This window comes from Anas platyrhynchos, chromosome 3, assembly GCF_047663525.1.
Source record: "Anas platyrhynchos isolate ZD024472 breed Pekin duck chromosome 3, IASCAAS_PekinDuck_T2T, whole genome shotgun sequence".
In the NCBI taxonomy this organism is placed as follows: domain Eukaryota; kingdom Metazoa; phylum Chordata; class Aves; order Anseriformes; family Anatidae; genus Anas; species Anas platyrhynchos.
The window spans coordinates 83,423,227-83,567,405 of NC_092589.1; the positions used below are offsets into that span (position 1 = coordinate 83,423,227).

At 42.8% G+C, this 144,179-nt stretch overlaps 2 protein-coding genes and 1 long non-coding RNA gene across 11 annotated transcripts; 2 read left to right on the plus strand and 1 right to left on the minus strand.

Annotated features, from left to right (window-relative positions):
• Nucleotides 1-11,678: 11,678 nt before the first annotated feature.
• Nucleotides 11,679-20,000, plus strand: CGA (glycoprotein hormones, alpha polypeptide). Of its 2 annotated transcripts, none has more exons than XM_072036211.1 (4): nt 11,679-11,838; nt 16,059-16,165; nt 18,028-18,212; nt 19,660-20,000. In XM_072036211.1, exons 2-4 carry the CDS (start codon nt 16,066-16,068, stop codon nt 19,735-19,737), a joined length of 363 nt encoding a protein of 120 aa, XP_071892312.1. In that variant the 5' UTR covers nt 11,679-11,838; nt 16,059-16,065; the 3' UTR covers nt 19,738-20,000. The 2 variants fall into 2 exon arrangements, with proteins under 2 accessions (XP_071892312.1, XP_038033031.1); XM_038177103.2 differs by having other exon boundaries at nt 11,686-11,838; nt 16,063-16,165.
• A 1,329-nt stretch (nt 20,001-21,329) lies between these two features.
• Nucleotides 21,330-76,937, plus strand: LOC140002227 (uncharacterized). 5 transcript variants are annotated; one of them, XR_011808470.1, is made up of 6 exons: nt 21,330-43,506; nt 45,923-46,169; nt 51,485-51,575; nt 59,592-59,656; nt 70,345-70,535; nt 74,799-76,937. It is a non-coding gene; the product is annotated as an uncharacterized lncRNA (long non-coding RNA). The 5 variants fall into 5 exon arrangements; XR_011808469.1 differs by having other exon boundaries at nt 74,802-76,937; XR_011808471.1 differs by lacking the exons at nt 70,345-70,535; nt 74,799-76,937 and adding an exon at nt 63,438-65,191.
• On the minus strand, nt 47,772-82,075 carry HTR1E (5-hydroxytryptamine receptor 1E). Of its 4 annotated transcripts, XM_038177563.2 has the most exons (5): nt 81,596-82,075; nt 67,841-68,129; nt 67,670-67,747; nt 66,639-67,542; nt 47,772-51,650 (listed from the first exon to the last, which is right to left on the minus strand). In XM_038177563.2, the coding sequence occupies exon 5, from the start codon at nt 51,469-51,471 to the stop codon at nt 50,377-50,379; it is 1,095 nt and encodes a 364-aa protein (XP_038033491.2). In that variant the 5' UTR covers nt 51,472-51,650; nt 66,639-67,542; nt 67,670-67,747; nt 67,841-68,129; nt 81,596-82,075; the 3' UTR covers nt 47,772-50,376. The 4 variants fall into 4 exon arrangements, with proteins under 4 accessions (XP_038033491.2, XP_038033490.2, XP_038033489.2 ...); XM_038177562.2 differs by lacking the exon at nt 67,841-68,129; XM_038177561.2 differs by having other exon boundaries at nt 66,639-67,747.
• Between the last annotated feature and the right edge of the window lie 62,104 nt (nt 82,076-144,179).

Here is a 144,179-nt window from a genome sequence, read left to right on the forward strand (position 1 = left end):
AGCATCAGGATGCAGCAGCTCTTGTGAACAACTTCGGGGAGGAGGAGTGAATGGGGAGTTTAAAATAATGACTGCCAATATCCTGCTGAAGGTAAAGGAAGCCTTTGCTGGCAGGTGTGAGGTCAATTAAAAGGTGTGACAGGTGTGAGGTCAATTACAAGAAGGTTTATTTCTTTATTTTGCTCTGCTTTTTGTATTCCTGACTTTGCAATTTAGCTCTTTTATAATCAGCTTAGTACCTAGCAGTGGCGCACAGCTCTTTGCTGTCATAAAGCATAAAAACGCTTCTCGAAAGAGCATTTTACAGCAACGTTTGTATTTTAAGGAAGAATATTTGATTTTTTTTTTTCCAGCAAATTAATAAGTGAAAGTCTCTGGTGTAGTACAGATCCAAATGTCAACAGAAGGAAAAAAGAGGTACAGCCTGCAAAGGGCAGGAAGAGGAGGCAGAGGGATGGATTTTAAACAAGGGTAGTATAAATGCCCTGTAATCCCTTACCATTCTCTTACTGATGATGAAGTACATGTACTGCCTGTTACAGCAATATTGATTGCAATCAGATGATAAAACCATTGCACAGAGAAAGAAACCACTGCAGTGAAAATGAAAAGATGGAAATGTAATGAATTCTTGATTCAGAAATGATTTATTGGAATCAAATGAAAAAGTCATTCTTAGAGCTGAGAGGTAGTCATGGGAATAACAAAATGCTGAAAGAATATAGCCATTTTTAAATAAAATTCATTTCAAACTACGTATTTATCTTCAACAGCCATCCCACACTTTTCATCAACATTCCTTATGCTGCAAATTTTCCTCTCACAGCCTTAGCTTTACTTACAATTAATCCACTGGTATTATAGTGATGGAGATTCTTGCTGGAATGCATTAACTTCCTCCTTTAAATCCCCCCTGAGGCAAACCACTTGAAAAATATTTCCTTTGTCTAGGACACACAGTTTAGTAGCTCTCTTCTTACAGGGAGATAGCAGTTCTTTTGCAGTGATTTATGCATGCTATTCAAATACAAAAACTGCATTAAATTATGTTACATTAAAAGATCTGAGACACGCATGCCATTACTTAGGCACAGTTGCAGGAGGAAAAATGTAGGGCTGATCCCGTTGCCGCTCAAGCTCACGGAAACATTGAATGGTCGAGACACGAGCTTACTGGGAGTTGAGTAACTTTTACCTACAGAGGCCAAACAATTATCTTTCAGACTCAGTGATGACCTGTGATGTACACAAATACACCCTTAGTATTTTTAGTAGTCATACATACGAGGTTGCTGCGTGCTCTTTTGGAAGATTTAGGATCAAGACTTCGGGAAGGAGGATTTCACAGTCTCTGAAGTAGCCTGGTTCAGTGCTTAGCAATTCTGCTTGAATGTGTTGAATACCCAACTTAAACCTCGCCTGCAAATTGATCTGATCTTTGTCCTGCCTTTAGTTGTCCCGGTGGAACAATGGCCGCCAAATCTTTTATGGCTGCTATCCACACTTTGAAGTGCTTCTACAATGCTCCACCTTGATCTCATCATTTCCAAGTTTCCTGCTTTATTCCTAAGCCAGCTAAACCTCATTCCTTCGGCTGTCCTCGCAGTCAGTATTTCATAAGCTTTCCTTGCCCTGCTTGGAAGTGGGTTGTCCCCCTGTGGGTTGTCGTTACCCTCCTCGGGGTGCAGTGACCAGTTCTGGACAAAGTACTGCTCCTGCTGGGACTTCGCCAGAGCTGAGTAAAGCGGAGTGATTACTTTTTGTGTCACACATTACATTGTCGATGCTTTAGTTTCTGATCTCCCACGTTGTTTTCTGCCTACACAGCCATTTCCTATGCTATATTTAATTTTCGTTCCTTGTTAGATTTCCTTTTGCAGAGTGGACCACTTTGTAATTGCCTGGCTTGTATCTTTTCTGGTCGGTTTTAAGCTGCTTCTTGAATTTCTGGGGCTTGTTTTCAGTGCTCTTTCCATCCTTCAAAGCACTTTGCACCTTTTCCCAACCTGATATCATCACCAAACCATGGAAGCACACCCATGGTCCGTCATCCAAGGTGTACATGGAAGTGGTGAATAAAACTGGCCCCAGGATGAACACCTGGGGCTGTCTTCTGGAGAAACCTTCCCAGATTGACAGCAAACCACCAGTTACTGCACTTGGAGAAGATTTTTTCATATGTTGCACCTACTGATTGCCTGTGAACATGCTGCCTTAGCAGACTTAGGAAGATGCTGTGCGGAACAGCGTCAAAAGCTCGTCATTGTCAAGATGCATCATATCTGCTACTTCCCACTTATTTGCTAGGGCAATTATCCTGTCAGAGAAAGAGCTTAGCTTCAACTGATATAATTCTTTTCTTGACAAACCCATTTCAACTATTTTTTTTTAAATGATTATCATCATCTTCCAGGTATTTACAAATTTTGTAATACTTTGTTTTGTTTCAAGGAGTAAAAGTTAGATTGACAGGTGTAAAATGCTCTGAGTCCTCTATCCTCTCTTTTAAAAGTAAGTATTGGATTTCTGCTTTTCTAGGGTTCGATCCTTTCTTGCTTACTCTTATTTCTTGAAAATGATCATTAACAGTGCAAAGATTACTGCAGAGAGTTCTCTGAACACTTACTGGGAATTTTGTCATAGCCTGCTAACTTAAGCACTGATAACATTTTTTTTTTCTTTCCTCTTTCCAGCATCACGGGATCAAGGCTGGGCTGCCTAAACTTACACTCAACGATTCTGATGCGATTGGCCTGATTCTCGAGTGTGTGTGGTTAGTGTCAAAAAAACTGTGGTAATCAGCAAAGCATGTGTGCTTATGTACACCCCTGCTCAGCCAGCTTGTAAGTACGTGATTAAGTGCTGCTGAAATCCCTGGGACTTACTACATTAGTGAAGTTAATGAGACTTCACACCAGTAACTGCTCTGCAAACAATCACAGGCTGCTAAACTAGGGACCTGGTGTGATCCCATGCCCTAGGTCACGTTTGAATGTCTTCTTGTTGGAAATTATTTCTCTGCTTGCCCAGATGAAAGGAAAGAGTGTGTCAGTGGGGAAAGAGAGCAGAGGTGAGCACAGTCCCAGGTGAGTGCAAGCCAGTTGTGTGCAGAGGTGTTAAATTAGGGTGTGCATCTGCCTACCCTCAAACACTGCATCTGTGCTTCAGCCCTCGAGCAGATGGATGTGACGAGCTCCATGCCAGATGGGGAAGCACGTGCAGAGACACCCATGTGGCGCTGGCTCCACGTATAGACATGGTATAGATGCACCAGGACATCTCTGTGCCTCTGATGATAAGCCTTACGTCTCAGCTGAGCTTAGTAATTCCAGGTGGGCATCACGCTGCAGTGCCTGCTTCTTTTGGGGCCAAGCTGGTGTGTTTGTATGGACACACCACTCCAGTGGACGTGCTGATGCAGTTCAGTGCTGGCCTCTGATGAGTCTAGATCCTGGGCTGATGCGCTCCTTGGCCTTTTTTATATCTGCTTTCAGAATCTCAGTATGTTTACTGAGAAAAGTTGTTGTGGTTGAAATAGGGAATAGGCAAAGAAGATTCAGGCAGGATGTTAAAAAATGAGTTTGGGGGCTCCTGGGGCTTGCTGTGAGCTCTGTCTGGCCAGATGTAAGAATGTGCAGTGCAGCTGTAGATACCTACATCTGAGCTAGTTGTCTAGTTTCCCCTTAAAACCAAGGAGAGTGGTCAATTCATCTTGTCATGACAGAGCTGTCAAAAAGAGGTTTAAAAATGCCTTTTTTTTCTCATTTGATTCTGAGGGAATCTAGAGAGCTAGCTCAGGTGTCTCTATGGCATTGCAGTTGCCCTCATCTGATCAGACAAATCCCAGCCTTATTCAAGTCAGTTTTGCAGAATGTGTAGCCATACCCTCAAGGATATATCTCAAATATGGTAAACATGAAAGTATCTGTTCTTTTTTTTTCTTTTAAACTTCTGAGCCCTAGTCTTTCATCTGCATCCAATTTGATTTTGTTAGGCTTTAATTTGCTAGACTGATGAATCACTTTCTCAGTGGTTAGTGCTTGCTCATTCCTCATTTGTAGATGGTGCTGATTGCAACTTTGTACGTAGGATTTGGTTGAGTGCTGGGAAGCATATGCACAGCATTTAAACTTCTTGCAGACGTTTTCTAGACCACCATCCAGATGCCTTGTGGCCCACCAGCAGTTCACAGACGGCAGGGTAAGTAACTCTGATGTAAATTAAAGGCAGGCTCAGAGGACTCTTTTGCAGGGCCATTGGTACAGCCCGGGAAATTGGACCCATTGTTTGCTACATTCCCTGTCCAGCCAGGCTGCGCAGAGCAATTCTGTGAGCTGTGCTCTGAGGAGTACTGATCGTATCTGTGCATGTGAGCCCTAATTCACAGTTTCCTCAGGACAGCCACTGGTGCTTTTTAAAGCTCTCTGTTATGGGTATCAGGGCTGAGAAGTTCCCAAGGACACCGCTTCCTCTGTTCCCCCACTCATTAAAGCAGGAAGAGCTACAGCAGTTAGGAAACTGTTAAAACAAAGATGTGGGCACCGACCTTTACTTTTCCCTGTCAGAGTGAGCTGATTTCACACATGCAACCCTTTAAACCAATAAATCAATGGCAAACTTGTGACCTTATTTGCTGTAATGAATCAGTTGTATTGCCATGTTCTGCACCATATCAAAGAGCAGCAAATCTGGTTTAAATGGCCAGTGTGCTCTGCCTGCTTCAGTGTTGCAGTAAAGTACTGTTTAAAGTAAAAAAAAATATAATATATGTATATATATATATTTACTTTTCGCTCGCTAAGGCATATCAAATATTAACATTTGTTACCTACTGGTACTTTACTTGGTAGTGCTTGTTTATAGCTAGTGGGTGTAACAAACTTATGCTCTCTCTGAATTTCCTATCTAACATTTAGATACGGCATTTTAAATGTTTAAAAAGTATGGAGAAAAAACTCTAAAGGGCATCCCAGGAAAAAATGCAGTCGGCTAATGAATGGTGGTTAAAATACTAAGATGTTTTTATTGCTAGCCAAAAGCTCTGGCTACATGCTTGGAATAGTGTGCAGCACACTCCTGAGAAAGAAATCAACACCCCGAATCTGGAACTGAGGCTTTGTTTGCAGAGGCTTTTGTGGCACTTAGGAGACTTGGTTTTCTCCAGTCACTGCGTTTAACTGCCTGTCCCAAACGCTCTAAAAGCTGAAGGAGCTCAATACGTATTTCTGTGACATCAAAACAAGTACCATTAACTGCATTTTGTATTAGTCTGTGGGCTTCTGTATGCCTGCTGGGTCTCTGGGAAGTCAACCCTACGTAGCAATAGCTCTGGGAAGGCTGTTATGCTCCTGAAAGTCTGCCTAATGTCATCACAGAAGCTGTCCTTGCAGCACTGTCCATTAAAAACAAGTGGTACATTCCCTTCTTGGTATCCAGAAAAGCTGACTGTTGGTATTTGATAGTTAAATGTTCTAGGAGCTGTAGATACGGAGAAAGATAGTTTGAATGAGAAGATAGCCTTTGCTTCAGAGAATTTTCAGACCAAATGCCAAGTAAGACAAGAGATGACAAATGAACACAGGCAAAGGGAAAGAACATAGGAAGCAATTAATAGATAAAGATCAATTCTCAACTTCCTCCCCTTCCTAGCCTCCTGGCTGGGCTGTAGGAAGTTTCAGAGAACCTGGGAAACAGCATGGACCCCAAATTGTCTAAGTGTGAAAAAAGCATGATTATCTCTATTCCTTGTACATTAGCGATAAAATGAAAGAATCCTTGGGATGGATTCATCTGGTCAAGTGCGGACAGCTAAAAAGTGGGTATGACTGAGCCAGTTTTCTTGACCCTGTGGCTAGTTGTAAGGCATCAGTCATTTCATGCTAAAGAGGGTGCTAAGATAAGTTAGATCAAGTGCAGTCTGAAAATGCCTGTTTCTTTGCATTGACTGTGGAGGTAGTCAGAGCAACCAGCTTGGACATTCACCGTCAGATGAATGACACCACAGATGTCTGAAGTTGGAGGAGTTGAATCTGACAGCGTTATCCTTTCTCCTTCTGCACACTTCTGCAAGCGTCAACTATAAATGACCTGTACTTCTTGACAGATAGCACGTATTGAACATGCAGGCAATGAAATACATGATAACAGCCCTTTTGGGAAGAAAGATGAACGGCTAAAAAGTTGAGTCTGGCTGGGCATTGGTATAATTTTGTCGTGGCTCTGTCCTAGCCCAGTAAAATGGCTGTTTCGAGTCTGTTTCGGGCTTTCCTAACCACCAAATTTCTTACTGAAGCACATGTAGAAGTTCGCATGAATGAAATAATTCTTGAGTGCTGAAGCAGCGAGTGGTCTCCTGAAACATTTTGCACTGTTTCTGTTGTTTGTTTTTTTTTGTGCGTGTTTTTGTATCTGGAAGGAGGATGCAAGCACCATCTAGACCATTTCCAATAGGAGATTTTATTTAGTCCTATTTCATTTCTTTCATTTATAATCTAAGCTTAGCTTAAGAAATCGGATGGACCGCAAAATAGTATCTTTTATATTTTTTGCTGGGTTTTGGATCTCATTCCCTGGCCTGTCTCTCCCCCAGGATGTATGGCTTAGACCTGTCTGGTCTATTTAGATAGGGACTTAGTTTACATATGAGACATTGCTATGGTTCATTGCTGTCCCTCTGATGACAGCCACGTAATGTTGCGGGCAGAGAATGGCTGCTGTTCTGCCTCTTGATAGCAGCTAAATTTCAACAATATGGAAAATCAACTTCCAAAGCAGCTTTCTGAAGATACAGCCAAGTATCCAGCATTAATGCACCTTAAGGTCTCTGCTGCAGTGTTATTATATAAATGTAAACGCTTTTCATTTCTGAAAGGTAGCTGTATGGAGACAGGCAATATTGGCCTGCTTTGCTTTCCAGTATGGCCTTAATTATAATGCACTAGACCATTTTCCATGCACTAAATCACTAACACTGATAACCAAATGCCTTGTATAATTCCTTTCATTTGTTGCTCTGAAAGTCTGGCACAAACATGAAGCATATGCAATGCAGAGCTCCTCAGGAGGGGTTGGTGGCTGCAGAAAGGGGTTGCTTACACGTGTTGAAGAGACCACTGTGGGTATAGAAAATGACTTTCTGCACTGCATAGACCTAAAATCTCATCTGGAAATTTTGGTAGAGCCAAAAGGACTTCAGGATATTTCAGATCTGTTGTCTTCAGTAAATACCCAGGTGTCACCTGCATCTGAGTGGAACAGGAGTTGGAGGGAATGGCTTTATTCCTCCAAATATTAAATGAGACAGTGAATTCTCCAGGGGGGGGGGCATCTTTTCCTGACTTTTGTGCACAGGAGCATCATGAGATTGGCTGGATCACTGGGACAAGCCTACTGCCATCTCAGGCAGTGCTGGGCAGGCCCATGGCTGCTAGATCTCGGTGTGGGTTTCCTAAGTGCTGCTGGAATAGGGATCTAAGCAAGGCGAGTTTGTTATTCAGCTGGATGACCTGACAGTCAGGTTTCTCTGTGCAGTGACAGCAGAGAGGCTAACGGCAACCTGGTAACAAGTCTCTTGGTAATGTGATAGAAATAAGCTGTTTTCTTCAGTCTATTTTCAAGTTACGTTTTCTATGTCAGAGCATTTTTTTAAATATTATTATCAGCGCTCTAGGCTACTTCTTGCTTGCCACAATTTGATTGGAATTTGGTGGACTTAAGCATTTTTTTGCTTTCATCTGTAAAAAGCAAGAAATACAGCTCTATGAAACGGGAAAGCAATTTGTAATAGAAATTTCTCCTAGTAGAAGTGATGCAGCGAGCATTTGAGAGTGTTCAGATTTGGGGCTACAGAGAGCTACTAGATAATTGTATGAACAATTATTTTTTGTATTAGATGGTGTGAGTCGCTGAAATTGCTAGTTGTATAAATGAGACATCCTGCATTATTGATCAGGCTTCTTTTCATTGGACGGGAAGTGTACATTTCCCTTTTACACGGCTACTTATCTGATCTGAACCCGACATGCAATGATTCATTCATACGTTTAGGGTTTTGTTTCTGTTTTCATTAAGAAAAGCTAAATACTGAAGTGTGTTTAAAATGAAATCGCATTATCTGTCTCTCATGGACTACCCTTGTTTTGCAGGAGCATAGTCACTGACAAAATCAGATCAGTAGTCTGTCAAATTTAGTGTTTTCCCTCTGAATATAGTGAGCACTTAATGTTTCAGAAGTCTAACAAATCTAGTCAAATCTTCAACTGAGCAATGTTATACGTAAAAGCTATAGTCCTTTCTGACCTTGTAAGCTGGTTTAGTCACTATATGAGGCGTAGTTACTTCTATTAATTAAAAGCAGAGAAAAAGAATATTGAAATACAATCTTTAAAGGCCTTGAAGTCAAACCTGCATGTTAATGACATTTTGTTTGCTGTTCCACAATACTGTGACAGTTGTAATATTATCCATTTTAATTTTGCTCAGAGGAGTTGGATTTCAAATAAACCTATTTCAAAAAGAAGCATGAGAAAAGAGCTAAACAGAAGCCATCATCCTATTAGTACCATAAGTTGTCTAATAAGGTGCCATGAATAAACATTTTGACCTTGACAAGTTACAGAAGAAAGGAGAAAAAAATGTAGGTATTGCTTATAATCTTACCATTTTTCTTCAGAGACAGAATTCTTCGTTAGCTTTGGTGAAATCCATCACCTGTAATATTAATTCCTTTAAAAAACAGAAAGATGCATATTAGTAAAGTCTCTTTACGCTATGGTTTTAGAATTGAGGAGTCTCTGAAGTCAATAATTTATGTGGAATAAATACTAAAAGCCTTATTATCTCGGAATAATCAATGTTTGGCTGAAGCTTGAGAACACTAATAGCTAATCTTAAAAGTCCAGATCCAGTTTCATTTGAAAAAATGGCAGAACTCTCATTGATTTTAAAGGAAGGAGGAAGAGGCCAAAAGACATTGCTTTGAGAGGTAATTTTAGATAATCTGTTGAAGACATCTGTAAAATGGCAGAAAACTTGACTTTGACTCTCTGCACAATGCTATATGATACATTTCAGCGGACAGGAGGTCTTTGTGTTAGAATGCCATATATCTGTGTTTTCCACTGCCTTGGGGCATCTTCAGCTTCTGTCCTCCAGGGTCTCTTGGAAGAGAAACCTTTCCTTTCCTTATCCTTTCTGCTGGGGGTAAGGCATAGCAAACCTTGTATTGCCCTTACTAAATCAATTCTGTTTTACAGTGCTTATCTTTGATCACAGTTTTTTGGGGGGTGTAGGGTCTATTTATCCATAGTGTGGATTGTCATTGCTGAGTGGAAGAATTTTTGTACTAAAGCCCTTTCTTTTGTACTGGAGCTCTTTCCCATTCTTTTACTGATGGAGCAGGAGGATACCCTGCAACTCCACAGAGTAGCAAAGAAGAAAAGCTTTCCTCTAGCGGGGAAAAGGCAGCATCAGGAAACAGCCTCTTGATAAGCAGATATCGCTAAGTAGGGAAGTAGGACAGATACCCTGAGACAGCATCTGGCAGAGACAGGGAGGAGACGTGAACCCTCCTTTCCAGAGAAAGCCTGAGAAGGAGCTGTAGGGATCCAGCTCCTAAAAAGAGCCTGAAGTTCTGAAACTCAGTAACACTTAAATGCTGAGCTCACACTGATTTCAGTCTTAATGAGTGCTAAATTTAGTGTAACTTATGCTCTTTAATAGAGTCCTAGTCTAATTTAGGAGTATAGCAGCCTCGAAGAAGCTTGGAAATTTAAGCAGTTTGCTGCCTTTTTCCACCTCAGAATTACTTTTTTTGCTCCTAAAAATAGAAAACAAAATACTGATCTTGGCAAAGCACATTTGACGGTCAGTTTGGCAGATAGACTTAGCTGTCTTTTCATCCATGCACTTATATAGGCCATCAGATGGTAATATCAGTGAACCAAAAACTGTGATGATATTGCTAAGTGAATTAAGAATACCCTCTTTAGTAAACTACAGTTTATTTTCTTCATACATTTAAAATAGTGAGCGACATTCTCTCATTTCTCATTCAGTGGCACATTAAGACAGATCTGACCAAGTATTTTTAGTTGGAGATTTGGAGCGGCTAAAGTCAGAAATCCTCTTAATAAAAATAGGAGCTTTTTTTAAACTATCTTTTATACCAGTGTAATTCCATTGACTCCACAAGATTTATTTCTAATACATTCTGATAAGAAAGGAGTAGCGGGTTGTGGGCACTTTTATTTTTCTTCATGCTTTGAGGGTAACGTCATCAGTGTTCCCAAATCATTCTAATGAAAGCACTACTTTGTACCACATTTATTTTTTCCTGTTTTGATGATATACTGCAATACATAGGTAAATAAGTACCAAATATATACAACACCTATTTATTTTCCTGATGATGAGGATATTTTTATGCTTTTTTTCTGGCCATCACAAGTCAAGTTGGGCTTCCCATAGGACTACAAGCTGAGTTGGAGTATGAAATGGGCAGGTTAGAGCCAAGTCAGAGGTACTCTGTAACCTTCAGCAATTTTCATCAAATTTGCTTTGAATGACAAGAAATATTAAGCTTCTGTCTTCCAAGGGAATATTTCTCAGTAAACTGTGTTTACCAGCAGCTTTCGGATTTCAGCCTTATGCTTTTTTTTTTTTTTTTTTTTTTTTATTAAATGAAGCAAGGTTGTAGGAAGAGAGACCATCTTTTATTAGACCAGCTCACACTTCTGGATGAAAAACAGAATAAAAATCCATCTTCAGTTTTGAAACAGAAGCGAATTTCAAGCCAAATGTAGGCTGGGAACAATTGTTTTGGGTTTAGGCCTATGTCTCTCCGTTGACTACAGAGGCAGCCTAGAGTCAGCAACTCAGATTTAGGCAGGTAACTTTTAGACATCTGAAGTGAATCTTCCTCAAGACTCCGTGACTAGCCGCAGGACCCAGGGCTGTCTGCATTGCCAGGGCATGTTCCCAGGAGCTGCTGGGACGTACACCTCTGCTTTGGGATGGGGAAGAGAAGAGCTCAGTGGATGCAGGCCCTCCCTCGGTCTCGGTGCCAGCAGGCAGAGTGGGACCTGTCTTGTTTAGCCAGTGTCGACACAGGCTCTGTCACTTGGGAGTGGGGACTTGCGAGTCCCTAAGCCTTAAAAATCTGCACCCAGATGCCGTCTTCAAAAGTGCCTCCTTTGCTCTAGCTTGACTCTGAAAACAAGATGAGATCTTGCCAGACATCTGACCTTTAAAAGAAGTAATCGTTCTGTATCTATCTATCCATGAATTTGTTCTCTGGGCATTAAATTCAAACAGAGATTATACTCTTAAATGTTTGTATGGATCTCTGCTGTTCTTTGTTATTCTCTGCTAAAACAATGCCATTGCTATAGATTTTTTCCCCTCTGGTTTAAGCAGCATTGGAAAACCTTAGTAGCTCTACCTTGTTTTAAAATGAGATTCTGTTCACTGCAGCAAATAACTAGATGCTGGATATTTGAGTTCCCCAGGAAACTTACGTGGCATTGAGTTTGTGCTTGGAAGCTGCCCTCTTTCATTATATAAGGAAATAATGGTCTCTATAAAAGTCAAGTGGAAGATAAGATCAGCATGGTGGGCTGGTAATTACATAAAGTGATGTTCAGTCATTAGACAAAATGTACAGTTGATCCTATGGCTTAGATGTGGGCGAGGAATATGATCTAACTTCGCTGGTATAAAAGAAAGATGCAGCTTTTTCGTGCATCAGTTTCAGGAAGGTACATCCACACATCAAGGACAGCTTACATCGAACACCATCCTGCAGTTTCTCAGCTGATTCATTCTTGGTGAACAAGGGAGGTAATGTATTTTTATTTTTCTGCTAAAGAGGAACAATTACACGCTTTTGACATCCTCTTCCCTCTCTCTACAAAACTTTTCTTCTCTTTCAATTCTGTCAAAGTTCTTGCTCGGAAAACTAACTGAAAAGGTTGTATTGGAGCTAAGACATCAGTACTTGGGGTTAAACTAATTTTGTAAGTAATAGAAAACAAGGTTGTAGGATTGCATGACAGCTAAATGGTGATATTTTGTGATTTCTGATTGCATCTGGTAATGCTTGATTAATAACCTGTTTTTCCCCTGGTCAACAGTACTGCTGTCAGATGTCAAATGTTATGCAGTTTCTGGTAATAACACATCTTTTAGAGTCTTTGAATTTCGAGTCATGACTAAACATAAAGGGGATAAAATGTTAGTCGAGATTTCTTAGTCTTCAGTGGTTTCCTAACAGGTTGCTGCATACAAGTCACAGCCACAAGCGAGGCACTGGCACTTCATCATTGCTGTGGCACAATATGTCACTGCTGAGAGCTTTGGGAAGAAATGAACACAACGTGCAGAGTGTTTCGGTCTTGTTGGGCACAACATCACCACAGTCAGAATATACAAAAAAAAAATATAGAGGGACATCTCAAGTTTATGCTGAAGACTTGAGATTATTTCATACAGTCAGTACAAAGCAGACCCGTCTAACAAAGCTCTCTGGCATGTCTCTGCAAGGATGCAGACCACAGAATTTGAGTAGGAATTCTGGTACCAGGGAGCATGATATGACTGTAAAGACATCCACAGAGTCCCAAATGCACGTGACAAGAAGACCTGTTTGCAGTCACTGATGATCAGCTGTCCTTGTTGTGATAAATGGTAATTTGATAACTTTTTTTTTTTTTTTTTTTTTTACAGAAAAATACAAGTTATTGTAAGTAGTGAGGTGAGACTACCTGCTGGAGAACATTTAAAATTACCATCTTTCCAAAGAGCTGCTAGAATTCACACCTTATATAGCATTCCAATAGCTTAAAACAATTAATAGAGCAAAGTAAAAGCTTGCTTTGATTTGATGTTGTAGTGGTGTGGCTGTTAACTGGGTTAGCAGCATGGGCACAGTCAGGAGAGCAAAGGGGTTGAAGAGCAGATGTGTTCCACAGAGCAGAATAAGACCAGCAGGCAAAATTGCTGTCACATCGGAAGAGCAGAGAAGATCATGTCTGGGTTTTATTGACATGTATCTTTGTTGGTTTTAGTGTGAGCCTGACAGTCGAACTCAATAGAGGAAGTGCAAAACTGCAATTTCAATTCCCTTTTTGGTTAATGTAATTTAAACAACTTCCCTCTGGGATGGCCTCAAACCCTGATAATGTACCAAAATCATAATGCTCTGCATTCTTAGTAAAATGAGGATGAAGAATGCCACCTATATGGTGTGGGCTCAGGTGACTTTTGTCCAGGGAGGAAAGCGCAGAGAGCTGGCAGCTGCCTTTCAGGAACCTGAGAGCCCTGCTGAAAGCTCCTGTGAGACTATCCTGTCACCCACCCTTGACTGTCCTGCACATTCTCAGCATGGCCACCTCAAATTCCTTGGGTGGACACGGTCAGGTCAAGCCGGTTTGGGTCTGCCTTAAAGATCTGAAAGGAGGAAGGGGAGCAGAAAGCTTGTCTCGTCAGAAAACCTGGACAAAAATCAGGACAAGTGCTGGATATGTTAAAATAAAAGCTGAGCCTGAAAATAAAAGCTGAAGCAGAGATTCTCACCTCACGGATCTGGTGGGCACTACCCTAGCCTGCCACGGCTGTCCCTTGGGATGCAATGTTGTGTCATGCAGGCTTTTTATTTTTGATCGTTTAAACATGCATCCCCAGTTTCCCATGGAAACTTCGTTTCCTATGATTTTGCTAAGCCTGGTCAGGCAAAGGCTGTGTTCTCCTCCTCCTGCCTTTGGTCTCAGCCTCATCTGCCTGGGCGTGAGCTCTCTCTGACTGCTGGAAGCATGACGCTCTCCTTGATTTTGTTTCCTTCATTGTCCTGACTTCAAAGCTCCATTTTATGACCGGTGCTCCACTGCAGGCTGACTGCTTCCTTTGATGACTATCTTGTAGCCTGTTTGCTCAGAGAACCAAGACATGCTGACCTGTGCCTAGCAGCCTCACATCCCCACATATCTCTGGGGATTTGTGGAGTGATGGGGCATCCCCCTGTTAATCAGTATGCTCTTTACACACACCCCAGTGCTCCAGGTTTACTCAGTTAGGTGATCGTACCACGCAAGTAGCTTCACTCCTTGGACCCACTCAGGTTTGCATCTCCCTCCAGACATGAGCTGGCATTATTTGAATCACACTTTCCCTTCCTGACTTTCTACTCTCTTTACTTCTTAAGGATGTCAGTGCCTTCTCCAATAGTTTGGTGTGCTTAAATAACCTCTACACCAAATCTAAAGATCAATGTCTTTGTTGCTGGCATGATTGTCCTTTTCATTTTCGGGGTGCTGCGGAGCCTGCTGTTCAGACACAACCCAAACCAGCACTCAGTTGGCTTCCAGCACGGGCTGGGGCTGTGACTGCAGGAGCGGAGAGACCTGCATGATCAGATAAGGTTTCTGAGGAGGCAGGTGAACAGATCAGTGGTTGGGAGCTGTGGGCTCTGTGGTGCCGTGGGCAGCTTGGGATCACTGCCTGGGGCACATTGCTGAAGCCAGGTAGGAGCAAGTGCATGCACTGCTGCATGGTCGCAGCAAAACACCTCTTTAGGGTGGATGAAAAGGGTGATGAGCAGAGAGACCCTCGGGATAATCTGCAAGGGAATGATCTGTTGTGAGGCATTCTGTCTCAGCAATCAAAAGACCTTGTAACTAAATCCTCCAGGAGAAAGCTGTCCCAGGGCAGGCTGGTTGCACAAAGGGGTGCTGCCTGGCTCCACGCTCTGTTGTGCAACTGAGTACTGCAGCATCCTTTCTGCGGTGCTTTTTCTCTGTGCACCCAATTGCTTCCTCGTGGGATGTGAGTAATGCCTGCTCACTTCTGAAGGAAGGGCTCAGGTCTGTGGTTTGGAAGAAAAGTCAGTTTTAAGTGGGAAGTTCTGTTTTCTGAATGAGAGACTGGGCAAAAACAGTCTGATTGGACACTGAAATTGCCAGTCCAATTGCTCAGAGAGAACTGAGGCTTTGTGTCCTCCTCCATGAGATGATATTCATATGGCCATAGCTTATATGCACTACATCTTTAATGTTATTGTCCCTCATTTATTCATATCAGAGGGATGCATAACTCTGTGGCACAGATTTGATCTGGATCAAATACAGCCACACAATTGCATGTCTGTTTGAATGACCCAGAGAACATGTGATACGATGTGTATGGCCACTTCATCTCGTGTGCTAGCTGTACAAGAACAGATGTGCTGTGCAGGAGATATTGCCATCTTGCACAAAAATTAATCTACTGAAAAGATTTTTAAAAGTTTTTGCCAAGCAAGGTGTTTATACCAAACCAGCTTTCTGTACTTCTGATCTGTCGTTCAGAACTGAAAACCCAATTTGGTGTGTCAGTAAGATAAAGCCTGACAGAAATCTCAGTCCCGAAGATGACGGTGACTCTGAACTCCCTGTGACTCTCCTGACAAGGCCACCATACCACAGAGGTGGCTCTGGAGCTATTCAAAGCCCTTCTGAGCTCCTCCTGGGCACCCTGTCCCCTTGGGCTTTCTAGTTTTCTGTCATTGCAGAGGTCAGAGGAGCTTTTTTCCACCAAGGGACAGGACTGTGTAAATCTGTTTGTGAGGACTTGGGTACTAAAGAGGTCGGTATTTGGACAAATAATCTGACTCTTGGCTCGGGAAATTATGATATAATGTGAAATTATTTCCCTGAAATGAGTCTTTCCATGGCGCAGATGCTGCAGATTCTGTTGTCTTCTCCATAAGCGTTTGATGTCTTTCTCCACTGTACCATAAATATTAGACAGTTATGATACTTGAAGTTGATGTGCTATGGTTTATGTTAATATTCAGAAAAGATTGTTAAGGCCAGAAGGAAAGGCACATTTTTGTTATGATGGTGGTGATGAAATCAATTTTCTGAGGCTATAAAATGCACATCAGTATAGCACGTTTTCAGTTTCTGATCCTGTTTCTAAATTGTCTCTGTGACTTGCACTGAATGCTGTATTAGTGTGTAGCTTAGATCCTGGTACCATACCCAGCGTGAAATAGTCCTTTAAAATGTATTTACTTGTATTTCCAGGAAGATCATGGATTGCTACGGGAAGTATGCAGCTGTCACTTTGACCATTTTGTCTGTATTTCTGCATCTTCTTCATTCTTTCCCTGATGGAGAGTTTCTCATGCAGGGTAAGCTGCTCTCAGTGTTCAGAAATAGGACAATTACGAAGAGTAGTAATTAAACTTGTTTTATAGATGTGGTCATAAATCTCATCATTCTGTTGCATTTATTGATGCTGAGGTACGAAAATTTAATTAACCAAAATAATTTTGCTGTAAGTATCCTTCCTATTCCTTCTTTAAACGCGGTTTCTCCAGGTCGCAAGTCTCCCAAATGACAGTGTCCTCATCTTGATGTGTGTGATCTTAATCCTTGAAACATTAGTAAATAGGAATGTTTCATTTTGTTGTACTTCTGACGTAAAAATGGCAACATAACACCAGGAATAGCAAAACAATAACTCCTTATCATATATTTCCTCAGTAGAGGAATATATTTCCTCAGTAGATCCCAGAATATGGGATGTTGGGACTGTAGCATTCTGTAAAAGAGGCATATTAGGGATATTTTGGGGTGTCTGAGGGTTTGTTTGTTTGTTTGTTTGTTTGTTTGTTTTTTCATTTCCTTTGTATGCTCTGTGCTAACACATGTAGCACTCTGTTCAGCTCTGGGGCCCCCAGCACAAGAAGGACATTTACCTATTAAAACGAATCCAGAGGAGGGCCACGAAGATGATCAAGGGGCTGGAGCACCTCGCCTGTGAAGAGAGGCTGAGGGAGCTGGGGCTGTTCAGCCTGGAGAAGAGAAGGCTCTGGGGAGACCTTGTAGCAGCCTGCCAGTTCCTAAAGGGGCCTACAGGAAAGCTGGGGAGGGACTTGTCAGGGAGTGGAGTGATAGAACAAGGGGGAATGGCTTTAAACTAAAAGATTTAGCTTAGCTATATGGAAGAAGTTCTTCACTCACAGAGGTGAGGCCCTGGCACAGGCTGCCCAGAGAAGCTGTGGATGCTCCATCCCTGGAGGTGCTCAAGGCCAGGCTGGATGGGGCTTTGGGCAACCTGGGCTGGTGGGAGGTGTCCCTGCCCATGGATGGGTGGTTGGAAATAGATGATCTTTAAGGTCCCTTCCAACCGAAACTATTCTATAATTCTGTGAAATTGATCTCAAGCTTAAAAAAAGACCCTTGCTTTAAGCTCACCTCTATGTAGTAGCAGGTATCAAGATCTTGGTCTCCTCCAGTTGCACCTGAACCTACTTCCCACCAGGGCCATCAGACTACGGCTTTTCCTTTGCTGGTATTGAGAACTGAGTGCTCAACTTTCAATGATTAGGTTAGGAGGAGTTCCTCTGCCTGTCATTATTCCTCTCCATCACCAAGTCTCTGTGTTCAACCTTTAGTCTCATAATTTAACATGCAAACACTCTGATAAAAAACATTTTCACACTTTAAACGATTTAATCTTGTAATAGTGTTGAGCATTTGCCTCCTGCCAATTGGGTTTCTTTAATTAGCCTTGAACTGAATATAGAAAAATGCAACCTAAAAAAAATCTTGGGATCAGTAGGCATTTTAAAAATTCTAGATAATAGAGCCTTGTCTGAAGACAAGTGATGTCTGAGAAGCACTAGTTCTTAATCTTGCTGTTGCTAGCTAACTACCTTTAGCTAGTAGTTTTTTTAGGAAGAGCTAGTGTAGTAGAAATGCAAAAAAAAAAGAGTTGTCAACAAAATTAAATCGGAAGAATAGAAAAAAAGCAATGCTTGTGCCTTAGCTGGAAAGCCACACTCTAGTTTTACAAATACTGGATGTTGCAGAGTTGAAGGACCCTGAAGAGGAGAGCTTTTGTTTCTGTGCCCTTCTGTTTTGCACACATCAAACCGCAGAATGCAGCCAGTAATTCCTCTCAATGCTTGCACTTTCCCTTTCTTTTTGAAAATGAAAACACAGCTGGCCATCAAATAAAAGTCTTTTCTGTATATTTTTATGGCAGGTTGTCCAGAGTGCAAGCTAGGGGAGAACAGATTCTTTTCCAAACCAGGAGCACCCATTTACCAGTGCACTGGGTGCTGTTTCTCCCGGGCCTATCCCACTCCAATGAGGTCCAAGAAGACCATGCTTGTTCCAAAGAACATTACATCAGAAGCCACGTGCTGTGTAGCAAAGGCTTTCACCAAGGTGAGGATGTAGATGAGACCATTTAAGCTTGTTTTAGATTGCAATTTTTAGCTGAAGTAGTGAATAGAAATTAATACGTTTTTGCTGAAGAACACTGAACAGCTATTTGAAGGAAACATCCTTAGCATTATATCATCTGTGCTTGGGTTCATGCTTTTTTTCTAAAGTGTTGGCCAGTACCAAGTCTGATATTCAGCTGGGATGTGGAAACTGGTGCAGCGCCACTGATTTCAGTGAAACTACTGTGACTTATAATGTGTGAAGGGCTGGTGGTGGATTTGTTGTCCCCTCATTTTTAACTCTCCTGGAGGTGTACCCTGTCCTTAAATGTCATACAGTGTGGATTTTATTTTAATTAGTCATTTTCCTTGTTTCTTTCCTGCATAGGCAGGAGTCCTCTGGGAAGGTGGCTGGTCAATACTATCAATTGCATACATGAGAATGAGGGACCCAAACCATCTGTACTCATTAGGTTAATTGTGATTGTGTTTACTTTTAATAGTATAACCAGGAGGGAACTGTAAACATGTGCAACTACTTTCAGCATCTAACAGTCCCATCTGGAAGGTTCTGCTAAAGTTGATTGTTTTGGGAGTGATTCAGCTCCAGGTGAAGAAACCTTAAATTTGATGTAATCGATGGTGAGCTAGCTGACAGAAGCTAAGGTGTCTATCATTGTGGTGATCTGACTCAGGATCAATGAGTGTGTTGACTAGACACTCAGTTCAGTTACCCACTCATAGATCTGGTGCTATTTGAGATACCCCGGGGTACCCAAAACATCTGTGTATGGCTGGCAGACACAGGACCCATAAAAGACCTTCTGGAGTGGCAGCTGGAGGTTTGGTGGGATCCTCTCTCCCATCTCAAATGTCAGTCAACCTCTTGGTATGCGTACCTGGACAAAGCCCTGGGTCTCCACTGTCTGCAATGAGAGCTAAATACCTGACTTACCTATACACCCCTACAGCTGAACCCATCCTGCCTCATCATCTGAGTAGAGCACAGATCTTTTTCTAGGCCACCAACATTATACCTGCCCTGAAACAGCAAGTAGAATTTGGTTGAGCTTAAAAATAACTCACAGTGTTTTGTGGTCTCTGTTTTTATATTCTCCATGGGAAGTATTCTAAGGGCAGTTCCTGATTTTTCATAGATTGGTTACTTGACATTTTTTGAAAGATAGATGCATGAAGAAGTGCCAAATTAAGGACACCAGGCTGCATGTCGCTGCTGAAAACCATCTCATTACGGCTCCGAAAGCCACTGATGATGCAGCTTCAGCACTGGTGTTCAGAGGCCATTCTAGTTTGTGTGCTCCAAAGAGCCTGCATACTACTTGGGGTTAAGAAAAAGGTTTCAGAAATCTTTTGCTTGAGAATGTGGTTTTAACTGTGTAGCTAATCCTAATTATTTTTTTACATGTGTGTGTTTTCTTTTTTTTAAGATTACCCTTAAGGACAATGTGAAGATAGAGAACCACACGGACTGTCACTGCAGTACCTGCTACTACCATAAATCCTAAAGCCTGTCCCTTTGTTAATGATCAAGGACAACGGTGAATGGAATATTTGTTTTTCAGCTTTTATAGCACTGCTGTGTAAAGTCTTATGTTTTCTGGTCAAGACACTGAGTAGGCCCTCGAATAAGATGGATGGCTGTTTTATTTCCTCTTTGCTTCTTCATGCATTTAAGTAAGTTTAACTATTTCTATTAGGGATAAAATATGGCACTTGCATGACAACCAAAGGCTCAATTTATTTTTAAAATAAACTGTCAGTTAAATTATCAATGTTTCTTGAGGAAAAATGATGATTTAATAGCTTAAAACAAACAAAAAAAATGCTGGAGATAACTTCTAGATTTTTTTTTGAGGGGGGAATGAGGGAAGGAAGGAGGAAGAGAGGGATGGAATAGTGGGCGGAAAAAGAAACAGTAATTTCCCCTTATTCATTTAGTGATGTTTGGATTTTTTTGGAAGACTCAACATTTTGTTTTTGCTGGATCTCTGTTGTTTTTTTATTCTTTACCTTGTGGGTAGAAAGCTTAACAGTAGCTCATCTGCGTATCTTGCCCCGTCTTTCTGTGCCATCCTTGATTTTTCTTTGAATGAATCTCCTCCCGTATAGATAAATAGGTGCAGAATGATATGTTAGAAAGAACCGTGCAGTTTGGTTTAGCAATGGTGGAAGAGAGGCATAGTGCAACTGTATTAGCTATTTAATGTGTGGCTGAGCAGCATGGAATTGGGCTTTAGTAATTCCCAAATGCAATGTGTCAGACTGAGATATACAAATAGGAAGGCAAGAGGCTGTGTTAGGTCAGAAGTGGACCACAGAATATGTATTCAGAACACACGACCTTAAAATTGTAGACAGGGATTTTAGAGATAGCATTTGTTCAGTTGCAATGGGTTGGAGCAGGGCCTCTGCTTGTGAGTCTGGTGCCTGCCCATAGGAACTGAAGTAAATTAATTCCACTCCCTTAGCCCAAATATCTGGGATGCGAACATCAGTCCTACAGTGATTGCTGGATGCAAGGATTTAAATATGCTTTCTGAAAAAGCCTCAGATGTATTTGCGGGGTATTTCACTGCAGCAGGTGCTGCGAGGGTAGCAGTAAGGATTAAGGATCCATCGCAGAGTTTCTGACGGAGAAAGGGGAGGCTGCCTTGGGGTGAGGCTGTGAGGGTGGCTGCTCAGTCCGGGGGCATGGTCATGGCTGATGTCTGCTGCAGTCCTGAGTGACTGCAGTGCTTTAGATAGACCTCTGGGGCTGAGCTGTGATGGGGCCCTGGAGCAGGACTGGCAGAATCTAATGATGGTTTAAATCCACAGTACACCCACCCTTCTGTCTACCAGAGTGTAAATTCACTGCTGTTTTCTAATACAATCACAGGGCTTTGTGGCGAAGACTTCTCATAGATAGAGGAGATCAGATTCTCAAAGGTAAATTATTTAGCATATGTCCAGTAAATCCTATCAGCCTGATCCCCATGCTTTACCCCTTCTGATTCAGTCTCACCCCCAGAACCACCAGTTTGATCCAGTCCCATGTCTTAGCACAGAATCAGCTGTACTGAGCTGTTCTTGGGAGCTGTTTTGCCTAACTTGCTCTTGAGCAAACTTCCAGTGGTTAGTCCTGAAACTGCCAAAGAAACTGACCCTGTTGCTTCACAGTTGTTGCTATGCCAGAAAATATCCCTCTCCAGGAAAGTTTTTTGTATTTGTTAATGTTTTATCTATGACTTGTTTGCTTCAATATTACTTTTGGTCAAAGGGGAGGCAGTCCAGTAGGGTGGTCTTTAGGACGAGTTTAGTAACATCAGCAGAATAAGTTTTCATACAGAGAAGTCTAATTTCTCATTCTGGATCATCGCTCAAGACATTACAGGAATACATGTCAAGCAGCTGCTAAAGCTGACTCACAATTCCAACCTGTTGTGCGATTTTATTAAATGTGATTGATGCAGATACTTCTGCAGGGGAGCCAGGTCCCGCCTGGGATTTCCAGGCAACGAGAGAGGAGTCATCTGAAGCTGCAAGCCAACTGCCTTTGGGAATGGTATTGCTTTCTCTCATAACTTTGACAGGAGTGAGATGGAGAGCAGGGAGATGCGTTCTCTGAAGTCATGGTGGAGATGTGACTTTTTGCCCTGCCAAACTTCTCCTTGGACAGCCTCTTGCTCAAGTGAGCTCCTCTGGCAGCATCTTTTACTTGCTTGTCTATCCATTCCTGTGCTGTCCACGATAGCAGGTTGGTGATGCGATAAATTTCTGCTTGCATGTTCTGGAAAAAAAAAAAAGTTCACATTTTTCATTGTAAAACCATAGAAATATTCAGAAACAGCAACAAATTAGAGTGAGACCCATGCTTTAGAGAAGACATGGGATGGTGTAGCCCCGAGACGATGGTGCAGCCCTGTGTCATTCTAGGATGCCTGCTCTATTTTTCACTCTCGGCAGCCTTTCTCTCCTGCTTGTACAAAAACTGCTTACTCCTGAACTTCTCAACTCACGGGTCCCTCTCCCCCCTACAGGGACCTCATGCATCAAGGGCTGGCCAAGTGTTTATTGTGGGGGCGCGTGGAATGTGCGCGCATCCACTTCATTATCTGGTTAAAGCCCTGCAGTTTGAAAGAAACCCCGCATAACAAGGAGGGTGATAAATTAAACATGCAGATACACAACCCTAACAGCAGGTGATAACGGAGACAATAACAGAGACCAGACCTCTTTCAGCCACTGCCTGATGGACCATTGCCTCTGCCGTGGAGGGGGTGGTGGTGGTGGTGGAGGGAACAAGCCTGACCTGAGCATGGGAGATATCTGAGGGAGGCTTGCCAGCGAAAAGCTGTCTATGGGGTGTCAGGAAGGGCAAAATTTATTGTGGAGAGGTGGGGGTGTTACGAGTCATAAGAAAGCTCATGTGGCTGACTGTAATAGAGAACAAGTGGTTGAGAAGCTGCTTGGGACGTGAGCAGGGCTATAGGCTGGAAGGCAGTCTAGGCTCATGCATGTAGAGATTAAATACCAGATTTCCAGGAGGAATGGAAAAGAAAAGTATAATACAGCTTCCTCACATTAGAAGATGGCTGGGGCAGAGGCTAGATCACTCATATATATTCAGGAGGGCGCGGAGAGACAACATCACAAGATCAGAAGAGAGACTAATCTCTTGTTTACGCCAGTAGCCAAAGTGCATTTCTGTATTTCAGGCACAGGGTGTTTGAGGATGGAGATAAAATGAAGTCCTTGTCAGTGTGGTTTATAAGTAGCAATAAATCAGTCAGGCTAATACTGCAGATTAAAAATGCTGGAGATCAAACTGGCTGAAGATATAAATGATACATTTTTACTGTCACAGTGACCTACATAAACCTACATCACCATCGCCCTAATAACAAATTCATTCAGTGCAGAGAGAAGCAAGCCAGCCAAGCTATTTCCTGAGGGTTTGTGCCCAGCCTCACTGAAGACCCATTTTGCCATGTCCTCAGCACACCTGCCTCCCTGCAGAGGTCTGAGGTATTTACCTAATGCCGAAAAATGCTCAAAACTGAGCAAAGGGTTTCACAATTACTGAGAAGCAGATGTGCGGATGGACAGACAGCGTGAGTGCCTCCATGCTGTAAGGTACTGGGCGAAAAATCCTCCCAGTGATTCAGAGAGATTGCAATTTCCAGTCCCCAGCTGGCAAGATCAGGAAGGGTGAGCTCTCAGTAGGAAGATAAAGCTCTCGAGCTGTAGGGATTTTAATGAAATGAAATTTCTGACAGACGTTCTTACTCTTAGGAAGTCTGAGAAGCTGCAAATTAGCAGTAGCCTTCCATTCCTCATCCTGTCACCCTGTCTAAACAATGATTTGAAACAGTGGAGAGGGGGAAAGAGAAGCTTATCCCAGGACCTGTGCTGGCTAAGTACAGACTACAAGCTGGGTGAAAGAAGGCTGCTCTTTCTAGTTTGGAAGAGAGCTGAATATATTTGTATATAGCAGGAGCCTCCTGCAGTGGGGAGAAGGCTGTTTGGCTACGTCATAGAGCATCACCGTGAAGAAAGAGAGATTTGAAAATAACTTTAGTGAATGTGTAAACACATGTGAGCAGTAAATGTCACAGTCACTGTCTTGCCAGACCATTCAGGGTGTTGAGGTATGATAGAAACCAGTATTCAACAAGGGTAACAGAAAAAGCCAGCAAATTTGCTTTGTGAGAGGGCTTCAGCTCACTGCAGTTTCTTGGGAATTTGTTTTTTATTTATTTGGTAATTTGTTCCTGAAAACATCTTTCTCCACAGTTTGATTTTTCTAAAAGCATGAGAAATGCCTTTCAGGTCAACGCTTTCATCCGTCAAGCCCAAGGACTCTGTTTCTGACTCTGGCCATATCAGATGCCGCTAAAGGGCACACATGAGGCTGGCCACTTCTTGCAGGCAGTTCCCCTTGTGTCACCCCCAGTGTCCACATTTGTCTGATGGGGGTATTAGAGGGTATTTCTCTTCCTTGTCCTTTTTGTAGCTACCTGTGGACTTCTTTTCTATGAATTTATCTAGTCCTGTTTGAAGCTGCTGCTATTATCTACCTCCATAACCTCCTGTCACAAGTTACAGAATTGTAAAAAGCAAAACAAAACAGAAACACACTTTAATCTGTTCTAAACTATCTCCAAATGTTGCCTTCATGATTTTGTAATCCTCAAAAGTCTCTTTGCTTAGCGTTTTCCTCTCCACGACAGAGAGCCCAACATTTCTAGGTTCTCCACTGTCAGGCAGCTGCTTGATCATTTTGGTTGTTTTTCTCTGTACCTGTTTTAACTTTCTTGCATCCTTGCTCAGGTGCAGAGAGCAGAGCATGAACTGTGCTGGAGTGTGGTTAATCCAAAGTTATAAGTAGCAGCAAAACAATGCACTCAGACCTGTTCTTGGGACTGTTTTTCTTGATATTGTTTTGGCTTTTATTGATGACCAGGGACCTGTTAACGATGTCTTTTAAGATCTTTTTCTTTTTTGACATACCGCTGCTAGTTTTGGATCCAGCATCACATAGTTGTGGCCTTGATTATTTTTCCCTGCTTGCATTACCTTACATTTGTCTCCTCCCAAGCTAATCTGCCGTATGGTTGCCCATTTAGTTGTGTGTGGTCTTTCTGGAGTTCTTCATCAGCATGACATTTGGCTGCCTGAAAGACTTGAGTATAATCTGGAAATTTCACTCTGGGTTTTCTTCACCAGATCTCTTGCGAATACGTTGAACAAAAGTGGTTCCAGCATTTTACTTGAAGAGTGAAAAGCCATGTTAAGCCCTATCCATCATTTTCCATCCTTTAGCCAGCTCTCACATCATAAGAGAAGCCTTTCTTCCAACCCTGTGGCAACCTAAGTTTCTTTAACAATGCTCTTCCAGCATTATTTTGGCATGTCTCCATTCTCTGTGTTGTTATGACTAAAACACCCTAAATCTTAGCATCCAGATCAAGCTGCCTCGAAGTGCTACTTGATACAGACCGAACAGCTGCCTTTACTCTGCCACTGGGTTTGGGGTCAGGTTTGCTCGCAGTGGAGCCTGTTTTTCTTTCCTGAAAAATCGGTGTGGGTATGTTCTCCTGGACCAATCCTAGCTGTAATTAGGCTCAGGGAAAGCAGGATCCAAGTTTCCTGGCTGCATCTCCACTTCCAGCACCTCTGCATGGAGCGAGCCCAGAGAAGAATGGGGCCAGAAACAAAACCACTGCTCTGACCACAGCTCCTGTCCCTGCTTCTCCTCCTTCCAGAAATGATTATAGTAATACTGTTACTGTTAATTACTGTTAGCCTGTATCAACACAAGAACTTCCACCACACAGTCACAGCTAACTAGTGCTGAAAGAGGAAGAGCCAGTATGCTCTTTTTCTTTTTTATTCTTCTTTCTTTTCCATTTTTTTTCCCCTTTTGCTGTTCTCCACCCATCTTTTCTACAGTGATACTTTGGTGAGTGCAGAGGCCCATCAGCTCTCATCCTCAGCAGACAAGGCTCGAGGTTGTTCTTCCTTGTTCTCACTCCTTTACAAGAGTGTACAGTCAGTAATTTGCCAAGTGAGATAAGGCCAGGCGAGGGAATGAAGGGAGAATTATTATTTTTTTTTTCCCTGAAAGTTTTTGCGTTAGCTTGATTTGGAATAGTTATGTTTTAACATGTGTTTGTCATTTCAGTTGTTTTATATCTTTATCCTAAGCGGTTCATAATGTTCTTTTCATGCAAATATCCTCCCAGAGGAGGATATAACAACAAAGCAATTCCAAAAAGTCACCAAATAAATTAAAGTGCAAAACATTGGACCGTGTATTTTTTGAAAAGACATAAAGGGAGCTTAGGAGCCCGGGGGAAGGGGTTCCAGCTGACAGGGCCTCACAGTGGAGGGCTGGAGGTGGGCGTCTGAAACTGCTCTAATTTAACGTTTAAAAGAAATGCGTAATTGCATGGCCATTAGTAACATTTGCAGCTATGAATGCAAAGATAATAGCAGGCATAAACAAATCCAGCACTTTAAGAAGGAAGTTGGCCCTGTAGGCATTAGCGACAATGTTTTTCTTTGTGCGTTTTTTGGTCAGCCCAAATGCTATTTCATGGCCATTTTTCTTTATTTTGCCATTTACTTATATATTTATTTACCTTTCCTTGGAGATATTATCCATTCCTGGGGCGATGATACAGCGGTTCCTAGTGATACAGGGTTCCTAACAAGGATCTTTTCTAGTTTCTTAGTCTTACTGAATATTTTCTGTCCCAAACAGAGCAGAAAACACGATCTTACTCTGGATATATTGTCAGGTATCGGGAAGCAAAAGGAGGCTGGAAAAAAAGCTGAGTGCTCACAATAATAAGGTAGCCTGTGGAGACAATGTTAAGCTTTATCATGATGACTGGCCTTTCTGGTTCTTGGGGTTGTCTCCTCAACCTTGGGCACCATCAGCCTGTTGGATATTTGTTGGTGTCATGAGTCTAATAGATTTCTGTGAAGGGCTTGGAAACAGGAAAGGTGGTGATGTTATGGGTCGGCCCATGGTTGTGTTGTGGATCAGCTCAGGAAGGAGTTGGTGCTCCTGACTTTTGGACTGGGTTTTTGGTGCTGCAAGTAGAAGCTGATGACCATGGGACAACATTTCTCAGTAGCTGACATGACGCACTATGTCCGTGTAGCCATAAACTCAGCACAGGTAATAACAAAGCTTTTTTCCTTTTGGGCTGCTTGATTACGGAGTGGCTAAGGGGCGAAGGAAACACCAGGAGTCTTAAATGAGGAATGTGCTAAACTATAACACCTTTCTTTGTTGTATACATAATGTCTGTTGGGAAATGATCGTATATTTGGACTGTGCATTGTAGATTCTAAAACCCAATCTGCAGTCATTGTTTTGATACTTATAGATGAAACTCTGCCCTTGATATTTCCCATTTCTTCTGTTTTATATTACACTGTAGTATAAAATATCAAGTAAAATTGTTACTGTTTTCTTCCAGTAAATAAGCGTGTTTTTCTGCTTTTGCTATTTTAAAACATCATTTCAATGAGCTGGGCAAAAAACCTTGTGCGTGGTAGATTGTAGCTTAAGGCTAGAAACCACAGCACCCGCTTCTACCTCTTCAGGTGACACAAAACTGGCCTTAAGGGACAGGTTTGGACAAGTTCTGTATCTGATAGAGTCCTCTTATCAGATGGTGTAAAATCCCCAAAGATTGCACCCTGAAGACATTTCCCTACCCTTAAGCCCTGTTGTGGAAAAAAAAAAAAAAAAAAAAAAAAAAAAAAGGCAAAGGGTGGAAGAACAAGATAGTACGTGCAGGACTGTTGTAACTCCATCATCTTCTTTTTAGACATCATAATCTGTATCAGAGAGGTCACTACTTGTGATCGTGTATCAAAGACCAACATGACCCCCTCCAGAAAACCAGCAACCAGGCACCCCTGAAAGCTGTGCATTGCTGGGCTTTGAGATAGCATCAGCGTGTTGTGAGGGGAGCATGCTATGCACTATTGGGGATGTTCTCTGAGCAAAGGACACGTCCAGGGACATGAGTATGGATAGATAGGTAAGTAGACAGATGGATGGATGGATGAACTGCCTGATCACACATTTACTGCAGTACAAATATGAAGCCCCATCAACTGTACACCTCTCCTTGTTATAAAGTGCCCTATATTACAACTGAAGAAGATCCCATTTTAACTTATTTATCATCCATTCCCCCTTTTTATCCTGAGGCAGCTATCCCCTGGGCCATGACAAGGCAGATTTGCAGAAATTAAAGTGGAAACTGAAGTTCATAGTTAGGCTCTTTAACAAAGATGACAGACTTGGCAGAGACACTGTTTTCCTAGAACACCACGGCTTTCCCTGGTGAGACTTCATTGCTGCGACCCTGTCTTTACACCACAGAAGCTGTGACTGTCACCTCTCCTCATTCAAGCCTTTCTTTGTACTAACAGAGGTGCAAAATATCCTCTTATTTAACAGGCTTTAATTTGAGGAAACTCAGCAAACACTCCTTGCCTGTGGTTAGTATGTAGTTTGCCGTGCTCTTTCAGACGTAAAGTCTTGGCGACCCGTGGTGTTCCCTCGGGCTCAGTCTTGGGGCCAGTTTTGTTTAGCATTTTTATCAACGATCTTGATGAGGGGATTGAGTGCACCCTCAGAAAGTTTTCAGGAGATACCAGGTTAGGCAGGACTGCCCATCTGCCTTGAGGGTAGGAGGGCTCTGCAGAGGGATCTGGATAGAAGGACATTTTGGTGCTTGAGTGTGTGCAGAGGAGCAACAAAACTGGTGAAGCAACTAGAAAACAAGAGTTATGAGGAGCGTCTGAGGGCATTGGGGTTGCTTAGTCTGGAGAAGAGGAGGCTGAGAGGAGACCTCATTGCTCTCTATGACTACCTGAAAGGAAATTGTAACAAGGAGGGTGTCAGTCTCTATTCTCAGGTGACAAGTGACAGGATGCAAGGCAACAATGGCCTGAAGTGGCACCATAGGAGGTCTAGACTGGATATCAGGAAGAATTTCCTCAGGGATAGGGTGGCCAAGCATTGCAACAGGCTGCCCGGGGAGGTGGTGGGGTTCCCATGCCTGGAGGTATTTCAGAGATTTGTGGCTGTGGCACTAAGGGACATGGGTTAGTGATGGATCTAAATGCTTATCTGTTGCCAAGTTCATCCCTCGCTCCTGGTTGTGATCTTACTCATGGTCTCAGATGCACAAATGCTGTTACCTCAGTGGGTGCTCTTCTGTTTTATAAAAAAAAATTACAGTGTCTTTATTCTGAAAAGCTATGTTGTTTGGGTGAGAAGGATCCCAGGAGGCCCCCAGCTCAGGCTCCTGCTCACAGCAGGCTTGTGTGAGATCAATTAACATCTCATCTTTTCTCTCTCCGTTGTGTCCATATCTGGAAGAGAGAAGAAAAGCCCCGTCCAGTTACCTCCTGCCAACAACCTACTGATGCTGACATAGGTGGAGTCATCAGAATTTATGTGGTGAATTCTCCTAAATGAGATACTGCTTTCAGAGCTGATCCCTCAGCTCTCCCGTCCCGCAGCCTACATGTGTATTCAGTTGTGTCTCAGAGAAAAGCTCCTTTCTCCTCAGATTTATTTTTCTCCCTTTTTTTTTCCAGATTTATTTTCTTGGCATTTTGAAAATATGAATATATATTATGGAAGCATTGCTGAGGATCCAAAGGCTTCAGGCGTTTTATGATTTAATTTTTCTAAGAGGCATTTTCTCTTGCTGCGGTTGCTGATGTGAGAGTATTTATGGCCCTTGAATGCCATCCAGTGGTGGGAAGGCATCTTCCAGCCTGCTGGTAACTGTGTCCAGCCTGGCCAAGTTCACATGTAAAATTACTTCGAAATTAGCAGCAGATCATTCTCGTGCCCTATTTGTGGCGAAATCAGAAAGTGTTAAAAATGTATTTTACATGGCAGGTCACACCAACAGAGAAGCCATCTGGTGTTTTACAGTTTTTTAAAGTCTAAGGCAAAAATACATCCTATTTATCATTTGAATTTGTCTAGCTTTAAAGCCCAGCGTTCATGAGTACAACTGCAGGGACTGACTTTTACATCTTTATGATTTTTTTTTAAGGCAGAATTTTCTATTGGGATTTGCCAGGTAGTTCAGGAGAGCTAAAAAGTGAGGTAAGGGAAACCGCTTCATTCACCATTTCCGTGCAGGGCTTTGGAATAACTGTGAATTTTAGAAACTTGACACACAGATATTGCAAAATATGCCTTCTATTTATTTATTCATTTTGAATCTGATAAGGATTCAGTTCCATAGTCACAAATATGTAACACACAGATTGTAGGTAGCAACTTCCCATTTTTCACGTGGGACTTCTTGCAAATTCAGTTGAGCCTCTTCGATAAAAAGCAGGTTTGGTTAGAAGTTAAAAACATACCATCTTTTTTTTTTTTTTTAATTGTTTTTGATTAAAAAATGCATAGAATAGTAACAGTTCTTCAAATAGTTGTGATTGCTCAGTTCTTAAATGACAATTTAAAACTCGAGTTGTCTCTTTTTTCTCTGCCATTTTCCACTCCTGCAACTCAATGATGGCAAAATAGAATGAGGAAAAATAAGGAAAGAGGTAAGCAACCAGAAAACGATAACAAAGAAAAAAGGAAAAAAAAAAAAAAAAAAAGAACAATCCCTTATTTTTGTCATTTCTTCTTACAAAGAAAAGCATCTTTTTTATCTCTCTGCCAAACTTTGATTTTTCAGTCTTTCAAAACTCATGTTATCTGGGGAAAATTTTCCTGTTTAAAATGTTTTCTGCACAGTCACCTCTGCTTTTCAGTGAGATTCATGGCGAACTGCACTTTTCTTGCCTGCCAGCAAGATTACTCCATAGTGCTCAGAGCAGGGACCCCTTAAGCTGCCCAGTTCGAGACCACCAAATTGCAAGGGTCAGTCCTGAACCTCCTTTGTGGACCCTTCCTCGCAGATTGCCTGCAAGGATTTGGGGTGCAGAGATGGAGAGATGCCCATGCTGCCTCCACCTAACAGTTCCTGTCCCCCTGACAGTGCCAGGGGACATCCCAGCTGCTTGGTCATTCATTCTGGTGACCCATCAGCATGGTCCGTGGCACTGAGCTGGTTTATGACACCTAGCACAAATCCCAAACCTGGTTCAATAATGAATATCAGAGTCTATTCCAGTATAGCCACAGTTTTGGAGGATAAGTTTGGGCAAGGACAGACCGTGCCAGCTGGCCTCAGGGAGCAGAGAGCAGGGGTTTGTACTGTCAGCTGGCTGGGTGTCCCCAGTTTTCGTTTACAAGTCCTAGGCAGAATTTATTGTAAATATCTCTTATAGTTATGTTTGGCATTAGCATTAATGGCCCCTCAGTCCTTAGCCTTTGTGGTAGCTAAGGAGTGGTACCTACACCTGTTTTCATTTCATCCTGAGTGTTTAAATAATTTGTGTCTTTGGGAGGACTGGTGTGGGACGGGGACTGCAGGATAAGCGCTGCCAGTGGTTTCTCCAGGTATATTTCCAGGGAAGTCATCACAAGAACAGTGGCCTACATATGGGGACTGGCACTCCAAGACTGTCTCTGAACACTGATTCCTGGAAACAAATACCATTTGCTTCTGTTGGTGTTGTTTTCCTTAGTCTTTCCGTTCACAGACGTATTCCCAATGCCTTTTTTTTTTATAATGTTCCTACATACTCTTCTCTTGATGAGGCAAATCACATCTCTCTTTTATCTGCTGCATAATTCAAGGAACAAAGTGCTCTTAGCAGCCAATATTTGTAGCAGTTCTTTTTCTCCAAGTGTTGCAAAACAAGCACAGATGACCAAACCTTAAATATTAAGAGCTTAGTATAAAAAAAATGAAAATATTAGCATCCATCACCTTTTAAGGGTACCATGCTTTCGAGTTTCCCTGCCTTCCCCGTGTCCCTGTGGAGGGACAGAGGAAGCAGTCCCTTTTCTTAGAGTTATTTCTTACTTTGCTTTCTGCCGCTGAGAGTGCAAACATTCCTGCTGACAGCCCGTGCCTGTCCACTAATTTCTCTCTACCTTATGGTGGCATATCCCATATCTGCCAGCAGATGCCATCAAAAGTAACAAAAAGCAAGAAGCTACAGGTTTGCAGGGAAGGACAGCCCTGCTGCTTTCCTGCCTTCTCCTTTGTTCGCCACGGCAAGGCCAGAGAGGGGAAAGAAATATTAAAGAACAGACTAAAAATAATTCAAAGAACAGGTTAAAGAGCATGTTAAGTTTGATGTCATCAGACTGACCACATCTGGTTAAACAAGTACCAAAAGAACAAGTGGAAGCCACCTCTGCATAATTAGCAACTATCACAGTGAATTAAAAGAGTATGGGGAGGTTTAATGTGTCTTTGCACTTAGAAAAGTGCAAATAGTGCTTGAATAATATAATTCCTGAAAAAGAAAAGCCTTCTGCAAGACTGGCCAGAATAACTCTGCCACCCGAGAAGATGTAGGACATGCTTTTAAGCAACCAATCTGTACAGAACTCCTCGGTTCATGAGAAATAGTCAGTGTGGATTTGCTGAAAATAAATCATGTCAAAGAAAACAAGTTTCATTCTTTGACAGGGTAATGGCCTACTGTATATGGGGAAGTGAGAAATATAATTTACCTTGCATTTAAGTCAAACTTCTGGCACAGACATTCGATATATTATTTGCAAACCATGGCAGGGGCTGGAGAATTTTTTCCTTCCTAGAGCAGTGTGAAAATAGCTGAAAGACTACACTCATAAATAATTATCAGGGGTTCGCTGTCGAATAAGGAGGAGCTTGCAAATGCAGTCCTGTGGGACCAGACCCGAGGGCAGCTCTAATCATTGTTTTTATTAATGACTCGGAGGATAAACTAGATGGAGTGCTTGCAAAGTCTGTGGATAACGTTAAGCAGTCAGTGCCTGTATGTACCCTGGGGGATAAGAATTCAAGCTGATTTTGATAAATTGGGCAAATGTTCCAAAATCAAGGAAATGAAGTAAAAACAAATGCAAGTGAAAGTGCAACGCTCAGGAAGTCTTATAGTGAAGCACGTATCTAAAAATAACTACCTACAAAAAAGCATTGCAGCAACAGAATAGAAGCCTGTTGTCACAAGCTGCACAGAAGTAAAACAAGCATTGCTAACTCAAAAAAAAAAAAAAAAAAGAAAGAAGACAAATGACACCTTTTGCTGAACCAGCTGGACAGGAATCCATGAGAAGAGCACCTCCTTGCCAGCAAACATGTGAGTAGAGGCAACCCCGTGCCACCTGAGAGCTGCTCAACCCTGTCCCACTTATATTCCCAGAACTGGGAGTGAGAAGTTCTTGAGAAGTTACTGTTTTGTGGCTGCCTGCTAGAATTTTACCTCGGAAACCTTCCCTGCTGCCTTGCTAGAAAGGGCCTCAATAGCCTCACCTAGAAAACATCTGCGAAACTTTCCCAGCAAGTGCTGCTTGTCAGTGCTCCACTGCACTGCACACGAATCCAAACTTTAGGTGACACTTCATGAAGTCATTTGTTTCCCTGTTGCCACAAACGAAGCCCGGACTTTGATTTTCTGGGGACTCTGCCAGTTTGGAAAGCATATTTTCACAGTGTTTCTACCATTTGTTTCGCAGAAACTCTTTTCAAGGAACTGCTAAGATCTGACAAATAAACATCAGTGATTTATCGCTGGGGTTAATTGGGAATACTGCTGTTTCAAGATGCTCACAGCACAAGTGGCTGAGGGCCATACTGCCGGTTTGTTTTGAAAATCTCCTGAAATACATTCCTTTTTGTTTTCTTTCTTTGAGGGAGAGATTAAATGTTTGAAAATGGGTGTTAGGAAATGTGGCTGTTCTCGGCTGTCTTTGATATCCTTTTAAATTCCCACTCATTGCAGCTACCACCGCACTGTGCTGTCATGTAAGAGGTAGAGGGAAATTTATATAGTTGCATTAATGCTACGTTACACACTTTATTAATTCACTAAATGTAAGCCACAGCTCCTCAAGAGCAGAAAGTTGTCTTCTTAAGATGTCCCTGCATCAGGAGTACTAACCTGTGGATGAGAGGTGAGGAATGCATATAGGGGCCACAGCTGTGCCAGCTGAATTCACCACCCAAAATCAGTCTCTGGTGAGAGGTTTAGGAGATGAGTGGGGCTGGTTTGTTCAGGCTGAGATTTTGTTTGTCACACTGGTATCTTATCTGTGGTAGCCCAGGCTATGCATAAGCAAGTGCTGCTGTACTTGGAGCCAGACCTGCTAGATGGGGTTTGTCATCCCATCTGCTAGATGAGCAGGGAACCACTTGTGCTCTCCTTCCACAGTCAGTGCCCACCAGGGATATCTGAGACTGCCACAGGAGGATAAAAGGTTATTTTATTTACAAGGATGATGTACTTCTTTGAAAAGCAACTTTTTTCATGCATGTATGTGAGGCATATGAAAAGCGATCAGCTGTAAAGCCTGTAGCTCAGAGAGACACTTTAGAGATTTCTCTTGCTGCTAAAGGTCATTTTATTTTTTTATTATTTTTTTTCTTCTGGTAAACACACACTTGTTTAAGTGATGTGCTTCCTGGAATACTTTGCTCCTGAGATAAGAGTTGCTGAAGAGTATTCTGATAGTTAAATGTACACTGTATGGATCATTTCATACTTACAAGTACTTTTTGTAATAGGCACTTAGCTAAAGAGGAGTAAAAGATCTGAATTGTAGATTGAATAAAGGCTTGTTTCTTGCCATCTTCTGCTCCTGTTGACTTCAAGGAATGCTGATTGGTTCTCTTTTTCGCTTAAGAGGGGCTTATGACTCAGTGGTCTCAGCCTCCTCGTGGACTGAAAGCTGCAGAAAAACAAGCATCTTAAGAAAAGGTCTGTGCAGTGGGGTTTTGGTACTGACCTCGACCTCATCACTATTAGGCATGAGATAGTCGTATTTTATTTAAACCCCAGTCCTTGCTGGAGTTTTGTTGGAAACCATGTGAAATCAAATGTCTTTGCCATTGATGATGGAAACTATTTTCCTTCACTGGGAGTGAAATTTGTTTAACATGCCTAGATACCAGGGCTACCTCTACCTCTTAGAGAGACAGGTCCCTGGCTGGGGCTCATTTGTCTCCTCATTGCATCGTGATGAAGACCACACAAGTTGCTCAGCTGTCTCATTTCTGGATGGCCAGAACTGGGTGAAACAAACCCCTCCTGTGTGTTTCCTACAGCACCAGTCGCTAACTGGTGAGGTGAACCTCAAAAACACTGCCGCTGGGACAGCAGAGCAGCAAGCACCCTGTTGAATTGTGCTCAGCTTGCTAGTTGGAGCTCTGCCGGAGCACTGCTGGGGCTTGAGGCCAAGAGGAGGACACCAAGGAAGACAAGGTGGTTGGTGGTGCCCAGAGGAGGACACCAAGGAAGACAAGGTGGTTGGTGGTGCCCAGAGGAGGAGGCCACTGGGTTGGGAGAATCAGAGCACTGGAGAGCCCATGAGGCTGGACACAGGTAGGAGGTGATGGTGAAGACTGTCCTCAAAGACATAATTTTGCAGAGCGTGGTTTCTAGTACAGAACACTGAATGTTTGTTGTCAGCCAAATTTTGTGCTTCTTTCCCATGTATTTTTGAGCAGCTACAGTTTGCTCAGCAAATGTTAGTATTAAGCAAATTTGCGATTTGCTATCAACAAATGTTCTCAGTGGGAGCTGGAGTATAAGTATTAATACCTTCTTCCACAGCTGAACTGAGCTGAAGAGGTGGTGGTGTGTGTGTGTGTGTCTGTCAGCAATTGCAGCAATGCAGCAGTCTTCAGCCTTAAAAATACATGACATTTGAGGCAAACTTTTCCGACTACAGCATCTGAATAGCTGCAATCTATTTACGGGCAAGACATAAGCAGAAAAGGAAGGAAGATTTGTCAGGTGATAAGTGTTCAGAGGCTGCTGCAAGAACAGTGCATTTTTATTTTTTTTTCTCTTTGTGGTAGACGGGATGAAAAGCAACATGCTCCAGTTGCAGCAAGAGAGACTCAGATGAGACAGTGAATAAAGCTTACTGTTGCTGAAAGAAATGAAGCCAGGAAATAGGCTGTCTGAGGGAACTGAGGCATCTCCATCACTGGAGGGCTTTAAGAACAGATTGAACGAACATTTGTCAGAAGTGACATGCCTGTAGGTGACCCTGCCTTAAGGCTGGGGAATGGATGAGACCCTTCCAGCCCCAAGATCCCTTGGCTGTCTGAGATGAATTATTTACTGCAGACAAGTCCGTTGGCATCAACACCAAAGCAATGTATCTGTCAGACTGTTTAGATCCTCACAAGTGCACACAATAAGCCTAACAGCTGCAAGTTTAATGCTTCATGTATAACTGGGGCTTATTTCCTAAAATGAAGCGAGGGATTCAGGAATTTATGTAGGAAGCTTGTTTTGAAAGGTGTGAGTGTAACACTTACTGCTTCTAATATTGCAAACTGGGTCATACAGCACTACGCTTTCTAAGGAATGATTTTTTTTTGGTGTTTTGTTTGTTTGTTTGTTTGATATACAAGTTATACTCAATTCAGATTAAGACTCAAGTGGTCTAGCAGGCCCCCTTGGCTCTGCCTGATTTTGTAGCTAGCAGTAGCAGGCCTTCAAACTCCAAAATCTGTGCCTGACAGGTGTCTGTTGGTAAATGACAACACAGTCAATGTCCTAGTGACCACCAGGAGCACTGGGATGACAGAATGGTGGCAGAAATGGTGGTGATCTGGGTTACTGCCATCTCAGCCAATATCAGCAAGTGTCATCATCGTCACACCCTAGGTGTCAGTATAAGTACGTCTTAGAGAAAAAACAGGGCTCCAGAATATGTCAGCATTGTATCTGAAAACGATGTTGGTGCACGTGAATTGTGGCAGTGACTGATGGGGCCTCTCTGTATGAAGAAACTGCTCCTCCCATGATTGCAATAACAACTGCCTGGCTTTAAGGGATATAGGTGGGGTATATGTGCCCAGACAGCAGCTCCAAAATAGCTGGGCATACTTCTGATAGGGGAGGAGGTGGTGAGGCCTGGCCTGGGACAGGAGGATGAGCTGGGGAAGCAGCAGATGACAGTAGGGCTTGTAGGCCTCCATGGTAAGGATGGCCACCATGAACTTGCTGGCGGTGTGCTCCTAATCAGGAAACCGATGTGACCAGCCTACAGAAGGGAGCAATCACTGTGTCAGTACTGGGATTTTGGTGAGCTGCCGCTACAAAACTGGTGGCTGCTCTGGGCCCAGGACCATGAAGATCCACCCGCATTCTCAGATTAGTGGCCTAAGGGCCTAGTTTTAATGAAACTATAGTGCTGGAGACTGATCCTATCACCATAATGTTCCTCAAAGCACTTGTGCCTCTCACTTGCATAGCCGTGCAAACCAGACTGTCCTGGAGAGCTGCTGCACAAGGGTGCAGGTCACACATGGATTCAGGGCTATTGCCAAGGCAACAAGTTTGCATCATGGTTGTATTTCTTTTTTCCACATGTACACCAAGGATGTTTTTGCACAGGACATTACTAAATATTTCAACAACGCAGCTACATCATCAGTTAGAAAAGAAATGCTATCAAGGAAAATTGATACCCATTAACCCATTTGTGGTACATGAGCAGGGGATTTCTTCCTTCCTTTCCTTCCTTCCTTCCTTCCTTCCTTCCTTCCTTCCTTCCTTCCTTCCTTCCTTCCTTCCTTCCTTCCTTCCTTCCTTCCTTCCTTCCTTCCTTTCCTTCTTTCTTTATCTTTCTTTCTTTCTTTCTCTCTCTTTCTCTTTCTCTTTCTCTTTCTCTTTCTCTTTCTCTTTCTCTTTCTCTTTCTCTTTCTCTTTCTCTTTCTCTTTCTCTTTCTCTTTCTCTTTCTCTTTCTCTTTCTCTTTCTCTTTCTCTTTCTCTTTCTCTTTCTCTTTCTCTTTCTCTCTTTCTCTCTCTTTCCCTCTTTCTCTCTTTTCTTTTTTTCTTTCATTAGTCGACCTAGAAGACTGGCCTTGTTTTCATTCGTTTTTCCCTGTGTGCTCATGTATTCACTACAAAAAGTTGGCCCTTTCCTTCATCTGAACATGTATTCCCACCTTTATTTCCTTGGTTAGCCTTGCTGTTTCCAGCAGTCTGTAGGTTACCCATGACTATTTTGAAGAAGTGAGGTAGGAAATACTTTTATGTGATTCAAAGAAAGACCAAAGCAAGTGCTTAGTGGGAAAAAGAAGAAAACTATCTCTCTAGAAGATGTGCTATTCACACAGAGGGTGTTTTTTTGAAGGCTATTTTTAAAAGGTGAAATTAAAAAAAAATCATTCTTGGATGACTGTTTCAGCATTGAAGTGTACGTGCAGCTACCTACAGACAAGGCAAGGGTCCAAGCCACTGCTGGAACCAGTAAGAATCTAGTGCTTAATCTGGGTGTCCTACAGGTAGGTGTCTGGGGATACCTGGGGTGCTTTACAGCAAAGCTCTTGCTTTGGGAAGGCACAGATCTGTGAGGCCTCTGTTATGCCTGGGCATAGGTGTCTGTTTCAGGATGAAATGAATCACAACCCCTGACTCCAGAGGCTGAGCTGAGCAGATCTCTCTTGACAGTAACAGGAGCTGTTGGAAAAAATGGGTTAAAAGCAGAAGAATAGTGAGGAGGACTGTAAATACATCCAAGTGACCTTGCAGCTGGGAATACATACAGCCTGGAGAGTGGTAATGTAGGAAAACACATATATCATACTCACTGTTGTTTATCCTCTGTGTGTTTGACAAGTAAAACATCTGTGTATAGATAGCATAGGTATTTGGTAGACTTGGAGGTACCCCATCAGACATGCTTGAGGTCCCTGCCTTGGTATGGAGAAGATCAAAGCACAGTAAGGATCACAACATGGCAGTAAATGATGTTTGTGTGAACCCTCAGTAAATAGACATAAACAGCAGGTTGGTGACTAATCCTCTAGCATGGATCGAGCTCAGTGGTGCCTGTGTCCCCACTTGTGTGCTTCTACCTGGGTGTTGTTCTGTGGATCCCCTGGTTGGCAAGGTAATGAAAATAAATGTATGCGTTGTGAGTCTGTGGTTATTCCTGCTGCCTGCCTGTGCTGGAGCTGACAGGCCCCCCCCACACAGAAACTTCTCAACACATATCTTAATTTCGGTATCTTCTTCTGCAGCCAGACCCCATCCTGTCTGTCACCACTCCATGCGCTCCTCGATACCCCTCTTGTACCCCAATCTCAGTCTCACTAGGCAAAGGATATGACACAACCTTGACCATTTGGGATTTCAATTCATTTTGCATCTCTGCTGGCAAAGAGCAGCTGAGCTCTACACTCTCTCCTTTTTAAGCAAGAGATTACATGAAATAATCAGGGCTTTCATTTTTGGCTTTAGAAAACAATGTGCTTAAGAACTGGGCAACAAAAAGCTTTGGATCACTTAAAATTCTCTACCTGCAAAGCCAAGTACTACTTTTTTTTTTTTTTTATGACCTTCATGTAAGACATAAAGTAGCAATTATTTTGGCAGGAATTAGAGAAATAAGTGGAAAAATTGCTTTTGAGCCAGTGAGAGGTCTTATAATTATCAAAGCTTTTGAGTTTTGCTCTTTAATTGATTTGAATATTTAAGATACTCACTTGTCATTCACTATACATTAAGTGGTAGATTGGTAAAAAAAAAAAGGATCACAAAATTGTGATTTACCAGGAAAAAATGAAAAGATTGACTTGAAGAACAGTGCTTGACACACCTGAAGAGCAGTGAAAACAATGTGTGTGTGAAGTTGGTAAACAGCTGTATTGGGTTTACAAGGCAAGGTTTTGGTAGTGGGGGGCTACAGGGGTGGCCTCTCTGAGCAGAGCCCAGCAGCTGCCCCACGTCAGATCAGAGCCAGCTCCAGATGGCTCCAAAAGGGACCTGTTGCTGGACAGGGAGCGATATGGGGTGGGCCTCTGGGAGAGCAGAAGGAAAAATATTGCTGTGTGGCAGCAGCTGGGAGAGAGGAGTGAGAAAATGTATGAAAACCAGCCCTATAGCCCCCAAGGTCGGTGCAGCAGGAGGGCAGGAGGTGCTCCAGGCAGGCAGCAGCAGTTCCCCTGCGGCCTGTGGAGAGGCCCCTGGTGGAGCAGGCTGTCCCCCTGCAGCCCATGGGTCCCACATGGAGCAGATCTCCACGCTGCAGCCCCCCATGGGTGGAGGAGCCCCCGGGGGAGCAGGTGGATGTGGCCTGGAGGAGGCTGCGGCCCATGGAGAGCCCCCGCAGGAGCAGGCCCCGGGCCGGAGCTGCAGCCCGTGGAGAGGAGCCCACGCAGGAGCAGGGGGTCTGGGGGGAGCTGCCCCCACCCGTGGGGGCCCCATGCTGGAGCAGTTTGCTCCTGGGGGATGGACCCCGTGGGACGGAGCCATGTGGGAGCCAGGGCAGAGGGTGACCATGAAGGAGCTGTGGAGACGAAGCGTCAGGGACTGAACGCAGCCCCCATTCCCCATTCTCCTGCGCTGCTTTGGGGGGAGGAGGTGGAAGAGGGTGGATGGGTGGAAGGTGTTTTGAGTTTTCTTATAGTTTCTCACTGTTTTAGTCTGTTAATGATAGGCAATGAATTCTATTGATTTCCCTATGCCAAGTTTGTTTTGCCCATGTTGATAATTTTGAGTGATCTCCCTAACTTATCCCAACCCTTGATCCCCTCCTTCTTTTCCTGTTTTCAACATATTTTCAACATATTTTCTTTCCCTTTTCCTTTGAGGAAGGGGAGTGAGAGAGTTGCTGCAGTAGAGCTTAGCTGTCTATGAGGATTAAACCACCACAAAACCCTGAAAACTACCATCAGAAAATGTTCACTGTAAAGTAATTGGGGAAAGTTAGGGCACAGAGAAAATTCATCAGTGTAAGCAGAAGCCTATTGGAAGAGATTTGTGTCCAGAGCAACTCCTGGCTGTTTGCTACTGCTTGGCTCAAAATGTCCTTAAAAATGTTTCTCTGCTACTTTCAAAGAACATTTTAAATGGGAAGTGCTTGAGTTTTAGGCTTGTGCATGTTAATTTTTTATCATGTTTTTGCAAATATGTCTAACAAGTGGTGTCTGAAACTTGCTTGTGAAATAAACTCTGCTAATAAACGGAACTGAATAAGTTAACTTAAACATTAGCTTTCCTTTTTCAGCCCAAACTGCCCTTGTGGTACTGTAGATCTGATGCAGGCACTTGTCTGGCACTACAAGGTAAATCCGGGCATTTAAGTGTGTTTCTCAAGGTGATGGTTTCACATCCATACTGAGAAATGGAAGTTTTCAGCTTGGTGGCGCTTCTGCCTTCCTGCTGTCTGCCCTCCCGCGGGGTGCTGACACCCACGGCAGTGGTGTGCTCCTGGGCTCCGGGGCCTGTGAGCCCAGCGGGATGAGCCTGGTGGGTCAAAACAAAAAGTTCTCCATCTTATGGCACACAGGAGCAACATGCTCAGCCATGCACCCAGGTTTCTTGGTCTCTCCAGCTCCATGAGGTTCTGGCGCCAGGAAGTTCACTTCCATACCTCTGTTTTCCCTGCGATGTGCCATCTCCAGTCTGCAACCACACTCCTGTGCAAAGGAAGGCAATCCTTGACAACTGCGAATTAAATACAGACTCGAGCTGTGTCGGCGTTAAAGGAGCTTCCCAGACAAGTGGGATGATGGTGCAGAGCATATCTTCTCTGTGACATTCCAGTATTGGGCAGGGGCAGGGGATGTGCAGCCCACCTCTGTCTCCTGTACCAGGGGTCGGTGTAGAGGCATGAAATTGTCTCTGCCTCAGGCTGCTGGCCTGGGTAGGAGGCAAGGCGTACTACAAGAACAGTGAGCCTTCTAGCTCAGATGACAGCAGGCAGTGTTTTTTGTGCCGATGATGGTAGTTCTGTCCCTAATGGTGCACATGCATAAGTAGAAGCATAATACATTTAACCTGTCACTTTAGCTTGCCTAGCTTTTTTCCTGTCATTTCAATGCCAGGAGTGTTGATCTCAGAGTACCACAGAGTGCAGAGAGCTCTTGCAGAGATACAGAATTGATGAGAAATACAGTGAAAATTGGTAGGGAGCAAATCAAGAGGGCAAATCAACCTTCATCCTGCATATGTTCTAGCTAGGCTGCTGTTCCACATCCTGCTGCTCATGTTTGCTGTGGCTTTTGTTTAACTGCTTGAGAGATGCACATTCTAACCTATGCGCTGCTGATGAAGTCAAACTGACCCATTCAATATAAAGGAAATAGCTCAGTAAAATTAGTCTATCAGGATAAAGAGGGAATACGTGGAAGAGGGAGGAAACAGAGAGAGAATCAAGAAAACCTAAAATAATCAGCATTCAGGCAATGTTGGCTACTGTAACTCTGAAAGCCAGCTTCTAAGTCAAATTTTCAGTCAACCTTCAAAAATCGCTCCAAATTTTGTTCATCAAGGGACTGATTCAAAGGCAGTTGAACACAGTACCAGGTCTACCACTGTCTTGTGTGTCTTGATGAAATCCAAAAAATGTTATGGGCATGCAATATTTTTAAAAATTAACACAACGGGCTGATCCAGAACTTTTTGAAAGTTCGTTCTTTGAAAACAATCCCCTTGAGAAGATACCCTGCAGGTTGTTTCTTCAATATAGAAATAGCTGTAATCTTTGAAGAGAATGTGTGGGCCTCCAGCCTTTGCGTGCTGTTAGTCCTCACCATTGCCTTGAAGTGACTGTGCTGGCTCTGTCAGGATCCATTGATAAGGACTGATTTTCCAAAGAGGAAACACTCAGCCCCTCCCGCTGTCCACCTTGCCACTATCTCTTCCTTGCTATGATTTACCATATGGCTGGGTGACACTCACAGGGATATAGTAGCATGTGCTCAGCTCTCTCAGGTCTGCTTTCCTGGGAGTTTCTGCTGCAGGTTGGAGGGAGGTCACTAGACATGGAGCACATGGGGTGTGCTGGGCCATAGGGAAGGAACAGTGCCTCACTGAGACGTCCTCTGGGTGCAATGCTGGTGCAATGGCTTGTCCCCCATCTGTCACCTGTCTGTCTGCCTCTCCTGCTCTGCCACCCGCAGTTTCTCTAGCTTTCTTCCACTAAAGACCAGTGCCTGTTTGCTCTTTTATTTCTCTTGCTGGAGAAGAACGAGTGCAGCCTCTTACTGACCTCTATTAAAAACACAAATATACTGTTCCCTAGCAAGAAGCAAAACTGTTCCTCATGAATCTGATTATGATCTGTGACTTGTGTGTGTATGCAAACATTGGACCAAGACAAACAAGCTTAATTTTGCAATCCTAGATTAACTTCTGTGACCTAATTGGATTAAATTCTTCTCTTTCTGCCTGCTTCAGAATGAATGACCAGTCATAATATGGAGAAGTTCTGCTGAAATTGCAAGAATGAGAGAATATTTTCTTGTTACTCTGTATTTAACAAGTGATCCCTTTTATCTCTTAAATGCAAATTTATCAATAAAAGAATGAGAAATTGCACTGGAGTATGTATAAATCAAAATAAAGCTCTAGCTGGTAAGCTTGATTTCAGTGGTCCAGTTCTCCAATCCAAAAACTCACAAGCTGGAGGTGTTAACCTGGTTTTGTACTTATTAGAGAAATACGCTTCTTGGAGCTTATCCCAGTGCTTTAGCAGCTTGTCAGGCTGTACCTCCTAAAAACAATTGAGATATTTTTTTCTATTGCCATCACAGAAGTGGTAGTCATTTGTGACTTTCTATTTCTCTGAAAAGGTTGTTGTGGAAGGCATTGGAAAGAAACAATCTTTTGTGTTCTTGTTAAATCCATGGGAAGGTCACTCTGCTTGCTGCAGGTAACTCAGGCATGAACATGTGATTTCATGTTTTGATTCTTAGTACTTAAAATTAATAGCCAGAAGTTGAGTCATTTCACATTACGTGCAAAACAACAGTTTACAAAGGAGTACAAATTCTGTCCTCCCTCTTCCCAGAAGTTGTGTTTTGTTTCTTAATTGACAAATTGTGCATCTTTTATAAAGCATAGTTACAAGAAGACTGCTTTGTGCCTTGTCTCATAGAAATGTGTCCATCTGCAGTCATGTGGTATATGAAATGGGTATTGCAGGCACAATACTTCAGAAGAGTTGAGTACCCCAATGACATGGGACCTTGCACCAGACAGAAATGAGGGTGAGAATTTGTCATGCAGGAAATTAATCCATGAAAACTTCAGAAAGCTGATCTATATGCTAATGTATTTTAAGAGTGCAGTGCAAACAATTGGAAAAGGGTAAAATATGGGGGGGGGGGGGGGGAGCATTTCCATCACTATTTTTTGCATCTGGGGACCATACTAGACATGGCAGTAGTTTCTATGCATAGAAACCCCATGAGGGAGGAGAAGAGGGATATTTATTAAAAAGAGATCTTAGAAATCATAGTGCATGGGAAGCTATCGTGGTGTGTTATACAGCATCTTTCATTTGGAAGACTCTTGATGCATGTTAGGAATCTGGTTTGTAGTGAATCTGCAATGAAACAGTGGCAGAGGCTGCAGAGCAGCACCATGGAACAGCAACATCCACAGCCTGATTTCCTGAAATCAAGAGCAGAGTGATGCTTAGATGAATGTGTTAGCATCGCCCAAGGTAGCCTTGCTGCTTGCTGCAGATTACTAGATGCCACTGTAACGGTGAGGAAGGCTGCAGTAGAAAGGAAGGGGAGAGAGATAAACATGGGGAAAAATGAATGACCAGGAAATGGTGAGACGAGGAGGAAAGCACAGTGATTAAGAAGGAAAAAATGTGAAAGGACTCATTCTTCCTTAGGTCTTTGAGCAGAGGCTCATATAATTTGCTAGCATATGTTTTTTTGTTGTTGTTGTTGTTTTTTTTTGTTTTTTTTTTTTTTTTTTTTTTCCATGGCTCACTCATGGTTGCATCTTCTACTTACAGCAGCAACATTAAAAGTTTACCTTAAAGGTAAAGGGCTGATTCAGTGCTCATAGAATTTAGTGGAATTCTTCCCAGGCATGTTTACTGAACAGGGATCTGTAGTGCAATTACTGTACACATGGGGAGGGCCACATTAAACCACGAGAAATATTGTAAATTGTACTCCACGGTTGATAGGCATGGCAGGATATAATTTCCAGTTTATTTCAATTTGAATGTAGCAAATGTTTAGTTTAGACTGGGTAAGAAGAAATAATTTTATCATATTGCAGACAATACATATAAAATTATCGACATGCGAACACCTACATGGGATTCATGGAACAGTAAAAATCCCCTGGCAGTGGCAGGGGGAGAAGTGAGAAACACTGGCAATGTTACATACATAGTATAAAATAGAAAATGGTAAAGAATATTTTTACAGCTGATGAAGGTGGCATTTATCCAAACTCAGATTTTTATTTTTATTTTTTAAATTACTCTTTTTGGCCTCAAGAGTAAACAGATAACACAAAGGGAGCATGTGTGTGTTGTATGGGACTCTTATGTAATGCAACTCGTAATATATTGGCTAGACCAATAAAAGATATCACAATATCTGTACCCACTTAGACAATAAAGCAATTTAAGATAATTCTTCATACAAATCATTTGGCTGTGTAAAAGATGACTGCAGAACAGCCTGTCTGTCACTGATATTTGCAGTGGTTACAGAGTACACAAGGCACAAGAACAATCTCTCTATTTGTGCTGGAAGCCTACATTTCTCCTCAACTCTGCAACGCTGTTTACTTTTTGATAACTGGGATTGAAAACAGAGGAGCATAAATAGAGTCCTTAGAAAAGATTCCTTTGTTCTTTTAGCATCTTGTGCCAAATAAAGCCACATTATTTATTTTTTTTGTTCCCTTCTGGTACCTGCAAAGGACAGAGTCCGCTGGCAGTACAGAAAAATAAGGAGTGACAACTACAGAAAACTGCACAGCTCAGACATACAACAGTGATGTGCAAATAGAGACAGCCCTTTACAGCATAAACTTGGTGAAACACGGACTTTGTTTTACAAAGTCTTTTGGAAAGCTCAATTCAAATGTCCATTTCCATTCAGGAAGATCATCAACATAAACGTGACATGCTGCAAACAGATCAGTGCATTGGGGCTCATGGATGTGGGTGGGTCACATCTGAGTGGCTCAGTAGCCCTTAATGCACTTTTGCTGTGCCTAGGATGTGTTGTGCCCTAGAGAAACATAACATAACTGTTATGATGTGACCTATGTGATTATGCCCATGTTTACTCTTTTTCTTTCAACAGTGTATTGGGTTTACAAGGCAAGGTTTTGGTAGTGGGGGCCTACAGGAGCGGTCTTTGTGAGCAGAGCCCAGCAGCTGCCCCATGTCAGAGTGGAGCCACCTCCAGACCACTCCAAAAGGGACCTGCTGCTGGCCAGAGCCCAGCCAGGGAGTGACGCTGAGTGTACCTCTGGGAGAACAGAAAAAACTGCTGTGTGATAGCAGCTGGGAGAGAGCGAGGAGTGAGAAGCAGCCCTGCAGTCCCCAAGGTGAGTGCAGCAGGAGGGCAGGAGGTGCTCCCCTGCAGCCTGTGGAGAGGCCCCTGGTGGAGCAGGCTGTTCCCCTGCAGCCCATGGGTCCCCCATGGAGCAGATCTCCACGCTGCAGCCCCACCATGGGTGGAGGAGCCCCCGGGGGAGCAGGTGGATGTGGCCTGGAGGAGGCTGCGGCCCATGGAGAGCCCCCGCAGGAGCAGGCCCCGGGCCGGAGCTGCAGCCCGTGGAGAGGAGCCCACGCAGGAGCAGGGGGTCTGGGGGGAGCTGCCCCCACCCGTGGGGGCCCCGTGCTGGAGCAGTTTGCTCCTGGGGGATGGACCCCATGGGATGGAGCTGTGTGGGAGCAGTGCTTGGAGAGCTGCTGCCTATGGGCAGCCCCCACAGGCTCAGCTGGGGAAGGACGGCATCCTGTGGGAGGGACCCCAATAAATTATATGAATTTCCCTATGCTGAGTTTGTTTTGCCCACGATGATAATTGTTGAGTGATCTCTCTGTCCTTATGTCAACCCTTGAGTCCTTTTCCATCATATTTTCTCCCCCTTTTCCTTTGAGGAAGGGGAGTGAGAGAGCAGTTGTGGTGGAGTTGAGCTGTCCAAGAGGATGAAACAACCACAAAGAGTTATGTCAGAAGTGGGTTAGAGAAAGAAAAAAGCACCAGCTGCAAGGAGGGATGTGGCACCATGTGGTGAAGTGAAAGCTGAAGAGAGCTGAGGCTGACACAGGCAGAACAGAAGGGCTGAGTACAACGTGAGTTTCCTGTGCAGGTATGGGTACAAGACCCTAAAAGTGAAGATGGGAAGGTTGATTTTAATGTGGTAGAAAAGGAGCAACAGATGTTGGGTACAGAAGAAGGTTGACAAAATAAAAATAGCAGGTAAAATAGCATTTGAAGAGTATGTCTTCTGAGGAGGCCAGCTGGTTGTTGCGTGAGGTCTTCAGGGCTAAGGATATACAAACTCACAGCAAAGCACTGTCTGCTTACAGAGAGAAAATATTTCCTGAAGATGTGAAGCACATGCAAGAGAGAGTAAAAACTTTCAGACTTGAACACCCGTGACCATGAGAATCTTGCTAACAGCACTGAGACCTGGGCTGAGATGGGAGGAGAGCGTGGAGCCTTGTTCCAGCAGGACCACATTAAATTTGGGATTAGAGGGAGTCAGAAATCCAAAGGTGGGATGGTGAATTGGGGGCGTAAATAAAGGATGAAACAGTTCCCACTGAAAGTATGTAGCCTGCTGTAGAGATTGGGGATTGATACGGAGAGAAACCTTTTGATACAGACAGGAAGAAAGGTGGGAAGAGAACTGATCAAGGAGACCATCAGAGAAAATAAGACTTTGAGGAGAAAAGACGTTTCAGAGAGGCTAAGGTGGATGTTGGGTGAAGGTCTTGGATGCTTCATTAAGAGCTTGCTGGGAGGAGCTTGCATTGCAGGGCATAGTGTGGCTGGGCCAAGGCCAGGCCAGGGATGAACGGGTAATTGCCATGGACAAGACGTCTAAGTTCAGGAAATATCTCCAAACCTTTTGTAAAATCAACAAATACTTAATACAAATAAAAAATAATAATAATAAAAAAGACTTGCCAAATAATGAAGCCAGGCTAGCAAAGGTTTTTATTTCCATCAGATAACAGGTAATTTCTGGTCAAGTTAAATTGTTATAAGTAAATAGTACTTTAAACTCTTCCTCACTTTGTGCGTGCGGAAAACGTACAGGACATCTTCATCAGTCTAGTGGCATTTGTTAGAAAACATAGCTCTGTGTTTAGCTAATGACTTAATTAGAAAAGCAGTAGTCAGCTGGCAGTGAATGGTGAGTCTTTATTTAACAGGGAAGCACGAAAATTAGCCAGCCATCTGTTTTTTCCTGTTAATTACCTCTAAATATTAAATCTAAACACAGTCTTCAACCTGACACTGATTGGTGGTTTGAGTGATAATAGTGCAGACCAGATACTAGAAGGACTGCTAGAAACGAAGATAATGCAGCCCCTCTATTTTACAGCTTTCATACCTGTCTGAAACATGTCTACCTACCTGGAGCAGCTACTATGGAGATCATGTTCATCACTTCTGGTCCTTCAGTCATTTTTTCCCTAATAGTATATGTACTTTGTAAAGCTGTTTTGAGAGTTTTAAATGGGCAGGGTCAGGCCACTGTTCCCAGATTCAGTTGACAGTTTCCATGTCCAACAAGTTAAGAAAAGGAAAAAACACTATGGATCTCTGGGCTTTCACACTGGAAGACATTCTCAGTGGTTGGGATGATTGTATTTTCCCTCATTTTAGATATTAACTAGTAGGAAACCTAAAGGCAGATGGGGAAGGCAGCAGTGAGGAGAGCTTCAGAAGGGCAGCTGGAGATAAGCCTCCTAAATCTAGGCATGGGAAACTTGTAGGCCTTGAAGCAGAGTCCCACTGGATGTGGGTAAGCAGTAGGTCACACTTTTGTCACCTTCAGATTTGATTTACACTCAGCTTGCAGAACTGTATCTTTCCAACTGAACGCTTTCCTTCAGAAATAAGGATGTAATTTCTCAGCTCCATCTGGAGTTTATTACTCATGTTACTTACACTTCCTTGACTCTTGATAAGAAAAATGATCGTTGTGCTGTAAATTTTCAAAACATTTTTCAGGGCTGGCTTCCAGTGCTGTTACAACATTTCTGCTACCTCTAATATTTGTTTTGATGGATTTGGAGCTGCCATGCTGTAGTTCACTGTTATTGCACGTCAGCTTGATATATGTGATATTTTCTATATGGTATATTGGTTTAATTCAAAAAGAATTTGTCCAGAAAAATGGACAGGGGAGAAGATTATGGTGCGAGATAAGTAATCAATATCTAAGAAGTATTTAGGAATTACTAATGGACAGCACCAGATTCTTAGTTTGGATTTTGTCTCTTCCCAGCCTGCTTTCCAAAATGTTTGAACCAGGGCATGTTAACTTCCATAAGCACAGAAGACAGCATACGAAGGACTCTGTGTCTCTGGACAAGAGAAGTAACTCCTTGGTGGACTGCCAAAACAAGAAATCCTGCTAGAGGACTTGATCATAGGTTAAGTTTCAAGAATGCCATTGTGAATTGTAAGATGAAGATAAGAGGGACATGCATACAATAGACTTCTATTTTAAAAAGTTCTTTTCCCTATTTTTTTTTCTGCTGCTGCTGCTGTTCAAATAGAAAGTAATTTGTTTTTAGATGATATTTCTGATCACCATACATTACTGGCCTTCTGAGAAGACACACAACTCTCTGAGTCTGTGGGGTAAGGTTTGTCAATCCACGGGGTTGTGCACTGCAAGGTCCACAGGAAGCGGGGAAAAACTGAACAATGCCACCCCACAGCTGACCGAGGCACAAAGCTTGAGCCCTGAAGAAATACGTTAATAAATAGTGGTATTAAAAGGTGACCAGTCAGATGTGCAGCTGGTCGTACAAGCACAACACTTGATAGCTGCATTTTCTCAGTTGTTAAACAAACTTCAGAGTCTGTCCAATACTTTTAACATAAATCAGGTCACTTGCACAAAAAAAAAGAGCCACTTATTTTGGACTATGAGACGTGATCTGCTTTTAGGAGACATGAACTGGACTTTGTTTTCTGTTTTGGCAGTGTACTTCTGTGGGGGTAAGAAGAATAAATGTTTTATTTTGCTGTAACCTGCGCTGGAAATGGTGGCTACTATCCTTCTAAAAAACTGTTACAGTTTTTTCAAAATGCCACAATAAATATCTTCTGTTTAGATGTTATGACCATGAAGTGTTTATTTATTTTGAATGCATATATATGGAATTCAGTTTATAAGTCTTCATATTACTACAGTGCATGTTAAGTTAGACATTCGCTTCTTAAATTAAAAAAGTATAAAAGAAATGTGAATATTGTTTTCTTCTCAAGTCATTGATTACACAGAATGCCGTAAACATGACTATCTAATGTTTTGTTTGTTTGTTTCATTGCTAAAAAATCTGTTTCTTTGTAGAATAAATTTATTTCAAACTCTTTACCATGAATAACACCAGAGGTAAAAAAAGAGCAAAACAAATTTACAGGCTAAAGAGAAGTCGAGCAAAGAGGCAAACACAAAAATCCCTTTTTCCCTTTGTCAAGGGCAGTGACAATAGTCAAATTAGTTTTCTCATTCTTAAGGCCAGGAGTCATGTCATCATCATCATCTCCCAGTACTTTTAAGAATGTTCTCGACACCTGATGAGCTTTCTGAAGGCCAGTTTGAAATCTTCATTAAAGCTAGTGTACAGCAAAGGGTTGATAAGGGAGTTGACATATCCAAGCCAGGTCAAGAAATCTGCTACTTCTGGAGAGACAGTGCAAATGTGGAGGCCCACCAGCAGCTCCTTGATGAAAAAGGGCAACCAGGACAAAATGAAAGCACCCAAGATCAGTCCCAAAATGCGAGCAGCCTTTCGCTCCCGTGTGGTGGAAATCTGCTGCCGGTCACCAGCCAGGTCCAGGTCATTCTCGAAGGGAGGGATCCTCACGGATGCGTTGATTTTATCAAACTCTGTGGTTGGGTCGGAGGTGGAGAAGTCCGAGACGCAGAACGTCTGTGTGAGCTTACAGCTGGCGAAAGAGTTTTGGCTGTCGGTGCTCCTGTTGCTGAGGTGGCGGCTCGAACCCCGCTTCTGGTAAAGGCTCTTGGCAGCGTGGTAGATCCTGTAGTATAGAATCAGGATCAAAGTCAAAGGTATATAAAATGCCCCGAATGTGGAGTAAATAGTGTAGATGACGTGATCATGCTGAATGCGGCACTCGGTGGGAATATTGACGCTGTGGTGATTTCTCCAAAACAAAGGGGGCATGGATATGAAAATGGAGATAGTCCACACGGTGACGATCATCAGCCCAGCCCTTTTGGCCGTCCTTTTCCTGGCATATTCGATTGCATCTGTGATTGCCCAGTACCTGTCCAGAGCAATGACACACAGGTGAAGAATCGAACACGTGCAGCAGGTCATGTCGACGCTAAGCCAGATCTCACAGATGAAGTATCCCAAAGTCCATTTGTCTATCATTATGTAAGTGATACTCAGGGGCATGACAAGGACAGCAACAAGGAGATCCGTCACAGCTAGCGAACATATTAAATAATTTGCTGGCTGGTGGAGCTTCTTGGTTGTGGAGATTGCCGCAATCACAGCGGAATTCAGCAGCATAGTCAGGGTTGTGATTGTGGCCAGGGTCAGGGTAACAAGCATCTTTTCAGTTACAGTTTTTGGCTTTGCAGCCACGTTGGCTTCAGTGGTGCAATTTGTGAAATTCATTTTCGCCCTGCAGGATGTACAGTGAAAGAAGTGGCTGCTGCAGGTAGCGGGGTAGTTCCAGCTTCAGAAGTCACCCATTGGAAAGAGGGACAGAGATGCTCCAGGTACAAACGTTTTTATATTTCCATATTCAACAGTGCAGCAAAAAGCTTCCAGGTTTTCTCCTGCCCATTGTTTTCCTAGAAGACAAAAATACATCTTTTAGCAAATCTAGGTAAATCCCACTTTTTGGCAAAAATCCCACACTTCTAATATTAGCACCTCAAATAAAAATTTTGCTCATTTTTCCTCCTTTTCTTCTCTCCTTCCTTTTCTTTCCCTTTTCCTCTGCATTCATTTCTTTCTCATTTTGGGCCAGATTTTTCTGCTGGTGTGAAGTGTTTATTTCTCCTTTGACTTTGAAGATGTCACTTGAAGTGGGAGGTTAGACTAGAAGACCTTCAGAGATCCCTTCCAACAAACGTTTCTGTGATCTCTGTTAATTATTGATACTGGCAACTAGTCTTTGCCTGCTTGTTAAATAGGCTCCAGCAAATGAAGAGTTCAGGAAGTCTGCCTTTTCACTTAAATTGCTGTATGAAAGGGATCAATTACTTCTATATATCATCTTTGAAAAAAAGAAACGGAGCAGCCTACTTCAGCATAGACATGCCAGAATTTCATAGTTTTCTATTCTGCTTTTTCATATCCATGGCTTTATTAATATCTTGGAAACAGTACTTAAAAATTACTCAGGTTGCCTTTAACATGCAGCTTTCAATGTTTAAAGCTTTATGGTGAATGCTTAGTTTTACACTGCACATTAGTGTTGCTAGGAGCTTATATAGTTTTGGCTAATTATTCCTGACATTTCACATATCCCACTGCGTGTGTCTTTCAAGGAGACAGACAAAAAACTTTTGCATTTGCTTTGAGATTTCTATCAAATTTTGCTGCCTGTCAGGCAGTCCACTAAGTCCACAAATCCAAGTCCACTGCAATATAGAAATAATATATATATATTTAAAAAAAAAGGTTTACTTTTGTTTCAGGTGAAACAAAATTTATTTTGTGAAAACATGTAAGTCCTTTCCATGCATCCCAAATGCTGACTGAGGCCAGAGTTAGCAACCTGTGGGATGCAACTTCAGATACCCTCCAGGGCCTTGCATTCTTGTTTGTAATTTATCTCCTCATAAAGGGTGTAGGAAACTGAAAGCCTGACCATCGTTTATCGTTAAAATAAACCAAAAGACTCCTTTCCCTGGCTTCACTTATCCAAAAGTAAGGAGTCCTCTAGGCTAGTTGTGTAGGCTCCCATGATGAGGAGTAGATTGAGATAGCTGCTGCCAGAAACATATTTGTCCCCTCTCCAGACAAGTCTATAAAGCAGATGGTATGAATCACCCCCTGGAAACATTGAGCCTTCTCAATTTTGACTACAAGTGGCTCTTCCATACTTGCTCTTAGAATACATGCCTGATTTTTAGATGGCTAAATTTGATAGGTAAAACCCATTCTCATTGACACCAGTGGGACTTGGGTTAGGCTCTGAGGGAGAGTTTGCATATGCAAGCTAATGAGTAATTAAGAGTCTGAATGAGAGATTATGAATGTAAAGTTAGTCAGCTGCTTCAGTCTGTACATACACTCTTATTCAGAAATTGGAGTGCCATCTTCTGAATGAGCCGAATGAGGAACAATCAAAAATAGAAACTTAAAAAAAAAGAAAAGAAAAAAGCGCTGTACTTTGCAGATCAGCCCTAGGAAAGAAGATCTGTTTCATTGCATCATTGCAGACTGTAGGCAAGCAGAACACGAGTTTTAAATCCCTAGATGACCTTTCATACCAACATAACCTTTCTGAGCTCTGCCCCCCTCCTTCTTTGCACCACCACAAAGATACTTTGAAAAAAAATAAATATATATATATTAAATATATATATATATATATTTTTTTTTTCTTAATGAATTTGTCTTTAAACAAAACCTATCATACTTTGTCAGGCCCAAGTGCTGTGGCTTCCATTAGAAAAAAAAAAAAAAGGATGCTGCTGATCACATGGAGGAGTTTGTTTAAGTCTGCTCACTGCTCAGCAGGTATGATTTTTTTTTTTTCCCATGGAAAATCACTGCAATAATTACAGTCAGAGTAGAAATATAAACAAAGCATCCTCCCTGCAGAAGACAAGCTTGCAGGTACCTCATACCAGGCAGACACAGCGTGTCATGTCAAAGACCATCACAGAAGAGCTCTTTGGTTTTAATTCCCACATTCTTTATAGGAAATGAGCCTTTAGCGATTCAGACAGTAGAAATACCACATACAAGAACTGTATTAAACCAATGTTATTAGGGAAGTATATTTAAATGCTGAAAAATCTGTAGAAGTCAGGCCGAAGATTTCCTCTATGGCTTAAGCCTGCCCCTGTTCTCATCCCTTTCACCCATTATGAGGCATTCTTATGGTATGGGCACTTCTCCTACTCATGGTAGAGGCACATCAGAGAGGTTCTGGCCTGGTACAGACAGGTCCTGGCATCACCAGCCAGTTCCCACCAAGGTGAGGACACAGCAGACACTTTTTTGGCTGAGTCAGAGCATTTGGAGCTGTTGCACAGGTAGCTCAAGGTGGTGGCAAAGCTGGAGGCACTGGTGAGCTCCCATCCTCAGGACAGAGCAGCACTACCTTGCCTAGACCTAGTCCTTCCCACCACACTCCCAGTGGGATGGAGCAACAGAAATTTTCTTTCTCCTGCTGCTTGGCCCCTTGCTGCTCCCCATTTTCCAAACCATCCTATAGGATCCAAGCATCCTATAGGATCTAATCACAACTCAAGCCTCCCAGAGCACATGAAGTCCCTTAGCCCTCACCTCCCTGTGCCAGACCAGCTTGAGACTCCCCTGACCTTTTGCTGCAGCCTCAGCCTCTACCTCCAGCAGCTCAGCCAGCTTCAGTGTGCATGCCCCATCCCTCACTGTCCTCGCTTGTCCAGCTTTCATCTCTTTGCCTTTGGATTAGAAAAGAAATTACAAAATATCTTGGCCCAGAAAAGAGGTAGGGTTTTAAATTGGGAAGTGACTTTAGTAGATGTCAGTGACTGACCTTGCTTATTAATATAGGGCAGGATTTAAATGATACTCATCACTAATCTTTAAAAATGCAGGTGTGATTGTGGTCACACATTTTCTAGATCTTGTATTTTAATTCATTGTCTGCTGTCTTTTGAGGTACCTGTCAACCCCTGCCCAGTGCCAGGGACCACATAGTTGCTATTTATAGCATTACTATCACTATAGTGATCGACTGTGGTTTTATAAGTCACTTCTGGGAAGCATCATTAATAACATAGTTATCTCATTTAAAGTACTCTCACTAAAAGCACTGCCATGCTTCTGGCTTGTGCTTGTATCCCTTCAGGCTGTCAGTCATCTCACACAGAGACTGATTTTACTGGTTTGGTGGGAGAAGCCTGCGTGAGTTCCTCCAAATGAGAATCAATCACATCGCATATTAGCTGATTATTGGTAATGGCACTGAGTGCTGTCTGGGAGGGAGAAGGGGAGAAAAGGGTGATTAATTGTTCCCTAAAAACAACAGGACAGGTTTAAGCTGTGAGATGGCAATGTCCTTGTCTGCTCTTGCCAGGAAATATCTCCATCATCTCAACAGAGTAAGAATATTTTGCCACATGGCACAGTACTCTGAATTTCTAATAGACAAGTGGATGGGATGACTCCAACTCCTTGACCACTGAACTTTTCACTGTTTCATAAGAAGTAGAATAATATCACTTGCAGAGAACAAGGACAGTTAGCATTGTATGTCTGCATGTGTCTTTGTGCATGTGCATGCGGATATGTGTGCAGAGGGGTTAGTTCCTTTATAACCATGATTTTACATTGCCTTTAAGCAATTAAGGCACTGGGCATTATGGTACTTCATGCTTTTTGCAGCAATAGATCAATATGATTTTGTTACACTCTGAATTGGTCTGAGTGCTTTTCACTTTCAATATTTCCATTTCCATAGTTGTGAAGAGCAAGAACTGTGATGTGCTTTGTGAAACAGGTGGCTAGCTTATGGAAAATATTACTTAGCACATTTATGATAATGTTGATATTTCAAGCTATGGAAAGATGTTAAACTTAAAATACTCCTCCTTATTATCTCAAAGAGGTTGGCTCTTCCAAGTTCAACACAAAACCCACTGAAATTCAAGCATTTCACACTGAAGTTAGGTTGCAAGATTTTGCAACTTTCCAGATCATCCTTGTACTTTACTCTTGTCAGATCAAGACTTTCCGGACTCCTTCATAGCCAACTGATAGAGCTGATTTTAACTGAGGATTACAGGTGCCAAGTACCTTGTATTGTTTTCTGTCATGCTGCTGTTTCTCTGGGTTTCTGAGTACCTCAGTGCTGCAGAGGTAGTGCTACAGCAGAAGTCTTAATTAACTACAATTTATATGGCCACTTGATTCTGACTGTAACATCATATTGCAAAAAGTGGTACCCAAGAGCTGACCAAATGGAGGTGGTCAGAATCACACCAACCCTGGAAAGATTGCCAGCAAGATAAAATCCTGCAGTCACCAGCATCTCATATTCACACTCACAGCATGAGATTTCTGATGCTAACTGTATTGAAGGCAAACTATCAGAAGGTAGGCTGAGACTGCCTCACAACAGAGTAAACAGATAGGAGAATAAATGAAGTGGCTATTTTCGTGCTAGATCAGAAATTTTCAGCCTGTCTGTGGGAAGTTCCTAGCTACATTATGGTTCTCAGGTTTAGGGATGCAGCCTTCTTCAACGCAGACTGAATGAGGCCCAGAACAAAATTACTATAACATTTGTATGAACTGAGGTACAAATTTGACCTTCAAGTCAGGTTTTCACTCTGCAGTGGTGACCTGAGCAGCATGCAGTTTCATCAGAGGGGCTCAGCACCAAGCAAGACACGTGGAGGCTTGGCTATTTGTCTATGTGTCTATTTGTATCTCTGACTATCTGACTAGTGCTGATATATATGCTCACCCTGACATAAATAGCCAGGGTGCAGTATGTTACAATCAAGGTGATAATGGCCTGCAGCCTATTCTCCAGCATGCCTGTGTAGTGAAGATTGCTAGGGCTGTGGGGACCCTTAGGAGTCCACAACCTTGCAAGATCCACAGCACCTTGGTCCCCACATCAATAAATGAACGTATGGCTGAGCTTGCCTATGAAACTGTGTCAGAAATACCAGATTTGGGTATGGATGTTGCCAAACTGGGACCAAGGTGCAGAAGGTAATTCAGGCAGGGTTCTCCATCTGGGAGGAGATTGGGATGAAGGAAAAGGAGGGACAAGAAATGGCAGAAGATGTAACAAGTATAAAAGGGGTACATATGGCCCTGGGGGTGGAGGAACACAGCACCCTGGTGTCACGGTGTCAGTGGCTTCCCCGGACCTGGTGGCACTGGCAGCTACCCACCACCTCCTCGGAGTGATGAGGTGCCGACCATGGCCTCTTGCGCGTCAAAGGGCAAAAACCAAGTGCTCATACAGGCCATTTTTGGATGTGTGTGCAGTTTCTCCAGGGGCAAGGTATGCAGCTTTCTACAGACTCTTCCCATCCACATCATAAATGCTTGTGTCATGTTGGCAATGCTCAAAATCATTGTATTTGAAAACAATTACACTCTAACCTGAAATACCGACTATATGAAACTGTTAGTCAAATATCTTAGGGTGGGCTTATTCATTTGTTTTCAGCAGGTCACAAACCTACTTAAGTCAAATCGATGTACACCAGTACATTCATTCATGATTCTCCAGGATGAGTTTTGCTGTGACGTTTGTAAATGCACCCTTTTGCCTAATCATTGCAAATCAGGGCCTGAATCAATCCGACCTGTAGTCAATGAAAGACCCCAAGCAGGGAGCTCTGTGAAGCAAATTTTAAAGAAATCCTTTTAGGATCACACTTCAGAGCTAAGGTTTTCTGGTGTAGATCTTGGCATATTCAAATGAGAAACAACAATTGGTGACGATCTTCAAACCATGCTTCCTCCCACAAGCAGCGGTATAATTGTCATTCACAGATGACTACTCATTTTTATCTACTTTTAATACAAAAATTACTCAGTCTTAGGCAGTGCAAGCTCATAAGACAGTGCTGAGCTGCAATCTGATACAAACTAGGACTCAATGTGGATTTCATCCTGTCTTTAGTTAAATATATGTAAAATCCTCTGTTCAGGTAAAATACCCTGATTTCTCATGAACAACTCAAGGAGATGCCTCATTTGTAATAATTTGCTTTATAGAGACTATCAAATTAAAAAACTGACTTTAAAATTCATCACCACTTGTCATAACACTTTAGACTCTTAACACTGTACATTTAAAAAGTCTCCTTTGTTTTATAGTACACAAAATACTCATTTAAGTTTCAGCCCATTCATTGCAGCTGACTTCACGTTCCCCTTTTCCTGCACTAACTTAAATCCTCAGTTTAATCCCATGAACACCACAGACTGTGTCTCCCCATGTGCTGGAGCCAGGAAACATGGGTAGCTGGATCCTGCAAACTTTTTTTGGAGAGAATTTGTAATAATCAGTTGTATAACTGTATGTTGCCAAAACATGCAAGTGCTGCCTTTCATATTAAGTTGTGGCAGAGACCTCCTTACGTCTCTCTTCTTTCTTGAGAAATGAGTTATGGATATTTGGAGCTGCTATTCGGCGTGATGAGTGGACTGAGGAAGTAAAAATTGGTGTAAATGATGAGAAACAGCCTTGTCGTGTGAGCTAACCTGATGAAAGGGCTGACAAGCCCTTCCCTGGCACATAGGGCATCTGTTAGCAGAAGCACACCAGCTTGTTTTGGTTGCCCTGAGGCAACAACCTTCAGAGCTGTGCTTATCAGCAGATCTTGCCTCAGTGCAGAGAAGGAGCTCTTGATCCTTGCTGACTTCCTAATTTAGTAGATAGCTATAGCCAGGAGACATGTAACCTGCACACTTAACCTCTTGTCTGGGAAAGAAAAATATGGTCTGCGCAGGTTGCTGACTCTTGCAATGTTCACGCCTAGCTGTTACTCTCACACAGACAGGTCGTTCTCTGATTTATTTATTTATTTACTTATTTTTAGAAAGCCTGTGGTGCAGACCATCTTACTCAACTCTACATTCCTAAATGCTTTTCATCACTAAAGAAGCCCTTTTCTCTGAATTTTCTGTTTTACCTCTGTGCACGCATCTTTAAAAGATGCTGGGTTACCAACATTCCTTCTCTTGTGTTTTTTAACTAATTTTTTAACACTGTTTACATTTTTTTTTTCAATTTTGTTGTTTTATAAGACTGACCATGGCACTGATCTCTGAGTGGTTTTACTGAATGGCTTAGGAGCACACACGTGCAGAAGGAAAGAGCGCCCATGCTGAGCATCGGTGGATCCGTGGGGCCCTCCACTACCCTTCCTCCTACCGCTCCAGCTTCCATTCAGACTGTTTATTCATTGACTGCATGACTAAGATCAGCAATCAGATAAAATACAGGTGGGAGGACAGCTAATGAGATGCCACGTTAGATATTGCCAGCTAAGTGTAATTTGTAGAAGGGAAGGAAGAGGACCATATCATTTCCAGCACCTTAGGGAGGCAGCAGCTAAGATGCAGCTCCATCCATGAATCCCAGCAACGTTTTTCCAAAGAGAAAGGAAATCACATTCAAAACCCTAAGCGAATCACTTCAAAAACCATAGCCAGGGATTCTAATTGTGGGGGCTATGCTGTCATGAAACTGGAAGGCCACAGGAAGAGATCCCCATTTCCTAGCTGGGAAGAGGCTAGATAGTGTCTTGGTGTTTTGAGGAAACAGAATATGATGCATCAAGGAGCTGGAGGACTTAGGAAGAGAGGAGTTCACTTCATTATTTTCTGGAAAAACAAACAAAACCACTTCAAAAAATAGACCCAGGGTCAAAATATTTCAGTGTCCCTTTGGTCACTATCAGCTTAGCTTAACAGCTAAGCAAGAAATCTTTTTTTTCCCTTTCAAATGGACTTACAAAAAGAAAATTCGGTATGTAAAACCTTTTGATTAATGACTTACTCTTTACTCTTTTTTTTTTTTTTTTTTTTTTTTCCAGGGAATGGAAGTTCATTCATAAAGCTTCAGGAACCAAAACTTTTTAAATAATGAGTGATTTTGAAGGTTAGTATCCTCTGAACTCATACAATCTTTTGTTTGTTTTGTAACTGGAAGCAGAACTGCCTAGCTGTGACTCTCCCCCCGCGGTCCTTTTAGAACAAAAGTCGTGCATTGTAAAATTGTAGTAAACAAAGCCAATTTTGATATGCAAAAATCCTATGAGGGAAAAAGTATATTTAAAAAAATCCTTCATTAGAAAGAAGCTTGTTTCATTTGCAAACTATTAAAGCGCACACTGGAACATCTTAAAAAATCCCCTGAGGTGTAAGAGAACTACATTTAATATAGCTAGGAAAAGTCATTGAAGGATCTACAGCTGGTTTTCCTCTCCAGATGGCAATCCTTACTGTTACTCTTTGAGCTGAAGCTCCCTGTGAGGCTTGCAAGCCTAAAGCTTCACTTACTGCACACAGGCAGTTGTAAGGACGAGGGGACTGACCCGTCCTGCAGCCCCCAATGCCCGAATGCTGAGTGAGCACTGGAAATTCGGCTGCCATGTAACCCCTTGATGAACTGTGCTTAGCTCTTGGCCCCTGTCTGAAATCCTACTTCATTCTCAGTGGTTTATAGCCTTTCTTAAAGAGAATCTAAATATGTTTCTGAGACTGCACCTCTTAGGGAACTTGCAGGCTATGGTGAACAGTTGTCAGCTGTCACGTAGCCGCCTTCCCTGTGTCACCTGTGGTTTTAAGGTCTCTGTTGCCATCAGCTGGACTTCAGTCTTTCTCCTACCTAAAGGGTCTGAGTCTGTGCGCTCATTCACAAAAACACAGACTCCCAGAATGGCTGAGGTTGGCAGGGACCTCTGCAGGCCACTTGTTCCAGCCCCTCTCCAAGCAGGGCCACCCAGAGCAGGCTGCCCAGGACCACGTCCAGGTGGCTTTTGAAGGTCTCCAAGGATGGAGACTCCACAACCTCTCTGGGCAACCTGTGCCAGCACTTTGTCACCCTCACAGTCAAGGAATGTTTCCTGATGTTCAGAGGGAACCTCCTGTGCTCCAGTTTGTGCCCATTGCCTCTTGTCCTGGCGCTGGGCAACACTGAAAAAAGAGCCTGGCTCCATCCTCTTTGCGTCCTCCCCTCAGGTATTTATAGACATTCATAAGATTTCCTGAAGCCTCCTCTTCTCCAGGCTGAGCAGTCCCATCTTTCTCAGCCTCTCCTCATGGTAAATGGCTCTCCTTCATCATCTTGGTGGTGTTCTGGTGGAGACTCTTTCCAGTCTGTCCAGGTCTCTCTTGTACCGAGGGGCCCAGAACTGGACCCAGTACTCCACGTGTGGCCTCACCAGTGCTGAGCAGAGTGAAAGGACCACCTCCCTTGACCTCCAGCAATGCTTTGTCTCATACAGAACTTTCTCTTACAGAGGAACAAGCCCATTATAGAGGAGTTACATTATTAAAGATGCCTAAGTCACTTAACTCCAACTGAGAAGAAACCCTGGTCCATAAAAACCCTAACTCTCATATAGAGATTGTGAAACACTGGCTGATGGGTGCATAAATCCTTTCTGAAAACAGGAATGAAGCCTCTGAATTGTTTGGATACTTTAGGTTTTCTAACTGAGGAGTGTTTCCAGGCTTGCAGCTTGCAGTATAACACAGCATGAGCGGTGGGATCAGGAAACTTTTGGCAGGAGCCTATTATGCCATGGTCTGTTATTATTTTGTTACTTCACATTTCAACCACTATCTAGGAAAAGAAGTATCTGCTTGTCAAGGTCTCCCAAATGCGTTGAGAAAAACTGTGAGAAAAAAAAAATCTACACTGAATTCTCACCTGCAAATGCATTTTCCATCTCAATTTCTCATCTTGCTGCTTAGAGATATGTCAGAGACACACAAATATTTGCTGATGAGTATCATTTATTCAGCTCTGGGGAAATGGTGCTATTTGTATTTATATGGAGACAATCACTTTATTCAAGTTAAATGTCACTGCACATGCATTGTTTTTCAAGTCATTATTTGCTTCTTGCTGCTATTCCCTGTCAGGAGACCGATGTCAATGGGGTTTATTTGATCTCCACGTGACTTGGTTCTGTACACAGCTGTTCTGCAGTTCATAATGGCCCAAATGAAGAAATCTGGCAGACTAAAACTTAATGGTGTATTAAAGACGTGGAAGATTGATCCAAGGCCCTTTGAAATCAATGGAAATGTTTCTGTTGTGAACAACAGATTTCAGATTAAGCCTTAGTGAATATATGTCCAATTACTATCTGATAAAAAATAAAAAAAAGAAGAAAAAAGCAAATGACTCATACAATGGCTCCAGACTTGGATTGGAAGGAAAATTCTGTGACAGAACAAATAGTTTTATCATAGCAGAAGGCAACTGTGAGTCCTTCCTAACGCTGAATAATGTCTCGTGACGGTGAGAGCTTTGTGCTAGTGGCACGAGACTGCTGCTGGGGGCTGCCAGCGTGGGATTTCCATCTGGCCGGCACGCTCGCTGCAAGTGCAGGAGAAATTAATTACTGACAGCCCACGTGGTGTACAACACCCAGCAGGTCAAGGACAGGCTCCTGCTTAGTATGACTCTGCTGCAGCAAAATTGCTGGCAAAGGCCCTGGAACCTTGGGAGAAGGCAGTTTTTCATCATATTTGCCAAGTGCAGGTCAGCGGGGCCAGGTTTCCTGTGCTGGAGCATCATGGTGAAGTCTGCATATTTGCTGAGTGGAGTTAGACAGAGTGGGGGAGTGTTTATAGCACTGTCCCTAGCAATATACCTAGCTAAGAACAGAAGTCACAAACCAAACCCAGTCAATAGGACCAGAAAAATCACATGAAAAAGAGAATTGCTGCTTTTGTTTCCAAACTTTCTTGGTAGTGCTAACCAAGAGATCAATGTCAGAACTCACTGAGTTGACAGCACATATGGAGAATTTTTGGTTACCAGTGTGATCCAGTGACTATTGTAATACTGCAGTTATGTTCTTTGGAGTCCTAGCAGTAACTACTTCTAGCTGTAGCTTTGATATGAAGACCCTTCATTACCTACAACCAAAATAATGTGCTTAATTTTGTCCATTGCCTGTGATAATCCATATCTTTGTTCTTGAAAACTTTTAACTTTGTCTAACCTCACATAACTGGCAGTGTAACTACATGTCTGGATCAATTACCATGTAGATACAAGATAAGTAAAATATAGCATTATGAAACTAATTCAATATCAGACATGTCATTATACGAATTAGTGGTAATTAGCTGTCAAAACCCATAAGCGCTATATAATTAACCCACAAATACAACATAAATACAGAGTAATTATGAAAGTTCATCCACTACAAAGATTGAGCTGTCTTTTAACAGGTGTAACAAAATGTGATGAACCAAGCTCTGCTGGAAGTAACATATATTTTGACAGCAGGTGTTTGCGTGTGTGTTGGAGAGACAGAAAGAGAGGAGGACAATGTTTGGCTGTCATTCTCTATGATGTCTCTATGTGAAGACATGCATTTTTCAGCTATGTACCATATATACCATATTTCCATTTTCCCTGTTTGTAGTAGATTGGTTATAATGAGTACAGAAGGCTGTGGGTCACACTCAAAACATCCTATGACTACTGGTACATCACATCCCTCTATTAGACTCCTAATGTGGATATTTGTCCTGCCCTTGGTTAGGTTTTGCTGCAGCAGCTAATAGTCATAATAAATAAGAATTCTTAAAATTGTGCTAACAAAGGAAATGTCACAAACACATAGACACATACAAAAAAAAACAATGACCAAAAAAAAATAATCAACCATAATCTCCTCTACTGCTCCCCCCAGGTGCCTGTCTCAGTGGCAGAAGACTGATTTTAAAGGCAAGATGGATTTCATACCTACTGTGTGCATTTTAAATATGTTTTTCTCATTAAGAACAATATTAAATTCTGGAATAAACCAGAGTGCTTTAATCATCACCATAAGCAAAGCCTTGATTTACGCCGCCTCAGAAAATGAAGGAGATGATGAGGGGGTAGAAGATGAAAAGTGTATGCCTCATTCACTTTACCAGACGTCTGCTTCAGCAAACTGCAGATGCTTGCTTGGGTAGAACTCACTGTGGGATCAGAGGTGACTCTAACGAACCAAAGTGTTTTAAAATTCATCAGTTCTATAAAATTCAAACAGCATATATTCTCTAAGTCATACATGGGCTGAAAATGCGTATCTGCATGTGCATACACAAATCCAACGAGACTGTTTAAAACAGTATGCTATTCCTTAAAATCTTGCTGAAAGTTTGAGGAGTTTTGACAAATGCCACCACTGTACTGACTCACCTGCCTCTGAAGCGATAAAAGCAAAGGAGCCGACACTGCAACTCTTGTAGCCCCCAGCAAGAGCTGAACAACACTTTCTTGGTGTTTGAGGCTTCCTCATCCCACATGGTAAGACTTGCTGGCTCCCTTTCTGGATCATGTCAGCTTTGCAGCTGAAACCCAGCCCAGCGTTGCTTGCAGTGAGACAATGGGCAACATCCAGCTGTACAATGCCAATCCTTTGCAGACAGGCTGCTAGGTTTGACACCCCTCCTGTTCTCTTAAGTGTGGACATTGCTCACCAGGCAACACTCCTGTCTCTAAAGTGAGCTCATACAGACCTGAGGGACATCAGCTGGAAGGAGAGTTAGTTTCTGAAGGACTATCCTGAAAACCTACCAGACCAAGTAAATTTTTCTCTGTCAAAAGTTGTGCAAGGTAAATATTCCTTTTTCATTTAGTGGAGACTGTGGGACGCTAACGATGTAAAAGAGCAGAGCCTGGGGTAGGAGAAGAGGTTGCTGTGGTTCTGTGTCACTGTTATACAATTTATTTCTGGGCTGACGTGATAGTAATCATCATGAGGAATTCAGAACTCAGTAATCATGAAAGAGAATAGATCCAAAGGAATGGTTTAGGAAATAAACAGAAATACCTGTTCCCAAGCAGAAATCCACTTTGATGGCAGTTTAATTACAGGTATAGAAGAACCAGATCCCCAGAATGCATGAGTTAGATTATTTCCTAAATTAATAATCTGAAGGGCAGTGACAGAAACCTTTGCAGAAAATATAAGGTTAGGTAGCTATGAAATGATTTTCCCTCCTACCTGTTCACCTGTGGTGGTCTGGTGGATGCTTTGCATTTGGACTCTTCAGATAAAGAGAGGGCTTGGTCTAGCTTGGAACGTTTTCTGGTTACTGGTCAAGAACAAGTAGCCCCTCTGTCTGGGCCTCTACATCTGCAGGCTAGAGTAATAGATAAGTCTGGCAGGGTCCAGCAATCTAATATCATTTCCTAGGATGTCCACTAAGTTGTACACACAGGTTCTGGAGGAAGTGGAGATCATCTTCTGATGATCTTGAGCCACTGGGCTCAAGATGGAGCAAACTTTATTGATGGGCACATGGAGTAGTTCCCACCATTACCTCCTACCAGGCTTTAGCAAATTCTGGTTGAATCTTCTAGTCTCAGCTTGCCACCAAAGCTCCTTCAATAGATAAGACAGAGACCTCTCTGTAGGGCAATTTATCCTTCCTGCCTTCCTTCAGTTCTGAGCTGTGCAAGTGCTTGCACCATGTGGGAGAAATTAAACTTCTTCCCTACTAGCAGAACAGCAGGAGCTGATGTTCTTGCTCAGACTTGCAAAAAATCACACAGAGGCTGAAACATAGGAATTCTCAGCCCACGGGGGACTTATGAGTAGCTGCAGAGGGTGAGGGCTGACTGACAGGAGGTCAGACCCAGTCCACAGCAATAATCCTCATAATCAGGTGTTGACTCTTGCCCCTTAACGGCACCATTGCTTTGGACAGCACAGTGCAGAAGTGCTAAGGAGTCAATGAGTGGAAAAAGCAAAAATGGAACATTTTTCATCCTACACACCTGCTGTCAATGTGCCACAACAGTCACCTCTGGCCCCAAATCCCAGCACTGATGTACACAGTGAAAGATTTATAATGGAAGCATCCAAAAGGAGTAATCTTTTAGCATCATTTTAGCATTGCTTTTCTTTTCCCTTTGTTTTATTTTTTTTCCTTCTTTATTTTTATTTTTTTTCACCACAAACTTCACATATCCATTTCTTTGCTCTGTGTAAAAGTAGACTGCATTTATGAAATACAACCTAAAAATGCTGCTTGTGCGTACTGTTGTGACCTTACAAGAAAGAGCTCTATGAAAATCTGACTTACAAGGAAAACCTTTTATTCTAGTGCCATCACTTTTGTCATCTTTGGTGCTGAAGATCAGTGGCACACAAACAAATGGATGTCTACCATTACGGAACATAAAACATCTTTCCTCCATTGCTTCTGAGTACAGATTAACTAAATTTCCAGACACCCTCAGCCATGCCGCTTTCATTCATTCTCACTCTGCATTATCTGCCAGATAATGCAGATAATGCACAGGAGTGCATTATTCTGGCCACTACTATGAATGAGAAAAGTTAATTTGCAAGACTATCTAGTTCTCAGGGTGCAGTAGCTCCATAAACTCACCACCAATACGTAGTATCCCCCAGTTGGTGTAATGATCATGGACAGTCAGCTAAAGATCAGACTCTGAAAAGAAGATTGAAGTTTTCATTTGTTCCCCTCTTGACCCTGGGCTTCTTAAGTATATTTAGATAAAATCTAACTTAAGCTCTCTAATATATCATTCTCAGTTTACATTTTCCAGGCCATCCCTAACTGTACAGCAGCAATCAAGATCGCACCATGTCCTGTACTGGCAGCCAGTAACCAAGCCTGTGAGTGAGCCAACACACTCTCACAGCAGCTAACGTTGAATCTTACTGCAGCAAAAATGTTTTTCTTGTTCTAGAGCTCGGGACACTCTTGCCGCCTCTCACCATCCTGGGGGGACCAGTGAATCCCTGCCCTAGCACTAAGCACCACCACGGGGCACAGATGGCACAGCGTGGTAGTGAATCACATCCCTCCCAAACCACAAAACAGGACAGGAGGTTGTGTCTGGAGAAAGCCCACTGAGATGCACCAACCTGCTGCGCAGCCTGGGCGCTCCCGAAGTTCTTTCCCCAGAGGTGGTCACGCACTCTCTGTGGGGACAGCCAGGCCCCGGGGTGCCTCCTGCCTCTCCCCACGGCAGTTTCAGATGCCCAGTAAAAGGTGAGGGACCCGCTGAATGCTCTGAAGGCATCACACTGCTCTGTCAGTGCTGAGGTGCTGGTGACGCAGGGACCCCTCTGCTGGGACAGCATCTCTCAGGGTTGTGAGAGGGAGGTTGAAGCAGCTTGGATGGCTGTAGGTTGCTGCAGGAAATTATGGATGATGAAACACAGTAGACAGTTTGATATGCTCTATTTGCTGTATTAGACCTTCTAATCAGAATAATGCACCGCTGGATTCTGCACCACAGATGCGAAGGGCCAAACCTCCTCTGGTTCAGGTCCTTTCCACAGGCCTTTGGTAGAAGATACATCCAGTAGGAGTTACCAGGAGGTGGAATTTAATCTGGAGGCTATCCCAGCTTTGAGCGAGGGGAATGAAATTGTCTGTTTCTCACCACATTTTGACCAGTTTGAACACTGACCGGTACCACCAGGCTGCCTCACGGAGGTGAGACCTGCAGAAGCTGACGAGCAGTGGAGGAGCAGCTGGAGCCCTTACTCCTCGTTCTCTTCTGCGGTGTTGGCACTGCCTGTGCTCTCGGTAGGAAATACCAAATCCAAATTGGTGTTGCAGTTCCCTGGAGACTGTCCATCAACTCTTCATCTCAATGACCACATGAGAGATATTCCAAATTACAAACCAGGTCGAACTGCTTCTCACCTAGCACTGGTTGAGGAGAAGATGGTCTCCCACTGAGTGTTGCAACTACTCAGCCTGGTGGAGTCACTGCCAGCTTCATCCATTGCTGAGCAAACACACCCCTGGGCTGACAGTCTGCAGCAGGAAAATGAGGGAATTCAGGAGATTATCTGCACGTGTCCCAAGCCTCTTGGAGCTTCTGCAGGCAGGAATGTGGTGCTGCTCCTCACACTCCTCTGCATCAGGATATGGAGACACTCACCTCTGATGGATGATCACTGCTGGATGAGCTTGCTAATGGCTCCAGTCCTGTCATTCTTGAAGCTGATCTTTGCGAATCCTGAAAGACCCCATTAACACTGCATTAGAATCCTGATGGCTTTCACTTGCTGAATTATTTAATTACTTAAATTTTTTAAACATTTCAGAATACCTTCCAAGCAAAATGTGACCTCTTGGTCTTCCATGAGAGGGGCTGACCTTGAGCGCGCTTCAGTGCGCTGTTGCAGCCTTGCTTTTCTCTTCACACACACTCTCCCTACAGCACTCAGCCTTGTACCTTCAGAAAAAGGTGTTATTGAGGAAAGCAGCTTGCTAAGTGGTTTTCTTTTTTGTGATTTATCCAAGTGCCTGTTTGCTCCCACATGCTGTGAGTGGATAATAGCAGTTCTCAATCAAAGTTAAAATTACTAATGCTCTTGTCTGTGGAAAATTTAGTGCAGCTACAAAAAAAAAAAAAAGAAAAAAAAAAGAAAAAAAAAAGAAAAAAAAAGGTTAATGATGCTGCTATACTACTGATTGTACTATGGCTTGTCATATCTTCATGGTGCACCCTCGTGCAGTGTTATTATGTCAGCTGTTTATTCCAGTCCAGATCTCCACTGAAGCTAGTATGAGACAACTGTATCTGATATGCTGCTCTAATAGTGAAACTAGTGTAAAAACACCATGCAAAAAACAACAGAAAAATAGTTGGTTTTTTTTTTAGACATCATGTACACCATCTGGTGACACTGACAGTTCAACAGTATGCTGACAGTGATTAGCACAGAGCATTACTCTGTCCTCCTCTTGAACACATGTTTATAGCAACAAATTTTGGCTACATATTTCCTCACAACTGGAAGCTGTTGAAATTATTTTTGCATGGGATGTTGAAGCAGTCTGAAAAAAACTGAGCAACAACAGCAAACTCTTGCTTCAAGTTATTGCCACTTCAGTGTCTGCCTGCAGTTCAGACATACACAGACAATATACCGCTAATTCTCTTTTTCTAATTGTGTTCACCCAAAGGTCTTTTGTGACTCACAAGTTATTATTACTTTTTAGTTGTAGTCTACTATGATTTTTTGTCAGTCTAAAAGGGCAGAGAGCTGATTCCTTTCATTTATATATTCCCAGCCTTCTACTGAACACATTTATTTTATGGAAACTGAGGGACTAGAAAACGGGACAGCATTAAACTTTCATATATTCATGTACAAGGTCATTGTTAGTTGAAATAGATGAACGCTGATGGATCACGCAGTGTCAAATTATATGCCTGTTCCTGACACTGATGCAGTGATGGAGTGGTTTGGCCATGTCACTGTAGGCTCGTTATCTGAACAGATCCTGTATTAGGCATCTGAAACCACTCTCAGGTGCTTAATCAAAACCAGTCTGGTTTGCAGGGGTGGTCAGCATGCGTGGGTCACTGCCTAAATTGCTCCCTCTGTATGGTGATAATAACCGAAGACTGCTTGTTAGGTGGTCTGGGATCAAGTCACCCTTAAGTGGAGTGCCTGGTCTCTGACACACCACGGACTTCAGCGGATGGGTGAAATTATCCTTTGGGTGCCTCAGGTCTGATCAGAGCCCCATCAGATACTACTAGTTCCTTGTGACTCTGCAGGGAGACATTAGCACACTGCAAAATTTACTCTTAAGATATAGTTATGCCCTAGGCTTGTTCTATTTAAGTTCTCTGTGAATCACCCTCCACAACCATCTGCCAACAGCCAGCATGGGTGCTAAGGCCATGAGCCAAGCCTGCAAGGTGTTGCCCTAACAGGTACAAGACCTGTCTCTTTCCCTGAGACCTTACAGTTCTGGGTGTGCTTGCCTTCGGAGCAAAAGGGGAGCTAACTCAGGCCCCTCTAAGACACTTCTGGCTTTAATTGTATTTGCACAGGAATAAAATCGAGCAGAAGGAAAACTCCACTATCATCAGCACAGTTTGACATTCCCAGTGCATTAGCACATGAAATGATCTGGTGACAGAGTAAATAAGACTTGAATTACTGTTAAAAAGCTTTTGCAACAAATGCTAAGATGCTTCCATCTCAATGGTGACCTGTAATTGTTAACAATTTGCAAAGAGAACCACATAAATGAAGATGAGGTTTGCAATGCTATTATTACAAATGCTTCAAATAATCAAGTTAAAGTACTCAGCACAACTGACTTCAAAAATGCCTTTTCATTTCCAGCTAAGGCCCTGTGACAACTGGGCTGGCTGGGTGCTGGCAGCTAGCAGCAAATGTCTCTGCGGGAGCCCTCTGTGCTTTTGCACAGCTTGCACAGCTTCCCTGCTGAGCTCAACAGTTCTTGTGAGTCCCTCGGAGATGCCCAATGCCTTAACCCTTCTGAACATCCCCTGCTCTGAAGCTGGATGTCACACTGGGGGATGCTGGTTTGAGACAGCTGCTGCAGTCAGGTCTGCTGGCAACAGCACATGCTTGTCCCGTTGCATTCTGGATGAGGGCTTCAACATCTTGATGGGATTTTAAATAGCTTTTATTGCAACCTCATATTATACCCACCACAGCCAGCGATTTATTTAATTTAGAACAGCTTTATTCGGAGATGTTTACCCACAGAGTGTCCCAATCTGGCGGCGCAGGAAAGGAGGTCACTTACAATTTATTTAATTCTTTTTCTGTTTATTTTCAGCAGTCCTCTATTCAAAATAACTTGGAGCTGTGCATAGAGGCTGATTATCAAACCTATCTAGGAGATGCAGCCACCCAGCTGTACATCTAAGTCTTCTCAACTGTGTTTCAACAGCCTCGAACGCATGATGCTAAATTGGAGACAGGACTTTGGGTGATAGATGGGGAAATGGAAGAACGAGCAATTAAACACAGGTAGGACTTTCACAGGTCGACCCAGGGCAACCCAGGGCTGTGGGGTTGCACTGAGTGGTGGCACGGAGAAAGGATCTCCTTGGCCTGAGAAAACTAAATAGCATAGGCTGTTCCAGGCTTTATTAAACTCTCAAAGAAGTGTGTGCCAGGACAGCAGCTCTTAAAAATACAGCATATTTTTCACCTGAGCACTTTTGCATTTGCCTGTTTTACACATGAATGGATGGCGCACTCTACTTTTGGAAGAATTGCCTTGACGTAAAGGAACAGAGACCCAGGGCTGACACAATTTCGTATTAAGGTGAAATCCACACCATGGAGCTATCCTTTCTCCCCCAAAACCCAGCCTCACAGATTATTTTGACATGTTTTCCCCACCCTGAGGATTTTAACTTCAGTTGTAACACTACCTTTTAATTTGGAAACATTGCTGCTTTTCTCTACAGACTCCTGCCAAAAATACAGGCGGTGGAGGTTGGGTGGGGGGGTGGTGAAGAAGGAAGAGCTGATTTCTAGACACTTGAGAGTACTGGGATTGTTCACGTGCTGAAGTCAATGCGAGCAATATCAGCTGATAAGTGGGAGGCTGAAATGTTAAAAATCTCAATGCAGCAAGACAACAGTTTTAAGAGGCCTTCTCTCTTCCGATTACTACTGAAAAAGGATGATATTACAATGAACCTTGTTAAGACGTAATATTCCCACTGGAGAATAAGTGATGCTGAGCTAGTGTCAAATTGAAGATCTGAAAGGGACTAATTACTTTTTCTGCAAGGAAGAACTTTCCATTTTGTCACTGCTTCAATACCTGAGCAATTCCATTAATCTCAGACGTCTGAATCCCAGCTCCCATGCTTAATTTCTGCTGGGAATTGAGGGAAATCGCAAAAACAGCCAAGCCAGAGCTTACAGTAACTGGATTTGATGTCCTTTAATCAGAAGAAGGTGTCAGATTGTCACTCTGGATGATTTCTTTAAATTCATTGTTAAGAAGCATACAAGGTAGAAGAAGGTGAGTCCAGCCTTGTCTTGCTCATAGGAAACCATTCCTGGTACTTCTTCATCCCCTGCCTATGAGCACTTCCATGGTTAACATCTCCTCTTAGTGTCAGCAGTCCAATGCCCCAGTGGGTTGCCACACCAGCTGGAAACAACAGCACACAGTGCATCCCTCCTCCCAGCAAGCAGGGTGTCTCCCCGTAGGTGCTGGTTTGGGTATGCACTGCTGGGATGGGGAGCAAGGATCCTGCAGTGTGTGTGTCTTCCCTGATTATCTTGCAAAGAATGAGAGAGAAGTTGGATGAACAGTTTCCAGACAACATGCCACTCTGCGAGAATTTTGCCAGACTGTTTAAAATCAGCACGATGAAATAAGTTTAATTGCTAAGAGCTTGGAGGAGGGACATTAAACAACATTTCATTATTCTCCACAATAAAGTGAGAGTTTTGCTAGCCTCCTTGAAGAGCATGAAGATGCCACTTATGTGATGCTTTAAAAATCCAGGAGCTAAATCACATTAGAAGTACCATGCTGGAAGGGAGCTCAGGAGATGATGTGCCCCAGCTCCTCCATGAGACAGGGTTATCCAGAGCAGCCCTAGTGTGGGAATGCAGTGCTGTGTTAGCCCATGTCTTCTTTTACCCAGGGCTGGGCTGTCAGGTCCAGTGCACGTGGTGGTAAGTGGCCCTCCTGCTTGTCTGCAAAGAGTGACCAGGCACCACAGGACTAGGGGAAAATGAGAAAGATCCCACTTTACCAATACTGGGGTCATTCAAAGTCTCGCCAAAGTTAGAAATCTGTAAAGGGGGGTGGAAAAGCAGAACAGATTTATATTTGCACTATCTCTTGGCATCCTGGAAATACTCACTGCTCTGAGGCACCTAGGGAGTAGAAGAGGGCTGGTCCAACTGAAGGTCACCAGCAAGAGCTCCTACCAAACCTGGACCCTTTCCTTGGGTGTAGACCCAGAAGCAATTTGAACAAGAGAAACACTTTAAAGTAACTAGAGAAAAGAGGTGCCCTGGACAACAGAGTCCACATTTGAGCCCTATCAGAACCAGGAGAAAGGGCTTTCTCCTCAGCAAGGTTATGTTTGGAATGAGATATCAGGAAAATGCAACTTTTTTTTGGTGCCATATGAAGCATATATATTTGCCTGGATGACATTGGTTTGGCAAAAGAGCCTACAGATGACTCTCTGGAGGTCTCTACATGATCAGAGGTGCTTCAATTCTTTCCGAAGTTGCTGGCTACATCCACACCTACTTGTGAATTCAGTGCAAAGGGTAATGCACCTGGGGACAAGTGTTGGCACAAGAAGGTTAACAGTAGAGATAGACAACATACCTTGCCCAAATAGATAAGGAAGGACTGAAAGTGCCCTGGAAATGCCTTCAAGGTAAATTTGTGCCTAAACAAGCTGTCAAAATAAGCAACATGGGATGCTTTTTTGTAGCACACCTGACAGGTACAAAACAGAAATTTAATACAAATTTTGAGAGGACAAAGAAACTAGGACAAAGAGACACCATTTCTGAGATCCACTAGTAGTCAGCTGTCCAGGGATGTTTCTAAAGACAAAGTTGGTTCAACAAGAAACAAAGACTAGATCTCTGTGTGCTGGTGCTTCAGTACAGAGTCAGATGCACGGAATCATCAAGGAAAGGTTGGCAATTTAATTCCATCATATTAGGGATGAGTAGATGGATAGGATGCGGCACCTATCAGTGGGCATAGCTTGTTGACAAATTTCTTCCCATCTTCTGGCTTCACTGTCCAAGGCAGGCTTTTATACGTATTGTACATTTCAAGCACTTTTGACATCCTAGCATCTCTTTTTTTTTTTTTTTTTTTTTTTTTTTTTTTTTAATAATATATCTCTATCTGCCAAAAAAACATTCCAGCATAATTGAAAATTCAGAATGATTGATTTTCAGGACCATTTTCAAGATCACGCAGTATTGCTCAGCCTTGTGCTGCAACAGTTTCAACCACATACGCAAGAATTCTTGCCTCATGGAACATCTTAAACTGTTCTATCTAATATGGCCCCAAATTAGATCAGTGTTGGTACTGCTGTACTAGATAGTGAAATTATTTAAATGCTGTTACCTGAAAGTGTCCATTAAGATATTTATTGTTGAATGAACAATGTAAAATCATTATGTATAAATAGTCAAAATAAAATTACTTGCATTCTTTGCCTGTTAAAGAAGATATTTTTAAAAAACAGTTCAGAGAGAAAGCGTATTTTTCTGAAAATAGACTATCATATCCACAATACCAGGAAATAAATACAAAAGTAATAGAGATATTACATGCAGCCAAAATATAATGTAAGAAAGAACTACAATATATATTTTTTCTCTCGAACCATTCCCACTGTGTGCCTGGGTAGAAAACAATAGCTCGGTTATGAAATAATGGAAATTTTATCCATGTAAATGCCACCCTCACATTAAAATCATCACACAACTCACAGTCTGCTGCCTGCAAGCTTCTCAGGTAGAAAGCTAGCAATAAATAGGGACTACTTTGCTATGGCTCTTAACCTCACAGGAACATCTTATAAAATGATTGTTTAGAATGTGCTGTACACTATCAAACAACAAAAAAAGAGAAGATCAAAAATTAAACCAAGAGAAGAGGTAAATGCCAGCCTCTGTATTTTAATCCTACTTTTATGTTTACATTTGAAGTCCAAGCACCAAATGTTGTATGGTAGCAACTCTACTGCTTGCTCCTTGCTGTTGTGCTCCATGCTTGTGGCACAGGAGCTGGTCACAGCACAGGGTGCTCAGAAAGCATGGAAGGAAATGCAGCTTGATTTCATTCATTTTGGGAAGCTGTTTTAGTCAAGGATGCAAACCCTCAGTTTGATGCCCATCAGCTGGCTCTGGCTGCTCAGGAACCACCCTTGCAATCCCCACACTGGAAAAGTGTGGGGATTCCCACTCCTCTGGTGCCCAGACAAAAGTACCAGCAAGGGACAGCCAGGACAGATAAAACCCTGGAAAATCTCCTTCACATATGAATAGGTTAGGAAGGAACTTGTCTTGGCTATATTCACATCTGCTGAATTCCCCAAAGGATAGAGAAAACAGGATAATAGCATAAATAATGGGTTCCTTAAGAAAACTCCCTCAGCAAACAAAAGAAATTGGACTTCAGAAAAGCCAACTCTTACACAAAGCGTGGAAGACATTGAAGTAATATTTTCTCCCTTATCTGACAGCATATTAATAATTTATTTATGTTCTTAGCAGTTCCCAGACATCGACTGGCTCTAGTGAAGTCTATGATGCCTAAGGGATGTGGACGAAACCCCAAAGCACATGCAGTGATTGGACCAAGTCCTTGTTTCTCCCCTGGACCTGGTGTCTGGACTTGCCCACGCTCTAGATTTAAGCTTTCCCAGTAATGCAAAGCAGTGCTGTTATAATAGTAAGCTATCATAACACAAGAACCTCAGCCTCTGCTCCCCCTCTGAACTTGGCTGTCCCTAGGGCTTGGCCAGGACTTTCTCACCTCATTTCTGCACTCCTTCATTTGGCTGCACATCAGCAGTGTTAGGCAGGGTTCTCTGCTAGCACTTATTAACAGGAACACTTAGCAGAAAAGGCACCAGGGTAAGTTTCCAAACACCCATGAGATGCTCTTTGACAGCACAATGCTATGGGCCCGAGCTGAAAAAGTTGCAAACACCTCTACCAGTAAATCCAAATATACTTATCTCTTGCCTAGCCACAGTTTGCTTCAAAGGCGGCTGTGTGCAAACCCTTTGTGTATGGCTGATCTGGTTTTATTTATGATTTAATTTTTCCTCCTGTATCAGATACTTCAAACATTTCCCTCTTTCACTTTTTTTTTTTTTTTTTTAATCAAACTGCTTGAAAATAGTTCTTTTATCATCAGGTCATTGTGAAAATATGCATGCTTTATGTTTTTAGCATGCTTTTCCCTTTAACAGCTTAGTATATATGTTAAATCATAAGCCTGAGCCTATAAGGAACTATTTATGCTAAATACTGTATCTTGTTCAAAGTGACAATTGAGCAATGCTGTCATTAAAAAGTGTTAAATCTGGCACCCGTTGCTATCAGTGGAAGATTTCTCCCTGTTTTGCTAACACTTTGGTGCCTACAGAAGAGAAAACTCGCCTCAGGCTCTTCAGGACACAGACCTTCACAACCAACAGGTGAAAAGCAGGGCCTGTCCCACTTCTTTAACAATAACGTGAAAATTACACTCCCTGAAGCCTGGCTCCAAACATCTCCACAGGTGGGAGCAGTTAAAGCCCTACCCCATCCTCCCAAACCCAGCTGTGGTCGCAGTGTTTCAGACCTCCTGGCCCAGCTCAGCTCAGCCAGGCAGTGCAGGCCAACCATGGGAGACTTTCTCATAGTGGGCTCCAGGCTTAAATTATAGTGCTTTGGGGATTTCTTGTGCTACAGTAAGAATTTCCTATTTCTTCCTTTCACGTTGTTTTCTTCTCTTCTGTAAGAGGGGGGCTTTTCCTTTCATGGCCACGCGTTACCTGACACAACCGGATAACACTCCTCCTCCCTGTGTCTGCCGAGGGCCCACGGGAGGTATGCAAGCATGGGCATGACGATCGCTGTTTTTCAGAGGAACATTGTGTGTTTTAATGGCCTGAAATCCCTCCTAAGGCTCAACCAGCAGGCACAGTGGGAGATGCAGCCCAGAGAAAGGCTGGTACATGCACTGCAAGGATGTGCACTTATAACCCCTCAGGCGAGCGGTTCCTTCCTACCAGACTGTACTGCATACCATGTCAAACTATTCAGGAGTTTCTGATTTTTGTTTCAGCTCGGGGATCAAGACCTGTGTCAATTCATGCTTTTAATTCAGCAAGACAATGCTCAGCATAATTTGATTTTTAGCTGTCTTACAGCGTTGAATTCACACTCACGCTGTACAAAGCCCCAGCCGGCAGCTTCATCAAATATTTACAGCTCCGTGAGGCCTCTTAACTAGTCTGTGCTCTCCTATGAAATGCAACAGCAACAAAACCATTAGTCGTGGCAAAAAGAGAAAGGTGGACACTTGACGTGCACAACTCATGAAGGCGTGAATTGCATGGACGCCTGCCTGAGCATCGCAATGAGCTACCTTGAGCAGAGAGGATGCACCCAGCTGGACCACTTCATCCTGCAAAGGGCAGGCACGTGCTGCTCTGACCCCCAGAAGTTTGGAATTATTGGCTGGAAAATACCTGCTAAAGAAACACTGTATGCTCCTGTTTGTGTGAACCTTTTCAGACCTTGCTCTTAGTTTCCAAATTGGGTGCTGATTACTGAACCTGCCCTATTTCAACAGCATGAGAAGCACTTTGTAACTTATTTCTGTGTTATAATGAAGTGTCTCTGTATATGGATCAAGATTAATTTATTGGCTGTATAAATATGTGTGAATCATGCCCGTGTATTACTGTCACCCACTCCCATGATTGGTCTTGCTGAGCATTCACCTCTGGTTTTGTGACTGAGGATGTGAAGTTAAAGCAGAGCATGGATATCAAGTTTCATGCAAAACTTCTCACATACGAGGAGGAATGATATCACTAAAGCACTCCTGCAAGAACACAGTGGTGTTGATATGAAGCTGTCCATTTCAAAATTAAGGTATCACACATTTGACTGGCAGTTGCTGCATGTTTGCAACTCAGGGAGACGTGGTTACAGTTAGGCTGTCTACAAAGCTCTCTTTAGGAGAAAACTGAAAGATTTTCATCAAGAAAACACTTGAAGCAAGGCACAAAACATTCAATTCTGTGAAACACAGAATAGTGGAATTATACTGGCAATTTACATGTGAGCTCTGAGTCAGTGCTTTCAGGCAGGCAGTAATTCCACATAAGCATCCCTGATGAAACAGGATCATAAATCTCTTTCTGAATGGTATCTTTCAACTGATGTGCTCGGCTTCAATCTCTTCTCCTACAGGAAAGACACTCAGAGACAGAATAAGAACGGGACCCAACCCACAGAGCACGTTTCAAGAGTGTTTTGCTACGTTGGCCCCCACTTGCATGCTTTTCTTTATTAAAAGCTAGTCTGAACTGATCCCTCGATATTTCAAAACGTGAAGAAAAGAGAAAGAATATGTAACGTAACAACTGCTGTCTGTGATAGCAGATAGCCTGGCCTGCTTGGAAAAAAAAGTACATCAGAACCAGTAGTAACTTAATGGGAAAAGCTGTCTAATTTAGCTTGTGGAGAGGAGTAAGTTTAGCTGAAAATAAACAAATGTGTAGGTTGTTAGTTCCATAAATGTATTTTTTTTCTTTTGCTGATTGTATTGTAAATATAAAACAAAACCTGCTTCCCAAACAGAGAAAAAAGGCAGATGTGGAGCTGGGCAGTGTATTTGGACTGGGCTGGAGTGCAGAACTGACACCGCATGGGGAATGGCAAGGAGCCCAAAGACATGAAAAGGGTGTCTGGAAGGACAGGACAGGGTCAGAGGGCTCAGGTGGCCATGCTGGGGAGAGCAGCTGTCCGACCCAGGGGACCAGGTAGTTGCTGCTCATCCCCTCCAAACAGAGCCCATCTCATCTGAGACGTAGATTCAGGAATGGGAGGCCTTGCTGGGCTTCTTTGACTTCAGCATAAACTGATAAATCAACTAATGGAGTAATTAGAAGCAGTCAACACGATATCCCTTCAGGACATCCAAACCTGGGAAGTCTTACAGGCACAGGAGAACTGCATTGTCCTGGAGAGTGCCTGGTGATGGGTGGGAGTTTGTGGGTGGTGGACGGGTGGTGGGGCCAGGAGGAGCTTTTCCTGTGGCCTGGGGGGAGCAGGCAGACATGGTGCAGGCCAAGAAGCTGCCAGCTGGAACAAAGAGTCCACCCAGCAGAGGCCACAGAGGGGGAACTGGAGCTCAGAAAGCCCCAGGCAACAGCCACAGCTTTTGTGAGTGCCATGTGTCAGACCGTGGCTCACCTTTTAAAGGACAGCCCTACTTTTGGCATTTTGGCCCCCTGTGCTCATGCTGGCTGTGAAAATTGTTAATTACGCACGAGCACACGTTAGATATTGGGGCTGATCAATGTGCTTCTGGGGTTACCAAGCGATTTACAGCCCCAAACAGTTCTGCTCAACCTGACTTTGCTGACTGTGGGACTAAGAAAAAATCTTCCTTTGTCGCGGTGGATTCTTGTCACCTGTGCCCAGTCCCACCTAAGGCCAGGATGTCTTACAGCCTCCTGTGACTCTTTCAGGGATGCTGAGTGCCCCAGCCTGGACCCCATGGCCAAGTTCTCATGGCCAAGACCTCGACAGCGCTGAGCTGCAGGACCTGAACCCTTCACATGCTTTTAGGGTCAAATCCTACAAGCTCTTTTGTGCAGCCCTGTGAGATATCTGCCTTATGAGTGGAATGCAGTCCTCTGAAGTGATACTGGGTGAACTGCTTCCGCTCCTATAGCTGTGCAGTTGATTATTCTCAGCTCAGAGCAGTACTTCCTACTTGGCCTTCTGCTTATCACATCTCCAGTTCATCTCAGCCGCATTTAAATTCTGACCTCACTTGCCTCTGCCAAATTCTCCACCCCAACCTCCCCCACAAACCCCACACTTCTTACTGCCCCAGCCATCAAGAGCACCAAATTAGCTACAAGGGGAGGTTCAGAAGGGCTAATTCACTGGCTGCTTGCAGAACTAAAACCCATGCAGGTGGTCAACCTCACAAAGGCCAAACCCATTGAATTCATGAGGGCTGCTCGCAAGCAGGCATATTTACATGCTTGAGTGTGCGGATAAGAGGTGCCAGGCTGTTTAATATACTGGTCACTCGATTAAAAAGAACCGGCATAATATTTTCCGTCAAGATAGGCCAGGGATTAGTTTGACAGACTTAATGTAATTACGCGGAGATGAGTTTGGCCCGGTGACCTTTTTCTTTATCATCGTGTCTTCCCAGTGTTTGATCAATGACTTCAAATAGCTTTGAACTGATTTAAGGCTTTTCTCACTGTTTGCTTTGAGATCTTGTTCTCCATTTTTAATAAACAAGACTGCTCCCTTTTTGTTCTGGAAGGGACCCTCATGTCTTAAACATATCAGTCTTGCAGGGAGGTTATGGCTAAATCCCAACCCCTCAGCCAGAAGAGCTGCAATTGCCAGGTTCCCCTTCTACATCCTCATGCGATTGCCTGGACATAAATCTAGGGTCAGGAAAACACGAGATTTAAAACAAATATCCACTGTCCTTAGGTGGCCACTTGGTGAAGCTGGTGGTAAAGCTTCAAGGCTTCAACAGCACCAGGCTCAAGCTCAGAGCTGCTGAACCAACACTGCCTCTGCTGTGCCGAAGCTGTTATAATAGCAGTACAAGCAGAAGTGCTTCAGAACTTTTCTTGGAGCTTTTAAGTACAAATGCAGGCATGTTTATCTACTTTCAGGAAAAAAAAAAAAAAAAAAGAAAAAAAAAAACATAGAAAAAAGAAAGCTACTTGAGGGTACAGATGGTTTCAGCATGTGCAGGACTTCTTCAGAAGGGGAAAAAATGGAACAGTTAAGCACAATTTTCTCTAATTTTTAAAGGAATCAAAGCGTTCCTTGCAGAAGAATCAAGCTATTTAGAATAACTCTTTGGACATCTTAATTATGTAATGTTCTCTTTTTTTTTTAATGCTTGAAAGTGCTTTGGTTCCTGACAATCACCTATGTGTTCAATGATTGTAAAATAATTGCAGATTATCGTTTTACCAAATGAGAGATTCTTTTTTTTTTTTTAAAGTTGGATGGCTCATGTAAGAGCTGCCCTCCTAGGTCTCAAAGTTTGTGAGAGGACTGAACTGCAAAGATAGGCTACAGGCAGTCCATGATCACTGGCTCCTATGAGCTTGTTGTCTGCGTTTCCAGGAAAAAACCCAAGGCACTGGTGATTTCCTAGCTCCTGCACAGGGGGGCTGGTACTGCCGTTCAGTCCATGCTTCCCTGACTCAGTCTGCACTGAACTCCTGAACGAGCTTGATTCATCCAAGCAAATTTTTTTCGAACAGGACTTAAGCCTTGGTTTGGGAAAGCACAAAAGCACATGTTCGCCTTGAGCCACTGAGCAATTCCACTGAAGCCAACAGCACCTAAGCCCTCACCAGCATTAAACATGGGCTTTGCTGGCCAGAAGCCATACGTACATGTTTCTGTAAGGGAAAGTAGTGCAGTTCTCATACCATAAGAGTTGCAATATTTGATGGTGCTTTTTTTCTTTCACCTGGAGCCCAGGGTTTTTGGAGTGTATGAGTGCATACCCATTCCAGCTTTGTTCTTTTAAAACTGAAAATTTCTGGGCTGTTTCACGAGGATTCCCAACCAGCAGAAAATATAAAAATGCAGATGAAATGCCCTGTGCTTTCAACAGCTGGATATTTAGAGGGGGTGTGGACCCGAATCAAGGCTTTTGAGCATGAGGTTAATGGCAAACACTAAAACAAATGAGCTCTGTTCTCTGCCCCGACAATCTCTCTCTACACACACTCAAGGACCCCGACACTGTCTGTGACCAAGGGAAGATCCCTGCTCCACCTGCTGCACATCTAGGGCCACGGGGACTAACAGGTAGGCAGACAGCCCAGTATTTCACTTTCCCGGAGCTCCGGCCCCGAAGTGAGGAGCCCGATGCCCCTTGCTCAGCACCGGGGATCACCGACACTTCCCATGCCCTGCGCATCTCCCAGCCGCTCAGCCCCCAGCCGCGGGTGCCAGGGCAGGGAGCTGCCCTTTCCATGCACTGAAAGAAAAGGGTGATGCACCTCAGAGACGGGCTCACAGCACCGCAGACAACGAGCAGGGACGCCCGGACAGCCCAACAGAAGCAGCGCTGGGTACCGAGGATGCTCTGCGGGATGCTCACCCCATGCCGGCACCCCAATGGGAACCGTCTCAAGCCCACGGAGGAAAACTCGGCAATAAGTACGCTGTCGGGAGGGGGCTGTTCCCCTGCGGTGCCCCATGGACACCCCACAACCTCCCACCCCAACACCCCCGGGCACCCCACAACCTCCCACCCCTGCACCCCGGGCACTCACCTGCGCTCCGGCGGCAGCCGCTCCGCTCCCCCCGTGCTCGGGGGTCTCTCCCGGAGGGGAGGGGGGATATTTTGGGGGGACAGGCGGGGTGGGCTGTCCCCCCTCTTGCCCTCAGCCCGGCAGCCGCGAGTGCGGCGCAGCCCCCCCGGCGGTGGGGATTTATCGGCGGGCGGAGGAGGGGGCCGGCACGGCCGCTTTGGGGCGGGGGGATGCGGGGAGGGGGCCGGGCTGCGGGGAGCCTGCGGCGGCTCCGCACCCGCTCCGCACCCGCTCCGCACCCGCTGCGCTCCGCCGGGGGCACGGCGCCGCCCCCGAGCCCCTCCGTGCCCACCAGGGGGCACCGCCGCCTGCTGCCGGGGCTGGGGTCGCGGGGAGCTCGCCGGGCAGCGGGGGGGAGAGCGGAGATAGCATCCCCCGGGGGTGGAGAGAGACTTGGGTGCCGTGGGGTTTTGGGGAGGGTTCCAAAGAGAGCCGAGGTGAAGGCACCTCTGCTTTGCCTAAGGAAGTTGTCTCTATCCGGGGATCGTGTCATTTCCCACGGCTTGTGAAATATTTATATATATATATATATATATATATTTTTTTTTTTTTTTTTTTGAATGTGGAGTGGCACTGATTTAAAACCCATTCACAAAGCCTCTGTTCCCATCTCTCCTGCTTTACCTCGGGAGGTCTTCTGCTCCGCTGCTTTCTGGTGAAACGTGTCCAGGGCTGCTGGAGGGCTCCGTGGGCTGGAATGGGAGTGGAAGATGACCCGGAGCAAAAATCTCCAGGTCTCTGTAATCACGGCTTTCATGTCCTCCTCAAACACTGAACAACAAGGGAATGAAATTCTCAGGCATTTTATTTACGGTCATCATTTCTGGAGAGATTTTCTGCCCAGGACCTCCTCTAGAGTTCCTGATGTCTCCCACTTACATTTAGGGGAAGGCTGCGGTGAGTTCATGCAGCACCAGCCATAACAGGGCCATAAACCTCAGTGGGGCCATCATCATGATGGTAAGACAAACAAAACCTGTTAGCTGTAGTATTTATTCTGACACGTCCACAACTGAATAAAACAAGCTACGGCACAGCTCCATTCTGGTGTACAGCCCAGGCAGTGACCCCACATCCCACCTCTCCCCACCACCACACCGCAGCCACAGGTAGAATAAACCTCCAGCAGCAGGAGGTGGCTGCATCCATCATACACATGGAGGACCCTCCGGCCAGGGTGCCTGATATCTAAACATAAACGTGAAAAATAAAAGCAACATTATGCAAATATGAAGCATGGAAGGAAGGATTTAAAGAAAGACAATGGTCCCTTAATGAAAGGCACAAACATCAGTCACTCACAGCTGAATGAGTACAAGTTGATCCGAAGCTGAGTGGAGTGACAGCCCAGAAAGCTTCATATTAAGTCAATTAAATCCCATTATTCTTTATTTATTTTTTTAATAATTAAATTAATTTCATGTGACTGTGAAGGGAGCTGGAATGACTGCCAAAAGCTGTTCTTGTCACAGGCTACAGAGGCAGGATTAGTCAGTAATTATGGCACCAGGCTGGTGTTTGGGAGAGGTGGGTTCTGCTTTTCAGCATGCGTGGCCCAGTTTGAGTCCTGTAAGCTCTCTGTGCCTCAGCTACCCAGCTCTAACCAGCAATAAAAGGGCTCTGCATGCCTCCAGAGGTGTGCGGAGCAGGGAGGTCTTGCAGTGCTCCTCAGACTTGGTTTGTGGTTTCCTGGGTGTACCTGCAAGTGCATGACAGAGGGCACGTTGAGTTGCTTCCTTTTGGATAGCCACCATTGCCATGAAAAGGAAGCTGCATTTCTGATGAGCTTTTGCATGCATTCACTCGCTCAGCCAGCCACACTGCCATCACAGCAAAGCTGCAGATACAGGAGGAGAGGCAGCAAAATAAAATCTTTTTGCGGGTTTGTCACAGTCTCCCTTACTTCATTTCAGGACCATTCAGATATAACTGATCATATTGAGCCATGCCGCTTTGGACAGGAAAAGTCCATCAGGGAATTGCTGGCTGGTTGCTACTTGTACACACACCTCCTCTTTCTTTGGCATATTGCCCTTTCGCAGTCCTTTCTTTGCAGTCAGGTTGCTGATTCTTTCCTAGGAGATCGCTGGAAATGTCACCAGGTACATCTCTGCAGAGCTGGAAGGAGCCACTGGAGTGTCTGTTGGCAGCATGCTCCATAATCCCCTCCCTCCTGTCTGTGGGGCTGAGTGCTCAAATGCTAATGCCCTGCATGTGGGATTTGTCTGCCTTGAGCTTTTGACGTTGTAAGTTAATCATCTGCATGCAAACTTGTCACCTAAGGCTCTCCATATAGTTAATGGAGAGAAATAGACACCTCCAGAAGGCAACTCATCTCATCCATCTTGGACATCTACGTGGAGATGAAATGAGCTGCCTTTTGGAGGTGCCCATTTCTCTCCAGCGAGTCTGAAGCGAGCCCAGGGTGACTGGCTTAGATGGAGGTGATTAACGTTCGGATGCGTACAGTGAGGTGAAATGAATCTCACCCCTTTTGAGTAATTCTCCTAGTCATGACCCAGCGGTGATTGAGAACCTCTTTTCTGCATACCCTATCAAATCCTAGCTAGGGGCAAATCTGAGCTGCTGTGCTGTTTTCTAGCAAATAAAAGCACTGTGGATCAGTCAGATTGATCCCCGTGCAGCAGGATGATGCTGGCTTAGGAAGAGGTGAAGAAATGTTGTAGAAGCAGGTCCCAGAGGTGTCATTTCTCTCCAGGCTGCTCCCACCCAGCCACCCATCTCTACACCACGTCTCTACATCACTCACAAACAGGTGACCCCAGATAGACTTTTGCCTACACTGAAGCAAGTTCTTCAGCAGAAGAGGGATCCAAATGCTCACTTTCAGAGCTCTTGCAGCTCTCTGAAGCACCTTGTGCTGGTTGCAGGCAAATGATGAGGTGCTGTAGGAGGTGACCACTGGGCTCACTGGAGTCCTTCTCTCAAAGTTACGTGTTTCCCCAGCTCAGGGAAACACAGTCCATCCTCCTAAGGATATAATCCTTTTTTGTCTTCTATGAAAAAAGTGATCTATTTGTGCCCAGTAATTGCCCTGCAATTAGTCTTCAAAAACAAATTAAAAAAAAAATAAATACAACAGCATCCTCATTTAATTTAGATTAAACTCTGCAGATAAGAGCTGATAGAAGATACCAAAAATGCCCGTGTAAATGCTGTGTATTTTTGTTTGAGCTTCTCAGAATTGCTGCCAGGCCGATGTTTGCCATGGGTGGTCCCCGGTCAGAAGTAGTGCTAGAGCCCTGAAGGATAAACAGATGATACTTTTGCAGGGAAAGGCATAGCTGCCCTTTACAAAAATATCGTCCTAATAAAAGCTGCTGAAATTCAGAGCTTGGCAGGCTCCTATTCCTCAGCAAGAAGAAGGCAGCAAAGGGGCACTGCCGTGCTGTGGCTTTGGGGTCCTCTCTTGTCCCCATGTTGGTGCTGCAGCCTCCGGTGCCTTGGTGCCATCAGTGTCATCTTTCTTTGAACAAAATGACAGTGACATGGCACAGGCACAGCCTTCTGGCTCTGCTGGGCTGGGGCAAAGCCCCTCTGCGACTTGTTCGTTTGCACAGTGGTCAAAATAATTATGCATCAGCTTACATGCGTGCCCTGCTCTGGGTGTTTTCTTTCCATCTCCATCAGTGGCACTCGTAAATGCTCAGCAAATGTCACCCTTTCTCCATCGTTGTCACTCTGCTGTTTCGCAGGCTCGTTCATCTTGTAGCCTCCTCCCAGCCTCAGCAGCTCATGCTTGTGCAGGCAGTTCATTTACTGCTCATGGCTGGTAGGTGATCTGCTTTGGTTAATGCTTTATTGACGTCTTAGTATGATATATCCCAGCTGATGCTCCACCAAGGCTGACATTTGTCACAGGCTTTTGACCTGGTTGCAGCCAACCTGCATTACACTCTACTGTACACAAGCTCCAACTCCCCTGAATCACACCGTTGGGATTCACAACTCCACGCTGGGGATGTAGAGGGCTTTCTAGAAGAGATGGGAAGTTGATGGACCATTATACATATTTTCCTGGCACTCGGATTTGGAAAAAGATGTGAAAAATATATACTTGTAGTTAAGGGTCTTCTAAACTCCACAAGAATGCACTTGAAATTTGGATTTTCAACAGCACGAGTGCTGTTATCACAGAAGAAGTTTTTGTTGATGCCTTTCTGAAATTGATAAAAGCCCCTGCTGTTGATTAAAATGTGATCAAGCACACAACACAGAGTACTCTTGATGGAGGACTATATATTTCTTATTTAACTGGAATCTAAAATTAATTCATAGAATCCTAGAAAATCCCGAGTAGGAAGGGACACCCAAGGACCATCAAGTCCAACCCCTGGATCCCCAAAAGACCACCAAAAAAACAGGCCATGTCTGAAAGCATTGTCCAAATGCTTCTTGAAATCCAGCAGGCTCAGTGCTGTGACCACTGCCCTGGGGAGCCTGTCCCAGTGTCCAACCACACATCTGTGAATTACTTTAATTATAAAATTATATCTTTATTTTGCTACAAATAACCCGAGGATGAAAAGGCAAGCTTAAATTTAGCCCATTTTTATTACAATAAATTAACTGGAGCAGGATCTCACAAACTCTTGCTTTATGATGACTGTCCATTTCTGGAATATTTATTCCTCTTAAACTGAAAACAGTCAATAAACTCCAGGCTTGTTATAAATTTGTTTAAATTTCATACCAAATTTTTTCAAAGGCCTTATATGTATGGAGAGATTCCAGTGTAGTGGTCACTGTATCTGAGCATACTCAGAACTCTGCTAAAGCAGGTGTGTGCCTAAGTATGCTATTTAGTCCATATCATACAGTGATGTAATAACTTCTTTTTGTCTTTTATTTTTCTGGAAATCAGTGATATTTTGACAAACCACTACAAAGATATTCTTCTAGGTCACTTTGGTACTGTAAGATATGGAATACCCCAAACAGCATCGTAAAAACTTGGAAGTCTGTATTTTATCAGCCCGATTAAAAAATAAAATAAAATGTGGAGACACTGAGCAAACGGTTGTAGTCTGCTATAATTCAAAATTTAAATGCACAGAAGTTACATAGAAAAGAAAAAAATGTGGTTGAAGTGGTGAAAAAACACATCAGTTTCACACTGACCACACAAAACAAAGCATGTATAAAGCTATTGTAGGCATACCTTATAAAATCTTCCAGGATAAAAGTTTTATATAATTGATATTTGTTCTTTCTTTCAAAAAAAAAAAAACTGCCCCAAAGCATTAACTCATTTTGGCAACACCTTGCAGCTTATCTATAATATCTTTTGTATCTATCCCAGCTACTGAGGGCACGCCTGTGGTGACTGTAAATTTTATGCTTCAGTGTGCTCTGTTATCGTGGATTAAATATTTACTTCAGATGCCATTTGGGCACGTTGTGTGGTTCTTACCCTGGGTGTAATAGGGATACATCACTGACTCAGGATGTGTTCTCATAATTCTCCTATTGCCAATGCCAAATGGTTAAACAGCGATGTTGAACTGGGTGATAAATGGAGGCGGGGACAGTGCCATCCCTTAATAGGGATGTATCTCAGCATGGGTTTACGAGAAGATGAAAAGAAGATGATACTCAGCGGCCACAATTTTGTTTCGGTCTGACATTCTATTCAGTCGCTTCAACTTGATTTAAGTCTTTTCAGATACTTTTATAGCATGATTTTCAGTTGCACCCAAAGCCTGCTGAAGTTGACGAGAAAACTTTCCCAACATGTGCTGCATCACACCCTTGTGCAGAGCATCTCCGGTCAGACATCCTCTCTTCTCTTCCTACCCTTCCTTTAGCAAACACTTAATAGCATTTTCCATTATCTACCTGGAACACAGTAAAGGTGTCAACGCCCAGTGACAGGTTCACTAAATAACAGGATTTTATTACTACCGATCAAAGATGCATTAGGATCTAAACATGCAGGAAAGTTTATGGGCCAGGGAGGGACGTGGGGTTTTAGAGAACGTGTTTTAGGACAACAGCTGCAAGCAATTAAGTGAATAAATCCTTCACATCCTTATAGCTCTAGCTAGCCAGATAGGTAACTTCACCACTGCTGGGTCACACAAGAAGCCACTGCTGTCCCACTTGATGGCACTGCCCCAGCCAGTGAAGCTGACACTTTCTCTGTAAACTATTTGACACGGCAGAGCCTATTTTGGATATGCTGCTGTTAGGAACGGTGGTTTTTATGGGTCGTTTCTTTCTCGTGCGTGTGTGGCACATTTGTTTCGCACAGCACTTGTTGCTGGTGGTCGCCCAATTCCCTGCAGGAGCTGTCGGGTGCATCCCAGCTGCTGAGGCTGGCTGCTCAGTCGAATCCCTGACAAGATGACAGCTTTGTCTCCTCCTCAGGGCCCTCATCTGGTCCCTTGGGCTTATTCCCCTCTATTCCTAGAGAAAACAGTGTGTAATTTACAATTACAATTTATGTGCTCGTGGGATTGTTCAATACAACACAGGGGTGAATGATAAAACCCAGGCATCCTTGTGAGAAGAGGTGCTATGGTGCTATGGGATCACAGGGGGAGAAGCAGATGTGCCTTCTTCATAACACCAGCCCAGGCTAAAATCTAATGAAATGGGTGGGACATTTATGCATGGCATCCTGCAGCTATTGGACACCCCATCACTACCAAGCAGTATTTTCTTCTAGTCTGTATTCCTTTAGGCTTATCTCATTTGGTCTGTTATTTTATAGAGGAGGCAGGTGGAGAATTCCCAGTGAGAGGAATAATATAAATGGAAATAAACTTCTCTGTGCAATCAAGCTAAACCATCTGGTTATAATCCAAATACATTTGTTGCATGAGAAATTCCAGGTACCACTATGTACTACCCAGCTCTCCACATTTTCCTTATCTTATGCATCATTTTGTTCTTTTTCCCCAAGTCCTGCCTCTATTTCTAGTGGCAATTTGTAATGACTGCACATTTGCAGTCTCTCCGACAATGTAGCTAACAGTATTTGAAATGTGCTGTGTAGTATCCCTAGTTTTTTCTTTCCTATGTTATTAGATCTGTTTACCCCAATCTTCTGAAATCCCATGCTGGTCCATTCCTTCTGGAGCCTCCAACTTCCTTTATGTTCACTTAAATTCTCACACTTCTGGTGGATAAAAATAACAAAAGCTCTGTCTGCTGACAAGAGGGCCATCAGTAAAACAAGATTTGTTTCACTGAAAGGTTGCCTCACACATCCTTCTGGAAAAGCACTGCTCAGACAGAGGTGAGCCGTGGAAGGAACTGAGGTGCTTTTAAAAACATAAATGTCTTTGCCTGCACCTTACGCCTCCAAAAGCTCAATGGAGGACTGACTCAGGCTGCTATGGTCCTGAAGCACTTTTCCATAATGGATCTAGATGCACAGCAGCGCAACCTGACATTTCATTATTTTTAATAGTGTTATTGCTGGAAGGACCTGCTGATGCGAGAGCACATTCCAGCAGCAGGCGGGGTATTAATGTGGAATCGCGGCAGCAAGTGCTGAAAGATATGTGGCCGGGAGAAAAGGCAGTGCCACCGGCAGGATACACTACATCAAGTAAGATTCAATTACACAATATTTATAGTCCCATACCTTCTGTTTCAGGGGTGTGCAGCTGCAAAGAAGGAAGAATAAACCTCTTCCCCTATGATTGCCTCCATGGGGCACCCAGCAGCTCATTAGCAGCAGCACTTTCCCGACCAAGGAGAGAAAGGACTGCCCTGTGTGCTAATTTTTTGTGTCAGAGACCAAAGTTGGTTCTGATGTGAACGCTGCTGGGAGCACAACCTTGCGACCAGAGCAGTGAGTCAAACCCACCTCTGTGGCTGGGTGCTTTCCCTGGCCAGTTTGGGGACCTGGGGGTGGAGGAACCCAGCACCGTGGTCCCAGCTTCAGGTGCTCTTACACGTTTGTGGTGAGCACTCTCAGATGTCCTCAGCAGACAGGGTCCAGCGTTCATGGACCGCATGAGTTTCCCATCAGTCTCTTGCCTTTACATGTCACCAGAAGGTCCTAACTCCATCTCAGGTGCAATCACAAATGGACTAAAACGGCAGTCCCAAGACCTGTGTCCCAAAACACAAACTCATCATCAGGGAATAGTAAGAGTGATTTCAATGCCAGTGGCCAAATTCAGTGTGGCAACACTTAAAACTTGGGCAGCAGAATGTGTTGGAAGTGCTCAGTAGAACCAGGAGCAGCTCATGGCTGTCAGCTTTTAATGTATTTATCTGCCATGGTTCAAACACCAGCCTGAAAACAGCAGGAGCAGGAGAAGAGGGAAAAGCCTTGGCCACAGCCCAGCTGCAGCACAAGACGTTGACATCTCAGTCCAGGAGGCAGAGCGTGAGCTGAGGTGTGCAGGAGCTGGCAGGGAAGAAACACATCCTAGTGAGCACCTCCACAGCTCAGGAGATCTCCCTGGGGCCCACAGGAGAGGGGGGAGCCCGAGGAAACAGGGGAGATGGAGGAGGCCACCGCTTCGTATATCAAGTGATCACATCTCAGAGATGCCTGCTTCTTCAGTGAACTGCAAAAACATCTTTACCTGCAAAGGGGCCTAAGCAGGAAAAAAATTGCAATGGACACCAAGCATGCAATGGTGAATGACTCTAATAGGGCAAATTTGCAAGAGAAATAATCTCCTCTTATCTCTGAAATGTGTTTTAGATACTTTCACTACTTTACATTTTCCTTTGTTTGCAAAGTGGCGTAATCCCTCAGCATACTCATTTAACTTGACCCTCTGCTAACCCCTCGCTGATTCCAGTATTTAGTTTTTACAAAACAAACAAACAAGAAGAGCAATTGCTTAAATTTGTATAAATATTTAGGAGGATTTTTTAAGCCCCCCCTCCTGCTCCTGACTGTCTGATGGTTAGATGCCAGCTGAGACAGCTGAGTTGAAGTGCCAGAACCTCTGGCTGGGATTACATTACAGAGGGTTTTGTGTGCTGCTGGAAATGGGGAACATTTAATTACAGCACACTCCCTCGAGACAGGATGGGATGGGTCATACGAACACCACAATCTGTCTGCTGCAGGTAAGCAAGTCATGAATAAAAACGTACTCTAATTTAGGAATGTAAATAGAGGGATGCCTGCTTTGAAGCACTGAGGTCTGAACAATTTAAGCACCATTGTACAAATAAAGCAAGCAATTTTGTACAGCAGTTTGGGCTCAGAATGGGACTTGGCTAAATCCACTTTCCCATAGCAAGGTTTCAGGGGACATTTAATGATGCTGCAAACAGGTCTGTGCAAAGCACAGCAACCAGTTACTTCCTTTTAGGTTACGGCAGCATTTTTAACTTAAAAAATAAAAAATAAGTAAAAGTTATATACACATTGTTCAGATTTTGGCTATAGAAACAGCACTTACAGTTATCTTAGCTTTGCATGATGGCTAACCCAAATTCACAGTCTATATCTTGTTTAATATCACCTGCTACTTTGGGAGGATGTGGTAGCCAGTTGCTCACTTTGATTTGATGACACCTAAATGGGAAGGGTAAAGGCCCTGGCTTTTCATGTGGGCCTGGCTGTCTCGCTGGGATGGAGGCACAGACTTCAGCTTTGAGTCCCTGCAGTGCCTGTGTTCATGCTGTGTGAGCACAGCTTCACCCAGGATGAGTCTTTTCTCATCCTCTCTTTTGCTGGTGGAGGCATTTCATACCCAGGTTTACCTTCTCTCCCTGCTCCACTGGGTGGGAACAGCCTAGGGAGTCAACTCAGCCCTCCTTTTGGGAGGAACGGTGAGAAAATGTTTTGTCACAACATAGGCAAAGATGTCAGCTTGCTGCGGCACATCTTGAAGGAGCACATTAAAATGTAGTAAATCCTTGTGTATGAGTAACAGAACATTTTAAGGAGTGGTGCTGCAGAACAGAGGGAGAAGTGAGTGTGCCGTCACGGCCATCTCAGGCCACCCCAATGCGGATACGCTCAGCCTTCAGAGCCACCCACAGATGCCTACTTCTGCAGGCTCTGAAAGGATCTGCTGCAAGTGGAAGAACAAAGAGCAGGAGGAGAGAGATGCTCTCAAGATGACAATTGCAGGCCAAGGAGAAATCTCTGAAGGAGGCCTGTAGCTACATGCCCATCGCAGCTAACAAACAATAGGAGTAGTGCCAACACAGTGATTTGTGGTTATATACATGCACTTCAGGTTTCATCTTCCTACCTGGATGTGGTTTTTAATTTAATTTTATTTATTTTTTTATTCCCAAAATATGTTGTTTCTATCCATGAACACAAGCTCAGCTGGTGAGTAAAGAAATTGCAGAGCTAATGTGAGTAGTTTTCTCTAGTGTTACCAACCAAATTCTGGATCTCTTGAGCTTTTACGTGGGAAAGTGGTTAAAGATTAGTTATTTGTACTCCATCCATTTCAGCTTTGTTGGTGTGGCACAAAACATCTCTCATACAAACAAAAGAAAACCAAAGACAAATGTTCAAGCAAATAATTTTTTTTCTCCTCCATGCCTTTTCAGGGGTACTGGTAAGAAGTTAAGATGCTTAGCAAGTGCATTTAAGATGCCCACGCAAGGCATTGCCATGTATTTAGCAAATAGCCATGGAAGTCCACTGTGAGCAAAACTGAAGCTTGCTCATTATGTTCCCTGAGGATTTTTGTTTTCCTTTTTCCTTTTTAAATACCTCCAAAATTCACCCACAGCCAGCTCTTCCACATGGCACAGTCAATGACACAACCTCCTCTACAATGACTGATGTGCCTATACAGACAAGGAGACATGATGCATAAGCAACCTTAGTAACATTAATAGATGCTAGCAAGAGAGTTTGCTTTAAAGGCTGCAACGGTTAATATTTTGCAGATGCCTAAATGGTAATCAGAAAACAAACAAACAAAACAGATTCTTAGAGGTTAATATTTTATTTTTGCGCTTACCTAGCTATTTATTTATTTATTCATTCATATTTAAGCAGGATCAACACTTGCCTTCTCTTTAATGAGATACTCCAAAGGTGTTGCTGATCATTTAGCAATCTCAGTTAAAGCAGAGAGGATAACTTCGCTATTAACGTGCAGGGGGATCTCACCCCTCAAGTAAAATATATGGCCACAAGTCAGGAGGGATGGTGAGGGTTTGTCTCTCATGTAAGTTGGTTTTGGTTCCTTCTTCATGACACTCTGTCACCCACTCTTCATTTCTCACATGTGTTTTCATCTGACTTCACATAACTTTCAGGTGTGTGCTGCTGCTACTTCCTTGCTCAACTACAATTTGTTACTTTCTGCAACTTTTACTGGACTTGAACAAGGCATCCATGTTCTGTACCTTTGTGACCATCTCCAATTCCGTCATCCCCTTGAGTTCAGAAGGTGAATCCACTTAATAATGTGATTTTTTTTAATTATTTTTTTTTGCATTTCACTCTTTATGTTACTCACAAATTGCTGTGAATTGCTAGTGTAGCCCTTTCAGCTCCATGTTGCCAACCAAGCTTTCCTCTGCCAAGTTCAAGATGAGCTTCTTGAGATCAGGAACTTGGCTAGAAGGTGACCTTTGTGGTTGATATATGACACGAATATGACAAGCCGTGGGGTTTTGGCTACTCCAGCAGGAAAACCCAAATACCAGCACTATTTTGGTCCCATTCACTCAGATAATTGCTCACGAGGCAGTGAGTGCTGGTGTCAAATCAGAGCCTTCATTTAACAGAGGAAATGGAGCCAGGGTTGCGACAAAGCCATTACCTGTGGATCATGCTATGCACCCATCTTTCGTGGTGTTGTGCCCTTGGGGTGCTCTTGGGGTATGTGCTTGGTGGTTGCCATCCTCACCAGCTAGTGGTGGATCGTGCTGGTAATATCACGCTGCCTCAGCTGCCACCACAAAAGCACACCAGCTGAGCAGTGTCAGGGCTGACAAAGCTGGGGAAAGAGTCAGCCAAAGATAACTTACATGTAGAAGCTGGTAATGGAAGAGAAGATGTCCCACAGTGATCTGTCAGGCCCTTCCTCGACTAATCTGTGATTTGTAGCTCATTGGAATCCAAGAGATGTCCCACTTGTCTCCCAGTTCTTAGCACTGGGATTTGTGAGCGTAGCACAGTGGGGATAATGAAGGCTTGGTGTGCATCTGACAATCAGCATGGGTAGCAGAAAGTTGTTTTACATTATCAGCGTGTTACGGTTATATCTGGAGTGAGAAAAATATCTCACAACTTCTAGCAAGCCCGAGAAGAACCCCTGAACTTTAATTTGCATGTTTATCACTTAGTAAATACAGGCATTTGCTATTTCTTTTGTTAAAAGGCACTGATGCAGGATTGCTAGGATTGCTAGGATTGATGCAATACTATGGGAGCTCCTGCTTCCTTCTGCATGGATGCCATCCAGTAGCTGCCCAGGTTGCCTCTTGTAGTGATGAAGCTTGATCCTTGCATCCATGGGGCAAGAATGGAAATGAAAAAATCATAACAGGCTTCTCAGACTGGGCAAGTGCATAATAAATATAATAGTAAACCTGAGAGTTCAGAAATGCAGAATCAGCTCTGGACTATATTCCTTAAGACTGAAAGGGAAATGTTTTCTTTTGCTCCGTGTCTGATTAAAATTCTCACTTTTTGGGGGAGGGGCTCTAAATTTTTTTTTGAAAAGTCCCAAACAAGACATCCTTTAAATGAAACCCTGAGTGACCATGTTTGCCAAGGAGATGTGTGAAGGGAAGAAAGACAATTTTCCTGACCAGCTTGTCTTTCCTCAGCTTCTCTCTGCTGCCCTGCTTGGACTTCAGCCCCCTCAGCTCAGGGGTGGTTTCGTGCTGGGGCTGTGACTGTGTGAGCTCTCTTTGCACAAACCTAGGCAGGGACATTGCACACACCCCTGTGCTGCAAGGAAGCCAGTTTTCTGCTCTCCACCTGGGGCTGACTGCTCCTTTACAGCCGGTATTTCAGTGCAGTGGGGACAGGGATACTCATCAGCATGCGTGAGCAAAACTGAGGCATTTAAGTCGTAAGCGAATCTTTACAGCCTCTGCTCACAAGCACGGTGAGGGCTGGGACACTCTCTCGCAGGATCTGGCATAACAGGGCTCATGAATAATTATGGCCTCTCTTTACTGCTCATACAAATTGAATAGATAACGGGGTAGTGGGTTTGTGCAGAAAAAAAGGAGCAGAAATGACAGCACCATAGGATTTCTTATCTTTTTGGAAGGTCACTTGCAGAGAGGTGTGCATACATAAGTTTCCCAAGGTGTGCACAGGGGAGTGTGGGGCTCTGGCTGGTGGTGAATGCTGAGGTGCTGTAGATGCTGATGTGCTGAGGAAGCTCAGCTCACAGGTGAAATTCCTATATAAAGCTAGAGCTGAGACCCTAGGTGAGGAGAATCTTGAGGGAGGACGCCAAGGGTAACATTGGGATGGGCCAGCAGAAGTGAAGTGAGCCCGAAACAGCTTAGTGAGCTGTGAACTGAGTGAGCAAAAGATCAGAAGTAAGGGTTGTTTCTTTTTTTGCCTGAATCTGCCAAAAGCTGGGCCTCAAATGCTGGCATTCACTAGCTGCTTTAAGGCAAGGCTTATTTTTCTCCTGGTATTTGTCGATGTTAATAACTTTGGCAGGGTCTTGGCCTCATCCTGATACAAAGGGTAAGGATAAAAAGAAAAAAAAAAAAAAACCCTGAAAACTCAGAAAATGTTTTTCAGGGCAGGAAACTCATTTGGTTAATGCTAAAGGGATTTTCTAACACAACTCTACAGTAGGGACACTTAATTCCTCTCAGAGCTGGGTTCAAATTTGTGCTTACACTGAAAATGTATTAAATTAACATTTAAAAACACATTTTAAAAACAACCTAATATATCCTGTCATGTTCTATCTCAGTGCAAATGCATACTGAGAAGTTATGATAGATGCCTATTTATACCAGAAATACCAATAGGCCTTTAACTGTAGCAATGCAAATGATGCCACTCTAATTAAAATTGGTAAATGGGTATATTCATTTTTTAATGAAAATATTCTTCCATGCACTGCCAATCTCTAGTAGCATTGCATTTTGTCTGTAGTGGACAAGGAATTAATTACTTCAATTGGAATTTAAATTCCCCTGAATACACTGGTAATCAAAGACTTCTTCTATCAGCACTTAGACGAGCTATTCTGCAATAAACAGACTGGTGGAGAGCTGCTCTAACTGCAAAGCTGGTTTTGCTTAGGGAGTTGGGCTGAATAAATGTTAGGCAGTCATAAGTATCCACCAGCTGGACTGGGCAGTTTGTGCTTTACAGGGGTTTAGCTATAATGGCAAGACATCCTGAGTGTACCTAATTAAGGAAAGCAACAAGGTGCTTTCAGAACTGTGATTAGGTGGAGAAACTTTTTTTGTCATCATGACATGGAAATGACCTGGCCTCTCCTAGAAATAATAAAAGAACAAGAGAGGGAACTTCTCTGCACTATGTGGTTGCCTTTGAATAGGAGGCCAGCTGAAGGGAAATGGGGGAAAAAACAAATGGGAGAACTACTGAAAACCTGTGGAGAAGGCTTTCCTTGACTACTGTCACTGCTGGGTTTGTGGCAGCCAGCCCTGTGCCCTTTTCTGTCAGTGGAGGGAAGGCATGGACCCCACAAGGGGGTATTTCAGCAGTCTGGGACACCTGCCTCAGGGTGAAAAGATGTGCCTCTTCATCCATCAGCTGGACATCGGGCATGGATTGCTACGGTAGATGAGGGAGCTCCCCATAACGGTCTGTAGTCACATTTCTGAACTTTCTTGTGCAAAAATCTTGACCTTTCTCTCGTTCATCTTTGACTTGATGTAATACCCAGAGTTTAAAATACTGGAATTTGTTGGGGGATACAATTTCCCATTTTCACTCAGCATTTTGTGTGACATTTCTAGATAAGCCCCACAGAATAGTTGAACAACATCAGACTTCATAGCCCTCCCTCTTCTTACTAGGTTTAATATTCTGGTGATGTTTTTGTAGAACTCACATGTCAGAAAATAACATCCCCCTTCAGCTGCTAATACTGATAGAAAGAAAAGACAGAGAGAGCATCCCTTGTGATCTGGGACATGCAGCAGCCCATGTTTCCAGGTGCTCCAAGAGGAAATCAGTGCCATTGTGCACTGCTATTCTTTCTCCATGAGAAGGAATGTATGTATAAGATATATAAGACTATATACCATAAGTTCTTTCCTTGTAACTCTTGTTTTCTAGTCCCTTCACCAGATCTGTTGCTCTTCTCTGGACACGCTTGAGAAACTCAATACCCTTCTTGGTGAGGGGCCCAGAACTGAACACCATAATCAAGGTGCAGACTCACCAATACTGAGTACAGAAGAACACTCACTTCCCTAGTCCTGCTGGCTACACTCTTTCTGATACAAGCTCTTTCTGATACACTATTTCTGATACCTACAGGCTCACTGGTGTTGCAATCCTCCCTCATCCCAGCACTGCATGGTGCAGGGTGGCCAAGCAGCACCCTGGCATGGGGCCAGCCCAGCTCCCAGGCTCTCCTCTGGGCATCCTTCTCTGATGAGGTATGTCCCATTTTGCCTCCTAAAGCCCAATGCCCCTGTGACCAAGGGGGATGACAACATCTCATGGGTGGTGCTCCAGGCTGGGCCTTGGTTGGAGCTGCAGTACCTTCAGAGCAAAACAAGGCAGATTGAGAAAAACGGGGATCACACTTTCAAAGGCTCAGTAGGAACTGGCCTAGGTTCAACCTCACACATTGACAACAGGTTGTTGTTTTCAACTCACTGTCAGCTTTATTCATCTACACTGAAAAGTCTTGACTGATGTTCAAGGGAAGATGCTTTGTTGATTCTGCTATAAAACAAGGACTTCTAGCAAATCACCCGTCAGCAACCTGGACAGCTTCCCTTCACAACTGATCCCGGTACTTGCTTTATTTCATGCTGTATGGTCTATTGTTTCAGTGAAAGAGATGATGTGTGGATTGATAGGTGGAAAGTGTTATCTTCTAATTGTGTTTGTGAAAAGGCCAGGATCCTGATTCCTTCTGAGGGCACAAGACACCACTAGAATGACAGCTCCACAGTATATGCAGCAAAGATAGCAATTATATAGTTGTCAGAAGGAAAGGAGTCGCTAGCTTAGTGCAGAACAATGTAAATGCCTTAGTATTTGAAATTTGAAATAATATTTAACTGTGCATCTAGATTCATCAGGATCATTTAATGGGGTAGTACTCATTAAAATCACCCTAATTCTTTGCATATGTCATCTTACCTTATTACACACAGCAACATAAAGGTTCAGTGTCAGAAAACCTCCCAGCTGCAGCCTGGAGCTCGGTATTGCCATACTGCTCACCCCTCTCCTGCTCTGTTTGCATCTGTTCTTGACAGCACTCAGCCAGGCTAATGGGCTCCACAGACCAGACACTCTTGTGGTCTTCGTGGCCTGGCTGGAGGGTTTAGCCTGATCTCTGTCTGGCTTGTTCTTCACAAGTGGTACTTGCAAAGGAACACAGGCTCACTGCAACAAGCCCCGTTCTCATAACACTCCAAAGAGCAGAAAAGCAGAGTGAATCTATGTCCAAAGCAATTGAAGTAATAAAGAGATATTTTTTTTCCTTTCTCATAATATGATTTATTTCCCAAGAAACATCATGTTCCACTTGCTCTACCCCTGCATTTAGTAAACTTTTAAATGAAGTTACCCATTTCGGTCAGCTTCTGCAGACTTTCTGTATATGGTGTGTTGCCATAGGAAAAATATTGTGTTCTGTCTGAATGTTTTCCTGAGTGTGATGAATTTTTCCTGTAGCTTATTCTCTATCTTCTAAGCAGTGTATATTCTATTAAACAACTTTATTTTAGCCATGCTACTAATATCCTTTTTCTTTCTGAAAGTAAACATGTCCTGGTAAACAGTACTGACTCCAAAGTCTTAAAAAAAATAAAGATATTTCATGCAGTTTTTGATTTGACTTTAATTAAGTTTGTTTCTATCACTTTTTCAAAAGTCTCCATCTGACTGTTACAGCTGCTCCTTTTGCTGAATACTTTAACCAGCAATGCAGCTAGGAAAACTATTTTCTTTTCCTGTGACATGATGTTGTTTTTGAAGATAGAGTTCTGGGTTTGTTAGAAAGTGCAGGGATAAATACCTCCTCCTGTTCCCAGCCTTAATAGGGACGTGTTGATGCATTTTCACAACATGCACATTGAAGTTAGTGGGAGATGAAGGCTCACAGTCACTCACGGGAATAGAGGCCTTGGTAAAAGAAGAGCAAGGACTACAGAAGAAAAACATGTTAAGTATGAAGTTAAAAAAATGTGTTTGTGTTCATCAGAAAAAAAATACTTGCATTTTACAACAGGCTGGAGAGAGATGCAGGCATTAAAACAAACTTTTCTCACAGAAAGGATAATCTTGTTGCACATTACTTACTCCAGGAGGGTTTTTGATGGTCATTTTTGGGTTAGCACAATCAACAATATCAATTTGGTAGAAATATGAAAGGGAAAGAAAGCCTGAAGACCTGCTGAGAAATGCAATTTCACCGAATGTAAATTGTCTGAGCAATTGTCTAGGAGTAGATATGACACAGCCCAATGTTTTACTTAAGGAAAATCCCCTTAAGAAATTTGTCAGGATGAAGTTGATGCAAAGAGATGAGTTCAGAGATAATACTGAGCATTCATAGAAAAGTTCTGACTGACTAAAGACTATGTTTTATTGGAAATCAGGATATGAAGGGCTGTGTACTTGAAATCCAGAGACTGCCATCTGAATATGATGAAAAGATGCAGATTGACTGGAGAGGAAAAGGATCAATGTGGGGTATTTGCAAGAAGTGTTTGTTGAGGAGGGATAGAGAACAACAGGCAAATCTTGTAATGTCATAGTGACCTCCTTGCCTGAAAACAAAAAAACACTTCTGCACCTTTCTCCTTCCTCCTACATAGCCCACCTCCCTGTTCCCTTCCTGGAAGGAAGTGAGAAAACAGATATTCCCTTAGGGGCCAAATTCAAAGAACTCATTCAAGGGGAAACTAAGCAAGAATAAATGTGAAAAGAAAGCAGTAGAATTTTCCGGGTAACTGGAGACATGGTGGGAGGAGTTAAATGTTGTAAAGATTAGTTCCTGAGAGATAGAAAAGACAGACTTTATCAATGAAAATAAATAAAGGGAAGCAGAGGTGCAGAATGAGGTGCAAGGTATGTTCTGCTGCATGGTGTGATGAAGATGTTATTAAGGCTTCCATTGACAGAGAAATTTCAAGACATGCCAAAACCCTGAAGCCTTGAAGACCAAATCTAAAAATCATGCTTGAGGTCTTCTACAAGGTCACAGACCCGTAAGTTCACAATTAAACACATCTGTTCAGGGGCTAGTGCATGAAAATTGTCTTATCCCCACCAAGAGGCAGGCAACACTCAACTGTTTGCCGTACATGGGTTGGCACAGATGAGCTTTCCCCACTGATGGAGCCGTGTGTGCGTGGAGTGGCTCTATGGACACAAGGCCAGCCTGGCTGGTGGGACTGGATAATAATGAGATGCCAGTAACTCCACCAGCACACTGAAATATGCATCTGTACAGTAATCCACTCACCCAGGCATACCCAAAGGGTGTTGTCATTAGGACGAGGCTTCTCATGATGTGTCAGGTGCTTCAGTGGAACTTATAGAAACCTGATGAGACCTGTCAGAGATGCTGGGCTTCGGGACTGAGGATACTACTCTTGGAGACACCTGGGACCTCCCAGCAGTGAAGCACTGCTGTTGGGTGTCCACAGGGTTGAAGCCACAATATTTGTGAAAAATAAGGGGGAGCCCAAGTGTGTCGTTAGCTATAAGGAAAAAAACATAGAATCATAGAATCATTAGGGTTGGGAAAGATCTCCAAGATCATCTGGTCCAAACATCACCCTACTACCAATGTCACCCATTAAACCATGTCCCTAGGTGCCAGGTCCAACCTTTAAATCCCTTAGCTCTTTCTCCCTAAAATTAAAGCCTGATACTGAAGTTCTTAAAGCATGCACCAACCTGCATCACAGGCAAAACAGAGAGGCTGGAAGGTGAAAGGTTTGCAGTGAGGGGACAGCACCCAGTATATTTATGACTAAGCATCTGGTTATTTGTAAGTGACACAGCACCAGAGAACTTTTAGTAACATTCAAATTCTGTGCTTTTCTCCAAACTACCCAACATAAAAGACTAACTGAGTTTGTCTCAGGATGTGATGGAAGATTAATGCAGGATGCAAAGGAAATCTGAATATAGCTCTAGCTCCATGAAGCTTAGAGGCTGCATATTTCTAGTTTAATTCACTGAGGCACCTTCAGGTTACTGGCTGTGACAAATACTAATTAAGCAAAGAGAATGCTTGACCTATTGAACAGTGTTCTGCAGTTATAATCATTTAGTGCAATAAAAACATAAATCAATAACATTGGGAATTTAGTGTTCATTGCAAGATTTACTTTGGATCATCTGAATAATTTCAAATGCATCTGAGTGAGAGCGGTAGGTCAAATACATTATACAGCACAAAATTAGCCTACTCTGACATTTTCACAATGGATGAACTTCCAAGAGTAGAGGGGACGATAACAATAGCTTGTGTCCCTTGTGATCAGTACATTGTCTAGTGGCATAGCTGGCTCCTAAAATCCCTGTTTAATGTGCTATGAAATATTTAACAAATCAGAGGAAAGGCTGCAAATCCTTAAACAAAGAATAAAGCCTGATTTACTTCTCAGTATTTTCTGATTGCTCTTTGGCAGCCTTTCAGCTGAGCAGGTCAATTGTTTGTGCAGAGCAGGGATGGTGCCCTGCGGCAAGGTCCGGGTGCTGGGCCGGGCTGGATGCTAAGCAGGGCACAGCAGGTGAGGAAGCAGCCCAGCAACACATTCCAGCCTGAAGCCCTCGTACCATGTGCCTTTTCCCATGTTTTGCATCCTCGCTCCTGCGTGGGCTTTCGGCATTCTCCTTGGCCCTATGAAGCTTGCAGCAGATTGTTTCTGATTCAGATCCCACCCACTGAAAAGCGCACACATTTTTTGGTACGCTGTAAATACACATCCACCACACTCCACCCGATGCCAGGTGGTCCCATTACACACTTAGTTGGGGTGCAAGGCCTGGAAGGATCACTGTGAGCATCTCGTCTGTCATGCTAAATGCATCATTGTCTGAATTATTGGGCAGGACTGAGACAGGCACTTAATATTTTCTTTAAAAATTCTGGTCATGGAGCAGGTGCCATCAGCACTATTAACATGCTACAGTGCTTAACTCCTCTTAGCAGTAAATTTGTACATCTTTATGCTCTATCTGGCAGTACTTAGACTAAAAATAGGTGTTTATTTTGAGTGTCCTTTCTCTGATTAAGTGAGGAAAGCTTGTGACAAAGTCAGTGCTTAACCTCAGTTTAATGACCTGAGGAGTCCCACAGCGTCTTGACATTTTCCATACTGCCAACACTCACACTTCACTGTGGACCTGGTCCAATTTTTCATCCTTCTCTTCCATTTCTAGATCCAAATGTCACACACTTGTCTTTGCCTTGTCCTGAGAGCTGTTGGTCACCACCATCCATCCACACAACTTTCTCAAAGTCATATCCATAACAAGTTTTCTCTGAACATATATCTTCCCCTCACCACGCCTTAGGTACCCCTAGAGGCTATGGGTTTTCTTGGAGAAGAAGTTCAAATCCTACAAGAAGCCAGGTCTCCACCATTGTGTGTCCTTTTCCACTGAAAGATTCCTTGGCTCTCCACAGCAAAGCAGACCGGTTTCTATCCTCACTCACTCCTCTTACTTGCATGTGTTAATTTTGAGAATCATGAATATACCACTGCATGATGCTGACTATGACAATGCTCCTCATCCTAGCCTAAGAAGAATGAAAATTTTGGGGTTATTCAACCTGCCACTGCCACCTGGCTTCTGTCCAGAACAATTTTAATTTAAAATAGATATGCAATGGATATGGAAGATATTTTCCCACTTTTTTTTTTCTTTTTTTTTTTTTTTTTCTCCCTGGTAAAAATGCCAGGAGATCAGCTGTTCACACTCTATCCTTAATTAAGTATCAAAGGAACATCCTGTTCCCACAATATTTTACATAATGGCCAGCCAACAGGATAAATTAATGCAGGAACAGACAGGGAACAAAGCTGGAGAAAAAGTGACAGAAGATGGTGAAACAAAGGAAAGCTGTGCCATGTAGGACAGAGAAAATGAGAAAGATGGCAGATGAGAAAGGTGCCAGGAAATAAGAACACTGAGCAGAAACACATACTTCAGGCTACAGGGAGAAACACAATGGTGCAGTGGAAAGGCAGAAGGACTCCAGCATATGCAGAAGCATCCATCAGTTTCCATCTTCATGTCTGATCCTGTGTCTTCAGCCTACAGGAGTCAGTGAAGGGTTCTTCATCTTCCCAATGGCCGCACAGTTTTTGCCTGTCCATGTCCTGGTGCATGCAGTGGTGCCACCATCTTCTGCCTCCCACCTTCCTGAGCAACTCCATGGCTCGTCACCCTGGCTCATGTACCTGACGTCCACTGAGTAAGTCTGCTTACATCCTGAGAAATGAAAAAATAACAGGCTTGATTTATTTGCTGAAGGCCTCATATCACCTACGTGGAGAAGTTGCACTTAGACGCCTTGTCTCCAGTCCTTCAGACTTTTTTTTTTTGGTTTGTTTTATCTTTTAGATGATAGACTCCAAGCTCTGTTTCATGGTGCACCAAAGGGGACAGGAAATAATCCTCAGTACCATTTTGACTTAGTTTGTCTCTTGCAGATTAGATAGTGTGGGTACAGAAGGACACTGTCTGGTGTTTGAAAACTGCTGACACTGAGTTCCCCAGGTCTGTATTTGGAGGGCCCTGACCCCATGAGCAATGCGTGGAACCTCTGCCATCACTGACCTCTTCCCTCTGAAAAGCCAGTGACCATGGGCAGCAGAAGACAAACCAAGCTCCTCTAGCAGTAAAACAAGGCTGAGAAAATTACAGTGAAGGTTCTCTGTGCCTGTTAACAGGAGCTTTAATCTAGAAGCATGGAAACAGACCAAATGGTTTATTTGCCTATGCAAAACCAATTGCTGCCACACAGGAACGTTTGTCTGTGAAACGCCTCAGCTCTTGACGACAGATGCAGTTTTCAGAGTAAGGTAACAGTTGTGATGGCTGCAGTGAATTCAGCATGGTATCAGTTCCAGGCAAGGATACAGGAATAGATGTGACAGCGGAAACAGTGGGATACAGCGAGGATGGAAATGCACTGTGCTCCTTACTACATCTGTGCTTTCAGACCAAAGACAGGAGCACATCCAAACCATGGGGAAGAGGGGCAGGGCAGGACACTGTGTCTTGGATGTACTTTGCTTCTCTGGGTTTTCATCCACATATGCCAGAAATTTGTCATCATATGCATCATGCTATTTCTCCCCCTTGTTCAGGTTATATCTGAACATTATATAAATGTGCCTTCACAATTACCCAAAGCAAATGAGCTTCAAGACACTGCTGCTGACATTTTCAAGCACCTTTGCCCATTCTCCACTCAAAGAGCCCTTGGCTACTTGTGAAGCACCTGCATGCATTCACGCACATCTGCAGAGGCAAAGACCTGAGAGCCGATCTGCCAGGCAAACAGAGCCTTCAGGTGAAGGGAATGAAGTGAGCAGCAGTGGCTGAGACAAAGGCAAAGAAACACTTTACCAAATCTGTGCTTAACAGAGCTCCTGCAATATAGGCTGATTGTTTGGCTTGGTTGTGCTGCTTTGTGCTGGCTTCAGACTGGTCTGGGCATGGAAACCTGGGAGGGACTTTGTACCTCAGAAGGTGTTTGTCATCAGATAGCCCTTGCCAATGTTGACTGTGAGGCTGGACTGAGACTAGATCAAGTTTAATTGTTACTTTTGCTGGATTTGACTAATTGTCGTTAACAGGATAGCGCTCTGCAGGCTCTTGAAAGCAGAAATTGAAGGTCAGTGGTTAAATTCTTTATTGCTCACATGAAAGATGAATTATTTTGGAGCAAAGACTTGCAAGCAGTTTCTTATCCTCTTCGTATTCATCACCCTCTTGGACAGGGAGAAAAAAATGACCATCGGACATAGAAGACATGACCTGGAGCAATCTTCAAATACTCATTTCTGAAACATACCATTTCTTATAGAAACCATTTAATTTGTATCCTTATTTGCATATATTTTCAATACATTAAATTATTCCACTGATCAGTTGTGTTACTTCATTGACCCTATTCTGTTTTTATAGTAACATTTGGGTCACAAATGCAGTAACTGAAGAACAAGCAGGTGCCCTGATTCTGGCCCTGATAAAATGTGTTAGGTCTTGACTGAGCTGCTACAACAAGGATGCACGACACACATGCTATTTTAATAATAAATTTTCTGTCCTACACATTCCTTGTCCTCTCCCTTCTTTTACTGAGTGACCACTGGCAACAGAAGAAGGACCCAAGCCCTTCATCAACAGAACAAGGTACCAAAAATTGGTGCAATGCTTCTGCACCCTTCGATAAACAGCTTCAGACCATGGGGCCAAGTACTCTGCGTGCCTGTGCCAACCTGGCTGCTGCTGCTCACCAGCCTTTGCCTCCGAAATGTCTTGACTCCTGATGACAAACGCGGTTTTTGGAATTGGGTAAAAACTTCAATGATTGAAAAGAATTTAATATGCTATTAAAAACAGGCTCTAATTACTTGTGGTTAATAAGGTTTATTTTTTCTCCAAGCAAATCCAGTGAAATTACTGATTTTTTGTTATCTCCTGTTTTATGCTGATAAAATTACATTTCAGAAAAAGATGGAAAACATGGAAACAGTTGATTACCTATTTTACTGAGCCCAAGTACTGTCACATTATTGAACTTGAATAATGTGATTAAATTCACAAATGACAGTATACCTTTGCAGAGCTTTTCTCATTCAAAACACTATTAAAATGTTAATTAATTTATCCTACTTCCACTATCGCATGCTAATATTATTATATTTGTAATACACAAACAGTGAGACCAAACGAGAGAAATGAAAGGACTCAGATGATAGCTACCACTAGTTTTCTGAATTTCCACTTGCCAGCATTCATGGTTATTCTTTACACCAGAAAATCCAGGAAAGATGTTAACTGCCTGAAAAAAGGCCAAGAGTCATCCACTGAATCTCACAAGATGCTCTGTTGCACACCGTCCATTGCTGGTATAAGATGAATAGATGAATGTGAAAAAAACTTTCCAATGTATTTATATGACTTGTCTCTCCTGGACAGAAATAGAACAAGGAACAGGTAAGATTGTGTTAGACATGAAAAAAAAAAAAAAAAAAAAAAAAAAAAAAAAAAAAGTAGGATCTCAGGGGATTAAAAAAAATAAAAAATAAAAAAATAAAGAACCAATGCACTGCAGTGCTTTATTTGATCCTGAAAAAAAAAGTATTTAGCTTACTATCCTGACTTTCTACTGGTTACTCTGCTTTCTAATCCATACCACTGCCTGTGAAGGGCTGTGAAGGCTGTTGAGGCCATGAACAATGCAGCACGGAGTTTGCCTCTTTTGGGCGAGTGTCCTTTGTCCAGTGGCAGTGCTGTGGAAGTTGTGAGAAGCCATACAGCACGATGCCTCTGTGCAAGAGGCTGAGCTTGGTTGTCAAGGAGATCGGCTTTTTGTCAGATGAAGCTTTGAAAGTGGAGGAATAATACAATGGAAAAGTATGTACACTCATGAAACTTATGGAACCCGCTTCTCAAAATCAAGAAAAATTTGGTTTTTCCTCCTCACTTACATAGATGCAACAGTGATGGGTTTATAGTTATTTCTTAGTAGCGTGCTCTCAGACTTAATAAATTCAAGTGGTAAATCTTTCTTATCATCTCCCAGGCAGACAATACGCCATTCTTCATTGGGACTATGAATCGTAGAATTGGTGTTTGGAAGTTGCTGCTATTTTATGCCTTCTCCCAGATTTCAGGGAGACCCTGTTCAGGGGAAGGGTCTGGCCAGTGTCTGGTCTGGTCTTTTGGGCAATGGATTTGCAAACAGTCAGGTCTTATGCCATCTATTCTGATCCAATTTTGAGCTGTTGTGCAGACTGTATCACTTCCATGTGCCTTAGAAGGAGAAGGTTGGAGGGAACCTTCAGGGCTTCTTGGTCCCCGCTCCTGCCTCCAGACTAGTTTAGCTACACCCGTACCAGTCTTTGGAGAAACTTTCTTAGCTTCCTCTTGGGGATATCTAAAGATTACTCTATTACTCCTCTGACCTTATCATTATAAAGTTTTCCCTAAAGTCTAGACTGGTATTTAGGTATTTCATATCTTGGTCCCCTTCACATGACACGAAGGACAGATCATTCTTTTCCTTTTCACCTTGGGATTAGAAATGTGCTTGGTATCCCATTTTCCCTTATTATTCACTTGTTTGTTCTAAATCTTCCTTGATAGGCAGGGTTTTTGGACGTCCTGCCATGTTCACAGTTATCTTCTGGTCTTTTTCTGAGTGGCTGACAAATCTGAGTCTTCTACAACGGCTTTACAGCGTTAGTTGATAGGGGAAGAAGAACTGACATCATCTACTTGGGCTTGTGCATAGCATTTGACACTGTCGCCTGTGATATCCTTATCTCTAAGTTGGAGAGATGTGGGTGCAGTGGATGGAGGACTCGGTAAGGAACTGGCTGGATGGTTGCACATGAAGAGTTGTGTGTGAGGGGAGATTTAGATTAGATATTAGGAAGAAATTCTTCATTCAGAGGGTGGTGAGGCCCTGGCACAGGCTGCCCAGAGAAGCTGTGGATGCCCCATCCCTGGAGGTTCTCAAGGCCAGGCTGGACGGGGCTTTGGGCAACCTGGGCTGGTGGGAGGTGTCCCTGCCCATGGCAGGGGGCTGGAACTGGGTGGTCTGTAAGGTGCCTTCCAACCCAAACCATCCTGTGATTTTGTGATTCTGTGCCTTTCCAGTATCACAGGGCCCCATAGCAGGTGTGATACTTTGGATGAGACATTACCAGTGCAAAGCAAAACTTAAGGATTATCTCACGTGCTGAACTCCAGTTCATACATTCAGTGGTGTGGTTGGCTTTTTTTTTTTTTTTTTTTTTTTTTCCAACAAGAAGTCACATTGGGCTTGTATGTCCATCTCTTGCCTAATGTCCACATCTCACTAACCCATGTCTTCCCCAACACTCATTTCTTCACCAGCAGCACCAGCTGTTTCCCACTGTGCACCCTGCCCTTTGGATTCACAGCCGTTGCATGGTGCCTAATGAAGACAAGGATCAGTACCACACCTGGTAAATTCCCACCCATTCCTTTTAGCAGTAAATTTTGGATGGCAAACTCTCTGGATCAAGGCATACACTCTGTTTGGCATTCATCTCATAACCATTTTTTTTTATTTTTTTTTATGAGAACATAATTGAAACAGCACCAAGAAACTTTAATAAAATCACATTGTGACAACACAATCTCCACTCCTATTCACAAGAACAATTATTAAGTTGCAGGAGATAATTTAATTGATTTGACACCATTTGCTTTAAGGTATAAAGCTCAGCTATGTGTCTCTTAAAACAGAAGAAGTTGTTTGGTGCAGTTCTGAGGACTTATAGCCTACATTAAAATGAAAAAATCTTTAATAAATATTCCAAAATTCTGGTTTCTAATGTGTATTTCACTTTGCAACACTCCATATTCAGATTTTTTGTTTAGATTTGTTTTTATTTAATCAGTATCCTGGATTTGTAAAACTGAAAATGTGTTTTATTAGAGTACTGAATATATCTTTATACTGCATGAAATTTCAGTCTGAGCTGTCACCGACAAATGTGCTGGGATTTCAGAAAGTGGTTTCCTGCTGTGCCGAGGATTAGAAATCTTCCCACAATAGATTTTTTCTATTGACACTCTTCAGTCACTTCAAGCTCATTAGGCTATCACAGCGATGACATCCCCTAGTGAGGCTGCAACTTCAGAAGTGCTCTGTACTTTACTGTGTCATTATTTCATTTTACGAAGCACGGGAAGGACAGGAGTGGGAACCACACTTCACCCAGTCCCGCCCCACTTTGTCCTTTCCCCTGTGTCTCTTTTACTGCTGGCTACAAAATCACAAGGCTGATCTAAAGGAAAGCATCACCAGTTTTTAAAAGTGCACATCTCTTTTATCTGTTCCATTTTTAATACATTGCCAAAAAGTGATGGCCTGCAGGCATCAAGCACCGGTATTTTTTTCACATTATTCAGAGACAACTGTTACAGTGGGAATTATTTACTTTGTGTGGCTGTGGAGTGCAAGGGAACGGGCAGGACTAAGATTTTCATTTTAAGGCCATAAGCCAACAAGTGCTGGTTTAATGATGCCTTCACTCCTGGCGGGCCCGCTGCCTGGCCATTAGCAATTGGCAGCTTCAGAGGAGCAATGGGCTCTGGGAGGTGAACTGCTGTGCTGAAAATGAGCCCGAGGAAGCAGCCAATGCAGGGGAAGAGAGTGTTGTTGCTTTTCACAGGGGCTGGTGGTGATGGAACGGGGAAGGCAGGACAGCAGGACGCATGAGGAGGTCAGAGGTGAGGCTGCACAACCAGGCCAGTGACAAGGAACCAACACAGGAGGTATAAGGAAGCTGTATGAGAGAAATACAGAGTCTCAAAAGGTAAAGAATAAGTCTTATTGTTCTATCCCCAGCTGAGGCAGGGGAAGTTTAGGCTTGACATCAGGAGGGGGTTCTTCACAGAGAGAGTGGTTGCACACTGGAACAGGCTCCCCAGGGAAGTGGTCACTGCACCGAGCCTGACTGAATTTAAGAAGAGATTGGACTGTGCGCTTAGTCACATGGTCTGAACTTTTGGGTAGACCTGTGCGGTGTCAAGAGTTGGACTTGATGATCCTTAAGGGTCTCTTCCAACTCAGGATATTCTATGATTCTATGATAAGATTAAAGTATAGACCTAGACCTTTGGAACACAGGTGTCTTCAAAGACAGACTGATTTCTAGCAACACCCATGTGGTACGGACTCACATGGTTCAATGGATTCTTCTTTGTTTATGCAAGGAAGACTGAATCTTCAATTATCATCACACAACGATGATATTGCTTCATAATGAAAAGCATAATGAAAAGGATTATTTTTTTTTAATGTTGAGTGTGGACAAGTAACATTTTCTTTTAAATAATTTTACTTAAACATTCAATAACATTTCACTTAAACATTTGGGACAGATCTTCCTTTGCAGATCAAAATACTTATCCCTCATTTTCAAACACCTTGAGTCTCTGAGTTTTGTGGTTTGTGTTTAGGTCTGTAATAGATGTGAACAGTGTTTGACAGTACTGTTAGCTGGACAGCTTCTTTCTGATGAGAAAGCACTTGGTGAACAGAAATAACAGTTTCCTGCATCTGGAGGGATTTTGGAGCTGAAGTCATTCTTCCCAAAGCTTTCAAGATAATTTCACTCTGAATCTCACTTTCACTTGTTTGTATGTTATGACTCCGTTATAGATGTTACCCAATTTGCACAAGGGAGTTGGGGAGACAAGGGAGGAAAGAAGCCCCTGGGGAGGATTTGAATACTGTGGTGGTCACAAGATCACATTCAGTGTAATGCTTGGCTGAGACTTGCAGGAAGATGTTGAGACCTCGGCTACACTCCTTTTAACCCAGCAGACTGTGGAGTGAGAGGAAGGAGCACCCCTCTGCAGCTCCCAGTGGGATGCCCTTTCTCATTCCCATCAGCTTTGTTTGGTGGAGTCTGGCAGGACAAGCTGGCTGAAGCACCAGGCTCAGTGACATTCAGGGACCAGCAGCATTATTCAGGAGTCTCCAGGAGAAGGTGAAGCCAGTGAACTACCAGCTCTAATGGGAGCAAATCACTGCTGGGGAAGGGAAGGGCAAAAGTGCATCTCCTGCACTGGTGCTGACAAGGGACTTGAATTATTTGTAGAGCCACAAAAAGTGGTTTCCCTTCACCTCTGTGACAGATGGCTGGCTTATGTGTGTCACAGAAATTGCAGCACTGCAATATTCTGGGTCTTATCCATATTTATACATTGGAATTCACCCACAACTTACTGAGATTTCACTTCTTTGAAGTGCATCTTATTCTTACCTGTCTACAGATACATCAAATGAACAGCGATATAATAAAACACACAGAATCACACAGAATCTCTAGGTTGGAAGAGACCTCAAGATCATCGAGTCCAACCTCTGACCTAACACTAACAGTCCCCACTAAACCATATCCCTAAGTTCTACATCTAAACGTCTTTTGAAGACTTCCAGGGATGGTGACTCAACCACCTCCCTGGGCAGCCTGTTCCAATGTGGTGGAGATGCCGGGGATTGAACCCGGGGCCTCATACAGGTGTAGTTAAAGTGGCACTCATTTATTAAACGTGTTTCTCAGAGCTTTTTTTTTGTTTTGTTTTCTTTTGGACCAAAGTTAAATATGAATTCTTGTGTAAAAATAAAAATAGGAAATTCTGTCTTGGAAGAAAGAAAAATAAATGAAGCCCAGCTGCTATGATTTCTCTTTTTCAGCCAGTTGGGGTCTTTATAGCCCTTTAGTCAAAAGAAATATGCATTCCTGAGAAGCAGACTGTGAGGAAGAGGATGACTGAGTGAAAGTCATCCAGGATGAACATAAAGCACATGGCACCACATATTCCAAAGGAGGAATACTTGAGCTGTAGGTCAGAACTAAACTCTTCTGAACTCTCCTGAACCTCTTCTGAACAAACTCTTCACAAATGCAAATGATCTACTGCACTTCTTCATGTTATCCTATCAAATTTGAGTGCCAGATTAAGTCTGGGGAAATTTTGGCAAAATTTAGGTAAGGTCTTCACTGCAGACCTTGCATGAGGCATCATTCATTTATGAACTGTTTACAGCACACCTGCAAACTGCAGCTTCCACCTCCCAGAAAGATGATTTTCACTGGTAAATCTTTCAGCAACATTTCTGAGTTCCTAGAAGTAAAATATCAGAAGTGTAACATGAGAAGAAAGGCACTGGATAGTTTTAACTCACATCTATTAATAAATTTTAATTCTAAATTGCATCTATTATGTGTTTTATGTGATGTTTCTGGATTATATTCCCATTTTTTGAGGTGACCAGATGATTTCTTGTGAATAACTGGTTTGATAGGTCTCAGTTATCCTGTCCCAAATTTATTATGAAACTTTACTGATTTTTATAACTGTAAATTTGCCAACCCATAAAAAGAAGTGAACAGCCCCAATGAACTGCAGGTTGGTTTAAGATGGCTCACTGTGTGCTTTCTTCTGACTTTCCACAGTAGAATTTAGAGTCTGCACACACTGGCATTAGTGAAAGATATATAACACTTCCAGCTGTGAAAGACACTGCCATCTTCTCAGGTTGCTCTCCTTTTTACTGTAGAGCTTTCCAAACCTCAGCACAGGGAACTTCCTGGAGGGTAAATGGAAGATCTTGGCAACAATTGGATCAGGAACTGCAGCTCACTAAGGTGAGATAATTTTTGGAAGCTGCAAAGAAAATGACTCATAGAAAAGTGTTTCACATTGGTTATTAAGGGAAAGCAAAAAAACACACACCACATTCACTAAAGGACACCAAGCAAAACACAAATCATAGAATCACGGAATCATAGCACAGCTCCAGTTGGAAGGGAATTTACAGAATATCCAGTTCCAACCCCCCTGCCATGGGCAGGGATATCTCCCACTAGACCAGGTTGCCCAAAGCCCCATCCAGTCTGGCCTTGAACACCTCCAGGGATGGGGCATCCACAGCTTCTCTGGGCAACCTATGCCAGTGCCTCACCACCCTCTGAGTGAAGAATTTCCCCTTAACAGCTAATCTAAATCTCCCCTCTTTTAGTTTAAAACTACCCCCCTTGCTTTATCACTATCTGCCCTTGTAAAAAGTCACTCTTCATACTTTTAATAAGCCCCCATTAATTACTGAAAGGCCGCAGTGAGATCTCTCCAGAGCCTTCTCTTCTCCAGGCTGAACATCCTCAGCTCTCACAGCTTTTCTTCATAGGAGAGGTGCCCCAGCCCTCTGATCAACTTTGTAGCCCTCCTCTGGACCCATTCTAACAGCCCCACATTCTTATTGTGCTGGGGCCCCCAAGCTTGGACACCACTCCAGGTGGGGCCTCACAAGGGCAGATGAGAGGGGCGCAATCACCTCCCTTGCCCTGCTGGCCATGCTTCTTTTGATGCAGCTCAGGATGCAGTTGGCCTTCTGGGCTGCAAGCACACACTGCTGGCTCATGTTGAGCCTTTCATCCCCAAGTCCTTCTCTGCAAGGTTGCTCTAAGTGAGTTCTTCTTCCAGTCTGTCCCAGGTACAGAACCTTTCTCTTAGACTTGCTGAACCTCATTAGGTTCACGTAGGCCAACTTCTCAAGCTTGCCCAGGTCCCTTTTTGGATGTCATCCTTCCTTCTGTTGTACTGACTGCACCACTCAGTTTGATACAATCTGCAAATTTGTTGAAGGCGCAATCAAACCCACTGTCTATGTAATTGATAAAGATATTAAACAGTACTGGTCCCAAGACAGACCCTTAAGGGCCACCACTCACCATCCTCCACCTGGACATAGAGCCTGAAAATCAGCAGACATGCGGTGGTTGAAATCCCCCATCAGGATGAGAGCCTACAAGCACAATGTTTCTTTTATGTGAAGCAGGAAGGCCACATCAACACGCTTCCCCTGATCAGGCAGCCTGTAGTAGACCACAAGGTGTCCTTTATTGGTCTGGTAAGCAGGGAAACAGGTTGTTTTTTGATCTGTCTCTTTCCTGACAGTATCCTCCCTGGACTATATTGCATGTGTCTTAGGTATCTCTGGATCATGTGTGCCTGGAAGTGTCCTCAAGTATGTCCCTTGTGGACATGGATGAAAATTTATCAAGGAAACTAGATGTCTAGAGATGAATATAGGTATCTGGATGCAATTTTCAAAGGCACCCGGTTTTCACTATAGACTCCTTAGAAAGGGCTTAGCTGGACAATTTTCAACCAGCTGTAACACAGAGGCACACTGCTACATGCTTGTCTTTAAACACCTCACTCTGCTTACACGGGCCATTGGCTAATGGACATTGCAGCTGCTGAGGAAGTCTGGACTGTCCTCATGAGGAATATGAACATAGACGTCAGTTGTATACATCCATGGGGCCCATCACAAGTGCACATGGAGGAACGCTGCAGAGCCCATGTCTACCAGCAGCATGAAGGCCAGATTCACTTCATGAACCATGACTGTCAGTCTATGGAGCTGGTGCCCACTGGGACAAAGAAGTTCATGGTGTTCAAAGCAACCTCCATGCTGCTTTCTCCTGGGGCGTTAGAAAACCTAGCCCAGTGGGACATGAACTTTGTTGGGGCTTTGCAGAACTAGGGGAGTACAAATGATTACTTTCATAACAGAAGGAGAAAAAAAAATAATTGTATGCTTGGAAACTGAAATTGCCTGAGGAATAAAAACTGCTTAAATGCTGCTGTAGCTGGAAGGAAGCTCCCGGTGGAATTCTTACCGGGTATTTCTGCTGTAGGTTTCTCAAAAGCAGTTGGCTGTCAGATGGAAATGCATGTTTGCCAGAGGGCAAATGTTTGACAAGATTAGACAGCTCTGATTATGTGCAAAGCATTACTAAAAATCTGAATTTACACAAAATGTTCTTCAAGGCAGTAGAAAGGTGCACTGTTTTCAAGACATTGGTTTTATATTTTGTGATAGTGTACACTGAATCAGTTCTTTTACTACAGTTGTGACAGGCAGCCTGAACAACATCCTTTCTTTGGTGTATATGTGTTTTATACAGAAATTATTTTCTTCCTCTCTCTCCTTAATCTTTTGAAACTTGTCCTTGAAACAAAGAGCATGCAGAGAGGAAACATAAGGTCAAACAATGTATTGATACCTATTAAACATTCCTTTAGCTGTCTCTGGGGCAAGGAGAGGCCACAGCTGTCTTGCTGGTCCTTTAGATGAAACTGTCCTGGTGTCAGGGTTATGCTGAGACACTTTCCCCTGGGAAATTTACCTGTGGAGAGGAGTATCTCTAACAGTTTCACAAATGGCTGGTTTCAAGTTGTTGTTCCTCAGCTCTAAAAAGCACAATTGACCTAATCAGTCAGAGGAACAAATGTTATGAATAAGGCCATGTTCTTAGGGAAGGATTGTGTTTTCCTGGAATAAAGAAAAAATGAGTAAGAAAAAATATGTGATATCAGTACAGCTCTACTAATAAGTAGCACAGAGTCTTTATACTAAAAATATCCAGGTTTACATATAATCACTAATAAAAGATAAAGGCAAGACACACTTTGAACAGAAATGTGTAATGCTAAGAGTACTCCAGAGTAGTGAGTTATATCAAGGTAATTTTCAGGGGATTTCAGCAAGAGAAGAGGCATTTTTAACGTTCTTTTCAAATCTCTTCCCATTTGTAAGTGACACAGGCATTATTTAATAAACAATAATTTTTAGAATGTGGAGCTACATTTCTTCAAATGACCTTGTGAAATGCCATTTTATCCTGGAGGGGTCCAGGAAGTACAGGGTCTAATTTTTCTCACTGTTGTTGAATCTGAGTAACTTCTCCTTGATATTTCACTGAACTTACTTCCACCACTAAATGGTGGCTAGGTATCTGGTAGCCATGGAAGCCCTACCTCCCAGCAACCCTTTACCTCCTTATTCCCCCCTCTGCTACCTCCTGGTACAACAAACATTCCTGCAGGAAAGGTGCAATGATGGTGAGGAAAGCTGGATATCCTGTGGAAACAGTAAAGGATGGTAGTGATGGGGAGCCATGTAGGTTTGTGTCTTCTTTCTGAGCTTCATCTTTGTTATAAAAGACAATTTATTTTTTGTGTGTTTGTCTCTTCTTAGTAGTAGTGTTACCAAGAAATAACAAGTCATAACATCTGTGGGTTCCTCTTGCCTACTTTTAGTGGTACCAGAACTAGATGCCTTAACTAAACTGGTCATTTCAATTTTCCTTTGACAAGGGAGACAACATCTCTTTTTAAACAGCACAAATCATTCCTCTTTCTTGACTAGACCATTATTTTAAAGACAAGGTGCTGAAAGGCTTATACCGTGACTGGTGCCCTGAATGAGCTATGCAAATCAAAGAGATGGGTCCCCTTACTCCTGTGCAGGTGGTGTTCAGGCCTGTGAGATTCAGTGGAGGAAAGGAACACTGATGGGACTGCCCCCACCCTTTCTTGGTGTATCCCTGCCTTTCAAGTGGTATTTTGTCTGGGCTTTGAAGGGTGAGCCCTGACTTCAAGAGGTGTATTGAAAGAAGCTTGTGGTGCATGCAGACCTCTACTACACATTAACTGGTACAGCTTCTTTCAGAGGTGATGGTGTTAGCGGTGTTTTACCTAATTGGAATAGAGCATGACATCTATGTTAGGAGCTCTTGGCTTCTGCCCATGTGTCCATATTTCATTACCTATGCAAAGTGCTGGAGCCCCGCTGCTGCAGAGAACTACAGCTATGGGGGTCTGTGTCTGTCACCAGCAAAGGAAGCAGTAGATCTAAAGGATCCCTGAGTTAGAAAGGGAGAACAATTCCCCAAGAAGCTTTAAAAACTCATTTTATAAAATTAGTTTAAATCTACAGTAATTAAAATTACTTCCTGAGAAGAAAGCTCATGGCTTCTAGGTCTGCTGCACCAAGAAAGCCCCAGAGAAATGCATGACTAATATTTACATGTAGTGATGTCTTCATAAAGGAATCCAGATATCATCTGATGTTTGTCCCTGAAAACAGTAGGAATGGTTTATTTGTCTCTATTGGTCCCTGCCAGTCTGCATGAGATTTTATAAGCTGATTGACAGTCTCTGAGTTTACCTCAGCCCCCCCCATACTTTCCCATCAACAAACAGCAAACTGAACTTGAATTTATTTGAAGACAATTAGAAGTGGTCACTAAATCATTTTACAGCAAGAAACACTAACTCATTACATTGTATGCCTGAGGCCTTCCTCAGGTTTTTATTTAGTTTTGAGTAAGTGATCACTCTTCCAAACTAATAGAAAGTGGGCTTCTTGTGCTACTATACTAGGATATCTAAGTCCCAGAAAGGTTGTTCAATCCACAATTAATTCACAAAATCAAAGAGGGTTTTCCTCTGGATAAATTTTTCAAACCTGGTTCATGAGACTGTATATTTTCGATTAACTTTGTTTGTCTTTGTACAGTACTATCATCCTTTGAATCTGCTTAGATAATGGATGTGATATAGATATGGCTGTAAAGTTTAAACCAATTAGTGGTAATGCAGTATTCAGAAAATGATAATGGAACTATATAATGACAGTTAAATAAGCACTGATATTTTAAATCTTTAATGACAACAGAAATCTCATTCTTTTCCTACATGTATTTCCCTTAAAAACAAACAAACAAACAAACAAAAAACAAAAAACAAAAACAAACAAACAAAAAAAACAATCCCTTAAGAAATTGCCACTCAGCATCTAGAATAAATAGACCGGCAAGATCTTCATCTCCTTTTGAAAAAATGTTGTAGGTGAATAATACGGAAAATGCCAGTGGAACACAGCATTGCCCAAGATCGCATTCACTCCCAAGAATACAGAAATGATTGTATTCTAATGTTTATTATTGGTTTATATATAATTATTTGCAGCATACTGGTGATGTGCCAGGCATGTCCCAGACTGTTAAAATGGTGTTTCTAACTCTGAGATGGACTAAAATAGAAAGATAGAGGTTATGTTTTTGCTACAGCATAATTTATAGCCTTCAGTGAAAACTTACCAAGATATGTCATAACACAAAATAAATTAAATGTTCGCAGTAACAGATAAGTCTGGGGTAATTTTATGTTTCAACTTCTCTATAAAATACTGATGATGATTATTTTTGCAATAAATATGGGAGCATACGTGAAAGAAAGTGACAGAATTCAGAAAAGCATAATTTCAGCAATTGTGCATTAAAGCCCCAAATGAAGGTCATACAGAGGGGATTTAAGCAATTACAGCAAATCTAGCCCCTTGGCAAGCAATTGAATACAATGTATTAAACCCAATTGTTTTGCACCAACAAAGACTGGCACCTCCTGAGCGCAAAACATCAATCATGAGTGAAAACAAGTACCATTGAGCTAAAGTCAGCTCCAGAAAATGAATCCACAATGAGACAGATAGGATGAAAATAAAAGAAACTGGATGTAATGGGAGGAAAGAAAGAGGGAACGTGGTGAAGTGTGATGGTTCCTGTGCATCTTCTCCAAGATGCAAGACAAGACAGCAGGTAGGACCCAGATTATGCAGTGAAAGAGAGCCAGAAAGGGCTTTGTGCCACTCACAATGGCAATGTACAACACTCAGGGAGCCAGTGGTGGAAGTGACATCTGTAGCTCTAACAGCAGTGCTCAGGGCGGGAGAGCTGGGCATGCTGGATGAAGCCAACCTGCCAAGCTCCAGAAAGTATTGGGTAGGAGTCCAGGATGGCTGGAGATGGGAATACTGCCCTGGAAAGAGTGAGAGCAGCTCTGCACTGAGAATTCAGGTCTTATAACTGTCCAAAAAGTCACTTGAGATGAGGAGCATAATGCAAAAAGCACCATGAAGAACTTTACATTAAAATGTCTGGAGCACTAAGCCTAGCACAAGGCAGGCTGTATTGAGCTGATGTTTGGCTTAAAAATACTAGTTCATTCAAGGCTGTCAATATGCAAGGCAAAGACTAGCTTTTTTTCAGCATGTTTCTGTTACTTTCATAGCACTATCTAACACAATTTAAACTGAAGAAAATATCAAAAGGTCATAATACTGGTTGAAAATTTCATATTATTTGCCAGTCTTCTGGGTCAGTCTGGATCATCCTGTTGATGACTTGATTTCAGTGCACCCTGGGCAGACCCAGATTAGCCAGGGTCACCAAGAAAGGAGAGCATGTTGGTAGAAGTGGCACCAACTCCAGCAAAGTGTCAGTTTTCAAAGGAGATTGTGTCATTGTGGGGGACAGTCAGCATCTGCAAGGCTGCAGGTTAGTCCATGTGGATGGTGACTCAGTTAAAAGGGTTCCAGCAAGGAATAAAACATTTAGAAGCATATCTTTTCCAACCTTAATGATTCTGTGATTCAAGTCTCTGGCCCTCCTGCCCAGCTGGTGGCTCGCAGGCCAGCATCTCACCTCAGGGAGCTGCTACACCCTTATGGTGAAGTTAAAGTCTACTCCTGCCAGGGGATGGCTTAGTCTCAGTGGAGGCAACACAGACCCCAAGTCCTAGTGCTCCATGGGGCCAGAGAAAATATCCACAGGCACCTGTGGCTCATGGCAAACATAAAGTACTTCATGTGCCAAGGGGAAGGAGCACAGGCACAGGCTGTTACCAGGACCCAGGTGATATGTGATAACTTGATATGCCATGGTAATTTGATTACATGCCTAGCCTGAAGATGTATCTGTTACCACTTATTGTTTTGTATTTGTGATTATCTGAAGGACATGTCCCTGTCAGGCAGACATTTCTGTGTGAATAATTGTTTGGTGCACAGTTTTGTCTGTTGTTAGTGTGACCAGTCCCATGGCTTTCCATGGCTTTCCATGTTTACAGTGGGGAAGAAATATTCAGCCCAACTCTAGATACCAGAATTAGGCTTGCATTACCAACACTTTGCAGTGATCCTGAACTTTTTACTTGATTTATTATTATTTAAGAGACAGAAGGCAGAGTGACTGCTAACCCTTTCAGAGTCTGATGCCATGCCGTGAGGGCAGTGGGACAAAAGTGCAATACACAGGTCCTGCCTGCCTTGCAGGGCTAAATCATACCTACCCCGGAGGGCAGGTCAAGTGAACAGGAGAGATGAGAAAACCTCACTTCCACATGCCTCCATGCAGACTGTTGGCTTTGCTGTTAGCTTTATTGCTACTTACTGGTTTGGTGTGTGCCAACACATACGAAGGTGCAAAATCAGTAGCTAACATCCTACCCTCAGCAGGCAGGTGGAAATGAGGTGTCCTGAGGAAGTTGGCAGGGTTCACTCTAGCATTGATGTCTTAATAATCTCACTCAAGGGTACTGAAACAGAAACAAGCATTCAAGAGACTTGAAGAGAAAGAATCAGCAGATGGAAATGTAAAGGGGTCCCAGAGAGGCTATGAGTGCAAGGCCTAGGGGGGTGGTTGTGGCAGGGCAACCACCCAACACTCAGCTCTCAGCAACAGGCAGCTCTCCCACCAACACTCACGGCACAAAGTGATGTGACCAGGCCCAAAGCTTTACCCACACAGAATGAACCTAGCAGCTGGGTGCACCCTGTCAAGGGAATGGATTGCTGTGCTGCTAAGTCCCGTGGTAAGCATCATGGCAAGGTGGGATGCTCCCACATCTCTTCAGCTGGGAGGTGGTGGTGCAAGCCTATGAAGCGGGGCTGCCAAAGTGACCGTATGTCCTTTCTCCTGTGAAAGCTCCTCGTTTTCTTCTTTCACTTAACCTAGCATAAATTGTTCAGATTAGAAGTATACAGTTTCTTTGGGTATGCAGGAGGAGTTATTGGCTCAGCAAACTAAACGCCAATAAAACTGGGATAATGAGCCATTATTTATGCAGTGGAGCCATTATGCTTTTATTTATTACACTCACTGTAATTACAGTTTCACCAGACCTGACAGTAACACATCCTTTAATGATGTACCCAAAGAAAGGATTTATTTGAAAAAAATAAAATCCCACAAGTGTTAGTCATAACTTAACTTTCTACTGGAAAATTTTTAAAAGGGAGAGAGAAAATAACAGTAATGGATCTAGTAAGAAAATATGTTTGTTTGTTTTCTTAAACTCTTTGTCATGTTTACAACCTCCCCATCACTCTGAAAGGTCACAATGAAAGCTGGCATTGTACTCATAGTCTCTGGCACTGGGAGTATACTTACTGGCATTGGCTATACATACAGAACGGTGGATGAGGCGCTGGAGAGCCAGAGAGGGATCTGGGGGTTATAGTTGACAGCAAGTTGAATATGAGCCAGCAGTGTGTCCTGGCACCCAGGAGGGCCAACTGTACCCTGGGGTGCATCGATCATGGCTTTGCTAGTCGGTTGAGGGAGGTGATTGTCCCGCTCTGCTCTGCGCTGGTGTGGTACAGGTGTCAGAGCACTGGAACAGGTTGCTGAGAGAGGTGGTGGAGTCTCCTCCTTGGAGACCTTCAAAAGCCACCTGGAGGTGGTCCTGGGCAACCTGTTTTGGGTGTCCCTGCTTGGGCAGGGGTTGGGGCAGGTGGCCTCCAGAGGGTCCTGCCAGCCTCAGTTCTGGGATTCTGGGATTCTGTGTTTATAGCATGGCATCTAGTAATACAGCACAGGCAGAGATGATTGTGGAAAAGTGATTACAGGTGAGAAGAGATGCCCCCCTGACTGCCCTCCTCCCCCAAATAATAATTTTTAAAAATGTCTTACATATGGCAGCTTCACCAGCACTTCATCTCTTGTGTGTTCAGATGACTTCTCTTTCCTGAGTTCTGTTCTGTCATCAAAATACCAGCCTTCTATTAAGTTGTCTAATACACTTTTTTTTTAATCCACTATTGTAGGAAGGAAGGAAGGAAGGAAGGAAGGAAGGAAGGAGGGAAGGAAATGTTTCACTTTTAAATTTGATGTAAACTGTTATTTAATCGTCATGTTTCACCTGCCAGATACCTCTGTGTAGACTAGCTATTAATATAAAGGCAATCCCTTACCCAGTGGAAGAATGCATAAATGGCTGCTGATGAGCTCTCTTTTCTGCCAACTTCCAGGCCCTGAAGACAGCATCTTCTCTGAATCTAAATCTGCCTTCACCCAGTTTTCTTTGCAAGTAAGTCTTGCTCAGAGCTGAGACAGCTTTCTGTACTTACTAACCACAAGCACAGAAGCCTCAGTGTTTCTCTGCTAGGACTTACTGCTTTATGATACTATCTCTATTTCTCTCTTTTATGGCAGCATTCAGAGACCTCAGCTAAAATCAAGACCCTCCTATGTCAGCCTTGAACAAGCAGAGAGAAAATGCAGCCATCTGTGGGATTCATCACGTCCATGCTTGACTGAAGCTTGATTTTTTTTCAGTGTATTGGTTCGACATAAAGAAAGCCATGGACTAGATAACATGTGTAGCCCAGTCCTGCCTTGGAGATCCAGATCTGCGCTGAGCAACTCCCGAGTTCATCAGCCCAGGCTGTGACTGGCACCAAGCTGGAGGGAAGCGGACAGCTCATCACAGCAACTTCAGCAGTAACAAATGATGGAGGGAAAAACATAGTTTCATCATGCCAAACAAACAAACGAATAAACAAACAAAAAAAACAACTCAGTGAAGGATTAGGAAAATTATGCAGAATTTCCTGATGCTTAATCATTTTGTTTGCTTAAAAAATTGCTGCCTTTTTGCACTACTGTTCCACATGGGCTTATGCTCAAATACTATATTTGCTCTTTGTTCTGCCAGCAAAGTAGAAATCTCTTCTCTCCTGTTTCTGCTCTCTTTAAATTGAAGTCTGTCCCCCTGTTAATCTCTGACCTCACCCCCTGTGTTTCTTCCTGACTGTCTTCAGGATCCATGTTGACTGGGTTACCGAAGAAAACTACCACTTTCTCCTAGCCAGAGGAACATTCTTCTGTTTATTTATATTTGAAATCAATCATACAAAATTTAGAATGATTTCTGGCTTTACAAACTTTTTCTGGAAATACATGGCATTTATCACAGCGAGCCCTGGCGTCCTTACTCCCATGTGGTTTGCTGCAGTAACTTGTCAAGTCTTATTTTGAATTAGGTTGTTAGCTCTTTAGGATTGAGGTGTTAGCCTCCTAATGACCCATTCTCTGGGTCACATAGACCAAAACCACTTATGAAAACCTACAGGAGTCCCCTTTCTGTGATGAAAGTAATTAGGCATTCAGGATTCTGCTCCTGTTCAGCCAGAGCTCCCAGCTGCTGTGAGCATTCCTGCCAGAAGCCATCAAATACATTAGCCTACTTGCAGAAACGGAAGGGAACAACACTGAGGCAGGGGAAATCAAATAAATAGCCATGGAAAAGTCACTTATAATATTCGCCCAGGTCTATAAAGGCTTCATTAAATGATTGTGCAGTGTGAAGAGAGAAAAATTTGGGCCTATAATTGCTCCTGCTGCAAAGGCAGTGGGCAGATTGATCCAAAGGCTGAGCCCAAGACAGTTTCTGCAGAAAAAGCATGCTGGGATGCCAGAGTTAAGCCCTTGATGCTGTCACTATATTATATTTTTTTGTTTGTTTGTTTTTGTTGTTGAGTCTGTAGTCTTCACCAGGTTTGCAAGATAGATTTTGTCACTCTCTTTGTCATGACACGAAAACCTAAGTTACTGCCATGGTGGGACCAAATTCATGTGGCTGACAGAGCAGACCTTAACACAGGTGAAACAGAAGTTACAAAAGTGTGTTCACAAGAGTTCAAACAGAAATGAAACAAGATTTTAGCTGCTGGCAACCAAACTAGAACAAGTTAGATGTGAACAATGATTCTGTCCACCAGAATAACATGGTTGTCAGTGCAACATCTGTGGCAGGAGCTAGGAGACTTAATTACACCAAAGAAGTAAAAAAAGGAACAACTTTCTGAGTTTATGTCATAGCAAAATTGACACCTGTAAAAATGACATATTTCTCTACCCAAGACTAGGTCTGTGCTACAGCTCAGGCTAACCAGGGCACAGCGTGTCTTTGGAACATGACCGGATGGTATAAAGAGTATAGAGTATAAAGAGTTATACTCTTTTGGGGATGCTTGGAAAGGTTGTTCCCTTCCTTTTGCTCTCATCTTCCTGGTGACATTCAGGTTAAGATTTTGCAGTACTGACTGCTCAGTGCACAATATAAATGCCAGATCAGAGAGGGGTGCCACAGAGGAACTGCTGACTGTGCTTTGATGTGGCAGAGCTGGGAGAGGTTCAGGGACAGCAAAGTTGGTCAAAGGTATGGAAGGACTTTCTTACAAAGAACTACTGAGCAAAACAGGGTCTCTTTCAATCTGAAAAGTAGGTGATTGACGGAGGACAGGGCAAAGGTCTTTAAACTTATGAGCAGAACTGGGTGGTCAAATTAGGACCAACTTTCCAGTTTTCCTCAAATCAAGGATGAAGAGGCATCAAATGAAACTGATGGGTGACAGATTCAACAGTAGTAAAGCAGCAACTGACTTTTTACCCAGCGTGTTGGTCATCTCTGGAACACCTCAGACCGAGATGTTACAGACACTGAAAGTCCTGGACATGAAGAGAGATCAGTGAAGAAGTGGCTCTGAGATTAAAAATTTCATTAGGTCCATTGAGATTTGAGATATCATATGAAAAAGGCCTGGCTTGGGAAGTCTGTGAACCTTAAGGAGATGGAGGCAGGGAGAGTATGTGGGGGAAAACATCACGTATGCTTGTTCTGGTCTTATTCATTTCCCTAGGCATGCGGTTTGGGCACACCAAGAGATCTGATACCAGGATAAATAGACTTTTTGTCTGATGCATTAAGATGGTCTTTTCTTTTATATGCACCCAAGTGTGTATGTACAAAGAAAAGTTAAATGAAACATTAGGTATTCCTTGGGAAGGTTTGCTTATCTTGGTGGATGACTTTTAAAGCACAGATTCTTTTTTTCTTTCTATGTAACATCTATCTGCATGTGGTGTTAAATGATTTATATTGTCCCCTAAATTTCAGCAGATCAGATGCGTTAAAAGTCTAAGCTTCAGGAAGGGGATTAGCCATTGGAACAAACCCATCAACTGAGGTCTTCAAAAACTGATGCTTCAGTGCACCTAGTCATATGTGCTATAAGCAGGCACAATTTAGAAGCAAAAGGATGAAATAACATGGCCTGTGATTTTCAGGAGTGGGTGATCCAACAGATCCTTCTGGCCTCTAGCCTAGAGGGATCTAGGCTAGATCCCCCCTACAAGGGATACACAAAGTGGGTCAGACATTCAAGGCCTGCTCTGTAGTCTTTTGGGAGGAATCAGTTTGTTCAGTGTGTTACTACACCAGTTATAGCTACTTGCATTATGATAAGGTGAATCCTGCTGCAGAAGTTTCTATTCTCTCCACTGACAATACAGGGAACCTTGAGGAAGTGGGTCAGACATGAACATTTACAGGAATTAGATTGGCTTCATCCTCTGAGTCACTTCCAGGTCTAGCTTTCTAAAAGCGCCTGGGGATTCACAACACTACCAATATGCAGTGGTTTTAAATGTTAAGCTACACAAGTGATAAACTATTCTTGAAGGAAAATGTACCAAATTCAGTCATGTCATCAAAACTTCATGAATTCAATGAAACTTCACAGCTGATTAGTTTAGCCCCCTGGACAGATGTTTTGATGAGATTCATTTATTTTAGAGCTATATATAAATGCATTTCCTACCTTGGTAAGCATATTGGCTTTTGCTTAAATTCATTGTAAAGTAAAATGAGAGCACAGAATTCTTCAAAGATGCTCTGAGAGTTATCTTGTCTGCCTGATTGAGAGAATGTCATGGAAATTCATAAAAACTACAGAAGTATTTCAAAATAAATCACAAGACATATACTGTACATTTCTGTTCCTTATACTTGAATCGAATTCAATTCCAGAAAGAAAGATAAATAAATAAATCAAAGAATGATTTCTTTTTTAAAGTCTGAAGATTTTTTTTTTCCATAGGGAGACAAAATAAAAAATTGTCATTCTCTTGCTCTCCAAAAGTCCGATCCCCCCAGAGAAACAAAATCAGAGACCTAATAATGCAAATACACTCCCATTACTTTTTTTTTTTTTTTTTTTTTTTTTTTTGGTCAGGATTTGTTTGACTTCTCACAAAATCTTTTGAATATATGTATTTGCAAAAGGAAATCAATGCACGCACACAAATCAATGCTGTCCCTACAGGTCACTCTCTAACCTGAAAAGATGCACATTTTATGTGGTGGTGTGCCTGTGGATCAAAGCTTACGAAAGGCTGCTTTATCTAATCTTTTTTCATCTCATCAGGCCCTTTGACAAAAGTGAAATGAAAGTGAAATAGCTTTCTGTGCCCAGAGAGTCATTTGTCTTTAAGATGCTCTTACCAATAAAGTGAATAAAGTGTTTCTTCTTTAAGTTTAAGATCATTATTTAAAACAGTTTGATTGTACGGGCTTATCGCTTTCCTCTTGGGGCCATCTGCAGCTCATTTTGGGTTGATAATCTGCCTAACCATCCAGTCTGGACACTGCCACATCAGTGGACTGAGGTGTGAGGAGGGACTTATGTGCAGCAGGGGGAAGAGGTCAGGGGTCACTACTGCTGTACCTTCAGGTCTCACCTACACATTAGAGATGGTGAAAGTGTGTGGATGGACCAGGGAACTAGAAAGGGGCTCCAGGTCCCTAGACTGAAGGGACACTTGGGGGTTTCATGAGCTAAGCTTATCTCAGTCCCATGGCACAGCAATAACTACCTCATATGCAAAGAAGCTGTGGTTTAGCATTAACTTTCTAACACCTTCTTTCAAGCACACAGATAAATCCAAGCATTTTTATTGCCTGAAACAGTATCTTATTTATCTCTAGAACTTACCAGGCAATTCTAGAGATTTCATAACTGCTTCTTGTTTGTTTGCTTGCTTGTATGTTTTTTTCTAAAGCTTGTTTTTTATCAACAAACAAAAAAAAGATTCATTAAACATTCATTCAACTGAACATATTTTTCTCTACACTCTGATTGAAGAAGAATTGAACATGATGTAAGACACGAGCAGCAGAAACATAAGCGATGAGTACAGCTAGTACACAATTCCTGTAATTTCATAGATCAGTATCCCTTGGTCCCACAGATCTTGAGCGTGGGATTTATGTCACTTATTATTAGGCATCTAAATTAGGGCTGGTCACATTTGGGTAATTTTGCAGTCAATGGAGAGAAGTAGTCTCTTGTGAGGTGATACACCTGAGCACTAATCGACTCCGTTTTAGGACAAAACGCATGCATAAATCCCCCATAGGGTTCCCATTTTCTCCACATTATGAATAAAAGGAACCACTACATTTGACTGAAATACCTAATTTTTAGAAGACTTCATTAGGGTGAGTAAGCTCTGTTCCTTGATTTAAATTGTTTCTGGGATAGCTATATACATTTGATAATGTGTTTATTTATAGCCTTCACTTTCCGTGTTAATCCTCCAATGGAAGAAAGAGCCCCAAAGGCAGACTTTCCAAAGCTCAAACAACCAAAAATTAAATGTTAGGTCAGTTTACCTATGTTCCTTTAATTTTATAGGCTGAAATAATAAACTGTCTTCAGTAGGAGACTTCTTCATAGAGAGCGCAAATAACTGCCAAGGGATTCAGGCAGCAGAGTGGAGTAGAATCCACCACAACACGGAGCTTTTTCTTGCATACCAAGGAAGGTGAATGGCATGGTAGGGCTGTGGCAGAGGTAGCCTCAGGCAGGAAACGTGATGCTGTGAGTGACAGCCACACCCATCTGTCTGCAGAAAAAAAAAAGTCTGTGCTGGCAAGTGAATGAAGACTGGAGGGAAGCAGAGTTTCTCAAGAGAGATGAACTGATTTCCTCTATTGGGCAAAGACACCAGTGTTAAGTCGGTGTATTTTTCTGAGCTGGAGTGAAGTCTGAAAGATGATTTTGTCACTGTAAATGACTGCTTAAGACAGAGGCTTTTCAGCATCTATAGGCATTAAAGCTGGAATGTAAATGGGAACAAAGGGATATATTTAAAAGCTACTTGTCTACAAAATAATTGATAAACCACCCTATAATTCTCTCCACTGCATGGCATGTGCTTCCTATAATGAAGATGTCTATTGTTCATGCAGAAACTCTGCCTGCTGCAAGAAAGACGAAAAAGAAAAACTGCATTTATGTAACAAAAATTTACTTCAAAAGACTCAGAGGGCCAAAATCAGCTTTGGAAAGAACTCCTGTTACCATCAGTGGAGCTGTACAGACGATTGATTTAGTTTAAAGTATCTAAATCTTAAAAGGTGTTAAAGAAAAGAAGTCTTGACTGCCTTCCCACAAAATAAAAAGCTGATTGTGGAGTCTGTGTTAACAGTATCAGGTATTTGTCTTTCACTTTTTAATATCACTTAATCACTTTTCCACAAAATGTGATTTTACAAAGATGTAAACTGATGAAATTTAAAGCTGTGTATTTACCTCTGGTGAGACCACCAGTGGATTTCTTAGGGAGGTGTGATTCGGAAGTTGAAGCTGTAATTAATATGGTAAAAATTTGGTGACAGAATGGAGAGAAACACTCCATTAGCAGAAGAACATGTATATTGTTGAACTGTTTTTGCTGCCCTTCCTTGCTACTGTTGAAACATGTAAATACCTGTATTAGAAAATAGTTGTACATCTACAGGTAGCCATACATAGAAGTACTAAGGACTGCATACAGATGAAACAGCATTCCTTTTGAGTATCTTTAAAAAAAAAAAAAAAAACATGTTCTTGTATTATGTCAGACTGGCCATTTTCATAACTTAAAAAACACTAGCTCATTTTTTATGGGGCCTTTACCAACATCTAGTGAGGCCAAAACTGGTGCTGTTTTCCAGTCATTTTCTGCAGCATGTCTTTTAGTGTATGTGCATGCTATCTACATGTAGTACATGTAGTATATACGTGTATTTTGTAATATTTGTTTTCTTTACCATCTGCTCCTCAAAAAGCAAGAAAAATGGTGGAAAGGAGTTATATCCTTTGGGTGTGATTGGCGTTTTTTTCAAATGTGAAGGATAAGGCTACACATCTGGAAGATCTTAGAAACATTCAGAGAAAGGTTGTGGGCATTTTCTTGGATGTATTTAACAGCTCTGTCTCTGTCTCTGTCTCAGGTCTGTCTACTTCATTCAGAAGTGTGGTGAACCTTAATGCTAACACACTGATGGTAGCTTGCTGGGTGGGATGTTGAGATGTTGGGTGTTCTCAACCTGGGAAGAATCCAGGCAACATCAGGGGCATCATGGACAAGTTTGGCTGGAGCAATCAGTGTCATACGTATCTGCCAAAATGCTGATGAGACCATGCCACTCTGGAGCCTTGTTTTTATCATTACCTACGTCCATGCAAGAAAGTCATGTTGTAGACTTACGGCCTAATGTCTTCTTCATAATATGTTTCCACACTTGTTGAAATATTCTTTGTCATGTTCTAGAGTATTTCTGCTGAATTGTTGGAGTGCATCAAATGTCTGAGTATTCTGACTGCTAGTGAACAAACTCAGTGCTCCTGTTGACTGAGAACCATCTGGGGGGATTTGCCAGACATCAACCCTGGGTAACACAATGAAGGCTCCAAACCAGCAGAACCCTGTCTTGTGCTTCAGCCAGGCATTCAGCTACAATAAGGGAGTAAGGGAAAGGTAACTGGTATCAACCGCAAAGCTTTGGCATCCTCTTGTGAGAAGTACATGAACACAGCTCCACTATGCCTTCTGTATTTCACAATAATTTCATTCATTGTCTCACTGCATTTGCTTTTATTAAAGTAGTTCACAGAGGTGTCATTCCTTGGTTTAGTATGGTAACAAAACTGAGTACCTCATCATGCACTATGGGAGAGGAAAACAGATGTCTCAGGCTCTGTTTTTGTATAGTCTGTTTTTTATTGTCTTCATATGTCAGCTTTAGTCAACAGGGGAAAAAGTGCTCTTAAAGTGCAACCAAGAGAATATTGTCATTTCTTGGGCTCATTCAAAACTCTTGAGGTGCCAGAAGAGTTTCATAAAGTATATATTCTGTGTAATGACTTTCAGGAAACTGCCTTTCACTGCCATCCATCAGGATTAAACCAGGTTTATGTTGAAGCCAGCCAGCAGTATGCTATGTCTCTGGAAAAGGCAGCTATGACATACATATGTAGATTAACAGCAGCCAGCACTGGGAGCTGAGTAACAAAAAGTCACTTTTCCTCTCTGTATGGGAGGGATTTAATCATCAAAGACTTTCCTGCTCCCATGGAGTTCAAGAGAAGTAGGAGAGGATGCCTTGGATTTTAAAAATAGCCTGCCTTAAAAATAATATCAAAATGTCCATGGTACCAGAGGTATGAGAAAGAGAAACAGCTCCATGTGGTTCTTGGAGCATGGTAGCTGAAGAACATTGTGCATTCATGAGAAAGCAATACAGCCCAACACGGCGTAAAATGCCTTTGACAATGTTAGCTAAGTAGCATCTGCCCACCTTTCTTCTAGAGACCCACATCGCTGCCAGTGGAAGATCCACCACCTGCAGAGCAACTAAATGCATTGCTCTTGAGGGCCAACTTAAATGAATTATCGTCTAGGGGCAATCTTCACTAATGATTTGGTAAATCAGTTTGAATTTTAGTTCATCAAATTTGACCAAATTATTTTTATTTTTAGGTCACGATTTGAAGTGTAGCTATCATTCTAGAATATTTCGACTAAGCTGATTCCTCTCTTTTTAAAGGCAATCCGTGCAGAGTATAAGACATTAATTTAGCTCTAGATATGATAATTAGCCATTTAATATCCATTGGCATTTTCCCGTGGCTATAAACTGGTGGTTACGAATCAAGACTGTCACTTCTTTACTCTCCTTCCCCTCTTCAAAATAACAGCCCAATTTATCACCTCATTATCCAAATTTTGTGCCGGCATATCTTCTCTCAGTTCTGTGGAACTGCAGAATGAAAGCAAAGGCATGCAATAGCATATAAATGTCTCAAAGTCTTTAGAATTCATGGTTTTCATAGTCTCCTGCAGTACTGAAAGTGCCATTAATTCTAGTTGAATGGTATTCTCTACTTTGACCCCGATTTTCCTCCGCTCATTAGTTCTTATAGTAGGCATAAATCAGAATATCCTCCTGGATCAGCCCAGGAAACCCATCCAGCTTCAGGCTTTTTGCTCACTCCTGATACATCTTTCCAAATACTTTTCTTTACTGGTTAGGGAAAACTTCTTATTTTAATTTTCTCCTGATACAGTGTCTCCCAAGGAGATCATCTTTGCCTCCCTACCCTCACTTTGATTCTGCTTCCTAAGCTTCCACTTCTTTAAGTCTTGAAGACTTTTCTGAGTAGAAACTAAAACTTTGCTACTACTACATTTTCCATATAGTATGCACCTCTGCTTTACAAACTCTTAACCTTGCTGTATGAATTCTCATAACTTATAAGCAATAAAATAAATCGTAATACTGTTCTTCATTCAAACTCTCCTATTTGCCTTTCCTTATTATTCTCATATCTCCCATCTTGCCAGGTGTTTTTGCTTTGCACCAATCTCAGAGAGGAATGACCTGGGTGCAGTAATTTGGTGGATGCAGCTAGTGGGGAGCTCTAGCCCTCAGTTTCTCCTCTACTGATTTGACCATGCTCTCCATAGACACACCAGCTATTCCTAGGGAACTTGGCAACAAAAAAATTAATATTTCTCAATCCTATAGCATCGTATGTGCCATTGCTCTTGGGGTGTGACAACTGTCCCCACGGTCTGTCTGACTGAGATGTGAAGGTTAGAGGTCCTAGAGTTCATTAGTGGTCCCTACTGAGAAATCTTTCTCTCTTTTCTCAACCCAAACCAACAAAACCTCTTTGTATTCATTATAAACCCTGCACTGCGATGCTACTTCAGCCTGACCTCTGCTTAATGTGCTGGAGGTAAAAGGATCCTACAGTCCATTTGGTAAATTACTATAAATTTTCTGTGAGCCCCATCTGACAGTGTACACAGAGCAATTAGCATCTCTCTTTTTCCAGAAGGGTTACATGCAAACAGCTCTGGCCGTAACTGCTTGTGACACCCTAGCAAGGCACTGTAGGACACAGTGCTCGATTATGGCTCTAATGTCATCCTGGCAGTGCTGCTGCCCCTGAGGCTGTTTCCCTGTTGTTTTTCAGTGCTGCAGAACCTCCCCCGGTATTCCCTGGGGAACTAAGTCATAACAGATGGTCATCATTGGGTTTAATGCCATTTGTATTGCCTAATCATTTTTTATTGTTATGATCTTGTGAAGATGCTGTTAAGTGAGTACGTGGCTTTACCTACCGTGTGCAGGGTGCAAGATGGGTTTTTAGACTGTGTGTCTTGTAGGGTTGTGTCCTTTTGACACGAGGTCTTTTCTCTCCAGGTTTGTATACTACACTCTCTTTGCACCTGTTGCATTTGGATAATCCAACCACATGCCTTATAACTACTGAAAATGAACAGGAGTAAACTATATTTAAAGATTAACTCTCCAAAGCCACAGGACAAAGCAGTTAAGAAAGGCAATTTTTCTTGATCTGTCTCTCCAGCTGTGTGTGCTGCTGTATGTTGGGTTCCCAGCCCTGCAAAGAGCAACCTCATGCTCTGGTAGTATTTGATGGGCTCCAGATGTTAGAAAGAACAACAACAGACAGCTCTCCGCCAAGAAGGTGCCCAACTTTTGGTGATGTTCTGTGCTTCAGTAGATATTAAAGCCTTCATTAGCAGCAATTTAGAATACTGTCTGGGGAAAATAGTTTATAGTGTTTGACACTTTTTTTTTTTCTGGGAGAATAAGTGTCCTTAGGTCCCTGGTGGGGCAAGAAGAGCACTTAGCACATTAGGTCACCAGGGAGGTGCAGCAGAGCTGCAACAGAGGGGTTCTCAGAAGTGCTCTGTGCTGGTCCCATCACTACTCCTCTAAGTTGTATAGAATTCACTGAGGCAGGATTAGACACCCTGCCTCCACCCCTGCTCTTTGTCCTTGCTCCCATCTCCCATCCACTGCTACAGGACAGGGGCACACATCAGAGGAGCTGGAGAGAGGGTAGCACTGCTGTAGGGATGCTTTATGTGCCCGGGTGGGAGATGGCCACAAGGGGAGGGCTGCAGACCCCAGCACATTCAAAGGGCAGCACACCCTGTAAAGTATACTGCCCAGAGTGTGATGGACTGCCTCACTACATGGGAACACCAACAGACTAGTTTTCAATGTATAGCATGGTCTTGTTTAAAGGCTTCATACTTTTTCAATATCCTCTTAAATACTGAGTGCCCTCAGTATTTAAGTATTGAACAGAACTGGCTGTTCCAGTGCCACTCTTCACTCACAATCTCTGTACAGGTTTTAGGAGGATTTGAAAATTCAATTGGAAATTTCTTATGAAGAAACAGTTGTTTGCTGGAAGAAATGGTTCTCCACAATAGCCATTTTCCTGAAATACACATTTCAGGAAAACTTGAAATACAGAGCTTATAGGAATGAGATATGGCAGATTTTGCCTTGTCTGGGTATTCTGAGTTTTGCTTCAGAATGAATTTTACTTTTTTTCACTTTCTTAGCTAAAAAGTTTAAAAACTGAAACAATCATTGAATGTTTTTCATGTTTTTAAAATTTTATGGTAATTTTATTTCATAAGACATTTAGAACATCTTTCTATTTTATATATTGTTCAGAATAACTTTCCTTAAATCTGTGAATTCTTCATGAAAGGAATGTTCCAAATCTCCTCCAATTTTTGAATTAATGTTGGAAGTTCTTGTTATTCATGGAGCAGCATGAAGAACAGAATGAAAGAGAAACATCTTTCAGTTGAAACATTCAGTTAGCAAGTCACAGAAAAGGGGAAAAAATGCAAAGCTTTCTTTCTCCATAAGTCTGAAGATATGTTTTCTTTCTTTCCTTTTGGGGTTAAGAAAAAGAAAAAATGGCAAAAGAAAGATACAAAGTGTATGCAAAGATAAAAACTGCTTTCAAAAATGAGTTAGTTTTATACAGTAAGGGAATATGAATTACAAACCAGAACAGACATAATCTATCTGTCAAGGCTCACTGACACAGTGTGAGAAACAGTCTTCCTTCATCTGTTGAGTGAAAAAAAAGTTTTTAATCGGAAAACAAATAAATAGAAAGAGTGGGACTGAAGTGTTGTTGAACTATGGGTGCCGCCTGAGCACCAAGGGCATGAGGGCAAGAGGCACCAGCAAATCTTGGGGCAGCTCAACCTCCTGCTCTCATAGTGGGCAGATCTCACCCTCAGGGAAATCACAAGAGAAGGATTCATAATTCAGCTTCAAAATTCATCTGACACCAAAGTATCTGCAAGCCTAAAGCAGGTGTTGCTGCAGCACATTACTTTCAGATTTGGAAGGGACAAGCAGGGACAATTACATCTACACCTACATCTACATCCACACCCACACCCAAATCCACATATCTACATCTAATCTACATCTATCTATCTATCAATTCACAAATAAAAGTTTAGCTCTTGGACCAATCAATTCAGGAGAAATGTTGTTTTTGAATGTATGCTTAAATATCGCAGTCTCATATCAGCCTTTAATAACATTTCAAGTTAGTGATTCTCATTTAAGGATTTGTTATTATTATTATTATTAATAATAATAATTTAAATTATCATGCTTCCATGTTTTCCTCTTCTGTGATGTGGTCTGATGAGTTATAAATGTATTTGATTGTGATTTTGCTACTTGAAAATAAATGTACTGCAAATTTTCAGTTCGTATGTGACAGCAATGTTGGATTTTCTATTTAATATGTATGTACTCTAGAGATAAATGATGGAAGCTGCCTGGAAAAGGAATCAAAAAGCTGATTACATGAAGTTCAGGGTGAAAACTTTATTTTCTCTTCCTGTGAAACCAGTATAACCAGTGGAGCTCTCACTTTTACCTCTACGTGCAGGTGAAGCTGATTAGTTTCTCTTGGCCACCAAACCTTCAGGTTAAGATGTGGTCTTGGTTGGTTGCTCTTCTGTTGTGCTCCAATGCAATGAGACCTCAGAGGAGGTATGGAAGCTGGCTTAGGTATTGAAAACTGATGGAATTGATTTGGTTTGTCATATCCTGCTTTCAGCATCACCAACTGACTCTACTGTGTTGCATCCCTAAAGTCGTTAGCAGTGGTAGGTGTTGCAAATGTTCTCCCACAACAAAATGTATTCCTGCCTGGGAAGCTGATTGTTGAGTGTGCTTTTTTCTTGTGTGTCTTGGATGGAGTTGTCTTTGCAGGGGAACAGTGTTGTTCTGAGTGCTGTGCACGTAGTAGTTCGTATGCTGCTGTTTTTACACTGGCTGCGGTACACAGAGAGAGGATATTCGTGTCAGGGTATTCTCAGGCAGTTGTAAGAGGAGGTGGGAATCAGTGCAGCAGTACGTGCTTTCAATCCATCTGTGTAGAAAATATTGGACCTAATGCATTTTAACATCCCTTCCTCAACATTGCTTATGAAGAGGTGAGAAAATGCTGGGCCTAGTCTGATGCCTAAAAGTATGCCCAATATATGGCCTCTGTACTGCATTTGAAGGTGAATTCACTGAGAATGGGTGAAAAAGAGTTAGATTGTTTCAAAGATATGACAGATATTCAAGTCCTAACATAGGTCTCGTTATCACAATTGTTTAATGCCGTTGCAGTGACTTCTGGGACATGTCATGTAAGTATCATTGCTATGGTCATCCTGTCTCTTTTTTGGCTTAAATCTTACTGGTCTACTTAATAAATAGTAGTAGGGGTTATCTTGCACAGTAGTAGAGTATATTTTAAAATATTATTCTTATAGCCCATAGGAGAATATGAGAATCTGTTGGATTTGATATCTAGTGAGTGAGTTCACGGGAAGGTGGTTGTATCTTACTTATTCTGGTGTTCTCCTGCAGATTTGTAAATCAGCTTTGGAATTATGCTTGGCAGCCATGTGGTAGCTCCTCTGGGAATAATGTGTTTCTCACATAACCTTAGGCAGTTGCTGTTGCTGGTGTTCTTTTTTTCTTTATGTCACAGCATAACTGTCACAGCTTCCCTGCTGAAAATTGAAAGAAACCCTAAATCTTCTAAAATCATGATTAGTTTAAGTAACTCAGCTGAAGCTTGAGTCTTATAGTTTACAATGTATGATATGAAAACTAAGGCTTCTTTATGTTTGAAATCCGTCAGAACAAATTCTGAATGGCAGAAATGGGAGTTATCAACAAAACAGGCATTTTCGCATTTTCTCATTTTCCTTGTACATATAACTTTATATCTGACTACCATATTTCTTATAAAAGTTTTTTTTTTTTACAAGTTATAGATTTTTTTTTCCAAAAGCATCACACCCAGAATGTAATGGGTTTCCATAAATAGGGTGTTTTTACAATCATATGCAGCTGAATTAATGTGAGTACTTGTGGTGCCAAGGAGAGAAATAGATCACTTGAGTCCAACTCCAAACTCTTTGGATTGCCTGAAATTGAGTAGGGCAGAACTGTACAGTACGAAATCTCAGGGTCAACCTCTGTATTTTGGTATTACAGTTACTCCTCCCAAATAAAAATATAAAAATAGAAAGTTCACAAATGTGAATGGGTGCTAACTTACATATTAGCACTTACTTAAGTATTATTAAAGTTTCAACATGATTCTGGGCAAAGTTTACCTGCCTACAGGACGTGGCCAGCCCAAAGGTGTGTAGGAACTGTGCATGCAATGTGGATTCCCTGGGCTGCATGAAGACACAGGGCTGGGATGTGTTTTTCCTTTGTTGCATGTCAGGGGGGTCTCCATCCCTCAGCCAGCCTTGCTAGGGCAGCGCAGGCTGCAGTAGTATGTTGTGTTTTCAGGATGAGCTGCACAAAAAATACAGTATCAGTCTATATTTTTTCCCTGCTAAGGGCAGGGGAAAAAGTGTTGAGAGCATCTCCTGGTGTGGAGATATGAGGGGTCATCTCTCAGCTCCTTCCCAGCCAGAAGGGAACCAACAGGGACATATATGATGGAGGGACTCCAAGTGGCTGTGCCCTGTTGGGTGTCAGAAAATGCATGGCTCCTGGGCTGCTTCAAGCACCTTGCAGCAGGCAACACTTCCTGTTAATGTTGGTTTTTTTTGTGGCTAGAAAAACATCTGTGGGAAGTTTCTCAATGGTAAGGGTGTCACCAGGGTGGGGTGTCAGCAGCCTGTGTTACTTCCTTCTCTGCTACTAGCATATGAGTGAGCCCACAGTGGGAAGTGACAGACAGGATGCTAGTGACAAGAAGAGAACATCAGGGTTAGGCAGACTGGAAAAAGCCCTCCTGACACTGCTCCATCTCTGAACGGTGCCTCGTGCACAGGGAGGTGTGAAAACGGGCCCTTTCTGAACAAACAGCTATGCAATTTTCACAGAATCACAGAATCACAGAATTTCTGGGTTGGAAGAGACCTCAAGATCATCAAGTCTCAGCCTCTGACCTAACACTAACAGTCCCCACTAAACCATATCCCTATATCCCTAAGATCTTTCTTCCTGTTGGAAAGTGCTATGGAAGGGGAACAGGAGGATAAAACCTGAAGAAAAATCTGTTTTGGTTTATTTTAACTGCAGTTCCAAAGGCCTGTGGGCATTGGTCCTCTAGGGGCTCTGGAAAGTGTCTTGCAGGGGAGTGGGCATGGACAAACAGTGGGTCAGCGACTTTATGCAAATACTTCACATAAGGCAGGGGACTGTTCTGGATAACTGCTTATGCTGTCTGGCCTGGGAACCTGGGAGGAAATCTTTGTGGAAGTCACACAAAGGACATGGGCACGATGAGACAGATATAACTTTCTCACCAGCAACAGCAGGCTGAGGCAATAGCCGGAGGCTCAGGTTCTCACACATCTGTGCTGTATTGCAGTGATTCACGCTCACAAGGCAGAAACAGACCATGCTTCCCCAGGTTGCTGAGAAAAGAGGGACAGGCTGAAACAGGTGAAGGCAGAGCATTTTGAATGCTGCAGTAGCAGGATAACATGGTGTAAGTATTACTAAGAGAAGAGACCATAGTGTACACTGAAATCAAGTTTGGACTGCAAACACCTACACAGATGATCTGTGAGCACTGAGGTGAGAGGGACAGAAGAGAGGGGAGGACAGCACAAAGCTGGTGAGGACTTGGGACAGAAGAGACTTAAGTTATGGTAGGCATTTGGGATAGTAAGCCAAAGGTGGGGGACATGGGCCCTGGGGCACTTCGGAGTTGCAGAAAACATCTCCCCATCTTCAGTGTGTGCTCTGGGGACTGCCCAGCTACTTTTGGCTCTGAGCTTGTGGTAGGTCCTGAAGGAGCACCTGAATTGTTGTTCCCTCTTCCAGGGAGGCTGAAGGGCTTGATGCTTGAAACTTCCCTTTCAAGCACTTGTTTCATATTTTTACTCTGCAGTGAATTTGTTCTAGGGAAGGAAAAAGGCCTTGCTACCATACTAGGAGTAAGCTAATGGACTTAGTTGGATAAACAACAGATATAACATAAACATTTTAAGACAACATGAAAGTCAATTGCATAAAATGATACATCAGCCTAACAGTACCACACAAGATGTCTTCTCATGTGGTAGAAAGCCCAAGAAATGTGAAACAATGCATCTGCCACAGTGCTAGCTGACATTATTTTGTTTTGGTAAGTAAGGGCAAAACACACCTTAAAATCTTTTAAGCATGTACTCAATGCAAATATGGGAAGGAAATTGCCTTTGAGTGAGAATAGCAGAACAGATTTTCCCACTGTAATTAAGACAGTAGAACAGTAGTGAAAAGCAAAACAAAAATAACAAGAAAGAGAAGCAAATTATGCTGCTCTTCATACAGAGAATTTACTTAGGCAAATGGTGAATATATGGCATTGTTCTTCTGCTGAGCAACACCCCTCCACACTTCTGTTCCTCACTGTGGGAGCACAGCTTCTGGGTCAAAAGTAATTTGGTGTGACTGTTCCCTCAAATCCTCTTTGGATTTGGCTAACACGAATCATGCTAAAGCCTGATGTAGGCTGGGAGCAGCACTGTTAGGTCAAAGCATGAGCAAGGCTTACACAGGACACAATGGACTGGAATTGCTGAAGGTCATTATTCAGCTGTTATCACCTGCAGCTTAATGTCTCTTGCAGCCTGCCTTGTATATTTATTGTTGGCAGTTTCTTCAGAAACCTTCTAACACAGAAGGTGTAAATACATTAGCTTACCAAAACAGATTTTGTCTGACAAATCTGGTGGCCATCTACAATGGGGTTACAGCATTGGCTTTATAGGGGAAGAACAACTGGCATCACCTACCTGGACTTGTACAGAGCATTTGACACTGTCCCAATGACATCCTTGTCTCTGAATTGGAGAGACATGGATCTGGTGGATGGACCACTCAGTGGCTAAGGAATTGGCTGGATGGTTGTACTCCAAGTCTTGTGTTCAATGGCTGTGTCCAGGTGGAGATTAGTAATGAGTGGTGTTCTTCAGGGGTCGGTATTGGGACTGGTGCTGTTTAACACCTTTGTTGGTGACATGGACCAGGATTGAGTGCACCCTCAGCAAGTTTGCCGATGACACCAAGCCATGTGGTGTGGCCAACACGCAGCAGGGAAGGGCTGCCATCCAGATGGACCTGGACAGGCTTGAGAGGTGGGCCTGTGAGAACCTCATGAGGTTCAATAAGGCCAAGTGCAAGGTCCTGCACCTGGGCCAGGGCAATCCCAAGTACAAACACAGGCTGGGTACGGAATGGACTGAGAGCAGCTCTGAGGAGCAGGATCTGGGGGTGTTTGTTGACAAGAGGCTCTCCATGAGCCGTCAACGTGTGCTTGCAGCCCAGAAAGCCAACCATCAGTAAGCTGCATCAAAAGCAGGGCAGCCAGCAGGGTGAGGGAGGTGATTCTCCTCCTCTGCTCTGCTCTCATGAGACCTCCCGCTGGAACACTGTGTTGAGCTCTGGGGCACTCAGCACAAGAAGGACACAGACTTACATGTATTAGTGCAAGCCCAGAGGAGGGCCACAATGGGCTCCACATACTGGAGCCTTCTTTTCTCCAGGCTGAACAATCCCAAATCTCTCAGCTTCTCCTCACAGGAGAGGTGCTCCAGACCTTTGATCATTCTTTTGGCCCTCCTCTAGACTCACTCCAACAGGTTCATGTCCTTCTTGTGCTGGGGGCCCTAGAGATGAACACACCACTCCAGGTGGAGTCTCACGAGAGCAGAACAGAGGGGGAGAATTGCCTCCTTTGACCTGCTGGCCATGTTTCTTTTGATGCAGCCCAAGATATGGTTGGCTTTCTTGGCTGCAAGTGCACATTGCTGGCTCATGGAAAGCTTCTCATCAACCAACACCTCCAGGTCTTTCTCCCCAGGGCTGTTCTCAGTAGAGGGACCAGGAGGGAATAGGAGAGACCAGAACTGAAAATAAGCAGAAGGAAGATAACAGTGGGGAAAATATCATTAGGCTACGCAAATGAGCATTAGGCTACGCAGATCAATTAGATAAGCACTCAATTAAATGAGCATACTGAACTTCTTACATATGAGAGATTTGTTTCAAACTGTCTTAATAACAGCTTTCTGTCTACTTCTTCAAAAACTCCTCAGTAAAAGCATCCTGTCTCCTGTATATCAGATGGTACTTTGTTGCTTCCTTTTCTAGACTTGTATAGGGGCAGAAACCTCACAGGCTCAAGACAGTCATAGAAAGGAAAGCAGCATATTTCAGTGTTGATATACATTGATGTTACTTGTTTTTTATCCTGTTATTTGTTACCAAACTGAACATTATTAAAAAGCAGAAGAGAAGTGAATAATTTTACTGAAAACTTTCAACTTTATTGAAACACAGCATGCTACTCTTAGCATCCTTGCTAAACTCAAAAATGTATTCATGCCTAATAAAAGAAAAACAAACTCAATGGAAACACAGTGACTGGCATATGTATGCAACACTTTGTTGGATGTTTGCAACATTAAATCAAGCATAAAGGAACCCTTCACATAATGAAGACACAATCCCCTGGTACATGCTGCTGGGACAGCTAAATATTGAAGACTTTAAGGATAGCTCCATGGGAAGATCCATATGGACAAAGAAAGGTGTAGTTAGCAGTAATGAGATCCATCTAGGAGAGAGATAATTACACTCTCCCAGAAGGGATTTTTGGCTGCCAGGGCTGCTTAAAACAGTCAGTGATCCAGGCAAAACAGATGGGGTACCTCCCTCATCAGCAGTGGGAATATAGTCCCAGCACCTGGGCAACCTCCTCCCCTGGCTCAGACTGGCCTGCCATCTAGTTTCAGCTTCCTATCTTTCCTCTCTCTAGCCAACATGAAAACCAAGCCATCATGCTTACCAATGCTCTCCTCTCAATGAGTTGTTTTTGTGTTTTTTTTTTTTTTTTTGAGTGTGTGCTGATCCTTTGGAACCAGATCATATCCCATCAGTGCCTGGCCACTGAAACAAACTCCCAGATCCAAAGCACTGATTGCAGAAATGTCCTTCCAAAGAGACAAGCTGGTACGTCAAGGAAATCTGGACTGGGAGTATTTGACAAATAAGACCATCTGTTATACTTGATGACCTAAAAGCACTTCTGATCGTGACCCAGGGAACGCTGCCCCTATTATGGATGTAGGCAAAAGTAAAACACCGGAAGATATTGCTACTGGTTTTTGAATCTTGCAAGGAACAAATAGTCTCTGCTTAATTTTTCATTTGATTCCACAAAAGTTATCACAGACCTTAAAAGATTGACAGAAATATTTATCAGAGTCAACAGAAGTTCATGTTTTTGGGGGTTTATTTTGTTTATCCTGTCGGTTTATCTGTTTATATCCCTCTGTTACTAGACTGATTCTGGACTACAGTTAATATTACTGAGCTCAACTTTGAATGAGTTCTGTAACTCCTTCCATTTTTTTTTTTTTTTTTTTTTCTCTCTGTATTCATTTGTTTCTCAGCCACAGCAGAGGTACTGTCAATCTTCCCATCCTGCATAAAAAACATTTTTTTTCCCTGTGACTTTAGGCTAGAAAGTCACTACCCTCAAGCTGTTCTTTAAAACATTATTTCCCCATGATTGAGTGATTTCTTAAGCCTTGGTTAGTCCAGAAACCTCTATGTCATACCAGATTTTTTCTCCATAAAATTTAAGATCAAATACCCTGTTCCCATACATATCTTTTGTCATTGTCCAAAAATTTTATCTTTTAGTTTCAAAACATCTTTAAGAAAGAGGTATCAAGGATAAAAATATCTAAGTGAGGAACATAGAGCTCACCACTTTCTTTTCTCATGTATTTTTTGTAAATAATAGTCCTTGACTTGAGAGTCTCATTGTGATAACAGGTAGCTGAATAAAAAAGCTGTGAAGTGTCATTTTAAATAATACCATGTAAATTCCAGGAGCTTACATTTGAAAAGGGACAAAGGAAGAACATTAAAACGTATCTCCCAAAGAACAGAATTGCAGTCACAACTATTATCTTTTTTCTTTTTTTTAACTTGTCCATAATTTTCATATTATCAGTATCTTTCATGACTAGATTGAGCAATTAAATCAATGATATTCCTTTCATGTCTTTATTAGTTTTTTGTTTTTTTTTCTTTTAATGAGATTTTTTGGGTTGGGGTTTGTAAGAAATATTTGAGTCGGAATGGTACAGTAGACCCATAAAATGCTCAAGGTTGGAAGGGCCTTTTAGGAAAAATTTGGTCCAGCTCAAATAATTTGGTCTCTGCTCAAAGCAAAGCTCACTTTAAAGTTAGATCAGACTGCTCAGCACTATTTGTGCTCGAGGTTTTGACTTGCCAAGGATGGAGATCCTACAGCTTCCTATGTAGTCCAGACCAGTGCTTCGCCACCCTTATCTGGGACATATTTTTTGTATGTCAAGTTGGAATTTCCCCTGCTACAAACAGAAATTATCACCTCTTGCCTTTCTGCTGTGTATCTATCCTCAGAAAAGCCTAACTTGTTTTCTTTAGAATGTCAATGTTGGTAGTTGATGACAGCAATCAGATCCACCCTAGGGTTTCTCTTCTTAGGGCTGAACAGATCCAGTTCCCTCCACTGACTTGGTCAATCTGTGTAACTCCTGAGTGGGGTTGGAGTAAATGGGAGAAAAGAAAAATGTGTCTGCTGCAATAGTGCTGTTGATCATACAATCCCAAATGTAACATTTTGCTCTCTTGACTACATAGATTGCTAATAATTTGCAAATATTTTCAGAAAACACTATACTAAATCCCAAACTGGTTTGAGAAAGGAAAAGTTACTATCATAATAAAAACAGTGTAGTCCATCTCTCTCCTTCATATATTATGAGCTAAGCTTTTTATATCAGTTTCCATTTTTATTTCATAATTTATGGAAATTAATCTCAAGAGAATGGTTGTTACGTCTGTAATGCCCCAATGGCTGCAGTTTGAGGAGTTCTTCTATTCCAGTTAAGAAAGGACACTCATTTCCCAGCACAGTTCTTTACTAATGTAGTTCTATAGTATGTTTTGTTACTAATGAAGAACAATATGTCTCGTTTACTTGCCATAATACAAAAACATTAGCAGCTATTCAAAAGCAAGAATAGGTAGGGAACAATTAAAAGCTTTATCCCAGAATAAAAAAAAAAAAAAAAAATCTGCAGCAGAACTGTCATTTACTTTTGAAAAATGGCCCTGCAGAGATCATCTAGACCATGTCTGTGGGGAGCAATAATGTATTTTCTTAGATCATCTACTACATCTGCAGTCTGGAATATTGTTTTTAAACAGTAAGGGTCTGAATATCTCTGAAGAGGGAGACACCACAACCTTTCCAGGCAACAACTGCAAGTGTTTTACTACCCTTACAGTAACTTTTTTCTTATATTTAAATGGAATTTCATGAGTTCCAGTGATTCCAGTTCCAAGCCTGTTGCCTCTTGTCCTGCCACTGGACATTGTTGAAAAGAGGCTGGCTCCCTCTTTTTCGTTGCCTCTCATCAGGTATTTTTACACAGCTTGCTCTTCTCAATGTTCCCAGCTCTCTCATCATGAAAGACACTCCATTCCCCTCACTACCTTTTTGATCTCTCATGTCCATGTCTCTCTTGTACTGGCGAGCCCAGAATTGAACCCAGCACTCCAGATGTGTGTCACCAGTGCTGAGCAGATATGAAGGATTACCTCCCTCCGTCTTCTGGGAAAAGTCAGCCTCATGCAGCTAAGGATGCTGTCGACCCTATGTGCCATCAAGGTGCATTGCTGGCTTGTGGTCATCTTGGTTCCCACCAGGGACCTCAGTCCCTTTCAGCCTGTACTGGTTCATGGGCTTATTCTCCTCCAGGTGAAGGACTTTGCACTTACCTTTGCTGAATTTCATGAGGCTCCTGTCAGCCCATTTCTCCAGCCTGATGAGATCCCTCTGAATGGCTTTGGAGTTTGTTTGTTTGTTTGTTTTGTTCTTTCTGTGCAGTCTCTGCCTCTCTTTATCAGCTTCAAATCCTGACCGATCTCAAACCTTCACAGTCAGCCAAAAAAATGGAACTGTTCAGACTATTAACCACCTGGTGGCTTGAAAATATCTGCCCAGATGTTTGTAAACCTTTTTTTTTTTTTTTTTTTCTCCGTCTGCACTTGGCAACCCAGATGCTGTGCTCCAGATTCACTGAGTTTTTACTCCTCCACCTCCCAGTGCTTTTCATAGGGGATTATGTTTCTGATTGCACTCATGTCGACAGGAGAGTGGTTCCTTTCCCTAATTAATGAATAAGGATAAAACTACCA

What these genes read in the sequence shown, in the direction of transcription:
- HTR1E (XM_072036210.1), bottom strand. Translation starts at nt 51,471, where the DNA reads ATGAATTTCACAAATTGCACCACTGAAGCCAACGTGGCTGCAAAGCCA.
- CGA (XM_072036211.1), top strand. Translation starts at nt 16,066, where the DNA reads ATGGATTGCTACGGGAAGTATGCAGCTGTCACTTTGACCATTTTGTCT. An exon ending in TGGAGAGTTTCTCATGCAGG is followed by an intron (nt 16,166 to 18,027) that starts GTAAGCTGCTCT and finishes TTTTTATGGCAG; the next exon opens with GTTGTCCAGAGTGCAAGCTA. An exon ending in TAGCAAAGGCTTTCACCAAG is followed by an intron (nt 18,213 to 19,659) that starts GTGAGGATGTAG and finishes CTTTTTTTTAAG; the next exon opens with ATTACCCTTAAGGACAATGT.